The sequence below is a fragment of the Puma concolor genome, chromosome D2 (genome assembly GCF_028749965.1).
Source record: "Puma concolor isolate L17-30 chromosome D2, mPumCon1.1.hap2, whole genome shotgun sequence".
NCBI classification, from domain to species: Eukaryota; Metazoa; Chordata; class Mammalia; order Carnivora; family Felidae; genus Puma; species Puma concolor.
Genome location: NC_141677.1, coordinates 60,324,455 through 60,466,084, shown reverse-complemented (window position 1 = coordinate 60,466,084; position 141,630 = coordinate 60,324,455). Strand labels below are relative to the sequence as shown.

At 52.2% G+C, this 141,630-nt stretch overlaps 1 protein-coding gene, 1 long non-coding RNA gene and 1 pseudogene across 8 annotated transcripts; 2 read left to right on the top strand and 1 right to left on the bottom strand.

Annotated features, from left to right (window-relative positions):
* Positions 1–50,038: 50,038 nt before the first annotated feature.
* PAX2 (paired box 2) lies at positions 50,039–138,558 on the bottom strand. 7 transcript variants are annotated; one of them, XM_086680653.1, is made up of 12 exons: positions 138,319–138,558; positions 127,518–127,628; positions 123,808–123,976; positions 122,808–123,005; positions 96,176–96,261; positions 94,785–94,904; positions 89,140–89,208; positions 69,705–69,880; positions 67,385–67,511; positions 52,930–53,031; positions 50,655–50,741; positions 50,039–50,161 (listed from the first exon to the last, which is right to left on the bottom strand). In XM_086680653.1, the coding sequence occupies exons 1-12, from the start codon at positions 138,341–138,343 to the stop codon at positions 50,040–50,042; spliced, it is 1,392 nt and encodes a 463-aa protein (XP_086536779.1). In that variant the 5' UTR covers positions 138,344–138,558; the 3' UTR covers position 50,039. The 7 variants fall into 7 exon arrangements, with proteins under 7 accessions (XP_086536779.1, XP_086536780.1, XP_086536781.1 ...); XM_086680654.1 differs by having other exon boundaries at positions 123,808–123,973; XM_086680655.1 differs by having other exon boundaries at positions 50,039–50,180; positions 138,319–138,556.
* On the top strand, positions 127,864–131,429 carry LOC147576118 (uncharacterized; annotated as a pseudogene).
* On the top strand, positions 133,873–136,082 carry LOC147576117 (uncharacterized). The gene is made up of 2 exons (XR_015241788.1): positions 133,873–134,546; positions 135,941–136,082. It is a non-coding gene; the product is annotated as an uncharacterized LOC147576117 (long non-coding RNA).
* Positions 138,559–141,630: the final 3,072 nt, after the last annotated feature.

Below are 141,630 nucleotides of genomic sequence, written 5' to 3'. Positions count from 1 at the left end.
AGAGCGCGGCTGGGTTATTACGCACCCGCCCGCCTTCCCTGGGCCGTGATTGAGTGCACACAGAGAATTTTTGAAACATGGCCACCCTAACTTATTCTGTCTTCCTGCCAATAGCGTGGCGTGGGTCCAAATTACGGGTCGATACCAGCTGATCTTTTTATGTTAAACTGTGATGAAGTCGCTTCTATGTGGAGATGGGATGAAGGCCTGGGCTCTCTTTTCGGGGAGAACTTTTGGGGTGGCAAAGGGGGAATCAAGGAGCGGACAAGGGGAGTGGTCCTCAGGCATGGCGGTGGTGGGGATCCGAGGGCAGGTGGCCCGAGCAAGGCACTTCTGCAGGGCAGTCCGAGCTGGCTGCGCTGGCCTCTGGCCTCCCTGTTCCTGCCTGGTTTCTCCCCTTGTGACCCTTACCACATCCCACACCGGGGACCCCTAGGGCCCCCCAACAGACTTTCCGTGGTCAGCCAGTCTGGCCCTGGCGAGGCCCCTCCCTGCTCCCCTTGGAGGATAGAATTCCATTTCCCTGCAGCCCCCTCCAGCCCTCTGCCCCAACCCCCCTCCACACACCTGCACCATCAAACGGGTTTGTCTTTAACCTCCAAACAGGGAACTTTAATTAAAGAGACAGTGACCCCTTTTATGAGTTTGGTCGCGTTGGGTTTCAGGGCCCTTGTCACTAGCGGCTCACATAACGCTAACAAAAGCTTGCAGGCCCCAAGAGGAGCCGGTCTCCCTCGTAGACATTGCAGCAGGGGCACAAGGTGGAGCTGGGGGCCAGGGGGCAGGGGGAGGCATCCTGGAGCCAGGAACCCGGTGACAGCCTCCGTAAGGTGGTCACTGGGTTGGAGATTGGGGGAGGGGGGCAGGCCTGGGCCTAGGGTGGGGCACTGGCTACAGCACCTTTGGGGCACGATGCCCTCCGCTCCCCAACCATCTGGACCCAGCAGTGCGGTGGCCGCTCCTTGTGTGAAATGATTAGGCCTCCAACAGTCACTTGTGCCGATGTCCAGGGCTCCCATCCCGTTGGCCTGTTGGCGTGTATTATAAAACGAGAAGTAATTTCCAAGAGGAATAGACTGGATAGAACTTACTCTAAGAACAGCTGATATTTTTTTACTCACATGTTTAAAGGAAAAGTGATTTTATGATAAAACATAATTGCTAATAACTATAATAACACCACTCAACATATGGCATGAAACACAGATTCTACCCTAAATCTGGAGGTGCAAACGTGGCACGACACGGCATGATGCTTGGAAGGGAGAGGTCCCTCCATGGGCAAGAGCTAAACCCAGGCCTTCTCTTGCATCCTCTTTCCCCTCCCCCCTTCCATCTCCCTTAAAGACCCCAAATGTGGACAACTGTTGGGTTAGTGTTGGGAGTTTGAAGGGCTCTTATCTTACGTCTAATCACCTCTTAACTGTTGAATTTTAACTAAGGGCTTCTTTAGGTCCTGTAAGAGATGTTTGCTTGCCCTTTGATCTAGTTCTTTGATAGCCTTTGTGAATCTTTAAGCTGAAGAGGGTTGCCCGATCTGCCACGCTTATTCACTCAACAAACCTCAGGGGCTACTAAAAGGAACCTGTGTGTAATTGATTCTTTCCTGAAGGGTGGGCTTTCCCTAAGTGGGATACACTCCCATTACCCAGAGGCTAAGTTGTCAATGATCTGCATGGGGAATTAGCCACCTCAATGGTAATCCAGGGTCGCCTCTGACCAGAAACTAGGGTTGAGCCCAAACTAGCAAATTTGTGGACGTGCTACGCGAGGCCCAAACTAAATGAAGGCCATCCACAGCAATCCCCTCCGCTTCTGCCACCTCCCGTGGGCCACTGACTCCTCCTGGTGACACCTGTGCTTCTCACATGGGGACACTTAGGTGGGAGTGGGGATCCCTAAGAGGAGTCATCCGTGAGAGGGACACCTGTGAGAAGTCAAATGACCCCCACACAAGGGGGAGAGCGCACAGACCAGCCTGCGAAGCATCGGCATATCCTGGGTCTACTCCCTCCCACGCATGGGCCTTCCCCGGTGCACACGCCGACCCATGTGAGCGGTCTGTGTGTGTGTGTGCGCGCCCGGAGTGCATGCACCCACAGAGAGAGGTCACAGCCCCTTCCCTCCTCCCTGGGGGAGGGATCTGGAGGCCAGAGGGGTTGGGGAGTAATTGGTTTTGGCGTTTCCTACCTCTGCTGCCCGGGAAGCTTTCTCTGTTTCATCTTCAGCCTGATCAATCCCTAGTCATGTGCCTTTCCACATGGGCGCCCCCGGCCCCCCAACTCACCACGCTCTTGGAAACTTCGTTAGTGCCATTAATCTGCTGACCCAGGCAAATCACCAACTCTTCTCGCAACTCAGCCTCTCAACTCACCCCCCAAGACCACCCCCTAGGATCTGCTAATCACCACCCCCCTCCCCAGGCTGGCTCAATCTCCACTTCCTCCTCATGTTCCTGCTTACCTCTTCTGTTTGATGGCCTCCCAAACCCCATTACCCTCCCATCTGGGATCCTCCTTCCTCCTCCTTCCTGCCCGCACACTCACTGACTTCCGAGTGTTTCCCTGTGTGTGAGTACCAGCACTTTGTATGTAAGGCAGCGAGCCCATGTCTGCCAGCGGCGCCTGCCAAGTGCAAGGGTCAGATGTGCCTGCAGCCAGTGGTGGAGGGTGTGGGGTCAGGCTCTGGCCTTGGGAACCATACAAGGACTGTGTTGAGGGCTTACTGTTGGCCAGGCACTGTGCTAGACATTTTCATACCGTTAAGAATTTAATCCTCACGACCCAAGAGACAGGGATTATTTCCCCCATTTTAAAGATGAGGGGAATTGCGGCTTCAGAGACTAGTTACTTGTTAATGCGTAGTGGAGCCAACATCGGGACTGACTCAGATCCTCCTGATTCGAAAACCGCGTTCTTTCAGCTATGTAGAGGGAAGAGGAAGCCCATCCATGAGCTAGCGAAGCTTCTTTGTGAAAGAGTCCCAGACGTGAGGTTCGTCCCAGCTCTTTCCTCTGTTAGAACTAGGTCTTGAAGCTGGGGTGTGTGCGGGTGTACGCGTGTGTCCCCTTTTCTTCTTAGCCCAGCGAGGCCCCTGGTGCCCGGGCCCCTGTCTGGAGCCCCAGGCTGTGCCCTGAGCCGGGGTGCACCCCTCTCAGCTGGCTCCAGGCTTGCAGAAGAAGGCCCTGTTCCTTCCATGGCCTCCGTGGCTGCTGTGCTGGGCCCATTGTCCGGGCGGGAACAAAGACTGCGGATTTAAGCTGAGTGACCAGGCAGCTCTGCCAGGCAGAAAAGACCGCCCCCCTCGAAGCTGGGCCCAGCCGGGGGCAGGAGGGGGCCCTGAGAGAAAGGGGACAGGGAACCTTTGAAAGTAACTAATTAAAGGGCCTTTGCCTGCCTCCTCCCCCTGGGCGCCTAATCTCTCTGGGGCAGCAGCCAGACAATGTGCCCCTCCACCCGGCCCCCCTCACCCGAGTTTTAAAACAAGAGACAACTTGAAGTTAATGAGCGCCACCTGACGGGGGTCCCCTAATGAGAGGGGGCTGCTGGGCGGCTCACACATTCTCTGGTTCTATGAATAGCTCCCCCCACCCCCCTGAGTTTTATTCATCTCAGGCCAGGGGCAGGGGGCAGAAAGGAAGGGGGCCCTGCTCAGCTTGGAGCACGTGGACTGTCGCGCATCGCAGGGGCGGGGGGAGAGGACCCCCACGTGGCTCTCCCCCACGGCCGTGCCCAGGTCTGTGGCTGAGCCCCACAGGCTGTGGCCGAGACCTGGGAGGCCCGAGGCCTGGCTGGGTGGCTCAGACAGCCTACTGTGTAGGCCCTCGGTCCCTGGTGTTGGCTGCTGGCTTTTCTCAGTGGGGCACTGAGGCAGAGGAGGGGTGCTTTGGGGTTACTGTACTTGGTGGCAGGGGCCAGGGTCAGGAGTCATTTGGGACGGGAACGGAAAGGCTCTCTTGCATATTTGGGCAGTCCCCACCATCCTGCCTCTTCTGTATAACTCCCCAGACCGGCCCTGATCTCTGATTCCTGTCTGGTTCTCATCCCTGAGGCTCAGTTCTGATGCTCCCATGCCCTGCTTCTCCAGATCGGACCCCCATCTCTCCCCCTCCCTGTTACCAACAGTGGCTGGTCTCTCAGACTCAGCATCTTCTGTTCCCAGAGTGGGTGGGCAACTCGTCAGCCTTGGAAGACAAGCCCAGCCTCTTGGGTATGCATGTGGGTCTCACCTCTGTGAATATGTAACAGCAAACAGGTGTGTAACAGCCTGGGGAGTGGGCAAATGTGGAAAAACTTTTGGGAGATTGGGGGAGATGGTGGATGACCCCAACTCTTGCCTCATACCAGCACTCTGCCCCAAATAATCCCACAACACATTGCCCACCCTGGAACCCTACTCCAATGCGCACTGGTGTCCACAGTGGGGCCCTGATATCAGAGAAGGAGTCTGGGAAACAGAGCCTCAGGGCAGCCTGGTCTTTGCTCTCAGATCCAGAGATGACCAGGATGGGCTCCTCAGAGCCATGCCGTAGAATTCCCCCCACTACCCCCCAAAGGTGGGAGCTGAGGGGGTGGCATTCGAAGGGCCCAGGATGGCCTGACGTGGAGGGGAGGGAGGGGCCAGACAGGATGGGGGTCTCCAGCCAGCAGAGAGCCATGGACAGAGGTGACTAATTTCCCAACTACTCATGGTGAAAATATCACATTTCATGCTTTGTTGCCGATTCATAGAAAAATCCTATTAAAACCGGGTGGATTATTTATACAGTTTAAACAAATGATGATCAAAGATTTTACACGTTTTGAAGACAACCCAGAGTTACGCAGCCTGGCCTGGGGTTTATCCAGGGTGTGGTAGACAAGCGTGAGGTCTGGATATCTAGCAGGAGGTAGGAGAGGGGTGCTGGTGAGTCAGGGGCAGGTTTAGACGGCCTGGCTGGGGGCGGGGTGGGGCGTTACAGCTGTTCTGCCCAGCAGGGGGCGCCCTCCCCATGGTGCTGATACCCTTCCTTCCCCCTCATCAAAGCCTCAGACAGGCAATGATTTCGCGTCCCTTTTTGTCTGTTCACGGACTTGCCTTAAACTCCCCTGCAAGTGTCGTTGGCAGAATTTCTGTTTGTGGAACTGTCATCGCGTGGGACTGGGCCGTGCCCCTGATGTGAACGATGCCAGCACTGTGTGCGACTGACTGACCGCCAGTCCAGCATCTGCGCGTGGGTACGCGTGGACAGGCATGCACACCACAGTGTCTGTGGTGTCCCTCTGTTTCCTCTGTCACTTACCTTCCTCTCCATGCCACGCTAAAGGTCTCCCCTACAGTCAGCCTATTCCTCTTGCACACGCATTGTCGTGTGCACACATACACACGGGTCACACTCGTGCAGAGGGCCACTTTCTGAGAGGTAGCTCCCAGTGGCTCAGCTCGAGGTGGTGGGAAGCGGTAGGGAGCTAGAAGAGGGGCAGGTCCCCTTCCTGGCAGACTGTGGGGGACCCTAGCCTGGAAGGCATTACCTCAAGCCACGGCTTCCCCACCCCGACTCTAAAGACACACAGGAACTGCCCGAGTCTGACCAATCCCAGCTCCCTTGGCCATGCGGCCCACCCAAGTTCCCCCACCCTGAGGAAGGGTATGCTAAGTGCTTGGGATCCCTGACTGGAGGTCAGCCCCGAGCCCTGTGGTGAGAACTTGGAGCGCAGCTCAGCCCCAGGAGTTGGGGGAGGGGGTTGGAGGGAAGGGTGGCTGGTGCCTGCGGCGGGGACAGAGCGGCCCTGCGTCCCGTGCCCTGGCCACCTGTCCCTGCCCACCAGGCCGTCCTGCCTCAGCAGTTTTATTACCCAGGGGGAGATAACGCCCTGGGGGGAGGCAGCCTGTCCTGAAAGGGAATGTACTCCCCCCACCCCCCACCCCCCCCATCCCAGCCTCAGGGGCTGGCCAGGGCCTAGTTGAATTTCTGGTCTGATGGATCCTGAGGGGCTAAACTAGGGTTCTCCTGGGGAGGCCGTGGACAGTCCTGGAGCTCCCCGTAGGAAGGGGTCCAAGGAAAGCAAGAAAGGGAGAAAAGGCAGTGTGAAAGGGGAGAGGAGGCTTCCCTTGGTGGGAGGAAGGAGGAAGTTTTGGTAGGCAAGTTGAGAAACAGCCAGAGATGGGGCTATCTGCCTGCCTGGAGATGTCTCAGCTGGAGTAGGGGAGGGTGGGAGTAACTGAGGGCCCCCAGCCCGGAGGGAGTGCTCCGTGCTGCGGATGGGTCTTAGGGACATGAAATCTCTTTGCCACTTGGTTTGCTTCTATATTTATTTCTTCTTCCTCGAAGCTGGTTCCAGCAGTGACGCGCATACCCAGGGCCTGTGCAGCTAGCTAAGGCGCAAGACCTGGCCGTGGGAAATGCGATCGTCTCATCGTGGAGACCCTAGTTTGTTTGTTTTCCTCCCGGACTCTCTCCTTCCCACACCCCCTTCCCTTTCTTGTTTTGAGGAGAGAAAACAGGCCACGCTAGGGAACCTGCAACAGCAGTGAGTAGAACAATCACACGTGACTGGAGCATCCATCACGGCCTGGTCCTTCAGCCCGGCCCGGCCTGGAGAGGCCGCCACCCTGGCTGCTGCCTTCGCCGCGGCCCGCGCTTTATTAGAATTTATACGTTGCCCCGATTGAGGGGGAAAATAATTAACACCCCTACAAATATATCGTAAACAAAATATTTATTAGAAATAAATAACTCATTTATTTTACATATTTCATTTCAACAATAACATTACCCAATTTATCATTTAACATTTTTGCAAGACAACTTAACGACTACTTATTAGCATTTCCATTTTTCACCCGCGCACCATAAAGCACGGGCGCTCCCCACATGGCCTGGCACAGGCCGAGCCTGGAGCTCAGAAGACCCCGGGGAGGGCTGGGGACCCCCCGGATCTCCCTCTCTCTTACACATTTGAACACATGCAGGACAAACATCCCATAACCAGTACATGTAGGCCCCCTCAAACATAGACACTTTCTTCTCCCATAAATGCACTCAGCAGCCCCCCATCCAGAGCAGACCCCTCCCCCCCCGAAAAGAAACAGACAGGCACACAAACTGATATCCTGCCTGACTCCAAATATTCAGGCTGATATGGACCCCAGCATCTGTGTGCACACACGTCCCCACAGACTCCCCATGGCCCACGCCCAATTGCACACAGTCACTGGCCATGCACTGACACCAACCTCAGATCTCATATTTGTGCATGATGGAGAGGGGTCGCTACTTTCCCGCTTCCTCCACAAGGGGTGGGGTGTGGCGTGGGCTGGAAGCTCCTGTGTGTGATCTGAGCCCCCCACCCCCACCCCCAGCGGCCACCTGTGGCTCTCTGGCCTCCTCATATGCCCTTCTTGTGTTTCCTCTGCTCAGCAAGCATTTCCAGGAATGAACACCCATTTTCATTTCGAACTTTTGTCTGTAGGGGGGTATCCCCGAAGAGCCCGGCCCGGCCTGGGTCTCTTCATGCCCCAACCCCAATATGTTCTTGGGGAAGGCAGTATGTTCTTCGGGCCTCAGCTCCTTGGGCCCTGGGCTGTGAGTTCAGGACTGGGCTCTGGGTGACCAAGCAAGAGATTAGATCTGGGTGAAGTGAGGTTAAACTCTGTGCCGGTGTTCAGCGCATTTGAGTCTCTTCCCCACCCAGGGTTAGGGCCCAGCCTTGCTCCCTCTGCTCCCTTCCTTCCCCCGGCAAACACTCTCTCCTGCCTACCAGAGGAAGGAAGGGGGTGGGGAGCCAATACCCCAGGGTAACAGCTTGAGCTGGGAGACACTTCCCCATTCTCCCAGGCCCTAGCAGTGACCAGATATCTGGCGGCGGTGGAGGGTGTCCCTAGCAAACCATAGCCCCCCACCGAATCCCTAAACAGTACCCATTCTAGAGCACCTGGGTGTCTGTGTGCAGAGATGAGCTGAGGGAACAGATGGGTGCACACCCCTCAAGGACACACATGGACGCACCTATACGTGCACACGTGTGTGTCACTCAGTGTGGATTCTGCCCAGGCTGACTCGTGGCCCTATCCCCTGGCACCAGTCGCAACATCTGGGAGATTAGGTCTGTTTGGGTGCTGAGGGCCAAGGCTGAGACATTCCTCCTGGAGTGCATTGCCTCTCTGCCCTCTTGCTGGGAGGTGGAGGTGGGAGGTTGGTAGCTGGGGGGCCTGGGGCCCGGGAGATGGGGTAAGGGGGCTCTTCAGAGTCAGCCTAGACAGGGGCTGGGGGCAGAGCCCTGGGGGAGCACACACAATGGCTGGAGGTTGGAGGGTCTGAAACTGGAGACTTTAATAAAAGCCACTGACAGCAAATAAAGCTGCCAGGGGAGTCCCATTACCCACAACAAGGACCCTTTGTGAGTTACGCAGGGCTGAGCTGACCCTTCTCCACTGGCCTGGCCCCATACCCACCCACCCTGGGCCCCATTGCACTGCCTACAGGCTCCATGGCCCGCCCCCCCAAGCCCAGCGTGACCCAGCTCAGGGTGTCTCCAATGCTGAGGGAGCCCAGCTTGATGTTCTCACAGACGGAAAGTTCTCTATGCCTACCCCGAATTTCGCTAGTTTCTGATGCTCCTAGCCCTTGGTGGCTTTGTCCTCTTAACAAGCGTTCAGTAACCCCCCTGCAGGACCACCTCCTGTTCAATGAGTGGGGAAATTGACCATGGTGTGGGCTCCACCCACTTTGGTCCAGTGGTGAGGCAGGGGATGGGAATCCATGGCTGTCCTAACCCTGATACAGACCCTAGTACAGTTCTTAACCTCAAGGCTGCCCTGTCCCTTTCTGGAGCCCAGTGCTGACCCCAGCACTGTGATGTATCAGAGAGGCTGCTGCACGGGGGTCGGAAAGGCCTGGGTTGAGTTCTGGAGCTGAGCTCCTCTCTGAGCCTCAGTTTCCTCATCCTAAAGCAAGGCTGATTTAAAAGGGCTCCTATGAGGATATGGGACCTAATAGGTGTAACACTTACAAACTTTAAATCACCCACAAATGAGGGTCGTTATAACCATTTACCTCGGCCTCAGTTTGAAACCAAATTGTGCCTCGAACATCAATCTTCACACAGATTCTCAGTCCTGCTCTGATTCCTGTGCTGGCGACAATATAATTGAGGGTATAGGAAGCTCAAGGAAGAGCTGTTCAATGGAAAATGGAAGGGATGGAACATATTCTAATCCCCGACCTCAGCTAAGAAGCCAACTGATGGGTGGAAGGGTTTGTGGAGCTATGTAGGAAACAGAGAGAGCTGGGGTCAGAGCCCTGGCCAGGAGTTCGGAGACACCTTGGGAAGATGGGAAAAAAGAGGGTTCAAGGCAGTTGGGGGCCTCTGAAGCAGAGTTGGGGAGTGTAGGGAGAAAGTTTTGAGGTTGGAAAGGGTGCAACGCATGGGATCTGAGAGTTGCTGCTTTAAGGGCCAGGTGGGGCCTGAATGGGGGATGGAAGACGGTCCGGCAGGAGGGGATTCTGGTGCAGGGCGGGGAGGGAGATTAAGAGGCGCTCTCAATTGCCTTAATGGGCTCTAAGAGGCGGGATCCTATTACAGCTCGGGGTGCCCCGGGGTGCCTTGCTGGGAAGACAAGCTAATCTGCCATGCAAATTAAATCCTGCCTCAAGACGCAAGGCCTGCTTAATGTGATCCATTACACAGTTTACTTGTTTATATCTAATATTGGAACAGGCAGCCCGGGCGGGCGGCAGCGGCAGGCGGAGCGGCCCAAAAGCAGGAGAGTAAATTACCAGCAAAATGAGCTTTTCCATCCCCGGCGCCACCACCACCAACGCGCCTCCCCGGCCCTGCGCGTCCTGGGCGCCCCCTCCCGCCCGCCCGCCCGCAGCGTCCCCTCGCTCTTCCGCGGTCTCCCGCTCGCTCCCTGTTGGTCAAGTCTCCTGCTTCTCTTTGTCTCTGCCTCTCTCTCTTTCCTCATCTTCTTCTTCCTCCTCGTCTCTGCCCTCAGTCTTCCCTTGAGCCTTTCTGGCTGTTTCTTTCTCCCCTGCTTGGGTTTCTGTCGCTAGCATGTCTCCTCCTGCCAGGGGAACAGGGGGGCCTGGAGAGATGCCGGCTGGATGCGTGACGCGGCTGCGTGGGCAGTGGAGCGTGAACCCGGGCTTAGGGTGCCCCCTTGTGCACGCATACCTGGGGGAGCCCTGGAAGAGAGGCCGGGCCTTGGAATGGCTGGCCTGCGGGCTCCGTGAGCTACTGTTTTGCTAACAACACTGTCCCTGATTGTGAGGTTATTTGCGTGAGTGACCTTGAGGTGTTTGTTTATAGGGGGAGCATCACTGTGACCCTCGTTGTGTGTCAGTGTGTGGCCATGTGGGTCTGTCTGTGTGCACGGGTGTGGACGTGACCTGTGTGTGTGCACGCGTGGGGTAGTGTTTTAACAAACCCTGGGAGAGGTTCCCCACTCTCTGCCCAATGCCTCCTCCAACAGGGCTCCCTCCTCCTACCCCTCCGGGTTAGCCTCATAGGCAGCACAAGGCTTCCCTCCCTTTCCTCACACTTCCTGACCCACAGGCCACTCTCCCTTTAGCTCTCTGAACCGCCCTGAGGCTTTCATTGCTCCAGGATCACCTTACTGTCCGCTGGGGAGACCCTGGGATTTAATGTTTTGTCCTGCTATGTTCCTGTCCAGCCCCTTACCCCCACTTGGCCTGCACGCCTCTGCAGAGCCGCTACCCCCCTATTGGGGCATCACTGAGGCCCAAGCCTGCACCTACAGGAGAGTCAGAGGCCAACGGAGCCAGAGGCAGACAGAAAGAGACCCAGAGACGAGAGAGACAAAAACCAGCACCAAGGTGAAAGAGACACACAGAGACTCCATGGCAGAGGTGAGATTAAGGCACAGGTGATGGACAAGGGAGACAGGCAGAGAGACCCCAAGCATTCGCACAGGTCGGGGGCCGGGCAGTATGGGGCAGGGATAGGACGGCTGAGCATCTGTGACCGGGGAGCTCACACTTAGGCTCACAGGCCTACGACTGAGGGGCCGTTCCAGACACTGAAGCTGTTTGAGGAGCTCTGAAGGGCTATGAGGAGGGGGCTCCCCATCCTCGGGGCTTGATGGGGCACTGCCCTGGGGCCTCATGCTGAGGAGGATACGTGCGTAACTGCAGCCCCAGCCTCTGGACCTGGGGTCTGTGCCTGGGGTCTCGGGAGGTGCCAGCCCACCCCGCAAGGCTGAGAGCCGCAGGCCCCGGGGCAGACATGGGGCAGGGGGCGAGCAAGCTCCCGAAGTCACCGAGGGGCACAGCTGCCGCTCTCGTGCCTGCCCCCCGCGCACACACTCACTCACACTCACTCACACGTGCCACGTGCTAGGCTGGAGGCTTGCCAGTGAGGCCCCCCTGGCTCCGGTCCATGCTCCCGCAACCGGGGCCCCAGCCGCATTCTTTATGCTCGGGACTCTTGACTCCCTAACCTCCAGCTCCCCAAGTGCCTTGTCCCTCCCAGGCCAGCCAGTGAGCCTGATCCCTACTCCCCTCTCCCTCGGCCCCCTGGGACTCCTGGCCTCACAGTTCCTTCTGATTCCCAAGAACCCTGGAGGCCCCAGCTCTCTAACTTCCAGGCACATGTCTTCCCGTCCCTGACCCTTGGCTCTGGTTGGGGTGGGGGTGGGGGATCCTGACGGATGGGGGGTTGGGTAGGAGGGAAGGTGTGAGTCTGTATGTCTGTGTGGAATGGGGGCTGTTTAGATAAACAGATGGCAACAAATGGCATAAAATTATATACCCATAATGTCAGTTCATAACATTTTGTTCGACATACTTGATTTAATCGCTTAGCTGACGATTTGGCTTTTGGGCCCATATGGTGGGGAATGAAGCTGCGTGGCACCCGCTCCAATCTGGCTCTTTTATCACCGAGGCTGGGGGGGCGGGGATGGGGGGGTCGGAGGGGGGGAGGAGAAGGGATGCAGATGGAAAGAGAATGAGCTGACAGGAGGGGAGCCAGGGAGGGGGTGACTGTAGGGACTGAAGGGGACTGGACCCTGGCAGGGTGCAGGAGGACGTCTGGAGACGGTGTGGGTGAGGCCTGAGTCAACTGGGACGGACAAGACTGTCCCCAAGAGACCTGGCCCCCGTGACAGCCCCGAGGCTGACCTCATTGGACTCTCCAGGGTGGTGGCCATCGATTTGTCTCTCGGTAGCCCGAGATTGTCTCTTTCTCTCTTCAAAACCAAGACTCGCACACTCGGCTCTGAATCTCTGGGCTTATCCCCAACGCTTTTGCCGAACTGAATTTGAGTGTGTGCACTTATGTGCGCACGTGTATGCCTGCCTGCTTATGTGGGAGGCGAATGGAAGACTGTGAGGTCCCTCGTGTGATGGCTCACGTCCGTGTGGATGGCCTGACCTGCACACCGAGCAACTGGGAGAGGGGTGAAGGAGTGTTGGTGGCCCTTCGTGACTGAGCAAGTCTGACTGAGTGAGGTGTCTGGCTGGGCCTTGCGACTTGTGGAAGTGTGAGTGACTGAGCGTGAGTTGTGGGAAGATGAGAGTGTGGGGGTGTGATGAGGTATGACCAGGGGGAGACCACGGTGCATGTGGGGCTGGTCTATGAGGAGGTGTGTGGGGTGTGGCTGGGGGTGGGAATGGTTCAGATGGGCTATAGTACACAGTAGGCGCTCAGGCAGTGCCGCTGAGCCTGTCGATCCAGCCACCGCACGGTGCGATGCCGGGCTGGGGAATGGTGTGTGTGCAGGCACATGTGTGCACGCCCCCTGGGCAGTTCCGGGGGGCGACCCACACACCCCGGCCTGCTGGCCTTTGGCCGACCACCCCTTCAGCGGGCCTGCCTTGCACGCTCGGAAAACCGAAGTCAGGCTCCGTGCAGAATGCCCCTCTCAAGCCCCACCCCCCTCCTTAGTTACCAGAACTCCACTGGGTGCTCAAAAAAGACAGCCGGGTGCTTCTCGAGAGATACCCCCTTCTGACTGCCGGTCCAGCCCCCAAATGCCCAGTCCACCCCTCCTCCTGGTCCCGGAGCTATGCCAGCCCCCCAAGAGCTGATAATCTGGGCCCATATCAGCACTCATCACTCACGTCACAGCCTCATCTGCCCCCTGCTGGGTGCCGCCCGCCGGCTCTGGAATCCAGTGGGGAGGCGGGGCCCAGGAGCACCTGCCAGGGATATTGGGAACCTGCTCGTCTTTCCCACCTCCCTGGGTCCCTGTCCCCCAACCTCAGTGAGAGTTTGTGCTCTGGGCTTCCTGGGTTGTGTCTGGGGTCTTGCTGCCCATCTGCCCTTCCTGTGTCTTTGCTGCTCTCTCTGTCTGGTCTGGTCTTCATGAGTATCACCTTCCCTCTGCCACTCTCCCAGTCTCTGCCTTTCTTCCACATTCCTGTTCCTCTCTGCCTACTGTTTTTCTCATTTTGTGCCTCTGGCCACTCCTCTGAGAGTCTGTGATGGTGGCGATCAGGGCTGGGCTGAGGCTGGGACCTAGGCCCCTAGGGTTGTCTTCTCCATTTGGAAGTTCTATTACAACCCTTCCCCCTCATGGCAAGGAGACAAGCCTCCTGGCTGGTGGCAGCGGTGGGTGTTTGGGTCTGCAATGGGGCCCGAAGGCAGGGGTGGGCATGCTAGCTACTCTTCATATCTCCCAGATCAAGTGTCCCCAATACCCTTACTCTCCATGGAATGCTTGGATCAAACCCTCAGCTCCTTCTCAGGCCATTCATTCATTCATTCATTCAATAATCATGTCAATCATTTGATCTGCCAAGCACTGTGCTGACCAATATGAGCAAGAACCTGCTCTCAAGGGCCTCCTTTCCTTTAGGGAGACAGGTGTGCAAACAGATAAGGATGCTGATGTTTCAGATGGTGGGAGAGAGAGGCCCAGTGAGGCCCAAAGAAGGCTGAATTCTATGGGTAGGAGTGTGGAAGACTGGGGAGAAACTACATAGGAGGGGGGAGGGTGTCTCAGCTGCATAAAAAACATTTTCGTTTTCTACTTACAAAAATAATATTTGCTCAGTCTCGAATGCCAAGAAGGCACAGAAAAACTCAAAGGAAAACAGAAACCAAATAGAGTCTGTAAAGAAAATTGTAGGGAGTGTCAAGAAATGAGTGGAAATTTTGCCAAGTGAATGATGTGATCGTGAGGAAGCTGTGTGGGAGGGTGCTGGAGAAGGGCATTCCCAGCAGGCGTGGGGGCATGATTCAAGGCACCCTGATGCAAATTTTGGGATGTTTGATAGCTATGGCTGAAGCGTGGGGGTTCTGGAGGCTGGCTGAGTGTTGTGGCCCTTGTTCTATAGGCAGTTAGGAGCCACCCTGGAGAGTAAGGGGCAGGTGAATGGTGTGATCCTGTTTTCCATTTTAGAACAATTATTCTGGAGGATGGATTCGAAGTGGTCGAGACAGGAAGCAGGGAGACCAGTTAGGAAATCAGTGCAGTAGTCTGAGAGAGGTGATGAGAGGTGATAACTGGGGTGTCACAGTGGGAGAGGAAAGAGGGAAACCATTAAGAAGGCAGAATGAATAGGACTGGGGACTGGCTTGATGTGGGAGTAGGGCTGGAAGAGAGGGAGGAGCCAAGAATGAAGCCCAGGCCTTTGGCTTGGTCACTAGTGTGTCTGGTGGTGTCATTCACTAAGATGGGGAGCTCAGAAGAGGAGCAGGATTGGGGTGGGGGTGGCAGAAGGGCTAAGTTTGGTTTTGGATATTGTGAGCATGAGATGGAATTATCCAGGTGGAAATGTTCAGTTGACAGTGGAATACAAGAGTCTAGAGCTTGGGGTTACAAATTTGGAAGTCATTGTTCATTTCTCTGTATTAGTCGACAAATATGTATTGAGCATCTGTGGTAGATCAGGCTGGGGATGTGATGGTAAATGAGACAGGCTATGCCCTTCCCTTATGGGGCTCAATGGAGAGGTGGTATCTGAAGCCATGAGAGTGCATGATCTTGCCAGTGGGTGAAGAAAGGAAGGTGTTAGAGTGCCAGCATTGCAAGGCTGGAAGAGGGGCAACCAAAGAGCTAGGGTCTCTTGTCTCTCAAATCATGGAAGGCACTCCACTATCCTTGCTCCATTACCTTCTTAGAAAATCTTTGACTGGGTGTCTCCTGTGGTCCCCATTCTCTAGGCCTACTCCCTGCCAAGGTGCTCTTAGACACTCATACACATATGTGAGGCAGCCAGGCTCCCTGTGTCTGTCCTGCTTCCACATGTGAGGTAGTGGAAGACAAGTCCAACAGACTCTGATTTGATCAGCCATGTAGTCCTTCAACTCCTGACATTATTTTAAAGAAACCAAGACCCCTTGCTACGGTCTTCGAAGCCCTTCATGAACTCATCCCTGCCCAGTTACTCAGCCTCACCTCTGCCAAGCCTCCTAGATGCCCCATCTACCTCCAAGGCATCTCTACCTCCAAGCCTTGCACATGCTCTTTTTCTTGATATCACCTCCCTCTCCCATCCAGCCAGCCCAGCTAACTCTTAATGACCTAGCTCAAATGGCTCCCATCTGGGAGCCTTCTCTGTCTGCCAGAGCCCCTTAGGGGCCCCTGTCATAGACTCCTCTTTAGGAAGGTCTTATTAGCTCATATGGGGATTGTCTTTTTGCTTGTTTGTCTCTATTTCTAGGTCAGGAGATACTTTAGGGTAGGGCTTGGGTGTTTTTTTTGTTTTTAGTTTGTTTGTTTGTTTGTTTTGGGGGTTTTTTTGTCCATCACTATAGCCCCAGTGCCTAGTGTAGTTCTGGACACATATTAGGTGCTCAAAATTTTAGGTTGTACATTGGAGGTAGCCTGGTGGTGAGATAGGGCTGGGGTTGGAGGTGGGGCTGGGTGTTGGGTATGCTGGTATTAGAGACAGGCTAGTATTAGAGACTAGGGAAGGGTGATGTAAGGGTGAGGCTGGGTGTTGAGGTAGAGTTCAGTGTTGGGGTAGAGCTGGTGAAGAGGTAAGTTTGGCTGAATGGCTAGAGCTGGGTTTGGGGAAGGGCTGAGTATTGGAAGTGGGGCTGAGTGTTAGGGTAGGGCTGGCATTAGAAACAGAACTGGCGTTGGGGAGGTAAGGCTAAGTGTGGAGGTAAGACTGGGTGTTAGAGGTGGAATGGGTGGGTGCTGGGGATGGGGTGGTTGTTGAGGTGGATCTAGGTGCCGAAGTAGCACTGATTTTGGAGGTGGAGCTAGGTGTTGGAGGTTGGGACGGTGTTGGCATCGTACTGGGTGTTTGGGGTAGGGATGCGTGTTAGAAACGTAATGTTGAGAGGTAGGCAGGCAACTGGGTGTAGGAGAAAGGGGGCTGGGTGTCGAGGGTGGGCAGGTGAGTGGGGAAGGGATGAAGGGTGCTGGATTTGGGAGCATAATGGAGAGCCCCCAAGACCTCTCCAGGGTTCTGACTCTTAATGCTGCTGATCCAGCTTTTCCTCAGTTACTAGCTTCTCCCCAGAAGGAGAGAAGAAGAGGAGAGGAGACCCGGGGAGAAGAGCCTAAAAGGGTGAAGAAGGATTTTCATTATGAAGTTAATTAGCTTCAGAGCCGCTGCACCTTTCAGGACGAGGAATTAGAGGGATTTAATTGCTTTATCAGCCTTCCCTTTGATTTTCAGCAATCAGGCCGATTCCATTTAATTTAACTGCCACAGACGAGGAGAAAATTGATGCGCTCACCTGCCTCCGAGCAGAAAGAGAGAGAGTGGGGAAGAGGGAGAGGGGGAGCCAGAGAGACTGGCAAACACAGAGTCTGCAGATTAATGAAAACCAACAGCATTTGCTCACAATTGGAGATGAAGTGTGCCCTCGAGGTGTTTGGAGCTGTGTGTGTGGCTGTGTATGTGTGGCTCTGTGTGAATTTGTGTATACAATCTTGTGGAGTGTTTGTGACTAGGCATGTTTGTGTGGGTGTGACTGTGAGAGACTTGGTTGACATGTGGGTGGGTGTGTGGGTGAATGTTGGTATTTGGCTATAGGTAAGTGACAGCAGAGGTGTGTGGTTAACTGTTGAAGACTCCTTGTATGTGGAAACATCAGTGTGAATGAGGATGGCTGTGTCTGCCTGCGTGACCATGAATACAGTGACTATGTGTGTGTCATTGTGTAGGTAAGAATTTCTCCGTGTGTGAAACTGCATGTCTATTAGTTCATTTGTTCAGCAAGCACTGAATGAATTCCTGCTAAAAGCCACTGTGCTGTGGGGCAGAGATAACTAAGATAGGGTCCATGCCCTCAAGGATTCATAGTCTAACAAAGGAAACAGACTAGTACATGAATGCTATAATACTATGCTGTATGAATTTCTCCGGGAGCACCACTCTGGAAAGTGTCTCGGAAGAGGTGGCTTAAAAGATAGGAAGTTTCCAAGTAGAGAAGGGATTGATGGGGTCATGATACAGGAAGGACATTGCAACCAGAGGAAACAGTATGTAGAGCTTAAGGGGAAGCTGGGGCTGCTCAGGGGGGCAGACCACAGAGCAGGAAGGGGCTTTGGTCATACTAAGAGATGTGGACCTTTCCTGGAGGGTATTACTGAGTGGGAAGTAACCCAGCCAGATTTGTGGGTTAGAAAGTCTTCTCTGACTCTTGTGTAAAGGATGGATCAGAGAAGGTAAGACCAAAGGCAAGGAAGCTAGTTACAACCATTGCAAACTCCAGGGGAGAGAGTGTGAGGGTCTGAGGGATGAGGGAAGAGAGAACAGATGAGGTAAAATGGGCAGAATTTGAAGGAGGTGGATAGAATAGAAAGTATTGAAGATTTATGAACATCTAGGTAATAGGTGATTCTATAAAAGGAGATATTGGAGGAAGAGCAAGTTGGAGGGGAGGGTCTTGAACACGTAGAGTTGAATCTGTGATAGCAGGCAGCTGGGCATGAATCTGGAGCTCAGCAGAGAGGCCCAGCCCAGAGACAAAAAGAGACGAATCATCAGCATGTGTAGGTAGTAAATAACGCCATGGGAATGGATAAGACTACCCAGGGAAAGCACTGAGATCAAGAAAAGAAGAGGGTCGAGAGCAAAAGCCTGGAGCTTACCCATGTAGATCATCCCAGAGGAAGAATAAGAATCTGGGAAAGAGGACAAAGAATCAGACAAAATAGAGGAAAACTGAGAGAAAATTTGGAAAGAGAGGAGTGCATTGATGAGAAGTTGAGTTCAGTCCTAGACATGTTGAGTTTGAGGTTTGCTGGGAGACGCTCACGTGGAGGTGTCCAGGAGGGCAGAATCTAGAATTCCAGTCTTTCAGCATGAGTGAGGGCTGGGGGGAGTGGGAGTGTGTCCAGGAATCCGGAGTGGCTGGTGTGCAGAATGGATAGATGGATGGAGAAGACAATGAGATTGGAGAAGTGAGTTGGAGTACGTAGGGTTTTGAACACCAACCTGACCTGCAAGTTGGTACTTTAGTCTGAGGGCAGTTTTTGACTGTCTTTTTTTTTTTTTAACATTTTATTTTTAAGTAATCTCTACATCCAACGTGGGGCTCAAACCCACAACCCTGAGATCAAGAGCTGCATGCTCTCCTGACTGAGCCAGCCAGACACCCCATTGACTATTTTTTAATAAGGAAGATGACTGGATCAGATTTTCATTTTAGACATACCACTCTGTTTTAGTTTGGCATAGAGCTTGAGACAAAGATTCAGGTGAAGGCAGTTTATTTGGGAGGTGATCCCAGGGAGCAGAAGGTGGAGAGAGAGAGGGAGAGGAAACAGAGGGAAACAGAGAAGAAACAGAGGGGAGAGGGAAACAGAGAAGAACGTTGGTTGTCCCGGTGGGCAAAGGATGCTCAATCTTTGGAGACCCTGTCAAGAATCATGTAGAATGTACCTCAGCATTGTCCCTCCAACGGACAGGAAGCTGGGCATTTATCTACTGACTGAGGTCTCCCACTGGTTTCCAGTTGCTCCCTGGCCCATTCATCCCCTTTCTTAGGCTCACTGCACTGAAATCAGTAGGGGGCGAGGGGAAGAGGTGCTGGGGACAATAAAGGCATCTTGCTACCTTCCGACAGTTACTTGGGAGATGGATTGGGAAGGGCGAGGTTAGAGGTAGAGATACCAGTTGAAGGGGATTTGAACTGTCCAGGAAAACCAAGCCAAAGACTGTAGGAAGGAATAGAAAGATCATCTTGGAGGCACAGAATTAATAGAACTTGAAGATCAACAGGGCATTTGTGTTCATGGTGGGCCAGATAATGTCCCCTCAATGTCTGTATCCTAATCCCAAGAACCTATATATATGTTATGTTACATGGCAAGGGGGGATTAAGGTTGCACATGGAATTAAAGGTTGCTAATCACGTCCAGGAGACTTGCCTGGATTATCTGGGCAGCCCAAGGTAGTCACAAGGGCCTTTATAAGTGAAAGGGGGAGGTGGGAGGGTCAGACTCAGAGAAAGATTTGAAGATGCTATACTATTGGTGTTGAAGATGGAGAAAGGGGCCACAAGCCAAGGAATGCAGGTGGCCTCCAGTGGCTGAAAAAGGCAAGGAAACAGATTCTCCCTTAGAGCCTCTGTAGCCCTACTGACACCTTGATTTGAACTCAGCGAGACCCATTTTAGACTTCTGACCTCCATAGTTGAAAGATAATAAATCTGTGTGGTCTTAAGCCACTAAGTTTATGGTAATTTGTTACAGAAATAAAAGAAAACCAATGAGGAGTCCAAGAAAGAGGGCTCTCAAGTGACATGCAAGATTACTAGTTTGAGCCAGATAGAGAGGAATTTACTGAGAAAGGAAAGAGAGGTAAATTTGAAAGAGAGCTTTCTGAGCTATTTTAACCACGTTCTTTATACTGCTGGAGGGACTTCCACACGGAGCTACCCATATGGAATATGAAGCCAGGGTGGGAAAGATTTTTGGGAAGAGGTTCTTAATCAACATGGCGATATTTGAAGCTGTAAGAGCAGATGAGCTCACCTGGCAGAGGGCGAGGACAGAACCTTGGAGACATGCCAGCGTGTTGGGGCTGATGGAGCTATTGCTGGCCGTGGAGGTCTATTGATCTCTGATTCCTCTTCACGAGCTCTTTGAGTGGCAGTGTTGGCTCTGTGGCCTCTACTCTTGCTCCTACACTGTCCCTCTACTTCCCTAGACCATTAGCTTCTCCAGAGGTGGACTGCAGAGTAGCTCTGGACTGTTGTGCATGCTGTACATTGCACAACTCTAAAGACATGATTTATGCACACTGCAATGTGAATATGGTGCTCTCCTAGAGTTGTCAGTGTATCGCCTTGCCGACAATCCATGATGGCGTGGTTGGCCTGTTTAGAGAGAGAAGGAAAGAGACTCTCCCTTGCCTCTAACAACATATCCAGAGCCTCAGCCCTGGCTTGAATCCAGATGCAAGAGAGGTCTCAGGAGCAAGGCCCAGACACAGCAAGAAGCAGACCCTGGAAGAGATGGGACCCCAGAGGTCAGGCTGTCAGGTGTCCAGGCCCGGGCCTCCTGTCAACCCCCATTCCTTGGGAGGACAGCTCTTCCCACTTCCCCTGGCACCCCACCCCTGTTGACTGCCTTTTGATTAGAATGTGGACTCTAACTTGGAATTAACCTGATTAATGTAATGAAGGCAGGGCCGGCTCAGCACCGCCCGGTGATGAGGGGAGATGGATTGGGAGCGAAGGCGCTCGGATGAAGGCGCGGCCGTAATTGCTGCGTTTACTGCTACCTGCCTCGCTGACCCTGCTGTTTAGCCCATTAATGATGATGCACAAGCCTCACTTTCCAGAGATAATGACAGAGACTCTCGGGGGAGGGTACAGGAGGAGGGAAAGGGAACCGGGGGTCTGGGGTCTGAGGGAGACTTGAGTCTGTGAATGGGGCCATGGCGAGGGTGAGTAGATGAGGGCCAGGGGCGCAGAAGCAGACGGGGAGACGGAGGGTGCAAGGGCACAAGACAGGGGCTTTCTCTAGGCTCCTGCCCCACTAGGATAGTTTAGGATAACTGCCTTGAGCAGGGACTGCTGCAGGTGGCGGGGGTTTCTGGCTGGGTGGGAGGCCAGCACCACTGCCTCCCTAATTCAGGAAGGCTTCCTGGAGGAGGGGCCTCGGAAAGAGGAAAGAAAACCTAGGGAGTTGGACCAGGGCTAAACAGTGTCCTCCCCATGGCCTCCAGCACTAGCAGGGGGCGTGGAGGAAAGCACGTGGGAGGTGACAGCAGAAGCTTGGGGGCGTGGTGTGGGCACACCTCGTATACTCGGCACACAGAACCTGTGCATAAATCAGCGGGAAGACGTCACTATGATGAATTCCTCTTTGATGCCTCAAAGAAGATGAAATGGATGTTACGAATCTCATCCACTGCCCCTTTCGGTCCTTTATCCTCCCCTGTGAACAGAATTCATTCATTCATTCGTTCGTTCATTCAAAATAGTCAAGAGTTGTCCTGGCTCCGCCGCAAACTTACTGAGCTCGCTGGGCTCACCCCTTCCTCTTCTGAACCTTGGTTGGCTACTCTGTAAATGAGGGGACGGAGCAGGTGGTCGGCCCTGATACGTGATCTCACAGAGAGGCTGCATGTCTTTGGTGCTGGCAGCCTGCCCCCCAAGGCCGTAGGGGCGGGGGGCCCTCTCAGGGCAGCCCTAGAGGACAGCGGGGGCGCCTGGCTTTCCAGCCTCTGCTGGGCTCCTTCAGGGCTGCCCACACCCACGCCCTAGCTTTTTAGTAGTAGGTCAGCTTTGTGGACCCACAGTAAGCTCACAAGAAAAAAAAAAAAATCTCCCTGCTTTTTCTCACCACTCGCCCTGACTACTAACCTGGACTTGCCCCCAAGTGCATAGGAGCAGTTGATTTGTAACACAAATTCAGAACTTCAGATTTATCCCTTAAATTACATTATGTTAATTTTGACCCATTACTCTCAGTTGTCTGTGGGGGCGCTACTTTTGTCCTCTTATCATTTAAGTTTTATGTCTTCTGATAATCTGATGAGCCTGGAGGTCATGAACCAAAACGGAGAATAGGAAGGGCCGAGGATGAAGTCACAGGACCAAGCTCTAAAAATTTCCTTTTGGGCTTACACCCATCTACTTTTTCCTTTCCTTTATCCATTTGACTATGCATTCTGGGTGAACCCACACTGGTTATTACTCTGCCCGGATGTTCTCTGTTTAGTGCCTACACATTGTTAGCAGTGGCCTTTCCAGCCCAAATATAAACTGCACGAGGGCAAGAACCACTTTTGTCCTGTTTATCACTGAATCTCCAGGGCCTGTCCTTCCGGCTGAGACATAGCAGGTGCCGAGTGTAGAGTCAGTGAGAGAATAAATGACTTGTCCAACAGAAATGTGGATGTAGCTGTATTGGGGTAGGACTATTGTGGCGCTATGCACAACATTTTAGGAACATCAGAGTGTGTTACTGCCCCCAGGCACCCCCCTCCGGCCCCTGCTGGATATGAAGGGGTGGAGAGGAGAGGGAGATTTTGTGGCATATTTTAAGCAAAAACTCTGGGGTGCTTCTAGGGGGAAAGTGAGTGTGTGTGTGTGTGTGTGTGTGTGAGAGAGAGAGAGAGGGAGGGAGGGAGAGGGAGAGAGTGCATGTGAGTGAGCGCTTTGGGGTCATGCAGACTTGACTTTGAATTTTGCTTGAGCTGTTTATAGCTGTAAGATTGAGGAAAATTGTTTATCATTTCAGAATCTCGGGTTTTTTCATCTGTAAAACGGGCCTAATAATGTCCACTCTTTTCGGCTGTTGTGAGAGGATTAATGCAGTGATAGAGACAAAGCCTCTGGCCAAGGTTTGGGGCTGTGCCTATAAATGGTGGCTCCTGGGGCACCTGGGTGGCTCAGTAGGTTAAGTGTCTGACTTCAGCTCAGGTCATGATCTCGCGGTCCGTGAGTTCGAGCCCTGCCTCGGGCTCTGTGCTGACAGCTCAGAGCCTGGAGCCTGCTTCAGAGTCTGTGTCTCCCTCTCTCTCTATCCCTTCCCTGCTCATGCTCTGACTCTATCTTTTAATAATAAATAAATGTTAAAAAAAAATTAAAAAAAAATAAGAAAAATGGCGGCTGCTGCCTCCCTTCTTCTCTCCCCTCCCTTTTCCTTCGAGTGGAGACTGAAACTTAGGGAGAAAGAGAGGAATGTGAAGAATGTTACTTGAAATCCAAAATATCTCTGTTCAATTACCAGGGTCTGCAAGTCAACCTTGACATTTAAAAAAAAATTTTTTTTAATGTTTATTTATTTTTGAGAGAGACAGAGACAGAATGCAGGTGGGTTAGGGGCAGAGAGAGAGGGAGACACCGAACCCGAAGCAGGCTGCAGGCTCTGAACCATCAGCACAGAGCCTGACGCGGGGCTCGAACTCACGACCCGTGAGATCATGACCTGGGCCGAAGTCAGACACTTAACCGACTGAGCCACCCAGGCGCCCCAACCTTGACATTTTTATAAAAAAGACATTTTTCCTCATTATATGGGCTATGAATGTTAATTGAAGAAAAACTGGAAAATTCAGGTATGCAAAATAAAACATCACATGGACTGCTACCACCCATAATTAATTTTGTGTGCGTGTGTGCGCATGCGCTTATGGGAAACATGTTGCACTATTTAGTTGTAAACACATTGAATTGGGGTTTCCAGGGGAACTTCCAGTTGGAGGTGCCTGTTAGGCAGATGGGAATATGAGCCTAAAGTATGAGAGAGTTATCTAAGCTGAAGACAACAGGTTAGGAGTTGTCAATGGGTATATGTGGCCATTACCGCTCTAGGAAGGACCGCGGTGCCTGACGAAGGGGGTGAGGGCAGAGGACTGAGGGCAGAACTCTGAAAACACCAGCATTTGAGGGTCAAGAGCGTTAGAGAGCCCGTGATGAAGGTGAGAGTCACCATCAGAAAGGCTGGAAGAAAATCAGGGGAGACTGTTGTCAGGAAGCCCAGGGAGGAAAGAGCTTCAAGAAGGTGGGGATAATCTGAGAGCCACGGAATTTGCAATGAGAGGACATAAAAATCATGGCTGGAAGAGTTTTCCTGGGGTAGTGGCGACAGAAGCCAGGTGACAGTGGGAACAGGGCTGAGGGTGGGGGAGAAAAGTAGCAATACGGGTGCTCTTCTAGAAAGCGGGGTGATGACAGAAAGGGAGACTGTGGGGCCCTGGCCCGGGGGGAGGCAGGGACAAGGGAAGGAAAGTGTGTAGGCCTGGAGGGGTGGAGTTGGGGGGAGACAGTGGAGAGAGCGAGCAGAATCCTTGGAGCAAAGTCATTACAACTTATGGTTATGCTTATATACATTATAACTTCTTGTTTATAAAACAGCTCTGTATCTTCTACAAAGTCTGTTGAGCATATTGTCTATGCTGTAGTTCCGTGTCCCTCTCACACGGAACCATGTGAGAGGCCATATGGCATATGGTGAGGAGCACACGCTCTGGGGTTTGCAGACCTGTTTTTGAGCCAAGGCTCAGCCACTTCCTGGGCAAGGGCTTGGGCAACCTCTCTGATCCTTGGTTCCTTCACGTGCAAATTGGGAAAACAATATCTAAGTCCCACGACTGCTATGTAAATTAGATGAGGCAGTGGAGGTTTAGCCTTTCACATAGCGTCAGGCCCGTGAGAATGGGCAGGAGGAGTTATTGTTATTATTTATGCATCATGAGGAGTTCGATTGCAGGAAACAGGCCCCCTTCCCAAAATTAAGCAAAAAGAGATTTAATACTGGGAAGCTCTAGGCTGCTTCTTAGGAATGACACCCCCCCCCACCCCCACCCAGGACCATGATGCAGAAGTGGCCACCAGACAAGGGAAATGGGAAGGAAAAGAGCTTGTGTTTACCTGACTGAGGCTGTCATTGGCTCTGGGTGCTGGAAACGTAAACTGGTGTCTCTATCAGAGGAGAAGGTAAAAGCTCTAAAGGGCCGTCTGGCTGCACTCCATCTTCCCGAGACAAGGCAGGAAGGAAAAATCTGGCAATGAAAACATGCTAAAAGGGAGGCAGGGAGGCAAAGCCAGGGTGAGGTGGCTGACAGAGAGGAAATAGCTTGCCCTACCGGAACTGCACAGGTGCTAGGAGAGGAAGGGCCAGGTGGTCTCACGCAGGGAAGTTAAGGAACCAAGTGGAAAGAATCTTGGAAACTTCTCTGATGTAGATGGTGAAGGGCATCCTGCGAGGTCCCTGATAGCGATCCCAGAGGACCTTCTGTGGTTTGCACCCGAAGTCTGGCAGAACCAGCCCCCCCACCCACCCACCCACCTGTTGGAACTCCCCGAGGCCGTCTGCAAAAATTCGCAGTCCTGGGTAGAGACACTGAAGAAATCTGGGTATGCTGGGGTGTGTGGGGAATGACTTTTCATTTCTTCTGGTATTTGGAGTTTAGGCTTCTGTAGGGAAGGATGAAAGAGAGATGTGAGGGTGAGCTTACAAATGGTGTTAAAGATTAAAAGCTAGGATTTGCTTTTGGAGGACTGTGCAAGCGTGGTCAGGGAAGTTTCAAGAAAGAAGCCGCTGCCCCGATGAAAAGAGCTATAAACTGTAAGCTGACGATTGGGTGTCAGGAAAAGCCAAGTCCAGATAAATCTGGCAAAATGGATGCTACAGGGACCCATGAAAGGAGGAAGGCTTTGGGGTCCAGCAGACCTGGCTTTGAATTTTGCTTTAGTTAGCTATGCGCTGCATGGTTGAACGCCGTTATTTATCATTTCAGAGTCTCAGTTTTTTCATCAGTAAAATGAGGCCTAATAATATCTACCCCTTCTCCGTTGTTGTGGGATTAAATGCAAGGATGGGGACAAAGCCACTGGCCAAAGCTTGGTACTGTGCCTACGAATGATGGCCCACCTCCCACCTCCTCCCCTCTCTCCACCTTAGAGTGGAGACTGAAACTCTCAGGGAGAAAGAGAGAAGAGTGTGAGAAATACCATCTGGGAGGGGCGCCTGGGTGGCTCAATCAGTTAAGCGTCTGACTTTTGCTCAGGTCGTGATCTCATGGCTCGTGGGTTCAAGCCCTGCGTCAGGCTCTGTGCTGACAGCTCAGAGCCTGGAGCCTGCCTCGGATTCTGTGTCTCCTCCTCTCTCTGCCCCTCCCCTGCTCGTACTCTGTCTCTCTCTGTCTCTCAATCATAAAGAAACATTTTACAAAATTTTTAAAAAAGTTCCTTTCCCTCATTACAAGAGTTATGGATGTTAATTGAAGAAAAACTGAGCAATTCAGGTGTGCAAAAGAAAACATCACTTATCACCCTGTCCCCCAGATGCCACTGTTCACATTTCAGTGTAGAGCCTTCCAGACTTTATTTTTATGTACCTAATGAATTTTTTTTTAATGAAAATGGTACTGTATCACACGTGTTTTTAAATTTTTCTTTTAACTTAACAATTGTGGGCAATTTTTTATGTCAATAAATATGGCTCTAGGATCTATACCAACATTGTTAAGGCTTTGCATAGGAGTCTAGTGTAAAGCTAACGTCATTGAGTGATCAATCTCTTATTGATGGACACGGATGCCTTTTGCTTTGATAAACAATAATGCAAGGAACATCTCTGAGCATGTATCTCTAAACCCAAGACAGGCATGGGAGAATACCAATGTGACTGCCTGGGAAGGTATCCAATGAGGCCAGATCGGCCAAGGGCTTGCATAGACCATGAGAGGAGGGAAGAATGATTAGGGAGAGGGACACCGTCAACACACTGTGAGAAGCACCTGAAAGGTGGAGGTTCCTAAAAATCGCCTGGCGGTACAATGGGCAGATGGACCCTATGCACATCTACCCTACACAGACATCTCCCCTGTGCAGGACTCTGAAAAAATCCAGATACTGGATTGGAAAACACAGGGGGCTTTCCAATCATATTGTTGAATGAGAAAAGCAAATTACATAACAAGGCATTTGTCATCTGACTTATTTTTTTCAAGCAAAATAAACAGTTTAATAAGGTAAAAACAAGATCCTCTTGGAAATTTCTCCGTATGTGGGTTAACCTTTGTGGGACTCGATGTAAATAAGAATCTCAGGGCTAAAAAGAGAGGTGTTTTTTTTTTTTTTTTTTAAATACATGGTACACTTCCTTTTTTACTATGGTAAAATATGTATAACATAAAATTCACTATTTTAACCATTTTAAAGTATATAATTCGGGGGCATTAACTATATTCACAATGTTGTGCAGCCATCACCACTGTCCATGTCTAGAATTTCTTTATTATCCCAAACAGAAGCTCTGTACCCATTAAACCATTACCCCCCATGCCCCATAAGCTCCTGGGAACCTCTAATCTGCTTTATGTCTCTGCAAATTTGCTTATATTTCATATACATGAAGTCATTACAGCATTTGTCTTTTTTTTTTTTAATGTTTATTTATTTTTGAGACAGAGAAAGACAGAGCATGAATGGAGGAGGGTCAGAGAGAGGGAGACACAGAATCTGAAACAGGCTCCAGGCTCTGAGCTGTCAGCACAGAGCCTGACGCGGGGCTCGAACTCACAGACTGCGAGATCATGACCTGAGCCGAAGTCTGCCGCTTAACCGACTGAGCCACCCAGGCGCCCCTGTCTTTTTTTTTTTTTTTTCACATTTATTCATTTTTGGGAGTGTGAGAGACAGAGCATGAGCGGGGGAGGGGCAGAGAGAGAGGGAGACACAGAATCCGAAGCAGGCTTCAGGCTCCGAGCTGTCAGCACAGGGCCGGACGCGGGGCTCGAACTCACGGACTATGAGATCATGACCTGAGCTAAAGTCGGACGCTCAGCCGACTGAACCACCCAGGCGCCCCACAGCATTTGTCTTTTTGTGTCTGGCTTCTTTCACTGAGCATAATGCTTTCAAGATTCATCCATGTTGTAGCCTGTGTCAGAACTTTATTCCTTTTTATGAGCGATATTTCGTTGTGTGCGCATGCCACATTTTTGTTCATCTCGTCTTCTGTCTCTGGGCAGGCATTTTCTCTCCTAATGTCAGAAATCCACTCTTTCAGATCAAGTGCTCTTTTTGTAAACACTAACTGGGAGGCTGTTTTCTATTATTTTAAATGGGAAAAATGATAACAGGTTATATGCCAACTCAAATCCCTTAACTGATTTCCTAAAATATAACCAAGTCCCAGTAAGATGCCTATATGTAAATAACAAATTATTTATTATGTTAGGATGGAAAATGGTCAAACGTTGCTTCCTGTTACCAATGAATATGGTTGTGACAAATGGCCGCTTTGTTAGCAATAATAAGGGCCCTCAGCTTCAGCCACACTCCGGACTCACATCCTCTTTGTTGACACTTTTCAAAAAGTCTACACGTGATTCTGACACCTACCTACCAATTCCATTTGAAAAGGAACTCAGGGTTTTCCCTGTACGTCACTATGTTCAGAATGCCATATTGAGTTTTGGGGAAGCAAATGCTGTATATGTGTTTCCTAGATAAATAATTGAAACACATTATTGGGAGATACATGTGTTCTATAAAGTCTGAGTGCCGAAAACCTAGAGATGTTCTGCCAGGAAAATGTTAATGGGGGAAAATGTTCTACAGGATATGCCAACATAGTTAAATAAAAGCCCAAAGCATATGTTTTTTAAATGTACATATACGTGTGTAAATGCATAGAAGAGTATACACCAAGCCAGTGTATACTCTGTATACAGTGTATGTACACTGTATACAGTGTATGTAAATGCATAGAAGAGTATACACCAAGCCAGTGTAAAGAATGGACTAGGATTAGGAGGACTGGTCAATGACAGCTCTAGCTTTATTTGTAATATTTGCATTTTAATGAGTGTGTATTATATGTGTGATTAAAAAGGAATGAATGACTGAATGAATGAATTTTACTTATTAATTAATTAATTAAATAAATGAATAAAATGTGCTTAATACCCAGGACAACGTTTGGGGTAGAAGGTCATGGTGTTGACCAAAGACGGAGAGAAGGGCTGCTATCTTCCCCTACTCCCTTCTTTCCGGGGTACAGAGGAGAATGACTTCAAATCAGAAATAGTAGGAAAAAAATCATGGACAAAGGGTTCAGGTCCAGATAGGTGTCAAGATCACATGTGATCAAGAATCTGCTCTCAGTGACCTTTGGGGAATCATGGCAGATGGGAGGGGTGCTATGAGTAATGGGCAAGTGTTGCCATTATATTCGTTGTAGACAACGGATTTGGAAATTAAAGACTGTCAAGACGGAGGTTATTCCTGACAAAATTCTTGAAATGACTATTATATACGGTAATATGTAGCAAGGTATACATATTATGACATACCATAATGTATATGGTAATGTTTATATGGTCAATGTTTAGCAAGGAAAATGTGTCTCCTTTTTGACAGAAGCCAGCATGAGTTCTCTAAGAACACATTGTCAAAGGGCAGAATATCATGCTGCTTTTGTTGGGAAGTATCCTGGATGAGGAGGTTAGGGGAATGCTGAAGATACCGTTTTTTTGTTTTTTGTTTTGTTTTGTTTTGTTTTGTTTTGCTTTCAACAGGGCATGAAGCAGTTTGTCATATTATCCTTGTGGATACAATGAAGAAATGTGGGCTGCCTGATGGCCCCGCTTGGAGGATTCATAACTGGTGACTCACTACCCAAAGAAGTGCAATGATGATAGGGATTATGTCTTGCCAGTGGAAGGCCCTGGTCAGGCAGTGTTTGTAGAAGTGGCTCAGATGACGATCTAGCCGTCCAGCTCATCACACTTCCAGATGTCACATAGAGGAACAGGGTCACTCATAGGTTGGATGACGGAATTGAGATTCAAAATGATCTTGACAGGCTGGAACAATGATCTTCCATGAGCAAGTGACACTTGGAGGAGGGCAAATATGGAATCCTGCAGGCAGGTTAAAAAGATCAGAGGTACAAATATGGGACTGGGAGCCCTCTTTGAAGAATGAGTCACTCGGAGGCGCCTGGCCCGTTCAGTTGGTGGAGCACGTGAAGCCTTGATCTCAGGGTTGTAAGTTCAAGCCCCACGTGGGGTGCAGAGATTACTTAAAATCTTTAAAAAAGAATGAGTCACTCAAAGAAGACTGGGTTTATTTGATACTTAATTCATTGTGCATCAGTTTTGTGGCACTGTCGGGAGGATGACTGCCAGGCTCCCAAGCTGCCTTGGTAGACGCAGAAGGCTTGGAATGAGAAAGGCCAATGGTTCCTAGGTTCCCTATTTTGCTAGGTTCAGGGCTGAGGACCCTTCTAAAGAGTGATGACTAAGGAAGGGCAACCCCCATGGGAAAGGATCTAGACACCAAGCACTATGACCATAAAATTTATCACCTAAACCAGCACACATTTGAGAGTAAAGTGTTATTAATAACGGTAATGCGTAATAATTCTACCTTTGAGGCATCATTGGAAGAACTAGGACTTTATATACTTGGCGGGAAAAAGAATTCAAATAACCAAATGGTTGTCATATGAAAAGGAGAATAGATTTCTATGGTTCGTTATTTTTAAAAATTATTACTTAAAAAGGAACACCTGCTCATTGAAAAAACTTCAAACGATAGCCAACTCTCTTCTGTCAAGGAGGATGGTCCGACTTGAATTGTTATGAGGATTAAATGAGTGTAAATTGTTTCGAATAGCACATGGCATAAGAATTTGTAAGATAGGGGCACCTGGGTGGCTCAGTTGGTTGAGTGTCCAACTTTGGCTCGGGTCATGATCTCGCGGTTTGTGGGTTCGAGCCCCTCGTCCGACCCTGTGCTGACAGCTCAGAACCTGCAGCCTGCTTCGGATTCTGTGTCTTCCTCTCTCCCTGCCCCTCCCCTGCTCATGTTCTGTCTCTCTCTCTCTCTCTCTCAAAATAAAGAAACATTTAAAAAATTAAAAAAAAGAATTTGTAAGATAAATAATCAAAATAAAACTATTTAAAAGAAAAAAAGTTCTCCCTTTTCCACTAACTCCCATCCCTCACTTATCAGTCATGTGCCTCAGAGGTAGCCACGTTATTTACTTGTTGTGTTTTTTCCCTGGAGTTAAAAATTGCCTTCGTTTTTGCTGTTGTTGTTGTTTGCTACGTTTTCTAGTTAGTTAACTAATTCATATCCAAATTCCCAACAGAAATATGAAACTTTTTATTTTTGTCAAGCATGTTTTGCAATCTATTGTTACCATATTTTTATCGGTGGCATCCTTTTTGGATCTCCAATTTTTCCATACAGAGCCATCACTAACACAAATGGCCCTTCCGAGTCCATTTCCTTAAAAGGCAACTCCTCCGGATGATGGATTATGAAAAGGAGCTTCCTGGGATTACAAGTTACAAACTACTGCTTTCTTAGGGAAGACCAGTTAGTAAGAGTATCTTCTGCCTCTAGGTTTGATGCAATCCTTCATCAGGAATGTGGTTTGGCAAGCACCGTGTGAGATGAATTTTGGCTCTCATCTATGGCCACCACGCCAGACACCTTTGGTCAGGCAGAACGTGTATAACTCTATGTGGTGTGTACCTGTTCCTGTTCCTAACTTGTACCGATTGTTCCATGGATATGTTCCCAACTGTCATTATGAAATTTTCCTTCTCCATCATTTTAGGGATTCCACTCACCTCTTTCCTGTGTTACATCTTTTGCTCACTGTGACCCAAGTATTATTCCTCTTTCTAATTCATTCCTTTTTTGATGGAGAACATCCTCCAATAATTGAAGCAAGGATGCAAAGGAATGTGGGGGGGGGGATGTTGGAACTGGGAGAAAGATGTTAATGTGGTCTCACACCTCACTGATGTTTAAGCTGGGAATTCTAGACTCAAAAACATTTTTCCTAAGAATTTGGAAGATATTGTTCCATTATCTTAATAGTTTCCATGGTTGCTATTGAGAAGTTTTCTGCCATTCTTATTTACACACGGTTGTATGAAACCCTTACCCCCTTAATTCTCTCATTCTGGAGGTGTCTCTTTATCCCTTGGTGTTTTTATAAGTTTATGATTATGTGCTTTGAGGTGGGAATTTGTAAATCTGTTGTTCTGGGTGTTTGGCAAGTCTTTTCAATCTAGAAATTTATGCCCTTCACTTGTGGAAAATTTATGGAATTATTTTAAAATAATTTTATCACCTCCATTTTCTTCGTCCCCTTTTTCCGACTCCTATTAGTCGGATGTTTTTTTGTTCTGTATTTATCCTCTACTTTTCTTTTTTCTTTTTTTTTTCCTGGCTTCATCTCTGCGGCTATTCATTCTACTTTCTGGATATTTTCTCAACTTTACCTTGAAAACCTTCTATTAATATTTTTTGCTTCTGATATATATATATATGTATATGCATATATACTATACATATATGTACATATACATATATGCTAATTCCCGGGAGGTTAAAATTATTATTGTTCTCCAAATGTACCTTAAAAATATCCCCTTCTTTTGTTTCATGGATGTGAGTTTCTTTTCCCTCTCTGAGGCTATTAATTAAAGATGGATTTTTGTCTCTCTGGTTTGATTTTAGTTTTCTTCTTTTCCCTGAATTGTCTTTGGTTGCTTCAAGTTATTTTTCCTGTGGCAATCAATTCTGGTCTTTATCTCTTATGTTAGAAACTCGTTTAAAACCATTAGTACCCAGGGGCGCCTGGGTGGCTCAGTCGGTTGAGCGTCCGACTTCAGCTCAGGTCATGATCTCACGGTTCGTGAGTTCGTGAGTTGGAGCCCCGTGACGGGCTCTGTGCTGATGGCTCGGAGCCTGGAGTCTGCTTTGGATTCTGTGTTTCCCTCTCTCTCTGCCCCTCCCCCACTCGCACTCTGTCTCTCTCTGTCTCAAAAATAAAATAAACATTAAAACAATTAGTATCCACTCATGTCCATCAATACACAAAAGTAAGGCAACGAAAGACTGCTTGGAAACTCCATATGCATGTTTGAGATTTGTTGATTAGTAGACTTCACTGAAAGGTAGTAAGGTGGGGACTCAAATGTTTTATGGGAGACCCCAATTACCAAAATCTAGAATCATTTTCTTTTGGGCTGCTCAGTTTTTTCAGAATCTCTAACTTGGACAGATAAGTAATTGAAGATAGCTGTCAGCTTTCTAAAAATCAAGATGGGTGAGATGGCTATCCCCAAATTTAAGTAGTTTGTTTCAATATAACAATGCTTTAACATTGTTTATTACTGAAAATTTAAACATATATAAAAATAGAGAGGATAACATAACAAATCCAGCTCCAACAATGATCAATTTATAGCTGGTCATGTTCCATATAATCTCCAAGTACCCCACCCCCCAAATTATTTTATAGCAAGTCCCAGACATTATATCACTTAATCTGTAAATATTTTGGCTTATATTTCTAAAATAAAAAGGCTTCTAAAAATGATCATAATATCACTAGTACATCTAAAAAACTTCATAGCGTTCTCAATAAGATACCCAATCCAAAATTACATTAAAAGAATTATTTACCGTGATCAAGTGGGATTAATTCCTAGGCTGCAAGGGAGGGAGGGTTCAATATTTGCAAATCAATCAATGTGATATACCACATCAATAAAAGAAAGAATAAGAACCATTCGATCTTCTCAATAGACGCAGAAAAAACATTTGACAAAGTACAGCATCCATTCTTGATAAAAACCCTCAGTAAAGTAGGGATAGAGGGAACATACCTCAACATCATAAAGGCCATATTTGAAAGACCCACAACCAATATCATCCTCAATGGGGAACAACTAAGATCTTTTCCTCTATGGTCAGGAACAAGACAGGGATGTGCATTTTCACCATTGTTATTTAACATAGTACTGGAAGTCCTAGCCTCAGCAATCAGACAACAAAAAGAAATAAGGCAACCAAATTGGCAAGGAAGAAGTCAAACTTTCACTGTTTGCAGACAATATGATATTCTGTGTGAAAATCTGAAAGACTCCATCAAAAAATGGCTAGAACTGATACATGAGTTCAATAAAGTCTCAGGTTTCAAAATCAATGTACAGAAACCTGTTGCATTTCTATACACCGGTAATGAAGCAGCAGAAAGAGAAATCAAGGAATTGATCCCATTTGCAATGGCACCAAAACCCATAAGATACCTAAGAATAAACCTAACCAAAAAGGTAAAAGATCTATACTCTGAAAACTATAAACCACTGATGAAAAAAATTTAAGATGACATAAAGAAATGGAAAAACATCCTATGCTTATGGATTGGAAGAACAAATATTGTTAAAATGTCCATGCTACCCAAAACAATATACACATTTAATGCAATCCCTATCAAAATACCACTAGCATTTTTCACAGAACTAGAACAAATAATCCTAAAATTGGTACAGCACCACAAAAGACCTCAAATAGCTAAAGCAATCTTGAAAAAGAAAAGCAAAGCTGGAGGCATCACAATTCTGGACTTCAAGCTATATTTCAAAGCTTTAGTCATCAAGACAGTATGGTCCTGGCGCAAAAACAAACAAATAGATCAATGGAACAGAACTGAAAACCCAGAAATAGACCCACAACTATATGGCGAACTAACCTTCAACAAAGCAGGAAAGAATATCCAATGGAGAAAAGACAGTCTCTTCAACAAATAGTGTTGGGAAAACTTGACAGCAACACGCAGAAAAATGACACTGGACCACTTTCTTACACCATACAAAAAAAATTCAGAATGGATGAAAGACATAAATGTCATCGAAATCCCAGAGGAGAACACAGGCAGCAACCTCTTTGACCTTGGCCATAGCAACTTCTTACTAGACGCATCTCCTGAGGCAAGAGAAATAAAAGCAAAAATGAATTATTAGGACTTCATCAAGATAAAAGGCTTCAGTCTTTTAAGGCAACCTACGGAATGGGAGAAGGCATTTGCAGGTTACATATTTGATAAAGGGTTAATACCCAAAATCTGTAAAGAACTTTTCAAACTCGACACCCAAAAAACAAATGGTCCAGTTAAGAAATGGGCAGAAGACATGAATGGAAATTTTTCAAAAGAAGACATCCAGATGGCTAACAGACACATGAAAAGATGCTCAACATCGCTCATCATCAGGGAACTACAAATCAAAACTATAATGAGATACCACCTCACACCTGTCAGAACGGCTAAAATTAACAACACAGGAAACAACAGGTGTTGGTGAGGATGGAGAGGGGAACCCTCTTACACTGCTAGTGGGAATGCGACCTGGTACAACCACTCTGGATAAGAGTATGGCAGTTCCTCAAAAAGTTAAAAATAGAATTACCCTACAATCCAGGAATTGCACTACTAGGCGATTATCCAAAGGATACAAACTGATTCGTAGGGGCATATGCACCCCAGTGTTTATAGCAGTATTATCAACAATAGCCAAATTATGGAAAGAGCCCAAATGTCCATTGACTGATCAATGGATAAAGAAGATGTGGTATATATATATATATATATAATCAGAATATTACTCAGCCATAAAAAAGAATGAAATCTTGCCATTTACAATGATGGGGATGGAGCTAGAGAGTACCATGCTAAGCGAAATAAGTCAGTCAGAGGAAGACAAATACCATATGATTTCACTCATATGTGGAATTTGAGAAACAAAACAGATGAACATAGGGGAAAAATAAAGACAGGCAAGCCATAAGAGACTCTTAACTATAGAGAATAAACTGAGAGTTGCTGAAGGGGTCGTGGGTGGGGAGATGGGCTAAATGGGTGATGGGGACAAGAACCTAAATCAGAATGCATCCTTGTGGTTCCTCTGTTCATAGTATTTTCTGTAAAATACGAGTTATATCCAGTGACTTGTTCAGATTCAGGTTTGATATTTTTGGAAATACCAATTAATAGGTTTTGTTGTTGTTGTATTTTCATCAAGAGGCACATAATGTTCCGTTATTTCTTTTTTTGGGAAATTAACAGCCATCAATGATTGTTGTCTAGATTTATTTTTCCGTTAGGGATTACAAAATGATAATATTCTAGTCCCATCCATGTCTTCTTCATTTATTAGCTGGAAGACTTCTATAAAGAGAAACTTCCCCTCACCTACTATTTGATTCTCCTAAGGGACAGTTCATATAAGAAACACAGTAGAAGTATACTTGATTTTTTTCTCTTTATCAGTTTCCCAAATAATTAGTTGATTTCCTAGAAACCTCCAAAGAAGATCAATAAGGCTTTTCTTTTAGGTACAACTATGGACCCATGAATTTAAATACATTTTATGATTTTTAATTAATTGCAGTTATTCTCATTGATGCTCAGTCATTGGCCAATGAGAGCCTCTAATTGGCAACTAAGTCCTTTTAATATGACCCTAGTATTCTTTAGTAGATTTTTTGCTTTCTGATATGACAAGATTTCCAGGATCATCTTTTACATTTCCTATTTCAGACTTGGAATCTACCATTTTCCCAGAGTACTTGCTTCTTTTAGTGCAAAGTGGTATTTAAAGACCACAATCTGGGGATTGGGGTGCTTGGTATTGAGTTGGTCATTTTCTTTTTCTTTTTCCATGGATAGATCCAGGAAACTAATTTTTAAAAAAAGGTAAAATGCATTGAGTTTTTACTAATACATCCAATTAAATCCAGGACTATGGAGCTTTTACTTATCTTTGTTGATTTTCCATCTGGTTTTGTTTGTTTGTTTCTCTCACACTGAAAAACTCCATGAATATTGATATCATTATTTATTTTCTCTATTAATGTATGTCCCACTAGGGAATGTATGTACAGTCAATGACTAGGTTTTAAATTACTTGAAATGGTTTCTGTTTATGTGGTTGTGACACCAGCTCCACGAATAGTTAGGTCCATTTGTCTCATTTTGCTTTTTTTTGGGGGGGGGCAGAGATTCCTTATTAATTTACTTACTTTTGTTGTATTATTATATAAAATCTTTGCATGGTTCTAAAGTCAAGTCTACAAAATAAGATATAGTCAGTTATGTCTATTTTCTACCCTGTTCCTCATTGTTTATTTCCTCCCCTCTTCAATAGATGAACATTTTAAAAAGTCTTTTGGTTCATATTTCCATTTTGTAAAATGTGTGTAAATAGGTATATGTGTTCATATTCCTCCTTTCTTTATGAGATAGGTGGTTGCTTATTATACATATTTTCATCCACCTTAACACTGGTCTTTTAATAAAATTAGTGTTTAGGGATATGTTACACACTTTTGTCGTGGCTCAACCTGCCCCCTGGTTTGCTTCTTACTTAGGGACACATGCTAAAGCAGATACCCAATGGCAAGGGCACGGATGTGCTCTAAAGGGAAATGGGCCTGGGTTTGAATTCCAGCTCTACCCCTTACTTGCCTTGTGACTCTGGGCAAATATATTAACCAATCTCATTATTTTTATCTATAAAATAGAAACAGTAAAACCTTCTTAACAGGGTTATTGTGGATAATGCAGGAAAAGTACTGATTACCGTGCCTAGTCCATGCTAAAGTTTGGATAAAGGTGAGTTGTTTTCAATTGTGTTATTATTATTAGCTCTGGGTTTTCTTTTATATATTTGTCAACTTGATGGTTCTAAGAATCTTACAAGTACAGTACTGAACGTGATTTACCGTCCTTTCTAGCTCCTGAGGGAGCAGACATCTTTTGGCCCAAATGAGCACTCAGAACACTGAATGCTGTTAGGGCTGTTCAGATACTACTCGGCAATCAGAGACCGCCTCCTTCCGACCCCAGCCCAGGCCCCTCCATTCTGGCCAGCTCCACAGCACTGTGTCCTGTCTTGCAAAGCCAATGCTATTTTTGTTTGTTTGTTTTGCCTTGCCAACTTTCCTTCTTGGCTCAGTTCTTTCCTGTCCCAGGCTATATCATCCCTCCAGAAGCTGCTTCCAGACCTTTGCTGCATCCTGAGGAAGGTTCTATTCAAACTTAGGACTCTCTCACTCTGTTCTCAGGGCCTTGGGACTCATGTTAAGAGTTCTGTCCTCTTTCTTTTCACTGATCTCGAGGCTTTATTACTGTGTGACATCACCACCACTCTGCCATTGAGTCATGGCATCCTTATATCAGTACCTCATTACCAAGTTAACATGATTACACTGTCAGGTTGTCATTTTATTGCTGGGTTGTATGCCTTGTTACAGTCATTTCAACACTGATTCACTGCAATCACTGATTACATGGTTACCTCATTACCAAAATACAGCCCATACTGTTAACCAATATATTGACTCATAATTTCCTGGTTGATATTAGTAAATTGTCATATGGTTATTTTATTTCTAGATTACATTATTACATATGATTATTATTATTATTACATTATCACTTGTATTTGATGACATATCTTTACTGCATTATATGTATTATTGTAGGATTACCTTAAGCGTTATACTATTGTAATTTGTCACAAAGTTACACTGGCTTATCCAAACTGATATGCAAATTTGGAGGATAGGTGGGAAAGCAAAGGTAGGAAGGTATAGCTCCTAATTCTACATCCCAAGGCCAATTCACACCCCTGAGCTACTGCTCTTTAATTCTGTCTATTGGACATCATGCCCAAGCATGCCAAACTCAGGCATGTAGACAAAGTCACGTTCATTGTTTCTAGTACCAAGTCAGCCTCTTGTCTTAACACTGCTGATGGCCTCATCAGCCATCCAGGCTCTTGGAACACAAACCTTGGAGCCAATCATCTTTTGTTCTCTCTCTCTCCCTCACCTTCAGATACAATTGGCAGCCAAGTCCCGATATGCTATCTCAATGAGGCTGCCACCAGGCCTTCTTGAACTTCTTGGAGAGAAGATCCCTCTGCTCACCTCATCCCCTTCTGCTTGTCATGGGAGACTTCTCTATCACAAACCTTCTTTCCATAGGTCAACTTCTCTCTCTCTCTCTGTCTCTCATAACTCTACCAGCTTCCTAATGATCTCTTTGCCTCAACTTTTCCCTTTAATCACCCTGTTTGGCAGCCTGAATTAACTCTGCAAATAAAACTCTGCATCTGGCCATCATCAGAAGCAGTCAATGACAGGAGAAAGGCCAAACTCAGCCTGGCATTCATTGCTCTTCACAAACTGGTCTCCCTCATCCCTCTCATCTGATCAGTATCCAAGTCCTGTCAGTTCAACCTTTGGGAAGTATAGCAAAATCATATTTGGAAAGTTCTCTTTCCAACTTTTTTACCCCTTCCTTCTCTGACCAGCCCCATGCTTCAGCCAACCCATGTCTCTGCACAGAGCATGCTTCTTCCAGACTCTGGGCTTTGCTCTTCTAGGAAGTCCTTCCAGCCATTCTCTTGACCAATCTAACCTCCAGCTCTCAGCAGCCTCATCTGAACCCACCTAGCATAGCTGGTTTGGGTCAGTCTCAGGCGCTCACAAGTATCCTGAGGGTTTCCCATCTCCCCAGTCACGCCAGCATGTCTTGGGCTTCCAGGAAAGATCTGACTCTGAGGAGCTTGGCCCCAGAGTCAGGCTAGGGATAGAGCCAAGACAAGGCTAGGCTTTTATTCATTAATTTATTTATTCAACAAATGTTTTCTGATATCCATTAAGTGCCAGGTTAGAAGGATAAGGACATGGACTCCATTCTCATGAAATTAACATTTTGGTGGAAAGACAGACAATGCATAAATAAGGTGACATGTTGATGAATGGAAGTTTGGGAGCTATACAAGCACATCAAGGGGTCAGGGAAGGCTTTCTGGAAGGAGTAACATTTAATCTGAGATCTCAAAGATGAATAGCACTTAGTAAAGTTAGTTGGCGGAGGGCGTCACAGGGTAGAAAGACGTTTGTAGGCTGGGAGAAAAACCAGAAAGGGAGGTCAGTGGGACTCAGAAAGGGAGGACGGTAGAGAAAGCAAGGGAAGCATACTGGAGGTGAGGCTGGGACTTTGTGCCTTGAGAGTCAAGTCAAGAGTTTGAACTTGACACCCTGTGGGTCCATGGTGGTCCACCAAAGAGTGTCAAACTGGAAGGTAGTGTGTATGTGTATGTGTGTTTGTGTGGAGGGGCACAACAAGATACTACTTGTATTTTTAAAGATAATTGTTAGTTGTTAGCAAGAGCCTAAATCAGGAGTTCAAGTGGAGCTGCTGATGGCTCAGCCTTGGGTGGTGGTCAGGAGCTAGAAGCAACTGGCCCAGATTTCATATGTTTATGGGAGGCTGAACCAACCGGACTTGGATTCTGGTTGGATGAGAGGTATAAGGGAGAGGAAAGAGTCAAGGACAACCAGTAGGATTCTGACTTGAGCAGTTGTGTGAAAGATGGTGCCATTCCCTCACACCAGGATCAAGTGGGACAATCATATCTTGGGCTACCCACAAAGAGTTACCCAAGATGGCTGAGGGTAATGATGGAGGAGTACAGGGAGTTATGGGGCCTAACCTAGTCAAGAGGTCAAAGAGGCTTCCTGGTTGGCCTAAGCTGATGACAAGACCTGACTAAATGCACCTGAGGGTCTACAATATGAGGTTGGACATAGGATTGGGATGTGGAAGGATGTGGAAGCGAGGAAGCAAGAGGCCTGAAGACTTGGAAGTGGACTCAGGGTGGCCCAAGTCCTGGGTGACTCCAGCCTTGGTTGGTGACAGATGGCTGGGCTGGGCTGGGCTGCCCTCTCCTCCTCCGATAATTAATCCCGCGCGGGGGCCGCGGGCGATGACAGGGCTGTCTAGCGTGCACTTAAGCATTAAATGACCAATTTCTGTCAGACTAACTTCCCCAGCCTCCCTGTCCCCTCCTCTGCCGCCCACCCCCCGCCTGCACCCCCTCCCTCCGCTCCCTGCACTCTGAGTTTTTCAGCAACTGATGGCTCCTGGTTCATTTCTGTGGAATTAATTGGTCCCTGAATGAATTCTGTTGACAGGGCAATTTATCATGTGTTTGGGCTGACAGTGCGGGTGTCGGGGGGTAAGGGGGTGGGGAGACGAATGGGAGATGAAGGGGAGGAGGGGGTCTGAATTGGGGTGAATATTGACCATAGATGGGGGCCTGAGAGGTGCCATCCCAAGGGCTTGGGGTGCCATAGGGCACCCCCACTCATGGCTTCATCCTTTGCTATACATTCTTGGTCCCATAAGTTTGAGAGAAAACTCCAATTGGAAAGCACCCCCAAACTTTCCCTGGCTTCTCCCCAACTCTTCAATCATCTCAAATGGGGGTGTCTTCATTGGGAGAATTTAGTACTACCCTAAATTAACCCTCTGAAGGCGAAAATGAGGCCTGGGGCTCTGGGAGAGAATAAGGGTGTGTGTGTGTGTGTGTGTGTGTGTGTGTGTGTACATGCACGCGCACGCTCATGCACTCAAGGAGCAAAGGACTGATTAGTCTGGGGGGTAAGGGGGCTGGTCCCCAGGGAGTTGGGCGCTCAGCCGGCCTGACTAACAGGGGCCTAAGGGACTGGCTAATTAGGGTATTGGGATGCTTTGGGCAGGTGGGGGTGTGGGGGGAGGCAGAGAATGTAGTTGGCCCCAAATGGCTGCTTCCTTTGTCTTCCTCCCTTAGTCCCCTACCTTGCACCCTCAATGGGCTCCACCACTCTCCTGTCTCAATGCTTGCAGCCCCTATCTCTAGAGACCTCTGGGCAGACACTGGGAAGAGAGATAGGAAAAGGCCGTACTAACTCCCAGATGGGAGAGATGGCAACAAATAAATAAATCCATGCCTCCTCCTTCTACAGTTCAAAAAACCCTCCTCCATCACCTTCACCATCTGAATATACCTACTCGACCTCCACAGAGGTTTCTTGAATTCTCCGGCTCACAGAGATTGCCTGAGCACCTAGAGTTTATAACTGTAGAAGCCTAGGATGTCAAAGTGGGAAGGAGTCCTAGAGGCCATCTGGGTTTTACACATGAGGAAACTGAGGCACAGAGAGAGGAAGGGCCTTACTGGCCCTTTTAGACCCAATTTTTGCATCCCTTCTGCTCTTGGCTTAGAGATGCCTCCATGCACACATGCTTGTTGTTCTGCCTCTAGGTCGCATATGGGGGCTGGGAATTCCTTGTGGGGGAGCGCTGGGAGGATGGGTCTTCTACAGACTTCTCCTATAAGGCAGTTGAGGTCATGCCCGGTCACTTGGGGATGGACAGTCACAAAGATCAGATCATGAAAATGGGCCTGAGTGGCTGCTGGGGTTCTTTCAGGTAGGGAGGCCACATGGAGGAGGGGGATGTGGATCAGATCAGAAAGGGAGGAGCAGTGCAATCTTGGGAGGGGGTGTCCAGTTGCTTTGTCCTGACAGATGGAACCAGCCTGGCCAAGGGGAGCCAGAGATCTACCACCCGTGTGTGTTCTCTCTGCTGCTGGCTGGCAACACGCTCCTGCTGTCAGACATCCTTCTGAATCCCCAGGAGATTCTTCTACAACTCTACCCTCCTCAAGGCTGGGCCCAGCCCTGCTCCCCACACTCTGAGCAGACAGAAGTTGTGCCTCCTAAATTCCCTCTGAGTAACCCCGGCAGTTCCCTTCCCCTTATGGCCTTCCTCTCCCAGTAGAATTCTCTGGGTCCTCCCCCCTCCCTCACCCCTATGCCTCTGCCCCATTCTTTCAGACCTCCTTCCATAAGCCTCTCACATCCATCTTCAAACAGCCTCTCTTCACCCCCTACCCCTGCCTTCCACCCTCTGCCTCAGCCAGCAGGCTTATCCACAGCCCTTAGCCTGAAAGAACATACCCTTGAACTCACCAATCACAACGTCTCAAGCCTTTTCCTCTCCAAACCTTTCAAAAGAATTGTTTACACTCTGTCTCCAGCTTCCTCAGGTCTTGGCCACATCCCCTCCCCCGTCCCCACCCCAGTCCTCCCTCCACCTTCAAAAAACACTAGCTTTCTGGTCACCACGTATCCCCTATTCACCAAATGCAATGTCCTTTTCCTTAGTCATACAGCAAAAAACCAAAATTTGGTGTATTCATCAAACAGCTATGCCTATACATGCCAAGGACCTTATTGTCTCTTTGCATTTTTTAATTTAAATTTCATTTTTTTCCAATAAAGTTAAAATTACATTAAAAGGGTATATACCCAGAGATACCTTACTCCTTTGGGTCTGCATCTACACTGTTCCCCACACAGGGACAGCTGTTTTTATTAGATTGGTGTTTATCTTTCCAATGTTTATGTATATAGAAGCAAATGGTTTCTATTTTTCCTTTTTCTTATACAGTGTGTCTACTGCTCGACACCTTTCTTTTCTTTTTTGCTTAAAAATATAACCTCATCATTTTTCCATGCCAGTGTCCTTCCTGAGTGAATCCTGAGTGTAGACCGCCATTATCTCTTGCCTGGGCCACTGTAGTACAGGCCTGTCTGTACCCAATATCTCTTCTCATATCCTACTCCTCACATCATGGACAGAGAGCTCTTCCAAAAACACAGGCCCATTAAGCCATTCTCTCTTGCTCAAAACATTTCATGGCTCTCATCGCCTATAGAAAAAAAAAATTCAAAGTTTTTAACAGGGCATTTGTGCACTCTACAACTGTGTAAGTCAGAACCCTTTCAGTTGCAATTGACAGACATTCAACACATTTGCTTAAGTGAAAGAAAGGAGAAAGTACTGGCTTAGGACCCTGGAAGTCCAAGAGTGGTCTTGTTTCAGGCCTAGCCGGCTCCAGAAGCTTGGATAAAACCAGCAGAACTCTTTCTCTCTACTTCTCAGCTCTGTGTCCCTGCCTGACTCTGAGTGGGTCTGCTTTCTCCACATGGTGGGTGGCAGTCCTTAGGGGTCCAAAGCCCTTATCGCTTGAGCTTATAGGCCGAGAGAAGAGAACTTCTCTCTTCCAGTTCCCAATAATGAGCCTTCTGACAAGACTCTGTTCCTAACTTGAGGACTATGTGCTTTGGACAAGGACATGAGGTCCTCATTGGCCAGATGTGGGTCTCAGGCCCACAGCTATGGTCAGGGGTTGCTAGGACACTCTGATCGACAGCCCCATAAGCACTGTACAGGATGGTGGAGGGGCAGTGTCCCACTGGATGAAGAGATGCATCCTCAACGCCCCCATGGGGACAACGGTGGCAAAGAGTCACCCTAGGTAACGGAGGAAGTTGTTCAAGGAGTTCTGTGATCACATCAAACCACTGGGCTGTGAGAGAAGTAGGAACAGCCTCTGCCCTTTCTCACTTCTTTCTTAGCTACTCGGCTGCTCTCTGGGGGTCATCCTCCTCTTCTATGTGACTGAGGGTTCCTCTCATCCCTCACTCTTTACTGTTTCTCTCCCCTGCCTCAGCCCCCTGCCTACTCACAATTTCTTGTTCTCATCACCCCATTCATTTATTTGTCCATCACACATTTGCTGAGCTTCTGTGTGCCAAACACTGTCCAGGCATTGGCGATACAGCAGCAAACAGATCACACAAAAATCTGCTCTCACGGAGCTCACATTCTAATGGGAGAGGGCAAGACAGAAGCCGATAAAACCTAATCTTTCAGGTGGTGGTAAAGAGCATGGAGAAGCAGAGGGATGTTTAAGTTGGTCGGGGAAGGCCCTGTTGATAAGGTAACATTGGAGCAGAGTCCTTAAGGAAGTGGGGCGAGTGTCAGGGGGTATTAAGCACATCAAGTGCAAGTGTCTTGAGAAGGCTCATGCTTGGAGAAGCCAAAGTATTGTGCAGGGGTCAGCAGGCTCAGAGCACAGTGAGCTAGAGGAGGTAATGGGAGGTGACTTATAGCAGCGGAAGGGATGTGGGGGCGGGGAGAGAGCCAGAATGTGCAGGGCCTTATAGGTCAGTTTTAGGATTCTGACTTTGACTCCGCAGGAGAAGGGGAGCCACTGGAAGGCTCTGGGCAGAGGAGGGACGTGGTCTGCTCTACATTTTGGAGCATGAGTCTGGCTGCCTGGGGGAGAACAGCCTGGGGTGGGTGGGGCAAAGATGGAAGCAGAAAGACTGATGAGAATGTTCTTTTGTAAACCCAGGTAGACGATCTTAGTGGCGTGGACTAAGACAGTGCAGGGCGGGTGGTCCGAAGCGGTCCAATTCCATGTCTGTTTTATTTTTTTTTTTAAATTTTTTTTTTTCAACGTTTATTTATTTTTGGGACAGAGAGAGACAGAGCATGAACGGGGGAGGGGCAGAGAGAGAGGGAGACACAGAATCGGAAACAGGCTCCAGGCTCTGAGCCATCAGCCCAGAGCCCGACGCGGGGCTCGAACTCACGGACCGCGAGATCGTGACCTGGCTGAAGTCGGACGCTTAACCGACTACGCCACCCAGGCGCCCCTTCCATGTCTGTTTTAAAGGTAGAGCCGTCTGATTGCGCCAGTGGATCAGAAGTGGAGTGAGAAAGATGAGGGCGTCAGGGAAGATGTGAATCTTTGGCTTGAGTGGTAGAATGGAGCTGTCCTCCACGGAGACGGAGACGGAGACGAGGAAGACTGGGGAATCCCCTCAGGGCCTCCGCGGGGCTTTGCTCCCCACGGGGAATGTCCTCATTGTCTCCCGCGTCCTGTGTGCTGTCCTGATTGGCTCGGCTTGGATTTGTGCTAGAGTCCAATTCACGTAGCAGAGTCATTGGTGCAAATACGGTGTCTACATGCGCAGGAGGGGCGGGGAGCGGGGCAGCTTCCCTAAAGGGGCCGTGTAGGTGATGGATACCATTTTGACATTTTCCAGCACAGTATCCTGGCTCTCAACTACTTTTACGCTTCATCTCCCGCCATCTCCCTCCACCACCCCCCCCCCACCCCACCCCCGTCTCTCCCCAGGCACCTGATTCTCCAGCCACATTTTATCTGGTATATTTCCATGCCTCTATGTCTTTCCTCCCGCTGTTCCTTCAACCCAGGACACCTTTATTCATCTGTTTCTAATTGTCATACTTGGTGCACCTCAGCTGGGAACTCTGTGGGGTGGGGCAGGGACAGGACCTGCCAAGTCAAAATTAGGTGAGTTCTGGGGGATACTGAAACTAGAGAATGGGCCCTCTTGGTGTTTGGGGTGGGTAAATGGGGCTGCAGTTAGAACAGGAAACTGGCCAAAGAGGGCAGAACTGCTTGGGGGCCCCTCAGATTTCCAAGCGGAAATCAGTACCTCAGGAGGGGCACAACGTGAAAGCTTCTAGGCAAAGATGGTCACTGCAGACAATGGGATCCTCGCTGTCCAACCTCGCTGTCTGAAGGTGACCAGAATAGAATAGAAGGCAGGGGGTTCTGGTGGGACCCAGGTAAGGGCTGGCTTCTAATTTAATGAACCCTGGGAAGGTTTCCCAGTCTAGGGGCACCTGGAGGCAAAGCCAGGTACTGGGGGCCCGGTAGCCTTCTACATGATGAGAGCAGCATTGGCTGGGCCAACTCAGGAATTTCCAGGAACTCACCCACTGGGCATCAGGCAATAACTAGGGGTTCTGCTGGATGGATGTCCTGGGTCTTGATGGATTCCGAGCAGGATCTCCCAAGTGGGGTGTAACTTTTCCAGGAAGTACAAAAGAATCTATTTAGGCATGAGATGAGAACACTAGAACTTCTCTTTCTATGTATTCCAATCGCACCCTTTTTCTTTTTTTTACGTGCTATGAAATTCATAACGTTAGTCCGGTAGTACATTTACGGAATTTGTAAATAAGGAAATATACCTATATTGGGGGTACACGTTCAGAATTCTTTTTGCCAATAGATGTGTATGATCAAAGAAGTCTGAAGACCATTCTTCTAGGAGACTCACTGCGCAGGGTGGAAAATCGGGACTGTCATTTGCTGAGATGGGGAATAGGGAGGAGACCTAGGTGGAGAGGGACAAGAGAGGGGATAGCCTTGATTAGGGGCTTGCTGATTTGTTGGGGATCCTTCATATCCTCCTGAAGTCCCATGATGTGGGTGAAGCTGGGCAAATGGGCTGGGGGAAAGAAAGGCCCCTGGGATCCTGGTGGGAAGGAGGTGTCCGGGAGATACCAGCCAAGGGAGAAGGTCACTCCTTAGTCTGCCTCCAGGCCTTGGTTGCCGTCCTTGGCAGCTCAGAGTTTCAATAGTCTTTCAAGTGAGAAAAGGCAGAGTTGGGGTCTAAAGGCCGAGAAAGAAAGTCTCTGCGAGCAGAGAGACCAGGTGGAAGCTGTGGCCTTTGTGGCAGGGCTGGAGTTGGGAGGTTGCTGGAGAGATAGAGGGGGTACCCCTTCCAAGTACCTCGGATGCAGCTTGGACAATCCTGGACAATCACTCCATCCCTCCCCAAAGCAGGAACAGAGAGACACAGGGACGGAGGCACAAATCCTTCCCCGGACAAGAACAGTAAGAGTGTCCGAAAAAACGAACTGTTCTCCTACTTCTCCACTACCAGACCCTCCCAGGGCCGTACAGACCCACGGAAACATAAATAGAAGCCACCGACAGACACACAGACAGAAGCGCCTAAGCGCCCTCTCCGGGACAAAGCCAAGGGCACATGAGGTCCGGTGAGCGGCAAGTTCTCCCTGAGTCTCCGCGGGTCTGGGCACTGTCCAGGCCTGGAAGCAAATGACCGGCGAGGAAACTCGTGGCAGGCGTCTGCGGCCTCCACGGTCGCTGTGTGGACTCAGGGGATAAAAATGCGGCCGAGGGATGAGCGGAGGAAGGAGCGGGCACAGCAGGCAACCCCCACCCACGGGTAGAGCGCCTCCGACGTTGCGTTCCGAGAGCCTGAACCCTCAATCGGGGTGACCAAATAGGCCTGGTATAGACGCCTAACTCGAAGTTACCTAAGTTTTGGAAAGCGAAACTCCTTGCCCCCAGAGCGGGGCGGGCGGTGGGGGTAGCTACTGAAGGGAGGACTCATCTGGGCCTTTGCTGGATTTCAGCCATCACGAAAGGGTCTTGGCAAAGGGGTGACAGGGAGGTCACGGTTGGAGGATCACTGAGTCAGGTATTTGGGGTCGACCAGTGTGAGAGGAGGCCTGTCCCAGAGACAGGGAGAGACAAACCTGGAGCCATGGGGAGTGCCATACAAAATTTTATTATTATTATTATTATTTATTATTATTATTTATTATTATTATTTATTTCTCATGTGCACAAAAAAAAAAAAAAAAAAAAAGAAGAAAAGAAAAGAAAGAAAAAGAAAAGAAAACGAACCGACGCGCTGAAAGTGGCTAAGGAGACCAGAGCTGTCGGGGATCTCTCGAGGGTTTGGCTGGGTCCTGGGTCTGGGGCCCCTGCCCGGCCAGGCCAGCTCCGCGAGGACTGGGAAGGACCGGGCCTCGGAGTTTGAACCTCAGCGCCCTCGCCGCCCCGCTCGGGCCACTGGAGCCTGGCCGGGCGCCGGCAGTTCCCTTCAACTATTCTCTTTTCTCGTTTTCCTTTTCAAATAACAAGGCTCGAAGGGGAGAGAGATAATCTGGGCGAGGACTCCAAGCCTTTTCGGATTTGTTCAAGGATTTTTATTTATTTATTTATTTATTTATTTTCACTTTTATTGACTTTGTTTCTGTTATTTCGAGTCGTCACGATCCACGGGTGAGGAGACATGCAGGGCGCATCGCCGCTACCGAGAGAGCAACTACGGGGCGGGGCGGCCCAGGGCGCGCGGGGCACGGCCGGAGGGGCGAGCCCGGGGCTGGGGTCGGGGGGCCACCTCGGGGCTAGCCGGCGAGGGCTAGGCGGCCGGGCCGGGGCTGGGGGGAGAGGCCGAGGGAGGGGCGGAGACAGAGACAGAGACAGAGACAGAGGGGGAGAGAGGCGGGGACGAGAGAGATGGAGAGAGGGGGAGAGATGCGGAGGAGAGAGACGAGGAGAGCGAAAACACGGAATTACAGAGAAATAGCCAACGAAACAGAGGCGAGAGGAGTCCACAGGACCATGTTCGTCGTTTTGCATAGAGATTTCTTTTCTTTCGTAATTTTTTTTTTTGTAACATAAAAAATGCCCCCCTCCCCCGGGACGTGCTGTGCTTTAGTAGGCGTGTAGCTGTGTCCCCCCCTCCCCCCCAGCGAGCGGCGACTCTCACAGCACAGACAGAGGGGCGTATCTACAGGCAGGGCGGGCGGGCAGCGGGGACTCTACCGGGCGGGGCGGGGCGGAGGGGCGGGCTTATATACATCGGGGTTCGCCTTCACACGACACACACCGTCTTTTTACAAAGCAGCAGCCTGTTGGGTTTCTGTTTTGTTTTGCTTCTCCTTTTTGGAAAGACCATCATATTAAATGTAGACTTTTCGCGGTTCTGTTCAGTTCCTGCCGGAGGAGGAGGCTGGGGGTGGGGGTGGGGGTGGGGATGGGGCGGGCGGCCCTCACCCCCACCCCGCCGCAGCTCAGACGCCGGCTCAGAACCGGCTCCTACCACCGGCAGATCGCGAGTCTGTGTCGGGGGAGGGGACGTCCAGGAACTACCCGGGAAGACCAGTGCCCGCGGCCTACGGAAACTGGTCCTGCAGCGGGCACTGGGGAGCCTCCGCAGGGGCGAGGAGTTAGGAAGGAGAGGTGCAGAGTCGTGGGGTGGGAAAAGGACAGGCAGGGGGGAAGAATGGGAGGGCCGCAGATGGAAGAGACGCTGAGGTAGGGGCGAGATGGGGCCGAGAGTCTGGTCACTAGTAGGCGTGCCCTGGGGAACCAGGCAGTTCAGGTGGAATAGGGTAGAGCCAAGAGTAGGGCTCGGTGGGTGCGCGCTGCTGGGGCCTGCGTGCCTTGGGTCCCAACTTCGGAAAGACCTGATGACCCCAACCCCCGTCCCAAGAGCCCGGACCCCACGCCATTCCTTTCCGCCTTCTGGGGTAGGGCACACTCGGAAGGTGGGGGCAGTCCGGCTGGCGCGAGCGTAAGGACTTTTCCCCGAGGGTTCGGCAGGGGGCTCTTCCTCCTTCTGCAGAAAAATCGTTTTGTTCTTAATTTCCTTCGCCCAGTCCCTCCAGCGAAGCCTCCAGGCGCCGGAGCGTCCGACGCGGGCTGCTCCGGGGCTGGGCCGCGCTGCAGTCCGCGCTGATTGTGTGTCACAGAAACGTGTCCCCCGCGCGTGGCGGCGGGCCCGGCCAGGGTCCCGCAGTGTGGCTGGTCCGCTCCGGGGCCGGCTCGGGCCAAGTCGGGGCGAGCTGGGTCGCGCCCTCCTCTCGACGCCGCGCAGTCCAGGCAGGCGGGGAGGGGCGGCGGGCGGGGTTGGGGGCGGCGGGCCCGGGCCTGAGGGTCCCGCCCGCGGCTCCACCCGTCCTGTCCGGCCTTCGACGGGGTGGTGTGAAGGGCTGCAGGGTTCCTGGGGTGGGGGTGGGGCTGGGGCGGTGGCCGGGAGGCATCGCGTCGCGTCGGTCCTCCCTCCCTCCGGGGTGGGCGGTCAGACGGGGACGATGTGGAGGCCGAAGCTGTCGGCCTGAAGCTTGATGTGGTCCCCGCGGTAACTAGTGGCGGTCATAGGCAGCGGCAGCAGCGGCAGGGGCGGAGCCCCGGGGGGCGGCACTATAATAATAAGGGGAACCTGGAAGTTAACACAGGAGAAGAATGGGCTGGGTGAGAGGACAAACAGGAGAACAAAAAAGGAAAGAAAAGCAAAGACCTCCCCGGGGCTGGGGTCTGGCGGGATGGGGGCAAGGGAGACCTCGGCTGGGCTGCTGGGCCGGTTGCCCCCATGAGAGCTTCATTCACCGATGGGAGAGGGGCCCGATCAATGGGTGACCGCCGCCGCCCGACTGGGGACTTTCCAGGGGGGCCGAGGGTGGGGGCGGCGCAGAGCCTTCTAACCCCCGGGAAGGGAGAGGAAGGGAGGGAAGGGACGGGAGGCGCGGGCGTCCTCTAGGGATCCCGGGGCCTCAGTGCTGCACTAACAGAGCCTGCCCGCCCGGCACCCGAAGGGCGGGTCGAGGGGAGCGAGACCGGCGTCCGGAAGCAGCCCGGCCAAGCCTGCCCGCGGGCTGACGCGCTGAGCCGCCGGCCAGCCAGGTGGCGTACTCACTTAGTAAGGCGGGGTTGCTGAATCTCCAAGCCTCGTTGTAGGCCGTGTACTGGGGGTGGCTGTACGGGTTGCCGGAGAACTCGCTCCCTGCGGGAGGGTTGGGGAGTGGGGATCAGACCAGCGCAACGCCCGGGCGGACCCGACGTGCCCCGCCAGCGGCCTCCCCCGGGCCCGAGGTGCAGGTGCGGCGGGCAGGACAGAGGCAGAGCAATCCACTGGGTCTGCGTGGGGAGAGCCCGTTGCGGGGGGGTGGGGGGTGGGGCGGGTGCAGAAGCACCGACCGGCCTCGCACATGGGCCTGGGGGCTCGGGGCTCCAACGCGGAGGCGCTCTGGGTCACCCAGGGAGGGTTTGTTCCGGGTCCAGGCGCGCCTACCCCGCTGCGTTGGGGTCTAGGGCCTTTTTAGTGGATACTCTGGTTCTAGGAATCGTAGCCCCCACGGGATGGAAGCCGGGGAGGGTGGCGAAGAAAGGCCCTCGGGACACTTTGTCCCAGATAGTCCTGAGAATGGCATCTCAGCACGGTGCCAATGCAAGGGGTGGGGGTTTCTGCTGGGAAACACCGCCCCCCCCCTCCCGCCTTTCCCTGGAGAGATTCGATAGGCGGGCCACGCAGCAGAAGGAAGCGGTGGGAAGCAGGGGGACAGCCCGCCGGTCCGCGAGCGGTTAGCGGAGGGCCCCGTGGGCTGGGAGCGGACGGAAGCTGCTTCCCTCCCTCCGCGGGAGAAAGGCCAGGCCTCCGGGTTTCCCCCTCGCCCTTTCTCCTGTGTGATGACCCCAGACTGTTTACAGTGATCCCTAACCGCGGGTTAAGTAGAGGAGAAGGGGCCCCTCTCCGAGAGGGAGCTGGGGTGGGGGTGGGGGATGCAGCCACTGGAAAGCCTGTTTATTGACGAGGAGGGAAAGCATGCGTGCAGCAGGATAATGAGCTTCTGAGCTCAACTGTGACCAAGAGGAACTGAGCTATCTCCTTCCCCATCGCTAATGAAACAAGTGTAATTTCCTCATCAGCACTAGATTCTGTTTAACGACTCCCCCCTTGCCACCATGAGCTCTCTGCGGCTCCCCTCATCCCCACCTCCTTGCAGGCTTCCCCCCTCCCTCACCCCCACCTCTCTAAGACCTTCTCCAGCCTCCACCTGCTCACTGCTGGGACCTTCCCAGAAGAATCTCCTTGTCCCCAACACTCCTACCCACGCCCCTCCAGATCTGGCCAGGAATCCCCTCACCTACACCTCCCAGCTTTCCTTAGCCAGTTCCTCTAACTCCCTTCAGCCCCTATGGGGGTACAGCACCCCGGGGCAGTCTTCCTCTTTGCCACTGCCCTTCCCCCCACGCTCTGCCTCCCCAGGGCCGCCCCTGGATGCACGTCCAGGAGTGGGGCCAGTCACCCTCTTCTATCCTCCCCCACCGTGAGGGTTGTGTGTCAGGGAAGGGACACACAAGAGGGCAACCAGCAGGAGTGGACTGCAGGCCCAGCGAGTCTCACCCTCTTGGAGATAAGAGGGTTTTTTTGGTGTGTATACGAACAGAAGCTTCAGCTCTCTCTGGCTTCAAGCCAGGCTCCCAATCTGGGATGGGAGGTTGGAAAGAGCACAATCTCCAGCTACAGTCCTCAGTCCCTAAATCCGGCCTCTGCCTCTCCGATCCACACAGTCCAGACCCAACTCCTCCCAGGAGCAACGAGGGCCCGGTACCTCTGAGGAGACGTGGTTCTCTAGCTTGTCTCTCTGAAGCCAGAGTCTCTCTGGATCCTGCCATAGCCTGTCTTCTGTTCCTCTTTCCTTAGGGACTAGCTCCCTCCTCTCCCTGGGGTGGGGTCAGTTCACACTGGTTTTCCCTGCGGGTTGGTGTGGACCAGGGTGGCTTTGTCTGAGTGACTGACAATGCCCCTGGAAATGGTTCTGGGCTCCAAGTTTCCATGGAAACCAGGGCAGGCCCTTCCAAGCAGTGTCAGCTGGCTGGGGTGGGCTGGGGCACGGAGAGAGGAGCCAGGGCACAGGCTCCGCTGGGTGGGCGCCGTGGAGGGGCCCTGGCATACGGTGGGGTGCACACAAGAGCCCCTTCGGCCAACTCCCTCCCTGGGTTGCTCCTGAGGGAGGACGAGGGACCAACTGCAGCCTCTAGGGAGAGAGAGGGATGGAACAGAAAAGGCTTGGGGGGAGGGGACGTTGGGTCTCCCCCCACCCCCAGCCTCAGACTACAGCCGACTCAGCAGCTCACCCACAGCGTAGTCACCCCCATCTAAACGAGGCAGCTGCACCATTGTCACCTACCAGGCACCATTCCTGCCAGGGTGGAGGTGGGGTAGCTTCCCTGGCCAGTGGGGGGCACGTGAGGGGGGTAACCAGGCAGGGTGGTGCTCGCCATGTCACGACCTAGAAAGACACAAAGGGGAAGGGGTGAGGCCTGGAAGGGAGAGGCCTGCCTCTGCTCCCACCAGGGTACTCCATGGGAAGGACGCTCTTGGCAAGGAGGGAGCAGACATGTGGCAGAAGAGCTGAATGAGCAGGTCCGCGTGCGCCCTTACACGCGTTGAAGCCCGTTAGCTAACGTCTGTCCTATGATCGGCCATGCACCTCTGCTGTTTCCAGCACTTTGTGTGTCTCTGTGTGCGTTCGTGTGCCTACGTGTTCGCCTTTGCTTGTGTCCCTTTGTTGCCCAAACCCAGATGGAGAAGGGTTGGGGGGGTGACCTGCTTTTATTCCTCCTCCCCAGCAAGATACTCAGCTGTGGTCTCTCCAGTAGCCAAATGGACCTCTATCATCTTGTTCACCCCGCACCTCTCTAACACCCCATCTTTCCTTCAGACTTGGAGGGTACCCCCACCCCCACCCATTCTGGGCCCGATGGGTATTTCTTGTCCTCTCTCAGTGGAGCTGCAGGTGCTGGGCCTGGCAGGTGTGGAGAGTGGGGGTGGGGGAGGCATCCAGTGGGTTACTTTGCTCTTAGTGTTTATGGCATTTAAATGATATGGGGCGCTTGGGTGGCTCAGTGGGTTGAGCGTCCGACTTTGGCTCAGGTCATGATCTTGTGGTTCATGAGTTCAAGCCCCGCCTCAGGCTCTGTGCTGACAGCTCAGAGCCTGGATCCCACTTCGGATTCTGTCTCCCTCTCTCTCTGTTCCTTACCCGCTCACACTCGGTGTCGCTGTCTCTCTCTCTCAAAAATGAATAAAGAATTTAAAAAATTTTAAATGATAAAAAAAACCATCCCTGAAGTGAATCAGGGGCTTTGAGCCAACAGTTCAAGTGGATCAGATCAAGTTCCAACGAGCAAACCCCTCTCCCCCCACCAACTGCCGGACCTCAGTCTCTGGAAACTTCTACTAGCTAGAGTCTGGAGGGTGGGAAGCAGGGCTTTCCTTCACAGTGTCCTGGAGCGAAGGTAAAGCAAGCCAGTATTAGGGAGCCACCCATGGTTCACAGACATCTCTGGGATGCAGCGACACCTGAGTGGCCTCCCCTTCTTGCCTGTCCCCTCCATCACCATGAAGGGATCACCACCTCCCTTACGTTTTATGCCTCAATCTGTAATGCCAACAATCTGCCCTCTTCCCTCTCCCGCAGTGCCATGCCCTAGAGACAATGTGATGCTCTCCTGGGTCCCATTTATCCTCTCCAGATTCCCCTTATCCTCCTCCTCTTCAGCCTGTCCACTGTCCCACTCCGGTGCCTCTGTCTGACCCTGAGAAGGCAAGGCGTGGCAAGATGCAGGGAGTCACAGAACTCTGCACATCTGGCCCAGTGCGTTTCCTTTTCCTCAGCTCCCCCCACCCACCCGCAGCTTTCATCCTCCCTATGGCTATTCCAAAGTGCCCCTCGCTCTCCTGGCCACCCTCTCTGTGAATTTCACCTCATCTCCTACTTTTCTGACCCGTGTGAGTTTCCTCACTTCTCCCTCAACACATCTGAGTGATTCAATTCTCCCAAAGTACACAGGGCTACAGCTCAGGCTTTTGCATTTCCAGCTGCCTGCTGAACATTTTCATTAGCTGTCCCACTGTCACCTAAAACTGAGCAGGAATAAACGCAGACTCATCTTCCTCCCAATCAGGTCTCCTGACCCTCTTGAAGACCGCCAGACCAAACACTTTAGAATCCTTCTGGATGTATAGCCTTTGTCCTTCCCCTTTAGATGAAGTCAGTCAGCAAGTGTTATCAATTCCCCTTAGCAATGTCTGTAACATCAGTCCTGTCTCCATAGCCTCTCCCACCTCCATAGCTCAGCTCCTGAGCACCTGCCCCTGGTCAGCCACAACAGTATTTTTGCCTGTATTCCCTGCCTCCACGTTCTTGCCTCTCCCATCTATCCCAAGGGTGGCTGCCTGGCTAGTCCTCATGAAACGTTGCGTTCAACCTATCACTTCCCTTGTGAAGACCGCCACGGATTCTCTGCGGTCCACAGTTGCAATCCACACTCTGCCAAGGCTTTCAAAGCCTCCTGGGTACTCTCCCCACCTGACTTTCTCAGCTCTGATTCTCACTCCACCTGGTTTAGTTGGACTGCTTTCATGGGCGGGTGCGCTGTGGAACCTCTGTGCTTTTGCCGTATCGTTTTGTCTTCCGCATAGCTACCCTCTCCTTCCAGCTCGAGCCTTAAAATGCCTACCATTCTACCCATCAGGGAAGTTTCTTCCTTCCAAATTTCTACAGTGTCTGTGCTGCATGGCTGACCACGACATTATATTTCATAAGGCATCAGACCCGTTGTTTCATATTATGGCTTGCTTCCTCAAATAGACCATAATCAAACTGAGGGCAGGGCCCTGTCTTCTGCTCTGCCTTGCATGGTTGGTAACTCAATAAAGGATGCTCAATAAATATTTACTGATTGATTCTCTATCACTCTGTTGCACTTACAGCCAACGCCAGGCGGGTTGTATTGTTTTCTGACTGTTTCATGTGTGCTGGTCTCCTTTGAAGAGGTAAAGGCTGGGGCAGAATGTCAATGCTGAAATCTGCTTTTTCTCTAAAAATAGTTTGAACAGGCCATTATGAATTTTTAGGGGATGATGAGAGATGACAGTGACTTGTATTGTGACTTATAGCCCATCAAGCAATAGAATGGTTGGTTGTCTTCTCTACTGTCTAATATAGCTAAGGTCTTCTATTTCCTAAAACTCAAGAACAAACAACGGAGCAGAACCATCAGACAAGAGATCACTTCGGACTCCCAGAGAGGAAGAAGGAAGTATCTGTGCCTGCTTTGTTGTGGGTTTTCTTTCATTGACTTCTATTGTCAATAAAAGTTTCACTCCTCCTGACCATCTCTCAGTGGAGTGGGTCTGAAATGGACAAGGACGGCGATATTTATCAACTCCTTGAGAGACTAATAATATGGCATGTGCTGGTCAAAAAGCCCCAAGACAGAGGAGAGTTAGGGAAGATGTAGAGGTTTTGAAATGAGAAAGATATAGAAATCCAATTCCTCCTGGTCCTGCGATCTTAATGCCTGGAAAGCAGCCAGAAAAGTGAAAAACAGGAATCTAAATGCGCCCGAATTCTGATTTTCAGCTGCCTGGTTCCTACAGCCTGCCACACATGAATTCCTTGTAATCTGAGGTTGTGTCATACAATTCCCTACCTAGCTTCGGAGAAAGGAAGAGAGGCTGGATGCCTGGAAAGGTGTCTCCAGCTAGCCTGGAGTTATCCCCACTGCACTGTTTAGTTCCACTGGCTTTTGCTCTTGCAAAACAGTCAGGCTAACTTCCGGCACACAGAAACTTCTGCATGCTGGAAGTCACCCGCGGAATTGTTCCTTGAAAGACACATTCCCAAATTCTAGTTAAAGAACTGAACCTGGGAAGTGCTTTTCAGACATTTTTAAAATGCGGGAGAAGATGCCCAGGACGAGGAAGAAGCACGCAAGCTTCCTGGTGTTCTGCATACAGCTGTGAAGCTGCTGCCACTGCGGACTCTGAAACATCAGCATCACCACAAAGAGGTGCCCATCAGGACCCCTGAGCCAACGGAGGTGCAAGCCGCCGCATACAAAGCACGCTCAATGGCTTCATTAGTACGCAGGTGACACCAGAAGAGGAGGAAAAAATTGACCAAACTCTCGCCAGAGCCATATATTCTTCTGGAACCCCGTTGTCAATAATGGAAAACACGGACCGCAGGAAGTTTTCAAATTACTAAGACCATCGTACCATTTGCCCAGCAGCATTCTTTGAGCAAGCCTCTTTTAGCGAGAGATATGAATGGGTAATGGAATGTGTGCAAGGAAGCATCGGCAGAGCACTGCAGACGGATGGACACACGGGAGCAGAGAGAGATTCGAGAACTGGAAGCACAACCAGAAGGAGGAGAAAACCAGCCACGTGGCAAAACACATAGGTTAGGAAGTACGTGTTACCCGACAGAGGATAGGGAGAGGCAAGAGTGTTTTGCTCACCCACAGTGCCAGTCATGGGACAACAGCACCAGGAATCACAAATGGACAAGAACCCACATGTGACCAGGGGAAGGGGCATTTCGTGTTGGATCCTTGCTTCCTAAGATGACAACGTTTTAAAGATGCAAGAGCCTTCGAGATGATCTAACGTCCTTGTTTCAAAGTTGAGAAAAAATGGAGGCGCGGAGAGGCATCAAGATTTCCTAATGGGTCTAGCGCTAGTAAAGGAGAGAGCCGGGGTTTGAAGCCGTGTCTGTCCCACACCGCCTTTTAGTGATAACGTGAAGCCAGATAATTCCCAAAAGAGCCAAAGGAGAGGAAAAGAAGTCATCCAACAGGCAGAAGCTCATACTGTCGCCGTTGTCATTAAGATGAGTCAAGAAAAAACAGGACATAAAGAATAAAATACTGACAGCGAAAGTCTGTAGTAAAACTCCATGGGGTGGAGTATTAATCTCCTTGGAGAGTTTTCTAAAAAACAAAGAGGCTCTTTAAGAAACAGTAGTAGTCGAGAGTCTTAAAGCACCCAGAAGTGTTAGCAGCACTGTACTTGATGAGGATGTCTTCTCAGTTCAACTGCAGAAGTCCCTGAAGAGTCTACAGCCAATTTCTACAGCAATCACTACATCTGAATCAGACGGTGCACTTTTGTCAGACATTCCTTACCAAATGGGCCAGATCAAATCAACTGTTTTGGAGAATCTAAGTGCAGTTCCTCTTACAAAGCACAGAGAAAAGCAAGGCGAATGACTTTATTAAGAAATTGGAAAATTTCAGTCACCAGAGAATTTATGCTATCTTGTCAGCTCTAAGATTCAAGGGCAGAGTTGTGTTTCTACTTGATCTAGCCTAGCTCGCATTCATCGAACACCGACAACAGCTAGGCACTGTCCGAAACATTTTCTGTGTCTTCTCTCTTTTAATCCTCATATCCACCAACGATGTCGATCTGCTTGTAATCCCCGTTGTATAGATGAAAAACTGAAACTCAGGGGGGCGAAGTGTTATGTTCGAGATTCCACAGAGAGTAGATGGTTGAATCTGGACGACAGAATAAGCAGGACCATAGGAACTGATTCTAGAATGGCATTCTTGAGTATTATAGACCCAGAAAATAGGTATTTGGTCCAGGAAGGTAACCTGGGATGATGCTAAATGAATCCTGCCTACAGCAACATCTTGTGGTTCCTTGTTTCTTGCATGGTTCAGGTTCTTTCATTTTCTACAGCAAGGGTTTTAAACTGGAGTTCACTGATCCTGCAGGAACTCCATAGATACGCTTCACAGGGTCCATGTAAAGCTATACATCAGATGTTATGAGTACACATATATAACATCTAGATGGCCTTTATCATATTCGCAAAAGTATGCCTGACTCAGAGATTGAGAAACACTATTTATAACACACCAAACGAACCTCCTTTCTTTGGCCTATGAAAGACACCGATTTGTTCGAAAGCACTTCAATCGTACCAGTAGACGAGATCCTACAGAGAACAGCAGGAGAATATGTGAGGGAGCGGAGAGTCTTATCTCAAGTAGGGGAAACGTCAGCATCCCGAAGACCCGGGAAACAATAAAAAGGCAGCTGCCCGAGTGGCGGAGGTGCTCGGGCTCAGGGATGACTCAGACCACCAGACTTATTAGACACAGATTTATACAGCCTAAGTTCCAGTCGGTGAGTGTAGGGGTGCTTTTCCGCAGCATCGTTCTCTGAAAATGAGCACTTCTGCCATCCGCTCGACACTGTGGAGGAGCCTAAGGCCAGAAAACATAACTCTTGGTTTACTATCCTAGTCTCAAGTTTTGTCTGCTTCTCATAAGGTACTGACGATGAAGACATTAGATTGCTCCGAGGTTGGCGGTCTGTGCCCGCGTTTGACACAAGCATCCGTAATACTTCCAAGAATGCGCAGTTATTAAATTTGTAATTACCGCCTCAATACACTGCACATTCACACTGGTGTACCGATTATAATCACCTAATGACCAATCCAAATTTAAATAATATGCTAAAGTAACAAACTTCACATCCGTGAAAGCTGCTTTTTAAGGAGTTTCCCACTTAGTTCGTGCTGTTTCTTATTTCCAAGGTTTCCAAATCCTCCCAAAGGTTCTTCCTTGAGGGCAGAGGTGCCTGCGCGACGGCCGCCAGCCCCGGGCACCGTGCTGGCCCCAGAGCTCTTCATCCTGAGCCCTGCCTACTCTGGGTTCCAGCAGAGGGGGCTGTGCCCGCAGCTCAGGTGGCTGCTCTCCTAGCTGATCTTGCTTCCCACTGACAGCTGGACCTTTAGTCCCTGTGGTGTCCTGGGCAGGGACCCCGCCCAGATCTGTGTGGGCTCAGGGTGGGGGGGGGGGTCTGCGCCCAGACAGCCAACCAGCTGGATACACCAGCCATGCCGTCCCCACCCCTTCCCCTTCCAGCACACTCACTGCCCTCATCTGAGCCCCCCAAGAGGTGGCTTCCCTTTAACTCAGCTGGACCATGGATGGAGCTACAGCCTCAGGATCCTGGGATAAGGCTAGGGAGTGTTCGGGAGAATCACATTTTCAAAGGCCTGAAAGAGAATCTGGCTATCTCCTAGTCCAACCCCCTTACCTTACAGAGAAGGAAACTGAGGCTCAGAGAGAGGGGAAGACATCCCAGCCCTCTCCTCCCTCACTTCCCCAAGCTGCCTTCTCTGGCTCCTTTAGCAAATCCCAAGTGGAGACCAGGAGTTGGGCAGGTGCTGGCGCACCGCCGCCCCCCACCCCCCGGAGGCGGGCCCAGGCTCACGGATGGGCTCAAGAGCACGAGAGACCCTCGTGCTGGGTGGGCAGAGGTTAAGCCTGTTTGCACAGTCTCCCGATACTCCAGGTCTCCCAGTTCCTCTCCGGCTTTATTTTGTTCTCTGAGACCACTGAATTGTCAGCTCTAATCCTTCCGAAAGCGCAGCGTTTTTCAGGCGCTCTGTGTAAGTGAAACCCTAATCCCAAGGAAAACGGCCACTTAAGCTGCTGGAGCATTAGGCTGCTCTTGGAGCGGGCCGCAGACTTCCTCCCTCCCTGCCTAGCAGCCCAGCCGCCACGGGGGAGGAGAGGAGAGGATTCCAGGCTGAAGGGAGCAAAGCCCTCTCAGAAGTAACAATAGTGGCAAGGCTTGCCTCCCAAAGCTCAGGGGTGAAAAAGTACTGGCTTGTTTGTCCTGAGGCTAATAGTGGGGGAAGGAAAGATTCTGATCACCCTGGGCCAGGTGTGTGAGTGTGTGTGGCGGGGGGGGGGGGGGGGGGGGGAGGGGGAATAAGGGGGGGTGTTTCCTGTCACCTTGGGGGGTGGCTGGCTCTCTGGGGGAAACAGGCTTTCAGGTCTTACCTAGGTGGCTTTGAGCCCACCAGGACATTTCTGAGCCCTTGGTCCCAAAGCATACCTGGAATATTCATCAGGATACCACCATTTAGAATTTCTGGTTATTCAGAAAAGATTAAGTTGACTGATTTTACTTTTACTTAGCCAAACTTTTCTTCTTAGAAAGGGCCAAATAATGAACAAGCTCAGTGGCAGGGGAGCCCCCTTTTGGGGAATTGTCCTTTGGGACCCCCCCCATGCATCTCTAAACATCTATGACAGCTGAAAGGTCCTCTCTAACCCAGCTAATCATGAAGATAGTGCCCAGTGCTTTCTATTAGGCAACTCTTTGTTAGCCTGAGTTGGCTACTATATGCACTTGGAATAAAGGTCATTGATTTCTTAAAAATATTTTGAATTCATATTAAAACTGGCCCCTCCTGGGGTGCCTGGGTGGCTCAGTCGGTTAAGCGTCGGACTTCGGCTCAGGTCATGATCTCAAGGTCTGTGAGTTCGAGCCCCGCGTCGGGCTCTGTGCTGACAGCTCAGAGCCTGGAGCCTGCTCTGGATTCTGTGTCTCCCTCTCTCTCTCTCTGCCCCTCCCCTGCTAGTACTCTCTCTATCAAAAATAAATAAAAACATTTAAAAAAAAAAAACCTGGCCCCTCTCCCTGGTCTCTACATGGGTCAGCGAACCCTTGCTGTGGAGGATAAAGCACAATCCATCTGGGGTGCTCAGACTTTGGGTCTCTTGGATGGAAGGAAGAGACGAAGGGAGAAGTCAAGAGGAAGGCCCAAGGTATGACCATAGTACTGCATCTTTGTTAAAATACCCTGGAGCCTTTCATACTGTCTTCATATTCCCCATGACTCTCCTCCCCTCTGCAACTCCATTAGCAGCCCACCCTGCACCCCGCTGTGCTTCTGTCCAAGGCACCCTGCTGGGATGGGCAGCCCATCGCCACTGGGATGGCTGGTAGGCACAGACATGGGATGTGGATTGAGGATGAAAATTGGGGTGGTACAGCTTTTATTCTGCTCCAATTTGATCTCACTCTCCCAGTCCTAGAGTGGATTGATGCCCCTTCTTTTCAGTATCCTTTCCCTTTAGAGGTGAACTGGATAAAGGAGGAAGGGGCAGAGCCCTGATTCAATGACTCCCTAAGCTGCAGGCCCAGGGCACCCGCATTATCTGTCAATGTCTCATTGCTATGGAAATGCCCCCATAATTAAATCAGAGCTGAGGTCTAAGGCCTGGAGGTCCTTGGGGATGTAGCCGGAGGCCTCAGGGATGTCTGGAGGAGGCTAGCTTCATACTGTTGGGCCTTCTCAGCCTAAATGAAGAGTCCAGGGCCCGTGGGTGCTGTGCAGAAGCCCTCTGGTCTGGTTTGGCCTCCTCAGCAAAGGGCTCTGACTTGCTGTATGTCAGAAGTTACCCTAGCGCCCATCTTTCAAGGTTGGAGAGGAACTCTGATGTCTGTGCCCTAAATTCCTCTAGCTAATCAGGGTCTTTGAGCTGACAGACAAGGCTAGGAGACTCCCAGCTTCCTTTAGAAACATTTCTCAGCCTTTATTGCCCTCTCCTCCCCCGGAGGGGCTGGCCAAGAGCTAAGCTGTTTGTTTTATGGAGGGAAGTGCAGTTGCATTGGAAGGGGGTTGTTAACTACAGGAAAGAGGCAGTTTCTGGAGGTCCTCAGGACTCCCCGGTAGGAGGAGGAGGGTTTCCCAGGACCCACACTTCTATCGGCTAAAAAGCCGCTTCGCTCACCATCCCAGATGTGGGCAGGGGGTCTGAGCTTCTGAGAGCCCACAACCCTTTTTCAGAAGCTGAGCCTGCACTGTCCGCACAGGCCTCCAGGACCTGGGGGGGGGGGGGGCAGTCAGCCCTGCTTTCCAGCTTTGACCTCTGCCTTATTGACCTCCCCCCACCTCTGCTCAAATTTACCAGCTTCCAGGAGAATCTTCTGCTCCCTCTCTCCCCCGCCTTGAGCAGCATCCACATCTCCTCCTGGGTCTTAGCTATAGATTCCTTCAGAGCTGCAGTCTTAAGGCATCACGAGAAGTTTCTCCCAAACTCTTGGAATAAGACCCCCTTCTCCCCCCCACTGCCAGGGTAGGGAAGCTAACAAGGCTCTTCTTCTCACTGAGGAGGAATGTATTTTCCTCATCCCTAGCTTTCCAAAGTTCAGACATTTTTTTCCAAAGAAAAGGGAAGATTCTCTGCTGACCCTTTGATCTGGGAGTTTGGAGAAGCAGCTCTTTCCATGGCGCCTGGACCTCAAAACCATGCGCTATAGGTGCGGTCTTCAGCCTTTGTCCTTTCTGATTTTTATTACCTGACGATTGGCTGAGCAGTGGCGGGGAGGGGGATGTGATATCTAGATCTGTAACAAACACAAAACTGATACTTAACTTTTATCTTTTTAAGACTAAAACATGTTTATTTTATAGATGCTTTTGGACTGCTCTACCATGTCCCGTTCTTGGGGAGAGTAATCTTCCTTTTGATTGCTTCTGCTAACTCTCCCTCACGATAGCTTGTATTCACATGAAGTATGTGGGGTTTTTTTTTGTTTTTTGTTTTTTTTGTAGCAAGCTCAACTTCAGTGGCGGAGTCCCAGGTGCCCGAGGTTGGGGACTGCCCCTACAGAGAAGGTCTGCCCTCGTCCCTGCTGGGGTTTCTGAGTGGGTCACTATTCTAGACACATTTTCATGCCAGCTATTGGCTGGGGAGTTCCTGTCACACTCTCGGGTATAAACTTGAACTCTTGTACCAGGGTCAGGCTTCAGGGTGCCATTTTTCATGGAGACCATTTTTCCCCCTTGCTTGCTTCCCTGGACCCACTGGGATACGTTTATGTGTCTCCCTTTCACGGACAGTGTTGTCCTGCTCTGTCCCTGGCTTTATGCGGGGTAATGCTCAGTTCTAGCGTCCTGCTTCTTTTGGACCCAAGGTCATGGCTCCTCTCTGGTGTGTTACAACCCCAACGTCCCCCAGTTAGGGTCCACCTCCAGTGCGATACCCTCAGTCTCTCACAGATCGCCCGGGCTTTGAGTTTCCCTCTACGTCTGGTGCCACAGAGTGAGACTTGTCTGTGTATTAACAATTCTTGTTGTTACATTTTACCCAGCGGTGTTTTGGTGAGTGCAGCCTGTCTGGTTTCTGGACATTGGCCTCATTCCCCCATTACCTCTCTGGGACTAAAAGGAGGGCGGCAAGGATTACGCTCGCGTGCATCTCTCCTGGTGCTTGGTGCTGATGCCCACTAGAGGCCAGTGAAGCCCACTTGTGCATCAAGTCCAGGGGCCGCTGGGTTCCTGGGAGGCCAGGGTAAGCACGGAGAGCCGCCGAACCATCCCTGACTCGCTCCGTTTGGCCTCCAGGGTGGGGAACCTGCTCTCCCCTTCAGGGTGGACTTTCGCCAGGTCAAGGGACTCTCTCAATGCTCAGGCGCGTCTCCAAGGGACTCGGGAGATCCCGAAACTAGTACTCATCTTCTCTCAGATCAACATTGTTGCCAGTGTCCCCTCATGCTCCTCTATGGCTAGAGACCTGGACAGACACAGGAAGGGAGAGGTTGGGGTGGGGCTAGCGGGGGAAGAAGGGCTGTTTCCTACCAGTGGTGGGAGATTTGAAGGCATCGGCAGGCACGCAGTTGGAGCCAGAGTCCTCACTGAAGTCCTGACCTAGAGGTCCCTGGGACTACTGAGGGGTCGATGGCGGCCCCCTATGGAGTCCTTTGGAAGGGTGAGAAGTGATAGAAGGCACCAGCCATCAGCCAGCCAACCTGAGGAAGCCTGGGGCCAGAGTACCCCCAACCCACTCTCTCATCTAGCTGGTCCCTTTTTCCTTATCACTTCGGAGACGCTCGGCTCCGTTCCAGACCAGCAGCCTAGAGCAGTGGGCTGGAGAGAAGAGACGCCGCTGAGCTAGAGCAGCCCAGCGGCGGAAGGGAAAGTGGGTGATAAATTTAAATAACCAGCTTGACTTGGCAGCTTGCTGAGTTGTGATGCAGTGAAATTAAAATCTCGGCAGAACTTGCAAACACTACCCAGAAAAATCGGTCTCTCTCCTTGGTTCCAAGATGGAAGGTGGGGAGGGGAGGCTATCAGGCCAGGCCCCAGTCGCTGGCAGCCACCCTTGCTTGCAATGTGATTAGCTGTGTCCTGGCCCACTGGGCCCCACTCTCCCCTCCACACAATAGCCAAGGCTCCTCTCTCCTCTCAGTCCTGACCTTGTGGAACAGCTGTATCAAGTGGCTGGTGAAGTTTGAAATCAGCCTCCAGTGCCAGGAGGTGGCAGGAATATCAATAAGGTCGGCTCTTCAGGTTGGGCTAGGGCCTTGCTGGGCCGGTTTCCTCAGGGCTCACACCTGAAGGTTTATAGCCTCAGCTGCCTGTCCCCCGGGGAGGAAGGCGAGCTGGGTGCCTGAGGCACGGCGGGGATGAAGAGGGTTCCTTGAACACCTTAGCACGCCCAAGCCAGGCTGTGGGCACGGATGACCTCCCTGCTCCCTCCCCTTTAGCACATGCCTGGCCAGAACGAGCCTCCCCTTTTCTTTCTCCACCCAAGCCCTTCATATTCTCCAACCAAATAAGCTTTTTAAGACTCTCCGAGGGGAATTTCCACAAATACACCAAAAGCCTCTCCCGTATCCCAGCTGGGCTTGAAGTTGTCACAGATGCCAAGATCCTTCTAGAAGAACACAGCCCAAGTCCACCTCTCTCGTGTCTGTTCTCCTTGCATCGCTGCTCACTGCTCCCCACAAAGTCCTGGCCCGAAGGCCACCATGCTGGACCTGCTCCTGAGCCGGCGCATGAAGTCTCTGGGCACTGCCCCGTTTCTCACCTTGATAGTACCTCTAGCAATTTCTGTTTGTCCCCATAATAAACACATCGTGAATCATTCATCTTTAATAGATTATGCAAATTAGGAGGACATAAAATCAACAAAGATCAATAACTGCAGCCGTTTAATTGCCAGCAAAAACATTTTAAGAATGAGCATAATCTGAAGCCCTTTCTCGGGTAATGGCACCATTAATCCAAACATTGGATCTTGGCCTAAGTCTGGAAAAATCATTCCCTGCCCCCACCTCCTCCCATCTCCCCTCCCCCACCTCTCCACACACTTCCCTCTTTTTGGTAATTTCCAGTTTCTGAGCGAGTTTCCCGTCATTACCACTGGTGAACAGCTCCGAATGTTAATGGTTCTGCTTTTGTTACTCCTCGCTTGATTGAAATGTCGCATACAGATTGAGATGTTAGTGCTAACTTGCCACCTGGGAATGTCAAGCTGGGTCTGAAATGAACTTTTCTCACACTTGGATCCAGATGGATCAGCCGGAGATGTTCCCAGGCTGAGCTGGGACCGTTCCAGGGCCATGGGGGGGGGGGGGGGCGGGCAGGAAGGCGGGCGGGGGATGCTCAAGGTGGAGGCACTTCTCTGCACCAGCCTGAGTTCTCCTGCAGCAGGAACCCTACCCGAAGGTCCATCTCTCCACCCCAGGGAGCCTCTGCCTTCTGGACTGTGGCCCCAGGCACAGAGAAGCACAGCTGGGATTAGAGACGAGTCTCTTGGACTCTCTTTTGTCAGCTGCCTGGGGTGGACCACCTTTGGGAAGTGGCCACTGAAACTCTCAGCAGACCGGAAAGGTGGCCCGGCCTGCACCATTGCTCTGCCTTGGGTCAGAACCCCCAGTGGCTCAGAGGGCTTCCACGTTGGCTAAGGAGGGCTTGAGTTGAGGCCCAGTTGATAACAGGCAGTGTCCTGACCCACCCACCTGTCACTCCCGAAAGCCCCATCCAGTTCTCTGACACTTCCAGAACAGTCTCTGATTGCCTAGCCAAAGAGCTCCACCCTGTCCGGGCCAGAAACAGTTGTACCAGGACACCTCTGGAGGAGAAGCTGCGAGAGCTCATGGCAGGGCCCTCCCCAGACTCTAGTTGGAGGCCGTGTGGCCACTCACAGCCCATCTCAGGCCTGAGCCCTGCTCAGATGGGCTCCAAGTCAGAACAGGGCCTGTTCCCTGTCTTTGCCGCTGGCTGTGACGCTGGCTGCCAGGTCCCCGGGCCGCCTCCGCCTGCCTCGCTCGGCAGGTAACGCCTCAGTGTCTCCCAATCCCCACTGAGACCCTTCTCAATCATTCTGTCTCCCAAGGAACAAACGGCACATTGGCTTTAGTGTCTCCAGAATAATTAGGTGAATTTTAATAACACCTCAATGTGTGTTTCTCCCACTTGGGCACTTCCCTGGCCCGGAAAGCCTTCCACAGTGCCAGGCGCCTTCCACAGCCTGCAGCCCGGCGGCCTAGAGCGGCATCGGCTGGCCCTGCGCGGCACCACACTCCGGCCTTCTTCCCGCGAGCTGCCTCTGCCGCTCCTAACCCACGAGAGCGGCTGGACAAATGCCCGCTCCCCCTGCGTTTGACTGTGCGACAGGCCTGACCCTGCCTTGAAATCAAGCCTCAGTCTCTGTGATTTCTCCGGGAAGCGGACGGAGGGCTGGAAGAACCGTGCTTATCTGTAACCACAGAGCTGGATGCCATATGCCACGAAGCCCAAAGCCACACAGCTAACCCGGCTTCCCGGGGGGTAGAGGAAGGCATACTTGGAGACATGGGAGTATGGAGGCTGGACCCTGGGCCTCATGCTCCATTCTCCCCAGCCCGGCCTCCGCGTTCTTCTGCACATGTCCTAGCAAGAGGCTAATAACTCTGGGTGCCTCGGTGGAGGCCAGAGAAAAAGGCAAAAGGAGAGCCAGGAGGACGGGCAGAAGGGACCAGCAGTAGCCCCCTCCTCGCTTCGACCTTTCCAGGCAGAGACCCTGACCACAACTCTGTCTCGCCACATCTGCACACATCTGTTCAGGAAGCACCCTGGTTTTCGGAGGCTCGCTCTCTCTGCAGATATCATGCCAGGGGGCCCCTTGTCACGCTGGGCCCAGATGGCACCGGCTGAGGTGCCCCCACTGCAAGCAGCGCCCCCACCCTCCCGGAAGCCTCCTTACCGGTCACCACGGGGTATGTCTGCGTGCCTGACACGTTGCTGCCCAGCTCGGGGTTGGTGGATGCAGATAGACTCGACTTGACTTCATCAAGCCCAGGGGTCAGGGCTGGGAGGGAGTACTCGTTCCCCTGGGAGAAGAGAGAAAAGCGACAGCTCTCTATTGATGCACACATGCGGAGAAAGGGCTCAGTGTGCAGATGGGGAGGAGGAACAGGGAGCCTTCCCAGATGGGGTGGAAGGAGATGGCCGGGCAGAGGGAGGGGAGAGAGGGAGGGGCGGGCTCGGCGGATGATGGAGAGTTTTGTGTGGGTGGGGGGGAGACCGGACTCGGCGTAGCTGGAGGTATACGCTGTTGGCGGTTATCCCAGCATCCTTCCAATTGCCACAGCGTCCCCTGCCTAAGAAGCCCCAAGGGTGGAGTGTAGCAGTTGGGTTCCCCCTGCTGCGAGGCAAGGGGTGCTTTCAGGTCCCCCCTGGAGTCCTGGGGAGGAGGGCGAACCGTGCAGTGATGGCAGAGGCAGGGGCTGGGGGAAGGGCCTAGCGGGGCCTCTGGCCTGGTGCCGCTGGGCTAGCTGCTCGGGTGCTGGCGCCCCCTTTTTAAAAAACAAACAAAGACAGCCCCACGGGCCCCTCGCTCTCTGCCTGTGCACTGGGGTATGAAATTGGGGAGGGGGAGAGTCCACATGGCTAACAGAAGGGTGGGAGGGGGCCAGTCATTGACTCTGAAAGGGTGTCCTGCCCGAAACACTCGGGTAATTGCCTTTTTATTGCAGCCACCGCTAAGCCAGACCCCAGAGCTGGGCAGCCCAGGAGCCTGCACAAAGCAGGAAAAGTTGCTCTGATTAATATTACGTTAAATTAAAACTGATTTTCTGCTCTTTCGGGTCCGTTTTTTTCCCTTCCGCTTCCTGGCCCCCCCAGAGGGCCCCCTCCCCTCCCTGGCTGGACGGGATTGCCTCGTCATTTCCAATTCCTTCTCGTATTGATCTTCCTGTAGAAATCAGTTTTGTAATTAGCTGCAAATTAGGCCTTCTACTGGGGGTGAAGCTGCCCCCTGATTTATCACCAGAGTAATTCGCTGTGATCGGAGAGAAATTAAAATGAACTCAATTAGGCTTCGGATTTGCTTTATGGGCCCTGCTCCGAGTTTCAGGGGGAAAAATGACTGTGCTGGTGTTTAATAGTCTAATGAAAGTAAATAAAGGTTATTCATTGTAATACAGCCGGGGACTCGTGGAGGGTGCACCGAGCCGCCCGCCTCGGCCGGCTCCTCCTTTGTTGGTTTATGGCTCAGGGCACCTTAAAAAGACTTTTGATTTTTGTTTTATGAAGACAAACAGCTTATGGGATAAAAGGACGGGCGGAGAGAAAGGCGAGTGGCTGGGAGCTGCCGGAGTCCGAGGGAGGAACTGTGCCGCGCGGGGCGGCGCTGCTGTGCCACCGCGCGGGTGCGCGTGCAAGCCCGGCTGACCGTGTTGGGCTGCGGTTGTGGGCCTGGCCTGGGCCGTAGGTGTGGGAGGAATGGGTGTGTGCTCCTATCTTTGCATGCGTGCACCGGGGGCCCACAGGGATGTGTGGGTGGAGGCAGGTGCGGGATGTGTGCTGAGCTGTGGCCTGGGAAAGGCGCCCCTTCCGGCTCTCGGTGCCGTGCTTTGAGTACAGTGAGCAGGGGCCCGTGGTGGTGGGTGAACACGCGCACATGGGTACACGGGAGGAATCAGAGACGTATGTCCGCGTTGTGCATCGTGCCGCTGTGTTGCGGGCTGCAGCCACGCTGGGCTGTTCTGCATCTGGAGGGAGTACCGGGTGTGAGGGCCGTTGGCCTATCTGGGGTCACACCGGACAGCTGCACTGGGGAGTAGGAGGCAGGCACAGAGGGCTCTCCTCGTGACGCTGGGCGAGAAGAGCACCCCAGGCTTGCACAAACTTTCTGTAAGACCTTCGGGCCATTTAGGCGAGGGACACGGCAGGGGCATGGGGACATTTTCTGGGTATTCTATGCCAGACTCACGGAACAGCGGGGCTGGAAGGGACCTATTAGACCTTACCCAAGTCCTTCATTCTACAGATGGGGAAACTGAGGCTCTGAAGGGGGCAAGACTTACCCAAGACCATCCTAGCACCCAGAGCTCATCATTTCTAACTGCCCTATACCAGAATGGTTTTTCTTAACTCCACCATTACGTCCTCGTGTGTGTTCACACAGCACACACGTGGTGCACACACATGTAGCACGTGCGATGCTGGCGACGCACACTGTCCAGAGGCCTTGTCCTGCCCTGTTCCTTTGCGCTTCTGCAAGCAGAAAACGCCTTCCTCACCTGTTCTGATTTGATGTGCTCTGATGCCTGGAAGACGTCAGGGTAGGAAGGACGCTCAAAGACCCGATCCAAAGCTTCCAGCTGCTGCTGGGTGAAGGTGTCAGCTCGCAAGTGCTTCCGCAAACTGTCCACGCCACTCTGGGAGTCTCCATTGGGGACTGAGCCCTCGGACACATCTGCAGGACACATGGACACTGGGGGCATCAGCACAGGCCAGCGGAGGTACAGTGGGCCCGGGGGGGCCGGCACTTGGCTCGGCCCCCAGAGCTTTGTACCCCTGCCGGGACCCCTTACTCCCAGCTTCTAGGCTGGAGCAGCTGACCCAGGGGCTGGCCATGCCTCTGAGATCTGGCTGAGGAAGCCAGAGCCTCTGAAGGACCTGGGGAGAGAAAGGGAAGTTGTCCCAGTGTGTGTGTGTGTGGGGGGGGGGGGGGGGGTGGGAGTGAGGGAAAAACTGGGCAGAAGTAGAGCCAGGGGGCTGCTAGGAATCGTCTCCTTAGGGGATGTCTCCCTTGAGCCCCTTCTGTCCCCAGGCCTGGGTCAGCCTGAGGGAGGAGCTGGGTGTCTCAGACCAGCATTACCGAGCCTGTGGAGAATTGAACTCGGCTCTGAGATGAATTTCAGTTCCACTGACTCCAGGGGTGGAAAATCATCAAATCTCCGAGGCTGAGTGTAACATGGAGACTGGGTGAAGTAATTAACTTCACCACCGAGGGAGGAGGGGCTCTGAAAGTCAAGCTGAGGCATTCTGCTTGCGTTGGGCCAGGACTCAGACCAGAGCAGGAGGACAGCGGCTGGCACGTGAGCAGTGGCACACTGCCTTGGGCAGAGACTAAAGACAGGGTCTTTGTGGATGCTCTTGTGCCCAGGCCGCCTGCCTCAGCCTCTGTCCCTGACCCGGACTCTGAGTAGGCCTACATCAGAGGCCATCCTCTGCCCTCCAGTTCCTCCTGCGGGTCTCACAGAGAGCTGAGACTCACTCAGTGAAGAAAAGGCCATGGTGGTGCCACACTAGTGCCCGTCCTGGGGCTGCAGGCCAATTCTGTCTATGTCCTGCTCTGCCTGGGCTTTCTTCTATGTGTGGGGGCTTTCTACCCCTCCCTACCTCCTTGCATCAGGTCTGTTAGGGTTTTCAGAGCACGCAGTGAGCTAAGTGCCTGCTCTCTGTCTCTCTCTGAACCTCTATCCAGCAGCCCCCCAGCCCAAAGCTGGGTCCCCCCCAGGCACAGCAGGGCCACTTCTCGGCTTCCCTCGGCCCAAGACCTGCTGGGGAGCCTTGGGCCTGGGGCCAGCCCATGCTGTAGGCCTCAGGGTGTTCCTCTGGGACTGTTATATATATCAGTTTATAGGTGATTATATGATATGATATAATCAATATTGCATTATATACAGTAACACCATACAGTATCATTCAGGAGACCATAGAAAATATTACATATTGATTAACCTCCACCTGCAGCCATCCTCTCTTCTGGCCTCCCAGACGGAGCATGGGGGTCTGCTTTCCAAATGGGACCTGCTACCTTTCCTCCACTCTATTCCTCAGGAGGTGGGAAAGCAAAGAAAGTGTGTGTGTGTGTGTGTGTGTGTGTGTGTGTGTGTAAGAAAGGGAGAGAAATGAAGACCAGGACCAAGTCTGAGGTGGACAGACAGGGACAGCTTTCACGGTATTTCGATGTCTTCACATTCCTATGGACACAAAACTTGGTGGTTGTGTTTTTTACTGTGTAAGCCTCTGGAATGATGTTCTGTCTTGGAGAGTGTGTGTGTCTCTGTTATATGAGGTAGGGTGTGGCATGTTTATTTTTTCCTTTTGTGTGGGCATTCCTTGTGTATATGTATTTGTACATGTATAAACATCCAGATAAATATGTGTCTGTGTCTTTGTAAGTGACAGAGCAAGAACCGTTATCAAAGGATGTGTGTGTGTGTGTGTGTGTGTGTGTGTGTGTGTGATTGCATGGGGAGCATGAGCTCATGTGCCCCATGTTTCTTCTCTGCCTGTTTTTCTTTTGAGGAGGTGCTATCATCCCAATTCCACCCCCTCGTAGCTATTTGCATGTTCCATTGTGTCCAATTCTCTCTTGCTAGAGTCCTCCTACCTTTCTGGGAAGCCCTGTTGTCAGGGCCGAGGGAGGCAGCGGGTGTCTTTGTGTGTGGTTATTGCGGTGTCACCAAATGGGTCCTGGGAAGGAAAGTGTGCATTTGTCTGCGAGCATGTGCTCACACATGATGTGCATGAGTGTGTGCATATGTGTGGGAAGACTCATATCACGCCTCTGTGTGGATTTGTGTATATGCCTGTGTGTGGCTTGGCTCAACCTTGTGTGTGTGTGTGTGTGTGTGTGCGCGCGCGTGTGTGTGTGTAGGGGCTGAACTGAGGCTTTGTCCTCAGGTCACTGGCTGGAGGAGTCTCTTTTCCTTCATTTATTCAGGGGCCCTTCAGATCTTGACAAATCTGTCACTCTAAATTTGCGAGAGATTATGGTGCTCTCTCCCCAGCCCGCAGAGAGGTGATATATGATATCTGCTGCCCCTATTGATTGCCTGATCTGGTGGTAGAGGCCGGCGAAATGAACTTGAAATGAACATCATGCCTCAACTCATTGTGCGTATAATACACTACTTAATCCCACATTTTTCAGCCGCTATGGAATTCAATTGATCAATCATGTTCCACTGATAGTACTGTTTTAGGGGTTATTGCTGCTCCCTCCACTCACTGACCTTTTTATTTATTTATTTTTTTGTATACTCAGGCCCTGGTGATAAGACAGGTTACAGAGGCAGCGATGGAAGGGGGAGGGAGGAAGGAGAGGCAAAGGGAAGCCTGCTACTGGAAGAGGTGGCAGTGGGAGGCGGGCAAAGGGAAGAACAAGAGGAGGAAGGGCGTGGGAGAAGAAGAGAAAGAAGGTGCTGGAGGATCAGGGAGGCAAGGTGGTATGATGAAAGGCTGCAGAGAAACAACCCCAAGAGAGGCTGCAGGAAGCTTGAGGAAACGCCCCAGAGGAGAAGGAAGATCCTGAAGAGTCAGGAAAGGTGGCTGTAATCATGAATGGTGCAGGAGCACAGAGAAAGTTCTGGGAGGTGGGGGGTTGGGGCTTGCAGGCGGGGAGAGGGCAGTGGCATCCTTGGTGGGGACAGGGAGCTCTCACAGGCTCTCTCCAGAGGAGGGGTGGCACCCTTGCTTCAGCTGGAGAAGGAAGGGAGGGACGAAGGCAAGGAGAAAGTGCGGGAAGGAAGTGAGGAAAGGTGGTGGGGAGAAGCCTGGGGTCAGAGGTCCAAGAAGGAAGAGCTCAGGAAGGAGGAAACCCAGAGGTGGAGAAAGGGCAGACAGAGGGAGAGGAAAAAGGGCCGAAGTTCCCCATGCCAGAAGCCTAGGGAAATGCTGGCTGGGGGAGGGCACATGAATGGTACACTTGGGTATCCAGCTAAGGGAGGGCCTGGATGGGGGCGGGTTCGGACAGTAGGGTGAGGAAGGGGAAAAGAGAAGAGAGGAGAGGAAGAGGAGCAGGCATGAAAAGAGAACAGGGGAGAATAGAAAAGGAATGGAAAAATGAAGCGTTGACCAGGGTCAGTGTTGACCGCTGGCAGGGACCTCCTCAGGATGATGGAGAAAGCGCTCAGGGTGGGGCTTCTCAAGGGTGGAACTTCCCAAGGGTGGATTCTCAGAGGTGACAGCAAGGAGAGGTTGGAACCGTGCTATGACACCAGTTCTAGGCCCGGACATGCAGGGCTCTCTGGCAGAGCTGGGCCAAAGTAGAGGAGGAGGCAGAAGCGGGTCTTGATCTAGGTTTCCGAGTGAGTGGGGAGGGAAAATATGTGAGTACTTAGATAGCACTCTTCCCCAAGAAGACTCCTGACCCAACACCGACCGCTCCCCTGTGCCAAGGTGCCAGGCTGTGAGTTCCCTGTGGGCAGAGACCATGCCTGATGCATCTCCGTTGGTCTGGCACCAGGCACAGAGGTGGGCACAGAGTCGGTGTTGATGAGTGACTGAATGAATGACCGAGGCTCCCCTGGGTAACATTCAAAGCCAAAGCCCTGGCCGGAGGTGTCTGAACTGGCCATCGGACTGGCTTGGCGCTTCAGAACACCCAGTCACCTATCAGGGAAGTCCCGCGTATCTCTAGCGATCAGAGGGATGTGGGAAGATCCACAGCAGGCCCCAGGGTAGACTTATGCCCCTCCTTCACTCACCCCCACTCTGGTGAGCACCACCCTCAGCAAACCACCTGCCCGCCTAAGTGCCAAGGGACAGAGAACACTGTGTTCCCAGTTAAGAGTCGAACTTAACCTCGGAGCTACACAACTGCCATCCAAAGAAGGCAGTGGAATTCGCTTGAGAACAGGGCTCAGAGACAGCCTCTAAATTGGACATCCCATACCACGGCCCTGTCACAGAAAGCAAGGTTGGGATAAAATGGGTCTGTCGGCCCACGGTGACTATTGGTTCCAGGGAAGTCCTTCCCTAAATGAAGGGAGGAGGCCCTCAGCCTTTATCTTGAAGACAAAAGCCAACCTGTTATCAGGGCTCCGAGAAGAGGGCTGGAGTATAGTGGCCACATGTCCTGGGCTTTGTGGAGCAATTCTGAGTTTTAGGATTCTTTCCCACGGCCGGTCCATTTTTTTTAGATTAAGGTTGGAAAATGTGGTTGCTGTACGTTTAGTAAGACCTCCCCCCGCACCCTGCCAGAGCAAGGGAGGGACCGTGTGCTAGTCAGTCTCCACGTGTGGAGGAGTCAGCCCTGTTCTCCAGCTGTCCCCTACCCAGCCACCATCCATTAGCTGCTCACAACACTCAGAACTTATTACATGCCATTTAGTCCTCCCAACAACCCTGTGAGGGGAGTACCGTGATACCTATGTGACAGAGAGGGAAACTGAGGTGGAGAGGTTAAGTAGCTTATCCAAGGCTATACCGCTGGTAAATGACAGTCGGGATTTGAATTCAGGTCTGCTTGGCCCAGAGCCTACCCACTACGTCATTTCACTCCACAGGCCAGGTTCCAAACCCAGGGGCTCAGCTGGGGACCACTTGACTCCATCTGGGACATGATCTTAGCCACCCCCACCCCCCGCCCCAGCCTTCTCTGCCTTGCACCCTCCCTACACCGAAGGAGGGGCCTTCAGTGAGCTGGCGGAGCTAGCTGAGCACAGACTACTTCAGAATGATTAGGGGGACACTCGGTCCAAATTCTCATTTTACAGAAAGGAAAACTAGAAGGGGTGAGAGGTGACGTGGGGCAGGTGACCAGTCCCAGATCACACAACTGGGTAGTAGGACTCTCAGGACTGGAGCCCATTCTGGGCATTTTGTCCACTACAGCATGAGCGTTGTCAAGGAGAGTAAGCTACTACAAGTCCTTTTGGAAACGAGGCCGGATATAAATTAATTAATTAAATTAAACAAACCGCTGAGCTAAAACTCTGATGTATATTATTCTTTCGGGGGAACAAAGGCTCATATTGTCTTCTCCTCTGACTGCTTCCTATTTGCTGAGCAGTTAACAAAAAGCTTTCATAGACCTTGGGTTATCTGGGCTTCCTAACTACACTCTAAGGCAGGTAGGGATTATGGTCCCTTTTTTTTTTTTTCTTTTTTTTTTCCTTACTGGTGAGGAAACAGGCTCAGAGTAAACAAAGAATAGCTTCTATAAGGGTAAGTGGCTAGCTCAAGGGCATGTCCACCAGGGAGCCTGGCACAGGGAAGGGGCTCTGAGCACAGCTGTGGACGGGGCAGCAATGGGCTGCAGCATCCAGAGCGTGGGCTCCAGCAACGGCGTCCCCGTCCCCACATGGATGAAGACAACTGTAAAACCAAAGGTCATCTTGACCGAAGGGAGAGCCGCTGACATGGTTGACAATGGTTACCGTCTGATCAGGAGCAAATTATCTTCTTTTCACCTAAGTTTTTCGATATTGTCCGGTCTTTGTATAACAAGCGTGCACCACTTCTAGAATCTTTAATAAAAATATCTTTTACTCTTCAGCAAAAGATCTGATCTCCTCGCTCACTTAGCCTTGTCACTCCCCATCCACTGTGGGCTTCCTGAGGGCAGAGCCCTACCTTCCACCTCTCTGACCCCAGGCTAGGCCAATCATGAATAGTGTTGTCCAGTGAGGTCCCAGCAGCTTGGGCAGGAGGGAAGCCAGGGAACACCATGTCGCAGGGAGAAGGGCTAGGAACAGAAGTGTTCTGTGCTCCTTGTGTGAAGACATGCTACCTGAGTCCTCAACGTAGTCACCGCAAGGGACAGGAGAAGTTCTTGTGCACTGACCAAAAGGTGGGTGGGGTGATGATTAGAGACAGAATGAAATCATGCCATTTCCTTGGTCAGAAAGCCCCAAGGCTCACCAAAGTCTACAGAATTAAGGGGGGGACAAACAAGTGTCACCTCCCAAATCCCAAGAAGTAGGAATCAGGCCTTTGAGAGGAATTCTTTTAAAGTCTAGCAAAGAGCTATACTAACCGCAGTTTTGTGAGCCCAAATACACGTATCTACCTGTCTGTGGGGAAACTGACAATATTAGGGCTTTCACATACACTCGTTAAATCCACCCAACTTCACAACGTACTTCTTCTTCTTCTCATTCTTCAGATGCGAGGCAAACTTATTTGTTCAACATTATCCTGGATTTGAACTTGGGGATGTCTAACCCCAAAGTTCTATGCCACCAAAGTTACCTTCTTTGTCAAAGATCAGCATCACCATCATTTACGGACACTAACTATGTACTGGGCAGGCTCCAGTGCTTTACTCACATTATCTCCAATTTCCACAGAACACTTGCCAAAGAGAGACCATTAGTTCAGTTTTACAAATGAGGGAGCAAGCTGAGGGAGATGTGCGAGATCGTACAGCTGACAGGAAGCAATCTGGGGGAAAGGAAGTCTTGTTTCATCCCAAGACAGAAAATGAGCGGGGGAAAAGTGATACAGGAAGAAAAGAGAAAGGCATGGAAGTGGGAAGGTGGGTGATGGGCCTCGGCCCCTAGGGGCTGAGCGCAAGGGAGGAGCAGGGGCTAGCGGTGGCTGGGGTGGGGGTTCTGGGCTAACGCCCTGACCAGTGGCCTCTGCGCCCCTCCCTGGCTCCTCTAACACTACCTTCCCCCTCTGAGGGGTTCACCCCCAGCTGCCAGTTGTTGCAGTTTCAAACTCAATTGTTCTCCTCGGTACTGAGGCAAATGGAGTCATTAATTACCTTCTATCGGCTGGGCTGAGTTCAGAATGCGATCAATATCCCCGCTTGTCATTCAGGGCAGCCGCCGGTGCGGCCCCGGCCCCACCCCCACGCGGCGCCAGGCCCTCCCACGGATGCAGCGGATGCAGCGGATGCAGCAGGGCGGCCCGTTCCCAGCGAGGAGTGGGCCGCTTTCATCCAGGGAAAGAGCGGGGATTCGTGCCACCCACAGGGAGGGCAGAGGATAGGGGGAAAGAGAGGGAGAAGTGTGAGGGAGTGAAGAGGGAAGGGGAGGAAAGGGGAGTGGAGGGTGGAAGAGGCGGGGGAGATGGAAGGAAGAGGGGAAGCTTGGAGGAAAGGAGAAATTGGCAGGAACAGGGCTGCCCTGTGCTGGGAAGGGCTGCAAGGGCCAGGCTTGGAGAGTGTGCCGGCGGGAGCAGTGTCCAAGGAGATGTGGGGTGACGTGCCCCGTTGCCTCCCATCCTTAAGCTGGACAATCTGTGGGTCTGCCCTGGCCAAGCCAAGCTCAAGAAGAGAGCACAAAGAAGCCCTTGGAAATACGGCTCAAAGCTTAGGCTCGGAGCAAGACTAGCTTCTGCCTAGCGTTCTAGTCCTGGCAAACCACCTGCTATCCTTGACCAAGCTCAGCCTCTAAACGCTCAGTGAGTTCATGGCAGGGAGGAACGTGGGGGTGGCCGGCTGGTCTGCCTAACCTCAGTCTTGCTGTGCCCATTCGCGCCCGCGTGCCTCTAGGGACACTAACCTGCATTAGACATCCTAACATAACGCTGGACTAGGGGTAACATCTGGTTTGAAATCCTGGTTTTGTCGCTCACTGCTACATGGCCTTGTCCAAGTCCCATGAGCTTTTCTGGACTGAGCTTCCTTAAAATTACACCAGGGTGGCTAGCTCCTCCCTCTGCAGTATTAATTTCTTCTTCCTCTGTGTTCCAATAGCCATCTATCCAAACCTCTATTGTAGAAATAATAATAATAACTGAAATCTATCCTGTTTCTATTACAGTAGCAGACAGGATGCGTAACATATATACGCTGATTTAATCCTTACACTAACAGCAACTAACATTAAGTGCTTACTATATATTAGGGGCTCATCTAATAACTGTACATATATTAACTCATTTAATTTGCACCAGAACTTAAGCAGGAAGCTTCTACTATCATCCCCATTTTGTAGGTGAGGAAATGGACATGCACAGGTTCCAGAATTTTCCTAAGGCTATGAAGCTAACAAGTGATGGAAGAGGCAGAAGCAAACCCAGGCAATGAGCCAGTGGCAGCTGAGCTCGTAATGTGGAGAAACCAAGGGATAGAAAGGTAACTTGCCCCAAATTATCTACTATGGCCAGTTAGTGGCAGAGCCAAATTCGGAATCTATATTATGGTTATTTTTCTCAATGCTTCTTTGTTTTTGAGAGAGACAGAGCACGAGTGGTGGAGGGGCAGAGAGAGAGGGGGACAGAGGACCTGAAGCGGGCTCTGCATGGACAGCAGTGAGCCCGACGTGGTGCTCGAACTCACGAAGTATGAGATCCTGAATGGCCTGAGCGAAAGTTGGATGTTCAACTGACTGAGCCACCCAGGTGCCCTATCATGGTTATTTATTTGGTTTGGGTTTTTTCCTCACTAAACTGTGACTGTTTGAAAGGCAGAAACCCATTTTTTTAATCTTTGTAAACCTAGCATAGGGCCTGAGGTGATACAAAAAAATGTTGACTGATTCATCTAACCGAATTCCAGAAGTAAAGGCTGGTAAATTCTTAGCTTGCCTCGCTCAACAGTTTACCTTTTAGAAGAAGAAAGAAGCAACAAAGGAAATTGCCGCTCTGGATTCGGTGTCATTGCATTTTACAGCTGTAAATTATTATGGAGATCATTGAATATGATTCCTTCTTAAATCCAAAAAAAAAAAAAAAAGGCTCAGAAAGATTGAGTAATTTTCCCATGTCACACAGCTAGTCATTGTTAGGATGGGGACTGGGGTTCTCAGTTTCACTATTCCAAGCCGCTTAATTCTGACCAAGAAACAAAAACTGATCAAAAGGATGTGATGGGAATCTGGGGAGAAAACAACCATGTCTGGATTTGACGGTAGCAAAGGAAGGAGGCATTGGACAGAATCCAACTTGAGGAAAGCAAACTGTTACACGTGGAGGGAAAGAATGGTCGTGCGATCCCATGGCAAGAGATTCTACAAGGGAATATGATTCCATAAAGACAGGGTGCTCTAAAAATGAAATTCCGCCTCTACCAGCTCAAATAATCAACCCGACAAAACAAAGGGGGTTGGAGTGGGGGAGGGCTTGAAAGAGAAGGACATTTAAGGAAAGTCATTGTTGTTGCACACGGATAAGCTTTAAAATATGATGAGCCTAGATTTTAAAAGGACATGTACACCGAACAGTGGAAGATTATGCAGCCATTAAAAAATCATGTTTTCAAAGAATATTTAATGATATGTGAAAATGGTCCTATGGAATGTTAAGTGAAAATAGCAAGACACAAGCTGTATATACAGTATCATTCCAATTTTGATAAAAAATTATATATGCACAGAAGAAAAAAAAGACTATAAAGATTATACCAAATTTAAGAGCGGTTATCTCTCAGAGAGGAGATTATGGGCGATTTTGTAAAAATTTACTTTATCTTCCAAATATTTTACAATGAGCATGTATTGCACTGATCATCAGACGAAAGTTATTTTTTTCCCCTCTTAAAAAGGACACACAACAGATGGGAGGAGGGGACCATAACCAAGGATGGATATGAGAGTAGCATGAACCTGTCAGGAAGACAAAAGCTCAGAACAAGCTGAGACAACAAAAAAGGGTCTTCAATAGCTATGTTTGAAGAAAGAACAAAAAGGAAGGCAGGTTTAGGGCTCAGTACTTGGGAAAGGGAGGTAATACTGAGGGAAAAAAAAGGCGGGGGGGAGACAAGGAAGAACTTCTCGACCCTCAGCTTGCCTTGGCCTTCTCCCTCAGAGAAAGAATCTTCAAAACAGGACCAGCAGGAGTTGCCCAGGTCAGGAGGGGGCCCGGCAGGTCACTCCTAACAATTTCAATGGACTTAACTTTCCCAGACCCAGATAATTCATGCACCAGGACCCTGGGGGGAAAAGTAGGTAGGATCCTAAATGTTTTGTTGATAATCCTTGAGAAGTCATAATGGAAGGACGTAGCAGTGACAAAACTCAATGCCATCTGCCCTGCAAAAGGGGGAAAGGTACGTGTCTGCAAATAACGCTTTGATAAGTTTAATGCCAGGGTGCGGAAATCTTATAGGAGAAATTATTATACAGTTAATCTGTGGGCACCAGGAAGGAACATGGATGCCCTGGGACCTGTATGCGCTCACTGAGAAGTTGTGGCACATTAATTAGATATCAGTGATTAGATATCAAATGCAAACCCCACTAGAACCTCCTGAACTGCCCTGGTTGGAAGCAACCGCTCTTTCTTTTTTAAAGAAACAATTCATCGTAGTGCTTTATGCCTTGATCATAGCCCCTATCACATTCTGCTTGTATTGTGATGTACACACTTAACCTCCCTACTGGATTAGAAGCTTCCTGCAGTCAAGAACCGCATTCTATTTACTTTTGTAAATCGTCCTGCCTTGTTTAAAAAAAATCTTTTTTAAGTCTATTTGTTTTTGACAGAGACAGAGTGCGAGCATGAGCTGGGGAGGTGCAGAGAGAGAGAGGGAGACACAGAATCCGAAGCAGGCTCCAGGGTCCAAGCTGTCAGCACAGAGCCTGATGCAGGGCTCGAACTCATGAACTGTGAGATCATGACCTGGGCCGAAGTCGGACACTTAACCGACTGAGCCACCCAGGCACCCCAGTCCTGCCCTGTTTTATATATAGATCTGTTCACCAACTTAAATTGCATTCTTTAATCGATTAAGAAAATGCTGTGGATGTTGTGCATGTAAACATTTCACAAAGAATCTCCTTCCTAATTTTATGGACAAGATGAAGAAAAGTGAAATGGTTGATGGCCGCTGGGCTCAATCGTACCTAAAGCATTTGTTTATTGCAACCAGAAGGGAGGTTTTCGCTGGTGGGGCATTGTCTCTCCTTTATTTTATTTTTTGACGTTTATTTATTTATTTTGAGGGAGAGAGAGAAAGAGAGGCAGAGAGACTAGGAGAGAGAGAATCTTAAGCAGGTGCCACACCCAGCGGGGAGCCCAATGCGGGGCTCGATCTCATCAAGTCAGCTGCTTAACCCTCTCCTTTATTTTAAAGGCCAATACTTCTTGTAAAAAAAAAAACCCTACTAGGATGATGCTACAGAAGACATCCTTGTGATCTTACTTAATCAGGTGGAATTAAGAGCCCAAACCAACGAGATGAAATTCAACAGGGATAAATGGAATGCCCTATGTTTAGGTTAAAAAAATCAATTATACAAGTGCAGAATGGGGTAGACCTGGCTTGATAGCAATTGATGTGAAAAAGATCTCGAGGTTTTAGTTGACCACGAACTCAATATGATCTTGAGTGTGACAGAGCTGCTAAAAAATCGAATGTAATCTCAGGCTACCGTATGGACGCAGACTCTCCAGATGGAGAGCGGCAATGGTTCTACTGATCTTGGCATTGGCTAGACTGTCTGTAGAGTTCAGTGTTCACGTAGGAGGGACTTTGACTGTCAAGAATGAATTCAGAGGTGGGTAACCAAGATGGTGAAAAACCTTCCTCAATTGCAGGAAACTAAAATCCACCCAGGGCTCAACCCAGTGTTTTTCCAGGCACTCAGCAAATCAGGTGGAACGAATGGAAGGAAGGGTGGGAGGGAGGGAGAGAAGAGAGAGTGTCAGAGGGAGATCTTTACCACCACTCTAATAAGGGGTTAATACTGTCATCGCTATTTTAAGATGAGGAAACTGAGATTCAGAGAGATTATGTAAATAGCCAAAGGTCCCACAGCAAGCAAGGAGTAGAGATAGACCCCACATCCAGACATTCGGATTCCAAGGTGTTTCCCTCAACACTACCGGGACTCAGTATAAAGGCAGTGGTGCTAACAATGACAACCGTCCATCTATGTCCTATGTCCAGGCAGGGGCAGTGGCCTGTCATGCAGAACTGCTGGAAGGGAGAGTCCTATGTGAGTGGCAGATAAGACCAGATGACCTTCAAGAATCTGAGGCTTTGCCTTGTCACCACCCTCAGCACAGCCACTGGGCCCCCCTCCACACGGGAGGGGGTCTCTGGAGACAGTCTGTCTGCATCTTGGCCACTCCCAGGCTCAAGTCCCATCTCCTGCTTGCCCTTCTAGCCACTTCCTCGGATTCCTATTGGATGCTCAGCCACATGGTTTAGCATTTAATTAAGAGCTTATTGTCTGATGTGTGATAGCCTTGCCTCCCCCAGCAGATTGTACGTTCCTGGAGACCCAAGTCCTCGTTACGTGTTCCTCTCATACATCCCAACACAGCGGGCACCTGGGCCCGCATTGATACACAGCTCCCCAAAGAAGTAAGTGTAAGTTTTGTCAATATTCCACTATTTACACACCAAAGCAAAACCATAGGCTCTCAGCCCTCTGAAATGGTTTATAGGAAATTTGCCCAAGGACAGAGGGATGGCCTGAATGATCACTTAGGGCCCTTATATTTTGTAACCAAACAGTAGATAAGAGGGAGATAAGGGGGAGACCTAGAACTCCACGGAGAATTTCTGCCAGTTCGGTTACTTTCCCCCTTCTGAGTAAGAGGTCCCTTCGCTCCTCCCAGAAGCCCGGGGTTACCTGTAGCAAAGAAGGGCGTGGGCACCCACGGCCAACGCACAGCCAGCGTGAGTGTGTGCGACTCGTATATGAAGTAGAGGAGGGTAAGCAGTTAGAGATGAAGCTGGAGGGAAGGGAAGGCCAGAGCCAGTGATGGGAGGGGAGCAAACAGGTAGTGGACAGACAACTGAAATGCACGGAGAAAGGGGAGGGGTGAGTACTGGGTGGGATTGGGTGACTTCCCCAGAGTGATCAGCATTGCTGCCCGAGAGCATGTACTGTGTCTTTTTGCTGGCCGGCTGGCCGAGGCTGGGACTCCAGTCTCCCGGGCCGCCAGTGGGGAGGGGGCGCTGGCAGAGGGTCTGTCTATGTGGGACCTGTGTCCTCCTTCAGCCCTACGTGGGCTCTCAGGGAGGGGCTGGGGCCTCCTGCCTGGTGCTGGGTTCCAGCTGGGGCCAGAACCAGTTAGAAACCTCTCTGGAGCCGGGAGGGAAGGGGGCTTTGTTAGCTCAAAGGACACAAGCAAGGCGAAAAATTACATACCAGGCCGCCCTAAGTATGCTTGTTTAGAGAAACTGCTTGCATTTATGAAGTCTTTGGTGCGGAAAGCAGGGTTGCAAATGACTGCATCAGAGCGACAGTAAAGGCCATTAATTTCCTGTTATGTTTTCCTGTGTTGGGGGCTTTATTAATTTAATTTTACACTGTCGAACAACAGCGAGAGCTGACACTGCCACACCGCCACGGCTGGGGTTTTCTTTTTGTGTTCATAGCAAGGCTTTGCCTGACATGCAAATCAACGCTATTACCGGAACCAATAAAGATGTGTGGCGGGAAGAGGGGAGGGATAAGGGAAGGAGGGAGGGGAAAGGGGAGAGAAGGGGAGAGAAAGGGCGAGAGCCATCCTTGGCCAGTTTCTGCCTCCCTCCATGCCTGGCATCTCCTGGCTTCCAGAGCGTCCTCCGCAATCAGCAATTTCTGCCCACCCTACACTTTCCCTCTGACTCTTCTCTGGACGCCCTGCCTTCGGATGACTCTACCTCTGCTGTCCTCCTCTGTCCCAGCTCCTGGCAGAACTTGAACAGGGACACAGAGCTCCCAGGAAGAGGCGGGAGCCAGACTTCTTCTCCCCACTTCCCATCCCCAGATGAGGCACAGGGGCAAGGGAGCGCCATGCCCCCACCCGGGCCGAGTGACAGCCTTACCGGACACTCCCCTTTCCTCTAAAGTCAAGGCCCACTTACATATTATTAGCGTACGCACACACGAACCTGCGTGCCTGTGCACACAAAGAAAGGTCTAGAAGGGCAGCTATCCCACCTTGCTTGTAAGTCCCTCTGAGAACGCGGGTATCCTAACCTTGTCAACCATTTGTTTCCTCTGAATTCCCAGAAAAAATACGGTTGCTAATCGTTTCTGCTTAAGAGACTCCAGCAGCTGTCTTCAGTAGCGGCAAGGTAACCAGTTGGCCTAGACCAAGGTACCGGAAAAAATGAATCCCAGCCTCAGAAAAAAAAGGCAGCTCCCTGGGAGACCACGTTCTGGTCCTTTCTACTACTTAGGCCTCACGCCTACCACCCCAAGACCATCCTCACTGCGCTGTCCCTCACCCGGGGCAGCTTCCACCAGCCGGCTGCCCCAGGGTCCACACTGCTCACATTACCCTCGGCCCAGCTTGCCACACCACCAGTCCACCCAGGTGTCCACGTTGCCCATGTGTCTGGGTTGGCCACGCCACCAAAGGAGATGAGGTGGGGGGCTGGGGAAGTGAGAGGGAAAGAAAGTGAAGGTCCTGGAGTCACTCCCACCAAACCACCAACCCCCACCTCCACCCTGCCGTCCCAGACTTTGCAGTGGCCTAGGGAGACCTGGCGGAAGAGGTGGGGGGGACGGGGAGGAGAGAGAGAAAGAGTGTATGTGTCCACGCATCTCTCCCTCTGTCACTGGCTTGCTTGAGCTCCTGCCCGCACTTTCTGCTTCAGGAGCTGTTTGCCAGGCTCTGAGAGGCTGTTGGATGGAATCCAGCTCTCCCTAGGAGGAAAGCATAAACTTCATAAACTGCATTTACTTTAATGCAGGTTCCTGTGGCTGCTTTCCTCCGGCTTTTCTTCCCTCCTCTGTCCGCTCTGTCTCCATCACATTTTATCCCTGCCTCTGTGTGCACTCAGACCGCGCGCGCGCGCACACACACACGCCATGTTTCTAGAAAAGATGAAGCCTCAGGCAGGAGGAGGACGGGCAAGGCGTAAAAGCCCAATTTACGGGCGCCTGGGTGGCTCAGTCAGTTAAGCATTCGGCTCTCGATTTCCGCTCAGGTCATGATCTTGCGTTCCTGGGATCGAGCCCCGAGTTGGGCTCTGCGCTAACAGCTGGGAGCCTGCTTGGGATTCTCTCTCTCCCTCTCTCTCTGCCGCTCCCCTGCTTGTGTTCTCTGTGTCTCTCTCTCACTCTCTCTCAAAAATAAATAAACCTTTTTTAAAAAGCCCTATTTAAAGGAGAATTCCTGGACCTGGCCCTGCAGCCCCCCCACCCCACCCCGTGAGATGCCCATGTACTGTCTCCAGTGGAGCCAAGCACAGAGGGTGCTTTGAGGCAGGCAGGCGGGCGGGTACTTCAGGGAGGCAGAGATGCTGACATTTGGTGGGGACAGCCAAATTAGGAGCCACCTGGAGGCTGGGCCACAGGGCTCCAAGTACGGGAGGGAGAGAAGGCGAGGCCTTCGTGCAGGTTGAGGTTTGTGAGGCCTCCCTTGTCTGGTGTTGTCAAGGTCAGCAGGTTCGGGTTCACCGAAGGGTCAGGATGGTTTGAATTACTGGCGCTGCTGCAACTCGGCTCTGAGGCTCGTGATCTGTCTCCCAGCCCCAGAGCCAGGTCCGGCCCTCCCCCAAGCCTCCTTGCCTTTTCACCCCCCCCCCACACACACACACACAGGGCAGAATGGGGAGGGTCCGGGAGAGTCCTGTGGCCACCATGGCCCTGGCGATGGCAGGCAGGGAAGGGGTCCCGCCCTGAGCTCAGGGCTCCTCCGCGGGCAGCCAGCCAAGGTCCGGAGGCTGCTCGGATCCACCCCTCCGGCAGCAGCACTCGGGGTCTCCCCAGCCTACCTGCCTTCCGGACCCTTTCTCTGAAGTGTCCCCCATGCCCCTGCGCTTCCCAGCTGCCCCCTCCCCGGCCTGCAGAGGAGGAGGCGCCTGGGAAGGTGAGCCCGAGAGCAGCAGGGCCCGGCTCCTCCCTCCTGCATCCCTAGCCTGCACTTGGGGGAGAAGGGCAGAGCTGAGGCAGCGGATTTCTCGCTTGGTGCCCTTGCCGGTGGAGGAAGGAGAACGATGCCTACCGGCAGGGCTGGAAGGTAGTCACCGAGTGGAAGACTCGGAGGCGAAGACCTAGTCTGACAAAACGGGCGCGCGTGCGCGGTGCGCAGGAGTGCACAGACGCAGGGGTGGGGGCAGGAGGCGGCCCTTGTCGGAAAAGTTGCGATGCTGTGATTCCCCCAGCACAAGTTCCAGTGGCGGAGGGACACATACAGGGCCCCCGACTGCAAATCTGTACCTTCTCTCCTGGGGGGTGGGGGTAGGGGAAGAGTCCACCTACCTATTCCGACCTTTTGGCATCTTATGAAAAAAATTCTCTTTCGTGCTAAACCTCAACATACTTCCTCAAACAACCAAACGGAACTCTTTATCCACAGCAGCATGAACTGGCCGGGAGACTGCGCTGGTTAATGATTTGGCTGCCAGTCTCTGGTGTAAACGCAGAGACTTATGTAGCAATTCAGACACCTATGTCCACTGCACATGCCTATGTCCACTGCCATGGCTAAGTCCTAGGGCTTCCCCACAGACACACGTAAGTCCACGTAAGCACAGATGACAAGGAAAAAGGTCTTAAGAAAATACCAGCATGACCTACCCCTACCTCTGTATAACGACATGGTCGGTGTTCAACAGGCTCATGGCCAACATTACCCAGAAAGTTTGGCTAAAATATGTGATCCAACTAAGATAGGAAAACTCCCCCCTCAGGTATGAACGGTCTAATTTCCCAGGTTACTAGGAAGATATAATCATAACAATGAACGTGTGTTCATGAGTGGATTTTTTTTGTTGTTGTTTTTTTGGTGGCTTAGTGAATGCTGACCTTTGAAGCTTAGCTCTTTCTTGGACTGGCGTGGACAGTAGCCAGGTTTTGAATCTTTGTTGGAAAATGAACATAGGTTGAGTTGTGTTGATGCAGTTAAACTCGGGCGCTTGTCTAGACAAATGACTACCTTCATGTGCATTTGGTTTCTGGACTCTCATAGGACCTGCCTCATGAGGCGCAGAATCCGTGACCCGGGCTAAGTACTATCGTGCGTGTGGAATCATATAATCCCAGCAATAATCCACAGAGTACGTCCTCGTCTCCTCTGAGAACCTCAAACTCTGCTCAGCTTCCCTCTGCCAATATAATGTTTTCTTACAGTCCCTGGCCAGGGCCTGGAGGAGAGTAAAAGCCAAAAGAGGTTCTGTGATTCCGTTGCCCGCGATGTAAACTCACGCCAGAGTTCTGAGAGCACGCTGCCACCCAGGCCACCCTGCTGGGTGAGTGTTCTCTGAGAAGGGAAGCAGACGGCTCGGTACAGGTGTAAGGGTTAGGTGGCAAACAGACATAACTGTGCCCCAGTCCTGGGTTTAGGTTAAGGAATCTGCAACAAGGTACAGCCTCGAGGAGTCTTCTAGACCCTCCTCGGCACCCCTATCAGCTCCTTCGGGCCGACTCCTGGCCCGCTGACATGGTGTATACTCAACAAAACTTCCCTAAGCTCTTCCCGTGCAAGGAGTGCGTGGGTCCCTCTCTGCTTCTGCCAGTCCTCTGCATCTGGACCAAAGGGCCACAGAAAATGGCCCTGCGGGCCTGGGCGAGTCAGGCTCTGGCCCCTGCCTCTGCCTCTAAGCGTCCGCCCACGCCAGCCTACCAAGGAATGCTCACCTGCAGGCTTCCCCCATCACCTCCTCCGGGACTGTGGGCGCACCCCAAGTCCCAGGGCCTGGCAGCCGGGCAGTGCAGCCTCTCCTCTTCCCCGGGGTCCTCCTCGTCTGCCTTTTCTGACACCGGCTCCTCCCGCTGCCCCTCCAGAAAGAGTGGGGAAGAGAGACCGGTGGCCAGGGCATGCCTGGTTTACATTAATGAGATACACCGAGTGTGATCCAGCCGTGGAGGCAGCCCACAAAAGGAGGCGATCGCGGGCGGCCAGGAGCAGGGCTGCTCAGGTAATTGGTTTATCTATCTGGAAGCAGGGGGAGCAATCTCGGCACAGACAGACTAGCAGTAAAGTCTCTTCCTTAAGGCTATTTCCTTTGTCTTTTCAATTGCTTGCACATCCATGTGAGAGAGGGAGAGAGTGTTAAAGAGAGAGGGAGAGGGAGAAATGTTAATTTGTGAATTAATGGCTTTTCTCAGCGGAATTGTAAATTCAAATGTCACCTCACACGGTGACACCACGGCTGGTCTGCTGAAGAAGCAATGATAAGATCCCCCACCTCCCTCGGTGCCCCTCCCTCCCCAAAGATAGCTGTGGAGTGGAACATGCTACTTTTAATTTGCAATAACAACACAACAGAGGTATGCAGTAATGACTGCCTTCTTCCACCCTCCTCCTGGCTTCCTTCCCCCCAGTCCAGTTGGCTCCCCACTTCCTCCCTCCCCACCCCTCTGGTCTTCTGCAACACCACCTCACCTCACCCGGGCTGCCCCCCGCCCCACCCCAGCCCGGGCTTGATACATGGAGGGGGGGGGGTGTGCCTTTGGAATTGAAGGTGCTGCAACCCTCTCTTCTCCTTCAATAATCAGGGAATTAATGACCCTGAAGTTAAAGTGGGGCTGATACCGAGGCCCTGCCCAGCGTTGGGAAAAAGCCTTCATTGTTTTCAAGCAGGAGGCGGGCAGCAGTGAGGGAGATTCATGGATGGAGATTGAATATGCAATTTTCTTTCACCTTGCCAAGAGCTGCCCCTGGGCTGTGCCTGGCCTAAATTTTTCCTTTTACCATCTCTGCCTTATCCGGCCCTCCCACCTCCCTTCCATTCTTTCCAGAAAATTACCTTCAAAATTGATTTCCACTTTTACAAACAAATATAATGGGAACACAGGAAAAAACTTGGGCCGTGATGAATTAGGGCTGTCAGGTGCTTCCAGGTCTCCTTTGCTTTTGTTTTACTACCCGATCCGCTCTTTGTTTTTCCAAGGGCTGGGAAAAGTACCCCCCATCCACTGAGCGCCTGACCCTCCAGGCCACCGGGGCCTCCGCCCCCGAACCCAGCGGTGGCCCATGGCGGAAGTGATCCAGGCCCCGAGACTCTGTTAGCCTCTTGGTTTCCCAGTGGAAGCCTGACCCACCTCCTCCTTCTCTGCTCCTTGGCTCTCAGGAGCCCACTCTCTGAATAGTCTCTAACCGCCACCCCCCCGGCTCTTTCCCCTGACCCCCACACCAGGTTCCCTCTGGCCCCCATACCTCTTAAAGTCCAGACCAGATGCAAACCTCCACCTCCTCTAATGTGGGCAGGATCAGTGTATACCTCGACTAGAGCAAATAAGAGACAGACAGACACTGAGAGATCCCGAAAGACAGGCAGGTAGAAGACCGAGACCCTGAGACTGGGAGACCAGGCTCCTCTTCAAGGGAGGGGCTGTGAGGTTTCTGAGAGACGACTCCCACACAGCCTGAGGGTGTCAGGGTTCCCAGCCTCAGTCTCCCCAGCCTTCGGCCCCGAGCAAACCTGGAGGCAGGCTCAGGACAGCCCATCCATTTGCCAACAGAACGCAAGGTGATGCCTACGGGGCCCTTTGGGCAAAACTCTGTATGCACACCTGTGTCTTAGTACTGTGGACCCTTAACACACTCAGGCCTAGCTTCGAGCTCTCCCCGCTCACTAGTACTGGTGGAAACGCACCTGCTCGCATCTGGTCATCTCTCCAATCATCTCTCCATCTCTCCGTCATCACCTGGAAGATGGCACGCCTGCCCAGTGCATGGCGTTCCACACCCCTTTTCACCCAAAGATCTCAGCATGGTAGAAAACACACCCACATTTGCATAAACCACGTAAGAATTACATGGGGCCCATAAAACAACAAACACATGTTTCCCTAGATAAAGAAAGTTACGTGTGGAAGCAGAAATGCACAGCAATGGATGGAGGGAGGGGTGCCTCCACGTTAGAAAAGAAGGGGGTCCTAGATTTATTGAGACACATCTAAAATGCCTGCGGACGCTACGAGATGCCATGCGGCCCCCCCTGGATAACCACAGAGCAAATGACTGAGCAGAGCTACACAAAGGTCCTCCCAAGTCACACAGGCGAGGCTGACATCTCTCCCCCGCTGCCCTGGTCCCATCCAGGTTGGCTCATCCCAGCATTAGCTTTTCCCGCACCAAGATGAGGGAGCCTGTGCCCGAATGTTTCCTTCTGTCATGACTTTATTTCCCCTCAAAACATAAACCTGCCATTTAGGTCTTCCCCCAGAGACCCCCAACGACCCATCTTCCAAGATGGAGTTGACTCAGCACTACCTCCGTGATTTTGTGTAGCCCGCTCTACAGTCCCGTGACATAAGTGCTGTTACCATCTCCATTCTACGGAGGAGACCGAGCTGATGAAGGGTAAGTGACTTGCGCAAGGCCCTAGGATTCAACCCTGGGTGTGCCTCATTCCAGAGCCCACACCCCTCCCCACCGAGCCATGCTGCCCATCCACGCCACTCCGGGGACTTCCTGCTGGGCTCCCCCTGGCATCCTCCTTCTCGCTGGGGGTCTTACAGCCTCCTCTTGCCCGAGGCCGGGGCTCCTGGATAGGGCAGGTGCTGCTCATGTTCGCAGCCTAATCCCCTCATTTGCCCCAAGTCTAACCTGAGCAACGCACTCAGGGACTTCGAGAAGGGAAACTAACTAAGGAAATAAGCCTCTTTTTTCCAGTTATAGCTTCATCCAAAGCAGAAGGGAGCTATTAAAGGCAGTGACAGGACTGAGCCGTTAGTGGCCGTGCAAACCCGTCCTGTCTGCAAACGCACAACTGCACCGGTTTGGCTCCACTCAACTGCACAATTCATTGTGCACCTAATTAATGGAATGCAAAATCACGGCCCCCTGCAATCCCACACATCAAAGGATGATACCAACACACCTCCCCGCACACAGATCAACAGACTCATACCATATGACTTCATTTGGACTTTTGGACAAGTTATGTAACTGTTCCGTGCTTCAACAACACGGATGGACAGCCATGTTTTGGGCTACGGCCGAGAGCAACTGGGTAAAGGCAAAGGTCTTTGGTTTCCCAGCCTGAAAACATCGAGAGGCTGTATCTTCCAGCCACATAAACCGGGGAATGCAACAGTCATGGAAACAGGGTCCCTCCCAAGGACCCTAATATACTCCCCCCGAATTGTAGCCAAAAAGAGGCAGAGATTTTAGCAGGGTACTAAATGGGGATCTACCTTCTCAGACTGATGGACAGCCTGTCTTCTGGATACTTCATGACACAGCTTCCTCATCTACCCGGGCCCATCTACCTGTCCCACTCTGGGGGCTCCTGGACTCAGGTAGGTGGGGAGTGTCAAAGCTTCCTGACTAGCACATTTCTCAAAGGAAAGCCCCGGAATTTTTCCGTACTTCCAATGGCCAGGGTGTGAGAAGGCGTCTCAAGCAGGCTGACAGCCACTGTGGGTTTCCTTTCTCCCCAGAGTCACAGCTGATCGGCCCTTTACTAATATCCCCACAGATATGATTGCTGCAGATACTAATAACGCTGTCCATATTCCGAGTGCCAATGCCAATAACGCTCTGGGTATTATCACTGTGAACACCAATAACTACTGCTGAGATTGTCTCCAATAATGCCAGCACACGCCGCAGTGATTGTCCTCGCTAATGCCCACCACCGTGACATTGTTAGAGCTGAAGAATAGGCCGGACCGTACCCAGAGGCGGGAGCGGGAGTGGTTTCCTTGAGGACAGACAGGCTCACGGCTTGCCCTCGGGATATGGCACTTCTAGAAAGATGCCACAGTGTGTGGGGCCCAAGGAGAGCCAGCCTGGCAGGGAGAGTGGGGTCCTCCGGGAGGAAGATATGCCCCTCCACTCCCCCAAGGTCTAGTCCCTTGACATGGATCCCCGTTCTCATCCCAACACCCCTCAGTGCCCCAAGTCGGTTTTCTCTTAGCCCTCGGTGCTGGCCCAGTAGCTGAAGGACATACCTGGGTGTCTGCAGCCCACGCCTGAGGCTGCCTCCTGCTACTGGCCTGCCAGCTGCTGTGCTACCTTGGCCTGACTGCAGACTTGGGCTACATCATCTTGACACATAATTATCTCTCCTATTCTTAATCATCTGAGCTGCTCCCTAATGCAAACTGGGCCTGGCTGCTTGGAGGCACCCAGGGTGGGGGAGGGGGCAGGGCTGCGAAAGGTCTGCCTTCGCTCTCTCCTTTCCTTCTTCTCCCTTCCACCTGGATCTGACAGGTCAAGTGGGCACCGTGGCCTGGGGGGGTGGGTGGGGGAAGGTCAGGGAGACCCAGCCTCCCTCAAAGGTGCTGGCCTCCACCAGGGAAAGGGCAGCTCCATCTGGTTTGGGGTTAGTCAAGAGAAGCGGGAGTCAAGGCCAGAGAACCGTCGCCCCCCCCCCCCCAAAAAAAAAAAGAAATAGGGCCTCTGATACTCTTGTACCCTGGCTAGGCCCAGGAGAGAAGTGTTTAAGCAGGAAGAGACACCTAAGAGTCCTCATTGTCCTTCACCTAGGAGATACTGACTGCTTCCTGAGATGTCTCCCCACTGCCATCACGGTCACTCTGCTGGAGGATGGTCTTCCCAAACCCGGCCCTGCTCTCCTCTCTTCCTGCTCAGACACTTTCAGTGGCTACTCATGCTTGCAGAAAAAAGTCTAGACTCCTTAGAATTGGTCCGGTCTTGGCCTAGTCCCCTGTGGCCCTAACCCATCTACCGAGCTTCCCTCCCAGCCCTTCCCTAGCGCCCTTGCAACTCTGCCAGAGCACATCTGCACCTTCCCGCCACAGCACCCTCTGGTCCTAAGGCTCCCCCACCAGACCGAACTTCACCCTGCATCGTCCCTGCACATGCCCCTCACCCATCGTTCAGGTTCCTCCTCAAAATGCGGCCCTTTCTGCCAGGTTACTCCCTCCTGACTCTGAGTTCCCATGGCCTGCGGCCCAGGCCTCCCATCACGACACAGATATCTGATGGAGCTTTCTGCTTTCTGGGGTCACGTGTTTTACACGCCCCACTAGACTGGAAGCTCCTTAAGGACAAGAATCATATCTTGTTCTGCTTTGGGATCCTGTAGCACCAAGCCTTTCTTGCAGCTGATGCACAGGAAAAGGTTCACTGAATTGAATTGACTTGAAACAATGAATGTAATCAATTGCAGGGAGGAGAGCAGTCTGTTCTGGGCCAGTGGGGCCTGACCCTGGGTGGCCACAGCCTCATGCCAGTGCCTCCCTACTCTTGGCCTCCTCTCATGGCCCACGGGAGCCCGGGAAGCAGAGGGCATGCTTGGCCCCAACTGGGAACCAACAGGGGAGAGCACACAGGGGGTCCTGTGGCCTCCCCCCGCCCTGCCTGCTGGACATCTCACACTCTAAAAAATGCAGGGGCCAGTGGTTAAAGGAGAAACCCTTGGGGCCTGAGGCAGAATCTTCCCAACCACTCGGGGTGCCAGGGCACCTGGCTAAGGCTGGAGTATGGTCAGCCCCCAGGGAGAATTAGGACTTAGGGCCTTTCGCGAGGCCTCCCCCTGCCCATCGAGGGTGGCCGCCAAAACAACCACAATGAAATTTAGTGAGTGGCAAAGGCCGTGGCAGCCAAATGGGTTTGGATATTTTGGAAGAAGGAGAAATAGAGCCAGACAAGCTGTTTCCCTGTGAAACGAGGCCATTAGGGCTTCTGGAAGGAGGCCAGCACCAGGTCATCACTGTCTTGCCAGACCTAGGCCTGTCCTGTCCCTTCCGCTGGAGGCCAGGGCTTTCACACTCTCTTTCCCCTCAGCCTGGGCCCAGGGAAGCTCAGTTTTGTTCCTTTTCTCTGTTCCTTACCCTCTAAAGCCGCCCCAATCAAGGGCTTGTCTATGCTTGGGATGGCCACATGATTTATTGCCCAAACAGGACATTTTTGAGAGAAAAAGGAGATGCTGACTGGCCAAGATGCAGAGACAAAGGGCATAAATTGGGACTGTCCAGGCTAAAGGGGTATGCAGTCCCCCTGTATGCTCATCTCTAGAGGATTCTATTTCACGGGAGATTCTCTAGACCTCCCTAGACCAGAAGGTTACTGCTTCCCCAGCAGGGACCATGAGACTGGGGCAGGAAGCAGGCTTGAGACACTGGTGTCTCCGTTTGTCTGGGCTGGTCAGCCCTGCGCCCTGGGCTCATGCATGAGAAGAGCACCAGATGGTCACCAAGGGACCCCTCACATCCCAACATTTGTAAAACACCTTCTCCCAGGCCCATGGCCACCACTCCCTCTTCCTGTATCCTTTCCCCTCTCTTCCTCCTCTTCATTCCTCCCTCGCCTGAACTCCCTGCCTACCAGCTGGCTGCACTTGAGACATTATAGGGAACGGAAGGGAAGGGACAGAGAGGAGCCTGAGTGGTGTCTCCTCCCATAGGGAAGAAGAGTACAGAGGGCCCGTGTCCAGCTCAATGGGGGGCAGAATCCACGTGTCACAGAGAAAGGACACTGGGGTCAGCTGCACGTGACATCACGCCCCCATCTTTTGAGGGGTTGGATCAGGTAAGAATAAGGCAGATCGGCCCCTCATCCTTGGGTCAAAGACCAGCTGCCCCCCAACTTCCTGAACCCTCCCAAGGTACCTGGTTTGTGCTTCTCCCCTGGCACCCCACTGGGATATTAGGGGCAGTCCCGGTGGAAGGTGAGGCCACCAAGACTGCTGAGCAGATGGTGAAGCTGATGGCCCCACCAGCAGCCTGCCTCCCTCTCCAGGAGCCAGCAGGGCAGTGGGGGGACCTGGGCTTTGCTACTAAAACTGATCTCCCAGCAGAGCAGCTGCGAGGCCGGGCCGAAACCGGAGCCCTGAGTCCAAGGACAAAGCATGCACAGGGAAGCCAAGCCTCTTCCCTCCTCCCTACCTTCATCACGTTTCCTCTTCTCACCATTGGAGCGAGGGATCCCCAGGATCCCATTGATAGAGTAGGATCCCACTGGATCATTGGAAGCGCTGGAAACAGGAGGGGAGGCCGTACTGGGAACTGGACGAGAGTAAGGAGGAAATGCCATCAGGATAACAGTTGTGATCACAGACCAAAGCCCCGAGGCTGGGGGCAGAGAGAAGCAGAGGATTAAGAGGGATGGCGAGCCCATGTTCTCCTCCGCCCTCTAAACAAACCCCAGCTCGCTGCCTCTGGTCTCCTGGGCTGGCCTTTACGTATCTCCTTTCAGACGCCGCCGTGGCTTTCTGAGATCTGTCTCTCTCTAGGAGACACAAGAATGGCCACGATATTCCCCAGGAGGGCACAGCTCCTCTCTCCCAGTTGCTTCTGGTCTTGAAATCACTTGGGAAGTTCCCAATTTCTCCCTCAGGGCACAGACTAGTGAAACCATTCACTCTGCTCAGGTACAGCCCGGCCCGATCCTCCCTCCCGGCGCACGTCGTGACACGGCCTCATGAACAGCGGCTCCTGCCAACTTCAGGAGGCCTGGGACCAGCCATTCTACTTCCTGCTGGTCAAGAGATAAGGGGACAGCTTCCAAGAGGGGCAGCAACAAAAGTATAATCACATTTCAGCCCCTTAAACTCCAGGCTTCATCTATGGCTGCAGCACCACCAAGCACCCTTGGGTCAAAGGGAAGACAATATGGGAGGGGGTTTTATCTGGTGCTCTGGTAGGCCTGGGTTGTGTCTCTGAGAGGCCATGGCCAAGGATCAGTAAACAAGGAGGCTGGAGCAGCAGAGAGTTACAGAGGGGAGGAAGGAGAGCCAGATCAAGAAGAGACAGGCTAAGAGGAGAGAAGCTGTGAAGAGCGAAGCAGAGAGATGCGAACAGATCCAGAGCCACACATACAGAGAGGAGAAAAGAGAAAGGGAGAGGCAGAGAGAGGAAAGGAGAGAGAGAAGGGAGAGGAGGGGAGAAGAGAGAAAGAATTTAAAAAATTTCAAAAAGGCAGTAAGAGGGTAGATAGGAAAGAAAAAGGGGCAAGTGGAGACAGAATCAGATAAAAACAAAAGATGAGGAAGGGGAAGGCAGGGAGAGAAGAAAAGCCAAAGGAAAAGCTTGATTTAGAAGGAGACAGAGACAGAAAGACAGACAAGGCAGGTACAAGGTGTTGTGCGCAAGAAGCAAAAACAGTCCTGGTGAGCTAGTCTCCTGGGGAGATCCCCACCTCTAGGAGCTCAGGGAGAGCGTGGGCTGGGGAAGGGGTCCTGGGGCCTCAGCAGGCATGCCATTTTGAAGGGAATGGGGGTGGCGTCCTGGCTCTCCTGGGTGGGCCCCCGCTTCCTCCCTTCCCTGAGCCCTCTTACCAATGGTGTGGCCAGGGGCAGTCACTCCCGTCCCAGCCCCATCCGGCGTTGGGTGGAAAGGCTGCTGAACTTTGGTCCTGATGATCCTGCAACAGCATCACGACAGCATCACACATCACGTGCCTTCTCCTGCCTGCACCAGCTCCAGCCCAGCCCAGAGGGGCTCGCCCAAGCTCCCCAGCTCCTTCCTCATGTATCTGTTCCCTGCACCCCTGCCCTCACTGACTGCTGCGAGGCACGCACTTTCCCTCCCACTGGCTCTGCAGACCCAACCTAGTGCAGCTGGACAGAGGGAGTCTGTATTCTCTCCTGCGGTGTGCATCATCTGAATTGCAGCTTGATTTTTGGTAGCAAGGATTGGGGCAGCAGAGTGAGTGGAGCACAGCATCCTTCCCCTTTCTGGGGGTGGGGGCTGCCCTGATGGCTTGCTGTCCCCCCTTCCCTCCTCAACCACACGCAAACCTCCTCCTGGGAACAAGACTCCCTTGTCTAGAGATCGTTTTGGAGCTGCTTTTCCTATTGGGACTGTATCAGTCTTCTAGAGTTGGGGGGGGGGGGTGGAAAGTGAGATTTTCCTATTTCTTGGGCTAAAAAGAAATAGCCCGGAAAGGGCTGGGTCACAGATGACCCTTTTTGTCCCAGGGAATCCAGCATAGCACATGGTCCCTTTGCCAGATGTCAAGCCCTGAACAACTCCTTCCTGAGCCCACTTACTGTCCTATCTCTGCCCAGCTTGCTGCCCCAATGGCCTGCTTTTCTGGGGTCTTACTTGGACCACAGCTTCTTTTCCAGCCTAGTTGAAAAGCCTCGCACCCACCCTGTGCACTTTAGGGGTAGAGGGCTGGATCAAATGTCCCAGGACTGGGGATAGGCCTGCTTGTCAGTGGTCTGAGAAGCCCGGGGCTCAGACGTGCAAGAGACCAATGCTGGGGCCAAGACCAAGGAATGCTCTCCTCCATCCGCTAGTCAAAATAGGAACCCTTGAGGCAATTTCTCCAATGGCATTGCTCCTCCCTGCAGAGTGGCGTGTGAGTCAAGTTCACCCACACTGACCAGGTGAGTCACAAACCATGAGCAGACTCCACTGTAACCAGGTTTAACCGAGCACCCACAGGCAATAGAGGTAAGGCACCTGCCTCACAGTGCTGGAGATGAAGTTGGGGAGGGAGGACACACACCCAAAGAACGCAAAGGAGCCCCGAGGGGCCAGGCCGTAAGCACTAGAGGGAGGCAAGGGAGGAATCCAGCCACCTTGCAGGTGGGGACTGGGAAAGAAGTCACTGAGGAGGCAGAGCTTCATGTAGACCTTCAAAGCAGCACAGGGCTGAACAGATGAAGGGGCCCAAGGCACGGAGGAGAGTGATAAGGGCACCGGGATGCATGGCCGGGACCCTGAGTCCTGCTTCTGACCCTGCCATTAATCGGCCACCATAGCTTTGGGCTCATCATTCTACTTCTCTGGGCCTCAGAGGTACATCACTCTACGTTTCTGGACCTTTACTTTTCAGTTGTAAAGTAAAAAAAGGTTGGACGACTACAGGATCTCTAAGGTCTCCTCTGCAGTGAAAAAAATAACATGGTTCTTTTTTTTTTTTTTTTTTTTTTTTTTTTAAATTTTTTTTTTCAACGTTTATTTATTTTTGGGACAGAGAGAGACAGAGCATGAACGGGGGAGGGGCAGAGAGAGAGGGAGACACAGAATCGGAAACAGGCTCCAGGCTCCGAGCCATCAGCCCAGAGCCCGACGCGGGGCTCGAACTCACGGACCGCGAGATCGTGACCTGGCTGAAGTCGGACGCTTAACCGACTGCGCCACCCAGGCGCCCCAAAAATAACATGGTTCTAAGGTGAACAGAGAAGCCGTGGCAGAGGGGATGGGTAGGGACCATTAAAAGTAGGTACTGGAGGAAGACAGAAGCGAAGCATGGGAGCCGAATGAGCTTTAGGGGTAAAGCCCAGACCAGCCAGCCAGGAGCAGTGGAGGTACAGGAGGAAGCAAGAGGAAATAAGGCTGAAACCTTGGAAGTGACGACGATGATCGTGATTTTTCCATTTGCTGGTCATCTATCATGCGCCAACACTATATGCAATTTACATTACTTACATATGCTACTGTTCATTCTCCCAACAGCCTCCAAAGTAGATACTATTATCCTCGTTTTTCAGATGGAAAACCAAAGCTCACAGAGGTTAAGTAGCTTAGTCAAAATCACACTGCCAGGGCAGAGTCAGAACTCAGTCTCTAGGACGTGGGCTTTTTCTGGTACTTTGTCATACTTCTCCCAACATACAGCAAGCAGGTTTAGAGAATCTCAAGCCATGAGTGATTTCTAAACCAGAGGGGACTCTTGCAGACAGATCCTGGTAAAGCAATATACAGGCGCAAGGTCACAGGAAAGAAAAGAAAGAGTCTGTAAGACGTCATGAAGGCAGAATGGCCGACTGGGCACCTAACAGGAGTCCAGCATGGCTCTAAGAACCTAATTCTGTGTACCTGGAAGGCTGGTGGTTCGTACCACTGTCAGGAGGAGGGACGCAGGGAGGTGGCGGGTTTTGTCTCAGACACGCAGTGTTTGAGGTGGGAGGGGGGTGTCCAGCTGGCACAGCACATGTGGATTTAAGAAACCATCAAGGAAAAAGAGCGTTGATAGGGACAAGAGGCCGAAGGAGTGGATGTTGGAGGGCACTGACTTTCACAGGCTGGGGGAAAGAACCTGACCTTGCAGAGGGGTCAGAATTGGTTACACTGGAAATGGCAGAGCAAGGATTGGGCAGTTTCACCTAAGTCGACGGAGAAAAACGTTTCCGGAAGGAGAAGATAATTCGCGGCATCGGTGACAATGCAAAGGTTGGAGGGAACTGGGAATAAGAAGAGGCACAGGTTTGGGGATTTGGGGGACAGAGGTCTCAACAAACAACTGGAGCAGGAGCCAGACAGAAAGGTTAGGGATTGAATAGGAGGAGAGGGAGTCAGTGAAAGTAGATTCCTGCCTTCGGGAGTTCGTAGAAAGGAAGAGAGAAAAATGTGGAAGCCGGTGGATGGGACTGACAGCTGAGTGGAGGGAAGGCTGGGTGGGGGAGGAAAGACTTGGGTACACTTGCAGGCTGAGGAGGGAGAACCAGAGAAGAGGGAGGGCCTGAAGTTGCCTGACAGAATGTGGATGATGGAGAAAGCGAGACAGAACAAGGAGAGGTGCCAGGGGGAGTTGGTGAGAGATGGTGCATTTTGAGGTGGCCAAAAGCTTCGAGAAGGAGCTTTTACAGTTTTTATCTCTCAGCGAAGCAGAAGGGAAGGTCATCTCCCAAGAGTTGGGGGAATGTTTGGAGCGTGATCACAATGGGAAAGATGGGACAGTGGCTAAGGGCGATGTAGGCGGGTGGACCGGAAAAGTCTAGAAGGAGGCTGTGTATACAGCTCAGAGCAGCCGCTCCTAATTCACTGCAGCAAAAGCTTCTGGGATCTCACTGGTCCTGCTGTGGGTGGTTCTGGCTTGCAGGCTGATGAGCCCTGGACTAAGGGAGCCCCAGGGCTGGGGCTGGTTGAGACAGGTAACGAGATGGCCTTGTGGGGTCTCTGTCTTTGTTACCCAGAGCCTCTGACCCCTGAGGCACCAGTGCAGATTCAGCTGAGGCAGCAAGTGATAGAAAATCACTACTCCCTCACGGGGGCTTGGTGGTGCATGGGACAGGAGCTGGGCGGGATGCCTGCCGTGAGTTACTAATGCTCCTGGCGTCCATCCGTGCCCCCCAGGCAGTGGGCACTTGCTAGTCCCCAGAGCTGCTCTCGGGAAATTTAAGAACTGAGATCGCGGGTCCCTGGTAGTCATCCATTGCCCCCCTGCATCCTGTATACAACCCAACAACTCGTGGGAATATCACCACAGCTTAAAAGGATAAAGTAAAGCACTGCTTTGGGTGATTGTCTGGCACTGTTTCCCCCTGTTGATCTTCCTTCTCTTCCGATCTTTTTCATTCTTGGCACGGCGAGACAGCCAGACACATCCTGGCCTCCGTGGCCCCGGGCAGGCTTGGCCTTCAAGTCAAGTCTGCAGGTATGGGTCTTCGGAGGGTGCAGTGGGGGTGCTGGAGGCCATAGCTCTACTCAGGGGAGCCGAGAAGCGCTGTTTCCTGTTGCCATGGGAACACGTCAGGACGCCTGCTCATCACTTCCCTTTCTAGCATGTTCTCCTTCACAGGGATGCCCTTCCTCCTCCACCTTTCTGGCTTTGCCTGAGCCCAGCACGGGGACTTTAGGCACTTAGCAAGGGTGCGACTAGGGCAAAGGGAAGAAGGGGATGGGCTCTGGGCTCTGGGTCAGGCTCGGCTCTGTTACTTAACTGCCTGTGAAACCCTTGGCAGTCTCTTACTCCCTCATCTGTAAAATAAGATAATAATACTACCCACCTCCTAGGATTGTGGTGAGGATTAAACAGGATAACGCATGTAAGATGATTTGTGTGATGCTGGGCTCAATACATGCTAATGTTGCTAATAACAATAATCACGACTAGTAGTAGCATTACTCCTATGAGTGACCGCCAGGACTGGCTGCTTTCTCTTTAGGGACTGAGCCAGGTACGGGCAGGAGGCCTCTCAGCCCAGCACGGTCCAGCCTGGCCAGTGTAGCTGCTATGGCGGCCCTGGAAAGGGCACTGAGAAGACAGGAAACACCAGTGGCAGGTGTCACAGCCTGACCCAAAAAGAGGTGAATCAGAGACACTCTCAGGAAGATACATTAGGGTCCTCTGCCTGGGAGCCCCAGGAAGGGTCCACAGACAGTATGAGCAGTAGCTTCTTCGGGACCCGGTAGATGCCAGGGAGCTGTGGTGGCGCTTCGGGGTATAGACGACAAGGGGGGGGGGTGAAGCCACTCTTTCTTTGGTTAAATTCCCAGGAAGCCTCCACCTCCCACCGAGCTGGAGATCAAGACAGTTTCATCAGCTCTGTGAGTTAGAAGGAGAGCATGTAATGAGACTCCCGTTAACAGTTTGTTAAACTCATGAAGAAACCGAGGAGCTCTCAACATTCCAAGAAAGCGCCGGGGACACTCTTACCCCTCCGCTGGCTATCTTCCCTCTCTCACTTCTTCCTCCACCTCGCATTCCTGCCTCTGCGTTTCGTTCTCTGTCTTTCTCTGCCCCTCTGTCGCTCTCCCTTCTCTTTGTCCGTCTGTCTGTCTCTGGGCACCCTGTAGTCCCACTGTGGCTGTGTGAGTTTATTGATTCCCGGGAGCTGGGGGAAAGCGGGAGGCAGGGCTGGGGTGCAGGCTCAGGGATGGAAATAGAAGGCTATAAATTATTTGTGACAGGAAAGCAATAGTGGCAGAGTGCTGAGCACAAGTCCTGTGTCACTATTAGATTCCTTTTAGCCTGATGACACTGTAAAAAAGGTTAAGTGTCTGCTGAAATCGTACACCTGGGGGGCCGGGGCAGCCTGGGAGCAGAACAGGCCACTGAGAGCAGGTATATCAATTCTCCAGGCCAATAATATTCCACTCATTGATCGCCACGCAAAGTTCAAAAATCTCATTACAGCCAGGCAGACCGGGAACTTTTTACAAATCAATAGAATGATATAATGTATGTATACTTAGTACAAATGTATCTATTCATCTATCCATCCATCCACGGTCCGCCTCAGGGTTTCCAAGTTAACCTACCCATCATATTATGTTATGTTATGTATGATATTATATTGCATTGTATTATATGATAATAAATGGGGTGCAAAAACTCCCCCTGAGGTGGAGACAAGAAGAGGTCCTATTAGCATTGGGGTGACCTCAGACAGCTCACCTTGGAGAGACAGGTGGCGGCATTTCCGGGACCGGGCCGGTCAGGATTTCTAGGAGCAGTGCTCCCTTAGCAGGAGCTCCAGTAATGCAAGCCATTGTCTATTGAGGGTTTACTATGTGTTAGGCAGTGTTCTGTGTGCCCCAAACAAATAGTTTACCTAATCCTCACAATAGCCCATTTTGTAGATGTGGCATATTATCATTTACCCAAGGTCACCCGTTTACTTAGTGGCAAGTCTGGGGACTGAACTCAAGTGGACTAAATGCAGGGCCCATACCCATAACCACCAAACTCTCCTGCCTCCAGAAAAGAGAGACCCTAAAGCCCAGAGTCCAAACTCCTGGATTCTATTTCCAGTCTCTGCTGTTGTGTTCTGAGAAACCAAGGGTAAGGGGCTCCCTGAGCTTCAGTATTCCCTGCTCTAAAACGGGAGTAGTAACACCTACTAGAAGCAGCGGCTGACAATGTGATATATACACATGATCTGCAAGCCTGTCCCCACCACGTCCCGTCCAGCTGCCTAGAACAGACTGCTTTCCCTACACTGGAATTACTTCCTAGGAGAATGGCCTTCTGGCCTTCAGCCTGGCCCCAGGCCTGGTCATATTACTGGTTTGCTGAAATGGTTTTTTAGCGCAAGAAGTCCTAGGTGCCCCCACACACGTGCCATATACATGTAAAAATCAGTTGAAATTGCCCTAGGGTGGTAGACTGCTCACTTCACAGTTTTTGCAGAAAATACTTCACTCTTCACAGAGGGAAAGTCTTTCCTGATTTGGTAAACCAAGGGAACTCCAGGGAATGTCTCAGACTAGCTGACCCCACGGCCCACTGAGCCAGGCGAGCGGTGGGAGGGGCCCCGGCCAGAGCTTTGGGCTGCCTGGCTATGGCAGGCCGGGTCACTCCAAAGGACACAATGATTTTTGCTTCAGCAAAGGATATTTTGCCCAGTGATTGCACGTAATCGCTTCAACACAGGCCCTTGAGAAAGCCTCTATCAGGTACGTGTCCCTGGCTCAGCCCTGAGTCAAACTGGACCAGTGCAAACAGCTGGAGACTTTTCACAGCAGAACCTCGAGTTAGGGATCACAGATTCTCCAGGAAGATTTCACCTCTCCTAAAAATGGTTCCTACCTCCCCCCACTCCGGGGGAGTAAAGAACTAGAATTTCCCCTCTGTACATCCCAGGAACTAAAACCCTAAATTTACCACTTCCTCCTCGCAGAGGACACAGCACCCATCCAATCTTCCCTCCCCACTGGCAGCCCGGAAGCGCTTTCTTTGTGTGAACTCTGTCGTCCCAGGTTCCAGCTCTGCAATTTGTGCAGCTTAGAGTTGCCTGCCCGCGCCCACTCACATGCCCTACAGGTTTGGGTTTGGACAACTAACCATAGGTCAGGCAGGGTCTGTGCAGGAGAACGGCCGCTGGTGAGGAGAAGGTATGGGCAGGACCTTCCATTCTGGCCATAGCATGGCGGAGCTGGAATGCACAGCTTCCGAGGTTAACAGGGGTCCCCCTACATGTGTCAAGAGCTTCTGCCTCTTTGGTTGCTTCTCAGAAGTCACGACTGAGCTCCAATAAATGAAAAGTTTGCAGAAGAGTTTCCTCAAACCAGTGTCCTTGAACGACCTGCATTTAGAATCCCCTGGACTCGTGCTAAAATGCAATCCCTGAGGACCACCCCACGCCTCCTGATTAGAGTTTCTGATGGTGGTAGGGCCCAGAAATCTGGATTTAAGCAAATTCTCTAGACTACTCTTAAACTCTATAGTATTTGAGAGGACTAGTTTAAGCCAGAGGGGGAAGAAACCATCCTTGTGGTTATAGAGGGGAGCCTTGAGAGGGTTGAGAGAAAGTCTTAGTGGCTCAGAAGGTTCCTTACTCATTTCTATCAATTGACATTTCTCTCCATCTGCTGATCCTGACTTCTAACTGGCCCAGTAACCAAAATTCAAGAAGCTACCGGTTCCTCTGTGGAAACTGAACTACAGGTTAAAAATAAAAATAATTTGCAGATAGTTTTTTGTGCATTCCAGGACGATAGATTCCCACTGGGTTCCTTAGATATCACCTTAGCTATTATTTCTTTAGGTATTCTGCATCACCTTAGCCTTCTAAGACTGGCACTAAGGGCGATAATCCTTCCACCACGTGTCCCTGGGAGCCCAGGCCAGATACAATTTACCAGGCTAGATGGGCCATGGGGCTGGCCCAAGGGGGCAATAGTGATGGTTTATATGATGGATGGTAAGCATATGGATTGATTTAACTTCAAGATATGCATAGGTTTAAAAATTAAGGGGCAATGTGTTTAACTAACCATTTGGAAACCAGTCTGCAGTGCATGCCAAGCCCAGAGCGTGACCAGACTAGCTCCTCTCGCCACCGGCCTGCCCTCATCTGTCAGGGCTTCTGGGCTGGAACTGGGGTCCACCAGCTGTCCAGCCCGCGGTCCTGCTCGGGAAGGTCCAGAGGCTAGAAGACTGCCTTGTATCCTGATAGGATGGTGGAAGGGGTGCTGTGTAGACTCACTGCTGGGACCAAGTCCTGCCCGTCCAACCTTCGTGTCCCTCCCTGGCATGCCCACCTCCCTGGGTGAGCGGAAGGAAGGAAGCCTGGAGGAAGTGCCCTGAGTGGCAGCAGAGGTGGGACCTGACCTCTGTGCCCCTAGCCCCTCTACCTCTTACCTAGTTACTTCAGTATTCAAAAACCACCCATTAGTCTGCCTGCTGAAAGAATGGGATGTGGCTAAGCCCCACAACTGCGTTCTGTTACCAACGGAATTCATTCAAAATTCCTTAGCCTGGCCTTCAAAATCTTCCCCAGTTTGGCTCCATCCTGGCTTTCCGATCTATTCTGCCCTGAACCCCTCTTCCCCTCAGGGTCTAGCACAGAGCTGAAAGCTTGTTTTCTTGCTTCCTCAGTTCACACTGAGTCCTCTCCTGGACTCTGAACTCTACAAGGACAGATGTCATGCCCATTTTTATCACCATTGTATTTTCAGCACCTAGTAACAGGGCCTGGCGTGATGTCAGTATTTACATATATTTTTTTAAGCTTTTTTCAATGTTTATTTATTTTTGAGAGAGAGAGAGAGAGAGCAAGTTGGGGCGGGGCAGAGAGAGGGGGAGACAAAGAATCTGAAGCAGGCTCCAGGCTCGGAGCGGTTAGCACAGAGCCCGACTTGGGGCTCGAACTCATGAACCATGAAATCATGACCTGAGCCGAAGTCTGAAGCTTAACTGACTGAGCCACCCAGGGCGCCCCCATGATGTCAGTATTTCAAAACTATTTGAAGAATTTTAAAAATTTTTTGAAGAAAAAAACTATTTGCTGAAAAACAACTGAATGTTATTATTAATAATAAGGATGACACCTTAAGGGATATAGTGAGCTAATATATGCTCACTATGTACCAGGCACTGTGCTAAGCACCTTAGGTGGACTATTTAATTTATTTATTACAGCTTCTTACAAAGATTATTATCCCTGTTCTACAGACGTGGAAGCTGAGGCTCAGAGAAGTTATGTCACTTGCCCAAGCGCACACAGCTGGTAAGTAGCAGAGCCAGGATTTAGACCTGGGAGCTTGACTCCAGAACCCACGCTGCCAATCACTGGGTAGAATAACTCATATCAAGAACAGATGGTAGAATCTATGAGAGGCTGGCCCTGAATAGAAGAGCTGCATATAATAATGGCAAAAGAAATAACTAAAATTTATTTCATATTCACTAACTGACAGGCATTGTGACAAGCGCATTTTCTCATGCAAATCTGAACCACAACTCTGTCAAATACGCATGTTGTCTCTTACACCAACGCGACAACAAGGAGGCTGAGCAATTCGCCTAAGGTCACGTGCTGAACAGCACTGGAGCCAGACTTTGGGTACAGGCCTGGGACTCCAGTGTGTATAGGCTGAACCATCTTACCACTCCTGGAAATTTCTACATTAATAGCTATCTGTGTTTATTAACTATTTGGGCATGAACAAATTTCCCCTACAGTCTTCTCGCCTCTGCGATCTGGACAACTGAGCAAATGTATGTGGAGACAATAAACAGAAATTGCATACAGCAGTGATTCCAAACATGCTTAACCTCTCCCCTGTATTTGATGAGCAGCACGTCCGTGTAACAAACGAACCACAATTTTAGGTTAAGTGGCTATGGTTTCGGTATTTTATATGCACTGGTAGGTTTGGGTGTAGAGTTTCCAAATTCTCTGCATCCATTTCTTTATCTATCTCTCGAGTTTTCAAATCATGTACATGATCGCGTGGCGATACCGCATCCAGAAGTGTTTCTCGGTTTCTATGTTTCTAGAAACTACTTCCATGATTAGTGTATCTTTATATTCATGTCTGCTCTGATGCATTGATCCAAGATTTATAATACTGGATATATTTATCAAAACCTACTTCATGAATTTCTGCCCCAGTTATGCCTATTTCTGTCAAACATGTAAGCCGCAGTCACACTTATCACTGGTCCCTTCCCAGGGTGTCTAGATTCTCACATCACAACTGTGTTTTTATATTGGTCCGTGAACCAGTATTGATGTGCATAAATGTGCACTTGTACACCTGTGTATCTTTCTGTCTATGGCTAGGATGGGGTGCAGGGGATGTGGAAATGAGAGAATTATTAAATGCCAAGTAGATGTGCAATAAATTCCATTGATTTTATAAACTCCAACTTGTCTTCAGTCTCCTTCCATTCTTTATCCTGGGGGCATTGCAACAAAAACCTATTTTAAATACCTTTACGTCCCCCCCTCCCCCTCCCCAAAAAAGTGTCAATATTTTATTTGGATTTTTAACTTCGCTCCATAACAGTTGTTTGACCTCCTGACTCGTGCGAGTCACATAAATTCTGGGACTTTATTCAGGAGCCATGTTCCTGCTATTGAATAAGCAATTTGGGAGGGTGAATTAATGACTTGTGCTGTTGCTGGAAAGTCCCTGAAGAAATATTAAAATTGCTTGCAGACTGAATCGATACTGAGTGAACACCCAGCAAGAGGGCTTCGGCTCTGGAATGGCCACGGAAGGCAGGGCTTGGTGGAGGAAGGGGAATCCCGCACCCAGCCTGGTGAGCCCCCTCCCAGGCCTCCCCCACCTTTCCCTCCCTCCCTGGAGCTCTGTCGTTCTCAGTAACAGCAAAGTCTTATTAAACCCCAACCAGGACAGAGCGGGGTTCGTCCTGTCTCAGGAAGCAGGCTCAGGGGACAGTTTATTCTCTTACTAGCAACCAGGGCCCGGAGGCCTTATTGAAGGTGATGGTCTGGACACATCCACCTGCTGGAGAAACCGGATGGTGCTGCTGCTTTCTGGCAGGCTGCGCTGAGCTTGGGGGTCAAGAGCACGCTGAGCTTGGGGAGGCTGCGGCGGGGACCGGTTTCTGCTGGGTGTGCAGAAGGGCCGGGTGCTGTGCTTCCCGGTCCACTGCTGTGTCTGTCTGAGTCGCGTTTACTATTGCTCTGGTGGCCGCATGGTTTCAGCCTTTGCATGTGGGTGCGCCTGTGGGATGCAGAGTTTGAATTGTGTTGGGTGTACGTTGTAACGCATTGTGGCCGGACGCATTCCTGCAGCCGGCATGAGGTTTGTTACTTGGTGTTTTGTGATATGACATTGAGGTGACTGCACTTTGTGTAACACTGAGCTGGAGGAATTTGAGTATTGTTTAGCAGCAATGTCTGCGTCTCAGCTTTGAATTATTGTGTTCGTTGATCATATCAGCATCTTTTTTTTTTTTTTTTTGTAATGTACGTCTCAGAGATTAGGTTAATGGGTGTCTCCTTGGTGATGTGGGTTGAGTAATGATGTTGGATCTGGGTGGTGCTGTACGATTCGGTAATTGCTTTCTCGGTGTGGTGGCGGGAGGTGGGCGAGAGGGCCCATCCTTTAGCTTTTTTAGCTTACTTCGACCTGGTCATTTGCACTGCTGTTTTCCAAAAGGAAGATTCTAGAGATGAGGGACAGATCTCTTCTTGATGACCAGAAGCACGGCTCTGTTCTGTTGGAAGCACACTGCCCCTGATCCGTGGGACACTTCTGACCTGACCACACTGACACAGGTCCTGGGGCCACCCTCCCTACATCTGCCTCATGTGGAAAGTTAAGCCTCCAAGCCTGTGTAGAGGAGGATAGATGGGAGTAAACTCCCCGATTCCAAGGAACATGAACCCAAGTCCAACAGGAATTCTAGTTCCCCAGTCCCTTCCTCTCTGGGATTCTGGCCATCAGCACCTTCTTCCTTCCCAGCATCCCCAGATGATGTGGCTCAGCAGCAGCCTGCACTCACCAGGCCGCGGACGCGTGTGCACACACACACACACACACACACACACACACACACACACCATGGAAGAGTACAGCAATACCTACTAGGCATAACTTTCTACTAGGGTTCAGGGTCTTTGTTCTGAGCTTGTCAGGAAATGTGTAACTACATCGCTGGGTGTGAGGCTGCGAGATATACAGAGCCCTGCAAGAGACTGCAGACACCTGCCCTTCCTCTGACGGCGAAGGCGATCTGAAGGGTGGAGTGCTGGATGAACACATAGGTTTTAGAGCCAGTACCGCTTGGGTTCAAATCCTAGTTCTGCTGCTTAGCCTTGTGACCTGAGTAACTTACTTAACGTCACTAAACTCCAGTTACCTCATCTATAAACAATCCTATAAAGCCCTATGGGGTTGTTTACGAGGCTTAAATCAATTAATACATGCAACATGCTTATAATGATTTCTACTACAGTAAGCACTTGTTAGCTACTATTATTATGAACACAAGGGCTTACCAAGTAAAGCGGCCATAGATTGGCCTCTGCATGTGTACAAGCGTGTACACACGTGTGCTAACATACCTAAAACCCCAAGATGAGTAAAGCTGTGTGTGATCTAAGCGGAGAAGTGTAAAAACTTCAGTCAGGTAGTGTGGAGGCAGGGGGTAGCTCCCTCCTCGGCCTTCCGGTCCCTTTGGACAGCGGCAGGGGTTGGGCGATGACAGATTTCGCCACTGCCTGTCTCCATACAGAGGGCTGCATCCAGCCCCGCAAGGATGAATAGGCAGAAAAGAAGGTGGTGGCCCTTAGGCATTTTACACTTATGAAAAAAATTCAAGGATAATTGAGTCCTCAGGGTTCAAATTTAGCTCATTTAAAATATTTGCTTTCTAATTTTAAAAGTCAGAACCTTTGCCAGCCAATAGGTATAAATAAGGGATAGTGAAATCCAGGTGTCAAATTGGGAAATAAGGAAGGGGTAAGAAGGAAATCAGATCAGTGAATAGTAAGGCAGTTGCGTGTGGATCTTATGAAAGTCCGTTGAGCTGAACTTGGTTACCCACCCAGACCAAAGGGGCCGGGAAAACTACAGGCAAGAATGGGATTGGGCCTTGGCCTCATTCCACGGGCCTTTCCATAGAGGTGGGGAGACAGAACACATCATCGGGGGTTTGGAGAACTTTGGTTTTCACCTTTGTTCTTATTGAGTGTAGGGTAAAAAGAATCTGTAGTTGTCGTTACTTGGAGCCATTGCTCAATGTGTTCATACATCAAGCCCAAAGTAAAATTTTCTCCTAAATTTACTTCTTAATATCTTTTAGCCCTTAGCAGTGAAAATAACTGCAGTGATTATCAACCTCCTATGGTTCCCTGGAACATCCAGATATGTGGGACAATAGTAGACAGATCAGTTTGAACTTGTCAAATATTTGCTTACTTCCCCCTCACCTCTCTCTTTATCCTTTATCTTGTCTCTACTTTCTCTCCTCTCTTTCCTTCCTCTTCCTGTTTACCTCCCTTCTCTTCCCTCTATGACATTTTTTTTAAATTTTTTTTTTTAACGTTTATTTATTTTTTTGGGACAGAGAGAGACAGAGCATGAACGGGGGAGGGGCAGAGAGAGAGGGAGACACAGAATCGGAAACAGGCTCCAGGCTCCGAGCCATCAGCCCAGAGCCCGACGCAGGGCTCGAACTCACGGACCGCGAGATCGTGACCTGGCTGAAGTCGGACGCTTAACCGACTGCGCCACCCAGGTGCCCCCCCTCTATGACATTTAAGAATCAGAGGAACCCTTCAAACCCATCATATAAGGATTTTTTTTCCACTACCGTTTCATTTTATCTTAAAAAAGCCCTATAAAATGCAAAGCACCACAACCCATGAAAATGCCATGAAGCCCAGAAAATGCCAACCTTCAACTCCTCAAGCAATAGTAAGCTCATTCCAGAGAAGGAGTGTGCAGGCATACGAAGTTTACACACACACACACACACACACACACACACACACACACACACACACAGGCTGGGCTCTCCAACAACGTGGACAAAGGGGGCAATTATCTGACTAATTCTGTTCAGTGCTTAGATAAGTGACTCAGAGCGCTTTTTCCCTGCACACACATAGAACAGGCCCTTTCCTCAATCCGGCTGGGCCCAGAGAGCACCATAATTCTCACCGGCATTCATGATACACATTTCTGTTCACAGAATATCCTTTCAACTCGAGCTTTTTATTTAAAAGAGTTCACTGTTTGTGCACACACAGGCCAGAACTCACACACATTGACACAGACACATCGCAAGAAATGTACACTCGATGGCTATGACTGCCACAATAATAACTAACATTTATTGAGCACTTGCTTCGTGCCAGGTGCAATGCTAAGCAGGTTTATGTGGATGAACTCACATAACCCTCACAAGCACCTATGACAGAACTGTGTGGTTATCTCCGTGCTAGAGGGGTGGAGAGGCTGAGGTCCAGGGAGGAGATGAGATTGACCTGTAACCACGCAGCCAGTGAGCAGGGAAGCTTGCTTCAAACTCCAGAAATCTCTCCTAGAGCCCATTCTCTTACTTTTTCTGGGTTACAAAGGTTTGTGTGCATTGCTTGGTATATGGCAGGTGCTTAGCAAAGGTTTTCCGGATGGACAAATGAAAGTATAAATGAATGAAAGGCCATGTCTACTAAGCACCCGATACTCCCCTTTAAGGTGGCAAAAAGGATCCCCTTATGGAAGCCAGACCTACCAGACAGTTTACCCTTATTTGGACAAAGCGATTTGCCCTCCCAACCAACCTTCCGGGTCCATCAGCTGTACTTGTCCAGATACTAAGCGCTCTAAGTACCAGCTCTCCACCTGACTTTCGGGTCAAGACCAGCCTCTTTTTAAACCAGAAGCCAGACCCAAATGCAACAAAGATGCTTTCTAACCACAACGCTTTGTCGCCTACAATACTTCCCTCTGGAAACAGGTGTTTTCCAGTGAAATGCAACACCAGTGGAATGAAAACGAGTGTTGATGCTGCGCCTGGATAAAAACTAAGAAATTTGATCAATGATGTCTCTAAATCACCAGATATTTGGCATCCTATTGACAACCCTTATAGACGATTGACTAAGGCTTTGATTTTCGTTCAGATGTTTGGGAGTTGTCACATTTACCTGTTTGTCAGCAAGTGCTCATACGTTTCTAAGAGACATAAGTGAACACCAAAAAGGACAAGAACAACCCAGAATAAAACAGACTAAAGAGAACAGGGGTAGCAAGCTATTTAACAAAACTAGTCAATCAGACTCCATCTTGGAGATCCGTTAGAACGTGGATCCAGTTCACAAGAGCCTCATGTACTCAGAGACCTTTAAAAACGTCCCAAGGCTGTATCCTGGACCGTCTGCAGAACCGGACCAGTCAGATCCCTGCACGGCGGAGCTAATGAATCAGTCCCCTTGTCCGGCAGGGAGAGACCACGTTGCGGCCACATCCAGCCTCTTGGTGCTGACATGGCCCCATCCACTCTCTGGATGCCTGCATGCCCGGGTGCAGAGTATCTCTGTGTGTTGTCAGTCCAAGCTGTAGATTTTGCAACGCTTGGTGTAAATCTGGTTTGTGACTTTGTGCACGTACCCCTACTTGTGATTTAGTGCTCTGCCTTTTATCATCTCTCTACTTCCATTTTCTTTCCCTCTCTACTTTTTAATGCCGTTTACAACTTCCTTATCCGTGGAGCAGCACAGCGATCTTTCAGTGTCGCTACTGATCTACCCACACGATTTTCCTTACCCGTGTTTTCTCTCCACTTGACTTAATTTATGTTTTAGTAAATAGGAACTTTAGATCGCTCCATTCAACAGTATTTAGGGTTACTGCTTTTTATCAAAGGCATCGTGGCACTAAAGGACTCCCTGCAAGGGACATTTGTTTATGCTTATGAGCGACCGGCTCTCCCTACACACGACAAGGCTGCGTGCGGGCGGGCGTGCCTGCACAGCGTCCTCGGTTCTATGCTCCACTGCCCTGTGTCAATGCCGTTTGGCACCGGCAGGAAGAGATCAGTGAAACCGCGATGTGGACAGCAGCCCACCCTCAAGGTGCTGCAGATAAATCCAGGCCCAGGGCCTTCCCTGCTGATGACCACTCAGTTCTTTTAGGAGGAGGCCCACCTATGCCTGGCAGGGCTGATTCCTCCAAATTCTCCCTCCCGCGTACACCCTTCATCCCAGAGCTGCAGAAGAGGCTTGTGATGACATTATTCCCAAGCAAGATTTTCGGGATCTCTTCTCGTAGAGGTGTGAGTTCGAAGTGGTGGGGGTGGGGGTGGGGGGGACCAGGGCAATGCCTTCCTATATTTCTGGGTCATCTGTTGCCTTTTTCTCCCTCTCTTCAAATCTTTCCACACTTCCTCATTGCTAATTCTATTTGACCTTGAACTCTGTCCTCTCCCTTCACACCAGAATGTGTCCCAAGGGGGACAGCATTTCCAAAGAAGCAGTTACCTGGCCGGACAGGCCTGGAGACCAGTAGCCAGAGGGGCCAGCCCATCACTCCACTCCTGGAAATAAATCCCATTGTATTTGCATTTTAATTTTCCACATAAACAAAGGCCCAGAGTACTCGCTTGGGCAGCATCACTGGACGAATTTAATTAGAAATGAAAAGTTTATAGGGCCCTCTTTAATGCGATTAATGCTCAGTTAACATTTATCACATTCGTATGCTGGAATCGCCTTTTCTAAGCAGCCACTGGCCATGAAATGAATTTCTCTCAACTTTTTTTGTACCCACCCTGGGAGGTCATCTCCTAAGGAATCTCCAGGCTGCCTCCCTGGGTCCAGGAACTACCTAATCCTCAGAGCTAAGTTAAGGGAAGGGTTGGGAGGGGGAAGAGGCGAATGCATATGTGCTGGGGCTGGAGGGCAGGGGGCATAAGAGTGAGGGCTGGACACTATTTCTAGGAGGACCTGGACCAAACCAGGCCTGTACCTCTGAAAAGAGCTGAGTGCTCAGCCCAGCAGACCGGCCGAAAGGCTTCAGAGCCTCTTCTCCAATAAAAAAAAAAAATGACCTCCCTTCCCAACACACATACTCAGTCCATTTCTGTGGCCCCCAAACCAGGCTTTAGTTGGAGCTGACCGGTGTCAGTCACCTCCGCTTCTCACTGCTCCTGTCTTAGGCCGTCTCTCTTCTACCCCTTTTTCCTCTTTGGTCAGGGCCTCCCCCGCCCAGACCCATGGTGACGGGGAAAGGAACCTGAGTCTTGACCCCAAGGGATACTTCATTTGCTCTGGCTCTGCCAGAGGCCAGACAGTCACAGTCTGTGGGAAGGCCGCCTGCCCTGGTGTCAGCTCCCTAGAGAAGCCGAGCGGAGTGGGGGAACATGAAACCTCTATTGGTCCCCAGAGCATGGATGGCCTTCCTTATCTTATCACATTCTCTTCCCTCTTCGATTAGAGTCTACTGAGATTGGCCTCCTAACCCAAACCAGCTAACCCGAGGAGAAGGAGAGAGAGGAAGGAAAAAGGTAAGGGATAGGGGGAGGGAGGGGAGGTCTCCTCTCTGCAGATGAAAAAAGGAGATAAATCGCTTGACCTGTGTCCTTACCTAGATGCACACCCGCCTCGAGGATCTCAACAGACGCAAACCACGCACCGCGACTATGCTCCCGGTAGCAACCCGGCCCTCGCACACCACTCTACACCCTCACGTCTAGCAGAGAACACGCACAATATGCCCGCGTTCAGACTGAGTGTGTCGGGACCCTGCGGACCTGACAGGAAACCCTACTCCTCAGCCTAGCGGGAGCTCTACCGTCCATTCAACTCACGCTTGCCAGGTAACGCTTGCTAACGTCCCAAACGGGCAGGTCGTCCAAGCGACGGCAGAGACTTTCATTCTGAGACCAAACGATCCCTTCAGCCGCAAACCCTCTGAGTAGCGAGCCACCAGCTCCCCGTTCGATAAGCCCGACTCCTTCTAAGAGCTCCTTGGAATACCAGCACCAGGTAGACAGCTTCCCAGGGCGCGAATGCTACGCTCAGCTGGACCCACACACTCTTCCCAAAGTTCCCAGACTCTCCCCACGACAGAGCCACACAGAGGCCCTCAACACACCGTCACCAACTTCTCTTGGTATGATGCACACGGCAGGCGCCACCTCGCCCTCGACAATCAGGATGGAAAGTCACAAGATAAGGGGCAGGATGAAGGTCTCCTCCCTGACCATCCCTGGGGTCTGTCGAGCCAGACACTGCCCACGAGGCTCCCGGTTTCCTGAAGCTTCCTCCACCAGCCCAGCAAAGACCCTGGCGCCAAGAGGGAGCATCGGGGCAGGGAATGCTTGTTCCCATTTGCTCAAGCTCTGGGGCCGCCACTGCTCTCCCTTCCTGCCCTCCTTTCTCCTCCCGCAGTCCTCTGAGCCCTTCCTCTCTGACTTTGTGACCTTACTGTGCCTACAAGGTGGGGACAGTCCCCCTTCCAGCCTGCTGCCCTGTCCTACAGCCTCTCCGCCACTCCTGCCAGGAGCTGCCCCCGGCGTCCTCTGGCTTCCTCTGTTCCTGAATGGCTGCAGAGGGAGCTCACTGCAGAGAAGTTCGGGCAGGGCTGAAGGCAGGCAGAAGAGGAAGCCCTGAGCAAAGCGGCCAGAGGCTCCCAGGTGGAAAGGGCTCCACTCTGGAACACCTAGGAAGTGAGGACCTCCCTCCCTTCCTCTTGGCTTCCCTCCCACTCTCCCTTCTGCGGGGACCAGGCTGCAGCAGCTACACCTGCACAGCTTCGCAGCGGCCGCCAGCCCGCCTGGTGCTGTGTGCTGCCTGATGCGGGCGGCCGTGAGCCCCGGCTCCCGCCACTTGACCTCCCATGCCACCTCCTTCACTCTGACACCTCTCCCTCTCCTGGCTGGCCTCCCTTCTCTCCTTTCCCACCTTCTAAGCTTCCTGAGCACGCCCCCCCCCCACCCTTAGCCTGGTCTACCAGCTGTCCAGAGCTGAGGGTCCCTCCAACTGCCTCCAAGCTCTACTAGAGGCCCTTGGCTGAGATGCACGGGATCCAGCCCAATTTTCAAGCTTCTGGAACTCCTTGCTTTGTACTCCCGCCATTCACTCCATTCTCCTCAGGCCAAGCCAGCTCAGAGGCCTCTCCCTTTTGCCCCTGAGCCTCCCCGCCTCCTTCCTCACTCTTCAGCCTTCCTTCTGACTTCTGTCCTCCTCTCCCACTCCCGCCTCACCCTCTCCTGCCCTCACGGTAGAGAGTGGATGTCCCCTCCACCTCCCTCCCTCAGGGGCTCCTGGACCAAGGGGCTCAGGAAATACCACCTGCACCCCTGCACCTGCCCTGCTACTCCTCTGGTCTGAAGCAGAGAAGAGAAGCTATGTCTTGTTACACAGCCCTGGGGGCTGCAGACCAGGGCCCGTGGACTGAATCAGGCCAGAAATGGTGCTTTCTTTGCCCAGCACAGAGTTTTTAAACCCCAAATCTTCCTGCCTCTGGGCTGGGCCTGCATATTCCAGGCCCTTTATCGTCCAGCTCTCACCAGCTCCATTCCATCTCTTGCAGCCCTACCCTCCTCCATCCACATCCCTACGGTAAACCTGACCTCTCTAGAAGGTCAGCAAGTCTCATTTTCTCTCACTGTTATGTGAAAAACACAAAATACTTCCTTATCATATATATTATCCCTCAGAAACCAAAAGACAGAGTCCAGTGTGTGTGTGTGTGTGTGTGTGTGTGTGTGTGTGGTTGTTGAGGATGGGCTACAAGAGGAACGTGGCTCTACAGCCTCTCCCCTCTCCGTACCTCCCCTCGACATACCTTCTTCTCCCACCCAGGAGTTCCCACAGGGACCTGCACAAGGCCTTGCCCCTTCTCCTCCAGGGCTCGGTCACTCTCCTCTTATTTCCCACTCCCAACAGCTCCCCGAGGCCCAGCCCTCTCTGGAACCCCCAGGCATCTGCCTGTGCCTTCATGCCCTTCCTGGTCTCCAAGCCCACTCCAGTTCCCATTTACGTGGTTCTCACACATAGCCTCTCCCTTCTTTTCCTGGCATCTGGGTTACTGGGGAAGGATTTGGAAGCTGGGCCCAGGGCCTGGTCCTTGGGAGAGCTCTGCCAATGACCATGCCCCAGTGCTGCTGCCATGCCTCCTGCTGGAGGGACCCGCACTCCTTGGGGGGGTCTCTGTGACACAAGTCTATAGGAAGGAGACCCACTGGGAAGAGCATCTTTTCGGCTGCTTGTGCAGTTGGCCCCTAACTAGTCCTGCCAGCTGGGCTGGGAGTCAGGTATCTAAGAGAAGATGGACCGCTGACCATTCAGTTCTCCACTACAAAGGTGACATCACTGTAGCCAGGGCCCTCTTTTGGGGGGCTAACTGGACCATGGAGTGTTACAGTGCAAATAAAGATTGAAGGAAAATTTGACCTGGGTTTGCCCAAATTACAAAGCAAAGAATCTTCAGCTGAGTCCTATTGTCAGCCAATGGCCCCATGACTGCATCACTGGTTAAACTGTTGGGCCAGAGACAAGGTGTCCAGCCTCTGTCAGTGATTGTAGGTCACGTCCTGTGGGCCTTCCTCCCTTTGTTCTTGGCCTCCTCGCCCTTTTACCAAAGAGCAGACACGGGATGGCACACACATACATATACAAATCCACATCACTGAAGATGTCAACCTCTATGCCTAGAAACCATCGTGAATATGTGCAAGCTGCACCTTGATAGCACCAAAACAACAGGCTCAACAGGAGGAAACCATTCAACCCCGTGGCTTCCTGGTAGATAGATAAACCCAATGTGATTTAATTTCCCATCTGTTTCACTTGTTACTTGGGCATTGCCGTGAGATACTGTTTCCCACGCCTCAGATCTGTCACGGGCCCTTCTCTCTTTTCTAGACTCACCCACATGGCTGGTGAGCTGCACTGACCAAAGCTGTACCTGTAACTGCTTCCTTTGCAAGGGTCTGAACTCTGGACAACTGGCTTGGGGAGTGGGGGGAAACAGCAGGGAATTCAGAGAAGTGGTGGCCCAGGTTAGAACACTGTAGTGCACTCTTTTAAAGGACCAGAAGTGAAAAGGAAATACATATACGTCGTTTCCTCTTGCTGTGAGGACCTCCAGCTCCAGGTAGCAACAAAGGGGGACTAAGGACAAACCTGAAACTAAGAGGGGAAGTTGCAAAGTAGCTACAGCCAGAGATCTCCAAAGCTAGGAGCATATGGTGGAGCCCTTGGCACACAGTATTCCTTTATCAGTCCTGCTCACAAGATGGGGAAGCAGGACCCCTATCCCATTTCGGCTCATACCAAGCCCCTCTTCGTGGTGCAGGCTCTTGGCGGCAGGGGTCGGGGGTGGCGATTCCTCTTCTGCACCAGTTACTACCATTGCCAGTCCTTCTCTGGAATCTGTAATGTTCTAGTCTATAAGCACATACCATCACACATACAACCACACTATCTCCCGTGCGCCAGAATAAGCCCAACTGTTCCCTCCCCAACCGACTTCCAACAGTGCCTCTCCGTCCCTGGATCTACTCTACACAATAATTCACCCATTCTGCCAATATGCACACAAAGCCGCTGCTCTCCCCTGCCACAGCCCACTCCCTCCCCAACCTTCCCTTCTCCAGGGTCTGCTCCTGCCTGGCCCCCATCTCCACTGGCTAATTCCCCCTGTGGCCCCTGTATTGAACTGTTGTGTTGTCCATTTCCCTGTGACAAGGGCTCTGGTTACAGAGTTATTGATTGGTTTTCATGCAGACAGATGGGCCCTTCCCGAGCTCCCATCGAAATCCCTGGCTCTATGGGCTGATTGTTGCCTCTCAGGGTGTAGGATTGCACTGGAGACCACCCTCTATGCAACCTCCTTTGCCCAGGCTGTGGACGGTAATAAATGGAGGCAGCCTGAGCGATAATAAAAGCAATTGAGTAGGTTACCTGTGCAGACACAAGATTTATGCCTCTTCATATTTGATGTGATTGTTTTATTGAGTTCTCAAAATAGTTGGGACACTATTTAGCTAGTTAGTTAGGAGTTTCCCTCTCTTTTCTTCCTTGCATCGCCTTCCAAAACCTACCTGGAGTTCTCACTAGGAACAAGCCCTCCTGTCTTCCTCTTCTCCAGAGCTGCCAGCTGAGGTAAGAGCTCAGGGCCACCAGCCACTGCTCTCACCTGAAGCCATCTGATGGCCTGAGGGCCCACTCTGAGCCAGCCAACGAGAGAAACAGTCAGACCAATACAACCACTGGCCAAGAAGTCTAACATAACTCAGGGAACAAAAATGACCCTTCGGGGGGACAACTCCAGGTCGTTTTAAGAAATAAGATCAGCAGTCCCGCCTATTACACATGTTTGTCTAATGACGGGGTGGGGGGGACCTCAGCAGCGGGAGAGCCCTCCCCGGGGAACGACAGATGAGCAAGCCTTCTCAGACAGAAACTGTCATATCTGTTCGCTATTTGGGGCTCTTTGTGGCTGGTAGGTCCCAGGCCACAGAAGGCAAGTTCTCTGTCCTTATTTCTCCCATTCTTCTGAGGAGAGAAGTCTTCCTCTTAGCTCACCAACTTGCCTTAGCTCTTTGGCGTAAGACCACCAGCCCTGACCACGAAACAGCTCCACGACTATGGAGATGGGGCAGGTGAAGCTGCCCTTCTGGCCAAGTCAGGTCTAAGAGTCAAAAGTGCAATGTTGTAGAACCCAAGTTTCAGAGAGACAGACACAGGCTCTGGCCCTGAACATGTCTACGTGTCTTCAGCATTCCCTCAGCTAGGATGAGTGGCTCCTGGCTTGTTTGGATAGTCTTTGAATGAACAGCTGGCCCACGACTGTCACCCCACTGCCAGACCTCTGATGAGGCCTGTGAACGACACAGGATGGAATTCTTGAACAGCACTGGGACTGCAGCCTTGAAGCCACTGTTGCCACTGCTGGGAAAATGAACGTGCTCACTTAGAGCCAAACAGGCTGAGAGAGAGTGTGGGTAGCAGGTGATCAGCGAGAAACTGACTCTGGAAGAATCCAGTCCAAAGATCTAGGAGCAGGGAAGGCCCTGATCCCAAGAGTGTAGGGCAGGCTGAAAAAGTTAAGAGGGCAACGGCCTTTTTATCGACTTGTTCCAAGGGGGCACCCTCAGGGGATCCTCCGTAACCCTAGACTCTACCTGGAGTTTGCGCCTATTCTTTCAAAGGAGCAGTACTCTCTGCCCAGAGCAACAGCCAAACCAGGAGACTCTGGCACATAATCAGGAGAATCCTTCCTGCCTCGTCAATTGCTCAGCGATATAATTGGGTGACTTCCTCCTTCGGTAGCATCACTTCCCCCATCCAGAGGCCATTTCCCACACCAGGCTTCAACCTCAAGTCACCTGTTCGTAAACACCCACCCTCTACAGTGGCAGCGTGCAAGCTGAAGAACTGGCAACTCCCTGGTCAGCAATCAGTAACCCAACATCAAGAATGAGTCACAAAAGTTCCACATGCTAAGCAATCCAGTCAACCCTCTGGGTGTTTGACAGTGGTCTCCGGGGGCAGGAGTGGCTTTGGGAGGCCTCCCTGACCTACTCCATTGACTCAGAGAGGTATTTCTCTGAGGATTTGCCAGTGGAGTGTACGGATTGAATGTCCAAGCCTTTATCGCGACAGGATCAGAGAAAGCCAAAACCAATTTTAGAGGCACGAAAAGCAATTGAGTTTGTAACCATAACAGCATATTTCAAGTGCGGCGACAGCATCTGTTTTGGGGAGGAGAAAATGAAAAAAATCTCACAATTTGGCTCAGGTGGGTGAGCATGTGTGGACTTCCTTTCTTGCCAACCACCGGCACATGCACACTCTGACAATGGTTACACGTACCTAAGACGAGTGGGCACCTCACCAACAGTAAGACTCTAAACTCAAGAGCCACCCTTTCCCCGGTGCACTTTCTGCACGGAGGAAAGTCTTCAGGCTCTTCCTATAGAGGATGAGAATTCACAAAGTTCCTGACATCACCAACGCTGGCAGAAACATCCCGCTCTATCCGGTTTCAGGGTGGACCAACAAATCTCAGGATAAACCTTTCCTTCTTTCAAGCAAAGTGCCTACAAGGATGAAGCTAAGAGCACGGGGGCCCAGACGCATCCCTCCAGCCCCAACTCAGCAGCACACTGGGAAGCCCTCAGAATCTTCCTCCGAAATTTGAACCATGGTAGGACTCTGTCCCACAGTGAAATCCAGAATACCCTGACTGCTCCTGGTTGACAAAGCAAGCCAGGAGGCCTAACCACAGGCCCAGGGCTGGTTGCCCATGCTGCCCGTGGCTTCCCCGTTCCTCTCCTCCCACTCTCTCTCCATCTCCAGCAACACCTGCCCACAGATGGCTATTTCTACACACCCGAGGAAGCCTCTGTGCCCCTTAGGTGGTGGGGCGCCACGCTGAGCAGACGGGGCCACGGTCAGAGCTGTCAAGCTGAGGCTGTTCTCTTCCCACTCTCAACCCGCTCTCTACTCCTCACTCCTTTACCTCCCCCCAATTCCGGTGGAGTACCCCAAGGCTCCTGAGCTTGATCCTGGGGTCACCCGTTCCCCGTCTTCTGTGGCTTTTCAAGATGAGGGCATTCCCAAACTCGTGCATGAGCCAGCTTCCCAAAACATCTCAGCCTGAAAGGGTATATGTTGGGGGAGAGGCGGGGGTGGGTGCTGGACGGGGTGGTAGACAAGGGAGGCTGCCACCATAACTGCCTTGATCGCTCTGACCCTCTGCCCATCAAGAAAAGCAAATTGCCTTAACTGTGTGTGTCTTGGGTTCCTCCAAAGGCTTGCAAATCCTATCACTGACAACAAGCATTTCTCTGGAACGTCCCCCAGAACACCAGCGCCCAGTCCCAACAACACTGCTCTTCAGCAGGCTGCTCTCCTCGCAAGATCTCAGTTCCAACTCACTCCCAGGACCAGCAGACAGCCAAGAGGCTGTCTCCAGATGGCTCAGAAAACAATGCTTTGTCCCCTGCCCTTCCCTAACCGCCAATCCTGCCCCGGCCCCAAAGCTTCCCCAGCCTCCTCTGGCTTTTAAATGCAAAAGACACATTCCCCTCCCAAACCACCCACAGTCTTTCTCGGGCTTCTTCCGAAGGTGTCTGAATGTCAAACCGCTATGCTTTCAACACCTAGTGAGCCAGGCCCAGGGAGCTGGAGGGTTTTCGGAGGGTGTATAATTAGCTGATCAGTATTATGTTACCCTGTTCATAACTGAATAACCATTTTAATACAGATGGCACACACTGGGATAATTTCTGGGGTCGCCTCGCAGTACGTTACAGCACGAGTGTGGCAGAGGGAATCTTCTTTAGCCAAGGTACATTCTACCAGCTAATTTTACCTGCTGTTTTCAGGATGATTTGGGATAATTCCATATCATTTGCAAAATATTAAAAAAAAAAAAACCTTAATACGTGATGCCAGTTTCAGGAAAAGGCACCATCTGAATTATTAGTTGTCCTGATAATGAGCCCGTGAAAAGTGCAAAGAATAACAAGGGTAGGAAATCCTCTTCCAATTTGGGAATCTGCCTTAAAATGGGGGGGGGGGGCAGGGGTTGAAAGGCCGGCCAAGCAGTCTGGAACTTGTACAGGGTCTCTGTTGATGTCAGATTGCACAGCTCTGTGATGTCGGAGCCATCCTGGGCTCTTGCATCCAACTGCTGTTTGCATGTGCTGTACCCAGCACAGGCCCGTTTGCACGCTGGCGGGGGTGTGCGTACATGGGGTGTGCACGTGCGTTCTGCCAGAGAGCGTGCTAGAGTAGCTTGGGGATTGGGAGACTACCTTGTGCAGCTATAGGTGCGGCTGACTCCAGCCTATGTCGTCCCCATGTGCCTGAGCCTGTCATCTGGTGCAGACTGAGTCCTGGCCCTAAGCACCCTAAAGTTGAGCCTCGGGGTCCAGAGCTCTCCCTTCTCGCCTGGTGCCCCACTCCTTGTCCGGCTTCTCTACTCCCTGCCAACTGCTGGCTGGTGGTTAGCGTTTGCTCTGCAGGCCTGGATACTCGGTGCTCCTAGGCCGGAAATTTGTGCGGAGCTGGCTAGCATGGCCTGGGCTCCTGGGAGGCAAGCTTTGTGGGAGTTGGCAGGGAGGGTGGGGAAGCCAGAACAGGAGGCTGCCCCTGGAGAAGGGAGCATGCCTTTAGAAAGGGAAGTCTGTTTGGAAGCAATGAATAGACACTGGTCATTTTAAAGGCTTCGGCTGTGGGCTGTGATTGTCTCTAGATACCGAGGCACGTAATCTTGGAGTCTTAATTACCACAAACACTTGGATTCATTTCCAGGACGCCGGCGGGAGAAGCCTGGCAGGGAATACCCAGCCCTGAGCTGGAGACAGCTCTGTCTGTCTGTCTAGCTCTCTGCCTCCCAGGTCCCCTCTCCCTGCCCAAAGGACGTTGGGGCTGAGATCCTGGAGCAAGGGCAGAGGCTGGAGAAAGAACAGAGACCGCAAGCTGGGAGACGCGCTGGTAGGCGAGAGCTGGGAGCTGGAGTCCCGCCCCGTAGCCCGTAGCCCGTAGCCCCGGGCGGCTTGCTCACCTGTTGATGGACGAGACGCTGGGCACCGTGTCATTGTCGCAGATGCCCTCGGCCAGGAGCCGGTCTCGGATCTCCCAGGCGAACATAGTTGGGTTCTGTCGCTTGTATTCAGCAATCTTGTCCACCACTTTGGGGGTCGCCACTTTGGGCTTGGAGCCTCCGATCACTCCGGGCTTGATGCTGCCGGTTTCATAGTACCTGCGCCCGGAAGGCCGGCGGGGTCAGCGAGAAGCAGGCTACGTACGTACGGCGGGGGCAGGGAGGCTGCAGGCTCCAGAGCGGCCGAGCCACTCTCCCACCCGAGGCAACAGCGTGGAGGGAAAAGACTCAGCATGGCTGAGCCAGCTTCCAGAGGGCGCGTGGCTAGGGCGAGGGATAGCCTGGAGGATGAAGGGGAGGACGAGAGGGACACTCCCTCCGGGAAGGCAGTCACGGGGGAGGGGGGCTGTGAGCACACCAGCGGGAATAGGCGCCCCTGGGAGTCTGAAAGCCCAGACTTTCATTTGGAAGGAACTGGAGGAACAGCACGATTCCAGGCCTCCAGGCCCACCCTGGCGGAGGCACCACCTCCAGCCCTTTCCTACTGAGCACAGAGCCCCCTGAGAACCAGGACCCTCCTTTCCCCTACCCAGTGCTGATTTTTTTCTTCTCTTGGGGACCCATTTCCGTTCCCCACCCTGTTCCTCCAACCCCCCTCCCCAGTCTGCGTTAACTCTCCCAGAAGAGGAGTCCTTCCCTTACTGAAGGCTGGAAATTGGCAGCCTCGAGAACCCCGAAGCTGGGCGGAATTTGAGTGACCCTGCTCCGCCCTGGCTCCTGGGCTGCGGCCACCACCTGAGCGCCCTCACCGAAAGGAGCAGCTCTCTAGATACCTCTGAGTATCTGCATAGCCCCTCTCCCACTGGCGTCCTTGACTTTTAGCCAAGTCCTTGGTCTGGAGACCCAGAGCGGAGGGATAAGGAGGCAAGGTGTCTCCCAGGGGCAACTCTGAGGCCCTCACCTGCCCAGGATTTTGCTGACACAGCCGTGGCTGACCCGCAGCTGCCGGGATATGTCGCAGGGCCGCACACCCTGGTGGGCCAGCTCCACGATGCGCTGCCTCACCACGTCGGGCAGGGGCCGGCCGTTCACAAACACCCCCCCAAGCTGGTTCACACCCCCGTGCCCTGCTGGGGAGAGACAAGAAAAAAACACAACACCCCACAGACAGCAGGGACCGGCCATTAGTCAGGGTCCGCGGCCCAGGACGTGCAAAGGGAGCAGGCAGGGCGCAGGGGCATGATCCCGGACTCCCGGAAGAACAGTGGTCCGGTCAACACCACGCGGCGGATTGGGGATTGAAACCCACGGGGCGTTAGAGATGCGGGAGCGCGACGCTGGGCAGAGGGCTGGGAAGAACGCGTCGCGTCTCGAAGGCCAGTACCTCGCAAGGGAGAAAGTGAGGGAAGGAATGGAGAAGCAGGGTGAGAGGAAAGAGGGAAGAGGGGGAATTAATGCAGGCAGGAAAGAATGTAGGAGAGGAGAGGAAGGGCCGAGCAGAGAACAGAAGCAGCGCGAAGCGGGATCCCGCCTGAGCCGCAAGCAAGGGGGAGTCGTTGGTGCGTGCTAGGGCTTGGAGGCAGATGATTGGGAGGGGGGGCTGTCTGGGACCGGTGGACTCAGTACAAAAGGGTTCTAAGCACAGAAAGGGGCTAAGTCCCTGCCCCTCTCCTTTTGCTCCCTACCTCTCGCATCTATTTTTAATCAGAGTTGGAGTTTTCTTACCTCTTTCCCTGTGTTTTTGTTTTTATTTTATTTTGGGTTTTGACCGGGATTTTCCCTTTCCTTTATGTTTTCTGTATTTATATATTTGGGGGCCGTATTTCCCACTGGTCTCCCTAGTGTCTAAAGTTCAAAGAACGCCAGGTGGAGGAGGGAAGGCTGAAGAGGCAGGGGCCCGGAGCCCGCTGCGCTCAGAGACTGGGAGGCAGCGGAGAGCGGCCGGGCGCTCTGCTCGGTAACAGCCAGAGAACGCAGGCTGCAGGGGCTTGTCTGCCTGCCGCCTTGCGCCAGGCTTGGGACCCATTGCCTTGCCTAGGTAACATGGCTCAGGTGGCCCAGACAGGCTGAGGGCTCACCGGGGCACCCCGTGCTGCCAGCCGGAGCCAGCTCCTGTCCCTCTGACCTCTTAGACCTCGGCAGCCTCCCAGGACACCGCGAAGCAAGGGCGTTTGCTCTCCCGCCCAGGACAAGGGCGCTGGGTCTCCAACCCGACTCCAGCGCGGGCCCTCAACCTCAGAGCCCAAGTGGTCACCGGATGCCAGACCTGAGGACGCTGCGCGGCGCCCCGTTCTCCCTGGCCTACAGCAGTCTAGAAATCCTGCACCCAGAGCCATCAACCCGCAGCCGCAGTTCCTGAGCAATCCAAGCGCAGAGTTCTAGCGGCCAGCCTGACCTGACCGGCAACCTACAGCCCCTGCCCTGCTAGCCTCAGGCGACTTTCGGAGAAAGCGGGGACATCTGTGTTCCGCTCATTTCTTTCGCGTCCCCTTCTGGGGGTGCTGAGAGCAAGGGCCGGCGAAACCCCTGGGGAGAGGCTTCTGATCTGGAGGCTGGGGGAGGCCACAACCTCTTATTTTTGCCCCTCATCCCTGCTACTCTCCCTACCTCTAGCCCCACTCCTCACCCCTCCCCTCCCTCCAAACCTCGACCATCAATAATTTAGGCCCCGGGAGAACTCGCGTTACCGGTATGAAAAGGCGGCAGCTGCGGGCAGATTAAAGATGAATAATTCAGCCTCCCCGGGCTCCGGGCCCGGCCCCTCGTCCCCAATCTAAGGGAAGGGGATGGGAAGGGGGCACGGCAGGAGTCCAGGCCAGGGGGCCGGGAGCCGCCGATGAGTCGGGCCTGGAATGCGCCACTGCCGCCGGCGCGGACACGGGCTCCGGCTGCTTGCTGGCCCGCCCGCCCGCCCGCTTGCTCGCTCGCTCCGCGGTCTCTTCCTTCCTCCGACCGCCTTCAGCTCGCCTTGCTCCCCTTTGGGTTTCCAAGTGACACCCAGTGGGCAGCCGGGACTCGGCAGACTCCCCTGCGGAATCAGCCAGAGAGAAGGGCGAGAGCAGAGGCGGCGGAGCAGGGAGGCCGGCGGGCTGGGCGAAGACGGTGGGGTCGACCTGGTTCCACTCACTCCGAAAAGGAGACAGGATTTCTGGCTCAGCTCACGGAGATCCGCCGCGGCCAGAGGGCCCTGACTTGGATTAGCTGTGCTTAGAAATTCTTTAGGAAAATATATTTTATCCCAGGAGTATTTTTTGAAGCTCCCCCTGTAACGCTAATTATATGCTTATAGAAAAACACAACTCTTCCTCCTCGGCTCTCTTGTCCAGAGCACCGATCCAAGCCAGGTCTAAAAAAGTTTCCCTGTGAAAAGTTACAAACCATCCTTAATTATTAATCTACAGAGGAGGAGAAGTTTTCTATTTAGAATTCATTTATCTGGGAGAGAAAAAAAAAAAGCCTGCAAAAAACAATCTCCGAATTCTTCTCCAAGCTAAAGATATAGGACATGAATTAGATAAATTCAGATTTCATTAAAATAATTCCCTCTTTTTCTATTTTTTTTTTTCATTTTTCTCCCCTTCTCTTTCTTCTGGAACATCCTTTCTGTTTTCTTTCTTTTATTTCCTTCCCCGTTTTTTTTTTTTTTCCTCTTTCCTTTCTCCCCAGCTTTGGCATTTGCTTGCCTTCCTTTTGTTTTTTTCCCCCCTCGTTTTCTCTCTCTTTGACTACCCACTGGCCAGGTCACTGGCTGGACCATTTTCACCAGGGAGTGGGAGGCCGGCAAGGAGCCTCCAGAACTGCAAGCGGAGCTTGGCTGTGCCCAGGGGCCGCCTGGCAGGCTCCTCTACTCCCATCTCTTGCTGACTTGGATTTCTCCTTGGAACCCCTCTTTGTTTTTAGAGCATCTCCCAGGGAGAGGCGGAGAAAGATGACCATCACATCCTGCCAATCTCAGACTCCCAACTCAAGGAGAAGGGAAGGGGAAGGAGAAGGGAAGGAGGTGGGAAAGAAAAGGAGAGGAAGGAAGTATTACAAACCAGCTCACAAGAAGCCCTGCCGGGGCTGGCACGGCCTGGAGGTGCTGGGAGCTGAGGGTCAGATGGGGGCACCCCACCCCCACACTCTTCTGCCTGATTGTCCTGACACTGAAGCTGCCCATGTTAGGAGTCTCCTCCTGGACAATCACACTCTAAGTTTGAGAAAGGTAGAGATGAATGGAGGGAGGGGGAGGTAGAGAGAGAGAGAGAGACAGAGAGAGAGAGAACACCACAACACAAACCCCTCAAAACTGCCTGCCAATTAGTCTCCCAGCCCAGGGCAAGAGGGTGACCAGGGAGTGGGATGGCTGGAGCCAGGACCAGGGGCTGTGGATCGATGACCTAAGAAGAAGCAGGTGGAAGGAAGGAAGACAGGTGATGGGCACCAGGGAAGGTAGGAAGGCTGGTAGAGGGAGAAGTACCAGGAACATAAGGCAGAAGAGAGAAACTGGAGGCTTTGAAAACACTGGAAAATGGGGGGAAGAGGAAGAACGAAGGGGGGAGGGCTAGAGAAGCCAGCGTGGTCCCCAAGGTGGGACCTGAGCGCAGGGGGCCAGGGCCACGCGGGGCGGGACAGGATAGGGTTAGGACGGGAAGCCCCGAGCCGGGACAGGAGCCGGGCGCGGGTACTCACGGTGCATCGCGGAGAAGGGGTCTGCTTTGCAGTGCATATCCATGGGGAGGCAGAGGAGCGGGAGCAGCGCGGCCGCCGCCGCCGTGTCGCCTCTCAAACTCAACTTCAGGACTTGAGGAGAAAAGGGAGGGACGTTGGGGAGGCAGGGGTGGGGGAGGTGAGCGGGCGCCCGGCAGCGGCGGGGCGGGCGGGGGGCGCCGCGCTGCGCTCCCCGCGGGGACGCTTCCCGGGCGGGTCGGAGCTGGCAACCGCAGCGACCGCAACTTCCCACCGTCGGGGCGCGGGGCCGGGCGGTCAGCAGAGCGGCCCCGGGGCGGCGGGCCGGGCCGGGGGGATCTGGGGGCGCATGGCGCGCGCGGCCGCTGAGGCCAGGGCTGAGGCTGGGCGGGGGAGGCGGCTCGCTCAGCTCCCCTGGAACCCGGTCATCCGAGAGGCGGCGGTCGGAGAGGGCGAGGAGCCGAGGGGGGGGCGGCCCGAGGGCGCCGGGCGGGGAGCCGGGCCGCTCCAAGTGCGGGTGAGTTGGCGAAGTTGGCAGAGAAGTAGCAATCCTCGGGATGTCCGAGCGGGCGCCTCGGAGAGGGGAGAGCGCGAGCCGGGCCCCCGCCCCCAGAAAAGGCAGGCGCGCGCCGCCGCGGCCGAAGGGCCGGGAAGGAGGGAGGGAGCTGAGCAGCGCCGGCCGCACCGGGCTGGCCCCAGGTGGGCTGCGGCTGCGAGAAGGCTCGGCCGGAGACTGGAGCCTCGGCTCCCGGTGTGTGTCTCTCTAAAAGCTGCAAAGCCCCCTCCAGACCCCCTCCCCCTCCCCGCGCTGGGAGATGGATGACTTGTCAGACAAAGGCAATAGATTCCACCACTCTGTGATTCGCCAGCGCCGGAGCCCCGAGCTTCGGCGAGGAGGGCCCCGCGCCTGTCACTCCGGTGCCGGCGAGGGGAGGGGAGGGGAGGGGGAAACGGCAGGGAGGGAGGGAGGGAGCAGCAGGCGAAGGAAGGGAGAGGGAGGGGAGAGGGCCAGGGGGAGGGGAAAGGGGAGCCCGGGATTAAAACTACACTGAGCAACGAAACTCGCCGATAAGATAAACGTTAGATAAGGAGAAAGAGCGGCCGGTCTAATGAATATTCAGGCAACGACAGAGTGCCGCGGAGCGCGCCGCTCTCGGCAGCCGGGCTCACAGTCCCAACTCACCCAGCCCTGCCATCCACCGGCCAGTGCCCGCGTGGGCCACGCGGCCCCGAGCCCGGTCCGCATCCCTAGTCTTAACCCCCCTCCTCTCAGCTCTGAGTTCCCTTCCGTTCCTTCCTGATTCTTCCTTCCTCTCTCTGGTCCTTCCCTCTCGCCTTTCCCTCCTGAGGTACCTCCCCACCCACGCACCCCCCCAATCTCATTCCGGGGCAAAGTGCCCGGCAGTTTGTCCTCTTGCATCCCACGCGCGGCTGCGCGGAGGGCTCCCCTCGTCCCCCTGCCCATCGGGGTCTGGGCAGCCCAGAACGCTCGGTTTCCGATGGAGCTGGAGACCTCCGGCGAGGACCCACCTGCCTCAGTGGGACCCAGCGGACGGTGGGACAGCCCCGGGACTTGGCTTCTGGACCCTCGGGTGGCCTGGGAGAAGGGCTTGGGGAGGGAGACAGTGCAGAGCGACTGGTCGCTGGCGGCAGAGGACGCGGGAGACGAGGCTTGCTGTCCCCGGCTGGGGAGAAGAGGCTGCGAACGAGGCTGAGCGCCGCCCGCCGCCAGCTTGGCGGCTCCCGAGCTAGCGCCCGGCCCGGGCCCGCTCCTGCTAGAGCCTCTGGCCCGGCCTCCGCAGCCTTCGTCCGCACCCGCTCGGTCCGCTCGTACGCACCAGGCAGGAGAAGCCCTTTGTCTCCTAACTGGTTAAGTACAGAATATCCGGGAGATCTTTATGAAATATTTTCCCTCGTCTCATAAATCATCTTGGCACTTCAGCTGATGTTTTAACTCTCTCTCCCTCCTTCGCTCCCTCCCCCCGCTTCCCTGGGTCTGCGAAAGGGCGGCTCGGGGAAGCCCGCGCTCCGCTCCCGCTGCCCGGTCTTGAGGTGCCTCTGGCCCCTGACTGCAGACCCTGGCGCCGGCGAAAGAGCCGCAGACTCGCGCCGCTGTCCCGCTGGCTGGAGCCCAGGCGGCAGCTAGGCTGGGTGCCGCACCTGCCCCACTCAGCCAGGAGGAGACTCCTCCTGGGCCTCTTACACCCGGGTTTTCCAGGGCCCCTAATCCTCGGGCCGGGATCCAGCCAGGCTCAGTCCCACAGGATTCGGAACCTCCCACTCCTTAAGAGGCTGAGTCTTTGGAATTCTGACATTTGCCCCCCTTCCTGGATCCTCCTGAGCCTGATCCGCTTAATCCACCTGCGGAGTAACTCCTGGGAGGAAAAAAAAAAAATCCTCCCCACCAACCCTCTCCCTCCCAGCCCTCACTCCCTCTCCCCTTGGTCGGCGGGGCTGGTTCCCTTCCGCTGGAGGTTGAAGGCGCAGAGTCCAGCCCCGAAGGTCAGTCTCTTCCTCTCGAGACCTGCAGATGGCGCTCCCGGGTTTGCTTTGGCCTCACAACCCCACGTACACGCGCTAACTTCGTGAGGGGAGCGAAAAAAGGAAAACAGAGTTCGGGCAGCCTAAAGGAAAGGGCTCCCAGGCCTGGAAGAAAGGGGCACTCAGGTGGTATTACCTGGTACAGCCTTGGGCTTCCTGCAGGAAGGTAATTAACCAAGAATTGGGGTGTAAGGAGAAGCACAGAGGAAGGATCCTTGCTGAGGGGAGTTGACAACTAAGGGAACCTTTTGCCCCAGGTCTCCTTACGTTGGTTCAGGAAGTTAAGTCCCGGGGAGTCTGAACTATTGCAGGAATAAAACTGTGGGCAGAACCCCGCCTTCCCGCCCCCCCCCACACACACTAGGCACAAAGACACACAGATTTTTCTAGAACCAGCTAGACATATCCCTATGTTACACACACTATGAAGAAGTGTGGATGCAGACAACAGGCATTTTCACGTATTGGGCAAGATTTTACGTTTTTGTGAAAGGAGACTTACAAGGACTTAATGCACAAAGTGTGCAGGAAGCTATAGTCACACATCTATCTTTCCCAAATGCCCCCTGAGGAGTAAAGACCCTTCCATGATAGTCCAATTCCCAGGTAGCCTCTGAGGCTCCAGAATCACTCCCACCCCACCCCACCCCCAATTCCTGGGACCCTTTCCACAGCACTACACCAGCTCGACACTCACCCTCCCACCAAGCCAGCCCCTGGCAGCTTCTTCCTCAGCTCCAGCCCATTCCTGGGTCTAGAAAGTTAAAGAGCAATGATCCCTGATGGTTAGAAACCCTTTTAGCCAAGACTCTGCCTTCTTCTATTGCTCCGGGGCTGGACTACAGATTTCTCTCCAGGCACTCGCCTCTCCCTCTGATGCTCCCTTTCCTGTTCTTCCCTTTCTTCTATAGAGTCTAGTAGAGGAGAAAAAAGCAAGAAAGGGAAAAAGGGAAGAAGAAAGTAGAGGAAAGAGGAAAAGAAAGAGAAAAAAAGAAAACAACCCAACCCCAAACACAACCCGGGCTCCGACCTGTCAGGGTTGGTTGCTTTTCCCGTCTGCCTCTAAATGAACCTTTTCTCTCTGGTGTTTTCAAAGCGGCCTTTCCACCCCCCAACCTAGGGGCATTTACACTTCAAACAAGGCGCCCGCCTCCCTGCGGAAATTTAAAGGCAAATAAACTTTTGGGGAGTTGCTCTGATACCCATCTCGGGATTTGCTTCATTAGCCGCCTCTGTGCATCTGATCTGCCCAATAAATCTTCCTTGTGGATCTCCGTTCCTTCTTCTCCGCTCCCTTCCCGGCCTGGCTCTCGGGGTGCCCCAGCCCTTGCCTCCTTCCCGACTGCTGAGCTGCAGCTGGCCTGACTCTCCCACTGTCCGGGGCAGAGCAGGCCCCCGGGGGGGGGGGGGGGGGGGCGGGGCGGGGTAGGTGTGGGATACTCCGATACGTGTGGGATACGTTGAGTTCTTCCCCCACCCCCACCCCGCACCCCAAGTGTACACACGCGCAGGCATCCCAAGCCAAGCTAAGCACGACTAGCACTCCGAGCTACGAAACGCGTTTCTGGGTAGATTGTGCACGGAGTGAAGTGCTCATATACACCCTGTCTGCTGCTCCCACTTGCATCCCCTCTCTTCTCCACCCTTCGCCTCCTTTTCCGGTTTCCCGGTCCCTGGCTCTGCGCTTTCTGTCCGGGTGTGGGTAGGCAGAGGCGTGGCTGCCTCTCCTCTGCAGGCAGGGCCCTGACCCAGAGCCCAGGCCCCCGACCTCAGGCAGTTTGGAAAGGCGGCTGGGCCGTGGGGGCCTGGGGGCTTCGAAGGAGCTTCCCAGCCGCGCCCCTCCCCCTTGGCCTGGGCTCCTCTTCCTCCAACGACTCCTTTCACCTCCTGGGGAGCGGCAAAGGGAGCCAGGGCCGGGCCTCTGAGGGAGGGGATTAGAAATTCCGAAATTAAATGTATCTCCCTAGGAAATGCTCCCCACAGCGCGGACCAAATTAAACGCATTAAAGTTCAGGGGGGGAGAAAGCTGTTTAGAACCAAGGGGGGAAACTAGTCCGAAGGGAAGAGCAGAAACGTAGGAGGGAAGAAAGGAAGGTAGCTTCGCAGCCGAGCTCCTTTCCTGAATTAGTCCCAGTTTGGGAAGTCCCACCACTACCACCACCAAAAAAGAAAAAAGCAAAGAGGAAAAAAGTTCGCTGACAATCCAAGTGCGGGACGGCCGCGGCCCACTCGCCCTCTGGGTCCCGGCGCACCCTGGGGCGCCAGCTCTCCACGACCAGATCCCGGGCCGCCGGCGCACGCACCCGGCCCCCTCTCCAGCTCGGCCGGCCCGGCTCCGGCTCGGCCCTCTCCCTGCCTCCTCCCCATTCTCTCCCCGCCCCTCCCCCTTCCTAGCCCTCTGGTCACGTTGGAGGATGGCTTTTTTTTTTTTTTTTTTTTGGAAGAGCTTCTGGTACAATATGGAGCACCATGGGCTGCAATTTCACACTCCACAGCACATTCCCCCTAAAGCTACTTTCTTTCTTTTTTTTTTTCATCTAAGACCCCCTAATTTCTGCTTCCTCGCTCCCTCCCTCCCTCCTGCTCTCACTCTTCTTTTCCCGCTTTTGTTCCCAATATTTGGGCTCCCCGCTTGAAGCCCGGGGGGGGGGGGGGGAGGGGGGGCAGCCTCCCGGCCGGCCCCGCCCGCTCGGTCTGTTGGTCCTGTGGAGGCCGGGCGCACGTGCTGCGCCTTTATCCTCGCCGGCCCCTCCCCCTTTAACCCGGCTGCTCCTCGCCAGAGGTCCCAGCGACCCGCCCGGCCCTTTGAGGGAAAACGACAATGCAAGCCACTCGGCCACCAAAGCGGCCTCTTAGCGGCACGGGCCTGCCAGGTGGCTGCCACCGGTGGCCCACCCGACCGGGGAGCTGAAAAAAATAGTCAAACAGGAGAAACTGGGCCAGTAGGCCTGCAGGGTAGGAGCAGAGGGCCCTGTGTAACAGAAAACAAGCTGGGGGGTGGGGGGCAAGAGGCCCCACAGAGGCCGGGGTACTCGCGGCTCAGACCTGCACAGAGCCTGTCCCCAGACACAGACCTCTGCACAGCTAAAGGGGCTGCTGACCCCACAGCCCATGAGAAGGAGCAGCAGCCACCACATTCACAGTCCCTTTGCCTCTTGAGCCTCCTCAGTTTTCTCACCTGTAAAATAGGGACGATTACCTGTCTTGCCTACTACCTGGAGCTAGCCAATAGAAAAGCACTTTGAAAACCCAACATTTCTGTGGTAGATTAAGGAATAAGTGCCCAGCTTCCCGGAACACTTACCCCTCCACAAAGAGGGAAGGGGGGGAGGGAGCTGGGCTGCTTAGGCAGGGCAACTTCTATCCTATAAAGGTAACAAGAGGATTCCTTGCTGCCTCGCTTCCTGTGTTCCTTCCATTCAGGATTTTTTTCCCCTTCCATTGACTATACCACACCCTGTCCATGTTTATCACTCTGCTCTCTTTCCTGCTACTCCATTCCTACTTCTTCCCGCACCCTCGCCGCCCCCCCTGCGTCAGCGCAGATGCTAGAGGGTCCATTAAATTCTTACGCCCTCCCCCAACAGCCAGGTTAATTGTGGCCTCAGGCGCAGTCCCCTTCGGGCCAGTCTGCCAAAATGGTTGGGAGGAGGCTGGCCCGTTCTCAGAGACCTGGGAAAGGAAATCCCGTCCAGTCCGGTTCCAAACAAAGAAAGTTGGTCCTCTCTGGACCTTCAGTCAACCTGCCAAAGCCAGAGCGGAGATGAGACGGTGGGGGAGAGGCCTGATGAAGGGGAGGCGTGGAAGGCGGGGAGAGAGGAGGGGAAGGAAATGGACATGAAAGGGGTGCTGAGGGCACAGAGAAGACACCTGTCTCTGGAAGGCCCGAAGAGGCTGGTTTGGGCGAAGCCGAGGTCCCCATCCGGCCAACTATCTCTTCCCTTCCTCCCCAAGCCCGGGTGAGAGAGTGCTAGTGAAGGCTGTGTCGGTAGCGAAGTAATGATTAACCCTCTTCTGAGCCAGGCCCTGAGCCTGCAGCTTGACCTCGCTGGGGTGGAGGGAGACAGTGCCTGCGGGCCCGCGGACCGCTCCGGCGCTACCCGCCACCGCCACAGCCACCGCGACGTAGAGGGCTGCGGAGAGAGGGGCAGGCGGTAGCCGGGGGCAGCCGAAAGGGAGCGCAGTGCAGGGCAGGGTGGGGGAGCGCAACTGCAGATGCTGGGCAGGCCAGGGGGAGCGAAAGAGCCACAGCCAATGCACGAGGAAAGGAAGGGGCCAAACGCAGGCGAGGGCGCACGGCTCCGCAGCGTTGAGGAATAGTTGGAGAGGGGCGGGAGCACCCCGGCGGGCTGAGTTTTCCCGGAGTTGCGAGCAAGCACCAAATCTACTCTGCCGGATCCATCCGCGGCGCGCCCGCCCTCCCTTTCTCCTCTCCCAGCAAGCGGTGTGGATGTGAGGAGCAGGCGGAGAACGCGCCAGAGCCGGGAGCGGGTAAGGCAGGGGGAGACCCGCCAACGAAACAGGGAAGCGAAGGGCAGGGCCGCCAAGGCGGGGGACAAGCTGCTTGGCGCCGCGGAGTGGCTGGAGACAAAGGATCGGAGCGGAGGGGAGAGGGGAAAACCGGGGAGAGAGGGGCTGGCTGAGACAGGGAGAGAACCCAGACACAGGGCTATCTCTGGGGACGGGCTGAGGTTTGTCTACTCCTGCCGCCTCCGCCCACCCCAGCCCAGAGCCGGGACGTCCGGGGGCTCACTCCCGCTTGGGTGCCTGGCCCGCGGGCCTGTGGCCTGGGTTCGGGGCGAGGGGTGTTGCTGTGGCTGGGGGGGGGGCGTGGAAGAGTGTGTGTGTGTGTGTGTGTATGTGTGTGCGCGCGCGCGTGCGCGCGCGTGTGTGTGTGTGTGTGCGCGCGCGCACAGAGGTTTAGGCAGGCAGGGGTGGGGTGGGGGTGGGGAGGGAGGGTCTCCGCTGCTGCAGGGTTAGACCCCCCCACCCCAGGCGGCTGCAAGCCTGCGCCCTCCACCCTCCGAGGTCCAGAGCCGTCCACTCCCCGAACTTGAAACAAAAGGGCTGCACAGAATCCCTCAGGAGCCAGGACAAGGGCTCTTTCTGGAAAAAGTGCTTTGGTTTGAGACACTAAGGGTCACGGCATCCAGGATTATTTAACTTTCTGTAACTGTTCCTAGGGAAGAAAAAAAAAAAAAAGATGCAAAGTAAATCTTGGACAGAAAAAAGCCCGGGTCCCAGTAGTTCGCTCCGCCATGTCTGGACCGGCCGTGAGGTCTAGACCCGCGGCTAACGAACCTATTGAAGAAACTGACTAATGGAGGGAGGGAGCCTCTTTCCATTTCTAAATCAATTAAGGAGAATTTCTGATGGGTCTCCTTGGGGGCTGAGCATCTCTTGGCGAGGGGATCGTGTGAGCGTGTGTGTTGTGAGGGTGCGTGGAAGGTGTGTGTGTGTGAGGGGGTGGAGAAGGGTGTCTGGGCAAACAGCTGTGTCCCAGGCGGGCCGAGATAGGAGCTCAGGACCCATATCCAACACCTCCCCCTCCTCTCTCTGCCCTCAGCCGAGGCTGCTCGGAGGCCAAGGCCTTCTCAGCCTCTTCCTGCGGGGCCGCCAATCAATCCTGCAGGTCAACACAGCAATTAATAACGGGGTGAGGAGGCCTGGCAAAAGAGGGCGGGGAGGCATCGGGCTGTGTCTCCCCAGGCTCTGAGGCCCCTGCGGCAGGGCCAGGGAGCGGGAGGGGTCCCGGAGGGCAGAAAGAAACCTGGGAACTCAGTGTGGGCCAGGGAGCGGGCTCAGAGCCCCAGGAGGGAGAGGCAGAGGACCAGCTAGGACAGGCCAGCGGACATCAAATAAACGTCTTATTTTTATGATTCTAGGGGTATAGGCGACGATGGCCAAAGACCACAATTAACCTTGTTACTGATTCTCTCTCCTTCCCCCATACCTCACCTTTTCCTGGTGGTTTTCGCTGTTGGGGATCTGGCTCAGCGAGACTAAATAAAACCCGCATCCTTCGCACACCCGGCTGCGGCGGTTGCGCCAGGGCGGCAACCAGGCACGCTCGCTCGTGCGCGCCTGTGTCATTGTCATTTTGAACTAGCCGGATGAGGCCAAAGAGGGCGCCAGGGCCGTCTGGGGGACGCGGAGCCCCCGGGGAGCCGTGTCGGCCAGGCGTGCCTAAGGAAGAAATTAAGGCAGAGGAACGGGAGGGGGCGGTGAAAAGAGAAAGAAAGAGAGAGAGAAAGCGGCTCCGTGGGCGGAAGACTCCGAGGCTCCGTGGGGCCACCTCAAGGGGAAAGGGGGTTTCCTTCTCTCAAATACAGCCCTACCTCCTGCCCGGCTCCGCAGCTCCTCCCCACCCTTCCCCAAGCCTTGGCCAGCGGCAGTGCGACCCCCGCACCGGCCAAAGCGGGGCAAAGGAGGGAAGGGAAAGGGAGTGCGGTGCACAGCTGGTCTGCCCGGCCCCTCTGCCACCCGTGCCAGGAGAGCGGCTCCAGGCCTGGCGCAGGTAGGCGCAGGCGCCCCAGGGTAAGCGCCCTGGTCCGTTCTGGAGTGTCCCACGTGCCCAGAAACTTGGGGTGATGGCCTGGCCAGGCGCTCAAGGATGCCCCCTCCACACCACCCCTCTGCCTTTTCTTTTCCGAGGCGCCGTGGAGAGGGCCTGTCTGCACCCGCGGGAAGACTTGCTGGGGCCAGGAACCAGATCCACGCACCTCCGGCCTGCAAGGCAGGGAGAGCCTCCTTTGGAGCAGGAAAATGGAAAAGTGGGGGTGTCGGTAGCCTGAGCAAAGACCGGGAAAGAAGGAGGGGTCGGGGCAGGAGGTGGTAGGAGGCAAAATAGAGGCAGTGGGTGAGGGAGAAGCCCCGTACCGGGGAGGAAGAAAGGGGGAGAGAGGTTTCCAGGAAGGCCCAGCCATTAGGTCTGTCCTTGGGCTGCATATTTATACGGTCGAGGGGGTGCACAGATGGGCTCTCAATTGAATTCCATCTTCAACACCATCAGAGATTGATTTTGTACTCGCTTTTAATTTTGCCATAATTAATTAGATCATTACAACTGTTTGCTATTGATCTCCCTACTTAAACCTCTGGTGCGGAGGGGTGGCCCAGGGCCCTCAAAGCCCAGGAGACCACAGTTGACCCTCCTGGGGACCCAGGTCCCCCAGTGGGTACCAGGCTCCTAAGGGGGAATGGAGGCAGTCCAGGGACTGGGCCTAGAAGCTTAGATGAGGACCAGTGCTGAGGGAGGAAACTGGATTATCAGCTGAAAAAGCTAGAACCTGAGCTGGTGGGGGCTGGTTCAAGGGGGAGAGATTTGGGAAAGATAAGGAGTGAGGGGAGGGAAGAGGGGCTGGAGTTGGTTGGTCCTTGACCTCTGTGGAATTATTTGGAAAACTCTTGGAAACTAATCCAACCTTCTCCCTCCCCACCAATCCAAGACTAAATCTGGGTCCCTGGCTTCCACACCCACACTATTCTAGGGCCCCTGGTGGGCAGACAGAACTGAGCTGGCAGACCTGGGGGGGGGTGTGGTGAAAGAAAAAAAAAAAAAAAGGAACAGCTCTCCACTCCCTTAGCCCTTTGGGTCAGATTTTAATCCCCACCTGTGGGGGGGGGGGGGGGCTGCCATTCCTCCCCTTGCCCCAGGCCTCCCTTGAGTTGTTTATTTGTGGGGGGGGGGGGGGTGCAGAGTCTTCTTTCCAAATGTTAGGCACGTCTACACCAGAGCTTACACTTTGGTTTATATTCAAAGACACAGACACAGGACCCTCACACACGTGCACAGAGACATGTGCACACAGCATGTCCCCATCCACTAACACATATGTACACACACCCAGGCTCCATTCCCACTAGAAACTAAGACCTTCCTTGTGCACCCAACTTGGAGGAAGTTATGCAAAATATTTATACACTGGAAAGTGGAAAGATAAAGTCATAAGGGCACAACAGAATGGAAAAGCCCGGTTCTGTAAAGAGACCAAGAGAAGTTGTAAAACTCACGTTTTCTGGATGGAAAGTTTTTAGCAGATTTAGAGGACACCCGGAGGGAGGTACCCAGGAGGTCCCACGGGTGGGGAGAGGTCGCAGAGCCCCAGTCCCCAGCGATTACGGTGCCCCCCCCCCGCAAGCACAGAAAATAAGAGCGGGGTTCCTCCACGGCTGAGCTGGGCCGCCCCATCTTTCTCACGCCGCCGCCCCCACACCCGCCCCTCGCCTGTGGCGCAGACGGGCCGCTCCTCCTCGCTCTTACCTGCCCGGCCCGTGCGCTGGTCCATGCTCTGCGCGCCGCCGCTGCCGTCCGGGCCCGGGTCTCGCTCCTCCGCGGCGCCGCGGCCCCGACAGCGCGTCTCGCCCGTGCCGCCGCCTCCCCGAGATCTGGGCGCAGCCACCCAAGACCGAGCGGCTCAGGTAACCCAGGCTGCCCGCCGCCTGGGCGGTGAGTCCGCCGGCGCCCGCGTTCACACAGCCGGCCGCGCCGAGGCACAGCCCCGCGCGGAGGAGCCCCCGGCTCTCCGCCCCGCGCACACGCGCGCACACGCGCCCAGGCCCGGAGCCAGCCGTCCGCAAGCCGCCGCCCGCGCCGCCGCGGGCGCCCGGAGACAGAATCCCCACCAGCCTAGCCGCCGGCACACCCTCTCACCCCACCCCCTCTTCTTCACTGTCACACTCTCCCCGGCAGCCGCGCGGCCTCGCACGCGGGGGGCGTCCTCACTCGTGCACTCCCCAACTTCGTGCGGCTCCCTCCCCTCAACTCTCAGCCTCGCCCCATTCTGCTTCCCCGACCACTGGGCTCCACAGCCTGCCGCCCACCCCCAACCCCTCTCAGCCTCGGTTTCCAAGATCCCTACGAAGGCATCCCAACTTTGTCGGAACACATAGTTGCTCCCTGAAGGTCCCTGTCATCCGTATATTATGGAACTGCTCACTAAATTCCTCACAAGCTCTCCTGTTCCTCCTCCTCCTCCTCCTTCCTCTTCCTCTTCATTTTCCTCCTCCTCCCTCCTCCTCCTCCTCCTTCTCCTTCCTCTTCCTCTTCATTTTCCTCCTCCTCCTAATCCCCCTCCTCCTCCTCCCCCCTCCTCCTCCTCCTTGTCCTTTTCCTACCCCTCCTCTTCCTCCTCTTCTTCCTCCTCCTAGTTCTCCTCTTCTTCCCTCTCCTCTTCTTCCTCCCTCTCCTCCTCTTAGTCCTCCCCTTCCTCTCTCTCTCCATCCCTTTCCCTTCCTCCCCCCTCCTCCTCTTCTTCCCTCTCCTCCCCCTCCTCTTCCTTCCTCTTTTCCCCTTCTTCCTCCTCCTCCCTTTAACTTAGAATAAAAGGAAAACGTCTTGGCTTCCGTGCCCTTAAGGAGGTGATCAGGGTCTCAGGAAAGGGAGGAAAGGAGAATGACCAGAGCCCTCCCAAGCTCCTGCCACACTCAAATAGCCACCGACTTGAGCCACACCATTCCAAAATATTCTGGTCCTCTTACCCCAAGTCTCTTGGACCCTCAGGTTGACACCATCTCTAAGCACCCATGCTTTCAGCCATGATCAAAGGCTCACTTTAGCTTTGTCCACATCATACCCTCCCACATCTGGAGTTTACACCTCACACCTTGTCACAAATTCTCATTCAGACCCCTCCTCCACCACTTTTCACATATGCACTCTCTTATACTTCTTACACGATTGCACACCTCTCAAGCAGTCTGTTCCTCTTTCTACCCCCTTGTACCCCTTTCTTATTTACCCTGTTTTATGTGCCCAGAAACTTGCCCACCTTGGGCCTCCCACTCTCACTCAGCCTTGCTCCTTTGTGCTGAGTAACGCAGAGAGGCTGACAGGGAAAGTGCTGGGTAAGCCCCTGTGTGCAGGCAGGGGTCTCCGGCTGGCCTCATCTCCTGTACACACACCTCCAGGCCCCGGGGCAGCAGGGCACCAAGGCAAAGGGCAGGGCTCAGGTCCATAGGGCCCACTAGCCCGCTTAGGTTAGGAACTGGAATTCTTCTCTGCGAGTCCCTTCCACTTCAACAAAAGTTTCTCCAGACAGATTGTGCAACCAGGGACAGGAAGCTGGGGGGTGGGGCAGAGGCAAACCTGTATCATGGCTCCTCCACTTTTAAAAATCTTCCTACAGGAACAAGAATGTCTACCCTTTTTAGGAAAGTCATGGCCAAATTATCCTGGCCAACGTTTGTGATTTTAAACATCAGACTTTGCCGGTGTGTCTTTCTCTGTCTTCTTCTTAACAGATTAAAACAGTGATTAGCTGAGAGCACAAAAACTGGATGCAAAAATACCCACTTTTTTTTTGTTTTGCTTTTTGTTTTTGTTGTTATACACAGAACAACATTACCAAGAGCAAGGATGGGAGAGCAATATGCATAAATGAAACCCTAGTGTCACACATACACAAATCACACTCATGTGGTCACTCTTTTACACACACATGAGATATTCACACACACAGCCTCTTACCCAGTCACCTACTCAGAGCCACACCCATTCATACACAAGGGCCACGGCCTGCTGAGTCACACCTTCCCTGCATAGTTCTTTGTGCCTTTGTTGCCTCTTTAAAACAGTGCTAATAACCCTTGCACTTCTCCCAGGGCTCTCAAGAGATAACTTGGGTGGAAGTGATTTATAAAATCTAGGCGCGACAACACACACATTTGTTTCTCTTGCCTCTGCATTATCAGAGACAGGAATACAGAGCCCAGCGTTCCAGATACACACATAACAGGGAGGCACCCACTGGGGAACCAGGTGTTTTGAACTGGGGAGAACACACACTTGGATCGGTGTCCCTGCCTGCTCCGGAGCCAGCTCAGTCACAGTTACCTGAACACAGGGCCCAGGGTTGGGACAGTGCCAGGGCTGGGGCCTAAGCCCAGGGGAAGGCAGCAGAGGCCATTGTGCTAAGTAGCCTGTCGCAGACCAGAGGGCCAAGAGGAGGAAAGAGCTTTCTTAGCTCTTGGCTCTGATACTCTGGGAGCCTTGGGGACTCCGGAAGCCTGCAAAGCGATGCCAGTCAAAGGGCCCAGCTTTTGTACCTCAGCCTCCTTCCAGCCTCCTCCCTCAGGCTCTGCTTCCCTTTGTCTTCCAGCCCTCACCCCTGTCCCACACCGTCTCTTGGGCCCTTTTGCTATTGCCCGCCCCATTGATTGAAAGTCTCTCTCAGGTCCTCCAAGGAGTCCCAGGAAAAATGAACCACCAGTCTATTGATTCTTCATTAGAATTACATTTTCACGTGTGCTAAATTGGTTTTAAAAGCTTTTTCTGTTGTTATTGTCTTGTCAGACCCCGCGGTCCAGGGCAAACCAAGTTTAAACGTTGTGGCTTCTTAGGAAAAAAAAAAAAAAAAAAACCACTGAGGCCAGGTCTGTGATTACTTGCTCTCCTGACTTATTGTTGTCGTGATGACAATTGTGATCTGGTTTAAGTAGCTTTAGGGAAAGGGCCCTGCAGGAGGCTGTTCAGATCAGGCTGGGTCTGGCTGGTGAGATGGGTGTGCGTGGAGAGGGCTCTGAAGGCCTTGGAAGAAGACCAGAGCAGTTTTTCTTTCCTCGAAAATTAAATTTA

Bases quoted from the DNA above. Each gene is read 5' to 3' on its own strand.
- PAX2 (XM_086680653.1), bottom strand. From the start codon at position 138,343: ATGGACCAGCGCACGGGCCGGGCAG. The intron at 89,209-94,784 runs GTAGGGAGGAGG...TATTTGCTCTAG, and splicing joins GAAGAGGAAACGTGATGAAG to TCGAGGTATACACTGATCCT. The intron at 53,032-67,384 runs GTAAGGAGGCTT...GTGTCTTTCTAG, and splicing joins GACATACCCCGTGGTGACCG to GTCGTGACATGGCGAGCACC.